At 43.9% G+C, this 121,896-nt stretch overlaps 2 protein-coding genes across 7 annotated transcripts; one reads left to right on the top strand and one right to left on the bottom strand.

Annotated features, from left to right (window-relative positions):
• Nucleotides 1–1,927: 1,927 nt before the first annotated feature.
• Nucleotides 1,928–70,670, bottom strand: ARID1A (AT-rich interaction domain 1A). Of its 6 annotated transcripts, none has more exons than XM_043444614.1 (20): nucleotides 69,510–70,670; nucleotides 46,184–46,396; nucleotides 44,216–44,668; nucleotides 42,837–42,953; nucleotides 19,376–19,616; nucleotides 19,014–19,106; nucleotides 18,296–18,463; nucleotides 17,287–17,599; nucleotides 15,815–15,960; nucleotides 15,617–15,726; nucleotides 14,217–14,426; nucleotides 11,381–11,588; nucleotides 10,125–10,257; nucleotides 9,779–9,954; nucleotides 9,304–9,454; nucleotides 9,083–9,217; nucleotides 8,898–8,994; nucleotides 7,542–8,433; nucleotides 7,048–7,178; nucleotides 1,928–5,016 (listed from the first exon to the last, which is right to left on the bottom strand). In XM_043444614.1, exons 1-20 carry the CDS (start codon nucleotides 70,653–70,655, stop codon nucleotides 3,286–3,288), a joined length of 6,864 nt encoding a protein of 2,287 aa, XP_043300549.1. In that variant the 5' UTR covers nucleotides 70,656–70,670; the 3' UTR covers nucleotides 1,928–3,285. The 6 variants fall into 6 exon arrangements, with proteins under 6 accessions (XP_043300549.1, XP_043300552.1, XP_043300551.1 ...); XM_043444617.1 differs by having other exon boundaries at nucleotides 9,086–9,217; XM_043444616.1 differs by having other exon boundaries at nucleotides 9,779–9,951.
• Nucleotides 70,671–97,809: 27,139 nt separating this feature from the next.
• LOC122426560 (60S ribosomal protein L21-like) lies at nucleotides 97,810–98,309 on the top strand. The gene has a single exon (XM_043445563.1). The coding sequence runs from the start codon at nucleotides 97,878–97,880 to the stop codon at nucleotides 98,307–98,309; it is 432 nt and encodes a 143-aa protein (XP_043301498.1). The 5' UTR covers nucleotides 97,810–97,877.
• The last annotated feature ends 23,587 nt before the right edge of the window (nucleotides 98,310–121,896 follow it).

Genomic DNA, 121,896 nt, shown 5'->3' with positions numbered 1-121,896 from the left:
AACAAAAACCAAATCTTGCCTGCTGTGCTCTGCAACTAGATCCAGTTACTCCTGGTTGTCCTCCAACCCAGGAAGGAGGTGGAGGGTGTATTAAGAACATAGGACTTGGAGTCATGGGCCTTTGTGTGTGAGCTCAAAGAAGCTCCTTTTCTCAACTGTCAAATGCGAGCAAGACTACTTACCTCACAGGCATAGAACTGTTGGGGAATTATTTGCCCTACTATGTCTGGTACACAAGTAGGTACTCAATAGAAAGCTGTTGTTTCAAGTTTCACTTTAAATGTCCATGATAATAGCATTTTCTGATACTGCTTTCGGTTTCTCCATTGTGTCCTTAAGTCAATCAAGAGAGAAGCTTGATTGCAACAAGGTTAATATATTGCAACATTAACCTTTTAAAATAACTGTGTCTGGCCAACATCTACCATTTCATTCAACAACTACTTAGTAAGTGGCTACAATGTGCCAGGTTGTTCTGTAGGGCAGGAATATAGCAAGGAACCAAATAAACTCCCTGCCCTCAGAGAACTTACATTAATTACAGTGGAAGACAATAGCTAAGTACAATATACAATAAGTCTGATGGTAACAAGTGCTATAAAGAAAAATCCAGCAGAGAAGGGAAATGGGACAGGGGAACAGGTTGCTTTTTTTTTTGGTCATATGGCGTGGCATGTGGAACTTCCCGCAGCGATGGAAACCCATACCCCCTTGCAGTGCAAGCAGAGTCTTAACCACTGGAACACCAGGGAAGTCCCAAATTATTATTTTAAGTAAGATAGGCAGGGAAAGACTCACTGAGACGATATTTGAGCAAAGACTCAAAAAAGACAAGGACTTTAGCTATGCAGTTATCTGGCAAAACAGTTTCTAGACAGAGGGAACAGCAAGTGCAAGGGTCCCAAGGTGGAAGCGGCTCTGTATGGTGGAATGTGAATGGGGAAGAGAGAAGAGGAAACCAAAAAGGTAACTGCAAGATAGATAACTGAGGGCCACGTAGGTCATTATAAGGATCTGGACTTTGTTATTCAGAGTAAGGCTGAAGCATTGAAGGATTTTGATCTTAGATTCTTAGATCTTAGATTTTAATGGGAGCATTTGGCTGCTATGTTGAGAATAGGTTCAAACACCAGGCAAAACAGAGGCAGGGAGGCCAGTTTGGAGGATATTTTAAAAGTTTAAGAAAGACATGATGGTTTCTTGAACTACAGAGATAGCAGTTGGACTGAGGATTATTTTTTGAAGGGTACCAACAACCTGGACGTGGACATGAAAGGAGTCAAGGATGTCTTTGGCCAAGCGATGGAGTTGCCATTTCCTGAGGCTTCTAGGGGAAGACAGGGCTTTTTAGGCATGTTCAGACTGAATTTCCAAGCAGAGATGTCAAGAAGACAGCTGAATGCTTTAATCTGGAATCAGGGGAGAGAGCTGGTCTGGGGAAATATTTCTTAAAAAAAAAAAAAGAGATACTCTCTCTGCCAACTATTTCCAAAAGGTTTCTTTTTCTGGAGTATCATTACTTTCTTTGGCTACTTAAACCCACTTTATTTCAAGAGGCTAATAAGATTTTTGGGTTTCTCTGGTGGTTCAGTGGTAAAGAATCCACCTGCCAATGCAGGAGACACAGGTTTGATTCCCCAGGTCGGGAAGATCCACTGGAAAAGGAAATGGCAACCCACTCCGGTATTCTTGCCTGGGAAATCCCGTGGACAGAGCAGCCTAGTGGGCTACAGAGCTTTCTTAAATTCAGACTTACACTGTGGAAGGTCAAGTGGAATATGGTACAGAAATGACAGGGGCCAGGATGTCACCATTTAGGGAGAGAGCATACATACCATGGGAGATTTGCAAGAACAAGACGAGTTCCCCCAAGCCCCAAAAGGTCAAGATTTTAAACAGTTTGAAAATAAAAAGCCTCACAAACGTCTTACCAAGATTTAATGTACATTTATTCTTAACACGTGGAACATATAGTATAAAGATTTCATACTGAATAAATGATATTCATTAAGCCAAAAAAGGAAAAAAGGAGGAATTTACATCAAGTTTTAGCTACATTGTTTGAAATACAAATATGCAGATTTTATCACTGAAAAAATCTCAATTGTGTTTCTTCATCAGGAACTTCAACTGAACCTAGAACTTTTTCACACCTCGATTAGAAAGAAAACAAAAACAAAAACAAAAACCCAGAAAAAATAAACTATAAGTTGATTGGCTGCTGAGACAGCAAGGACTTTTTACAGAGACCTGTACAGCATCGCACCAAGAGGGGCGATGTCTGGCAAGAGATTAAATAGCTGTGTCTCGCTTTGTGCAGGTCACCAACTCGTTAACTCGTCATACTATAAAGGGGTACCTGGGCGGGGGACCAAACTGTGGGGATCCGAGGGTATGTGCAATGTACAACATCATATATATACACATGTGGCAGCGCGGCCGCTGCAGCTAAAGGTTAAAACCAGTTCTAAGAGGTGATCTCAGGGTTATTCATACAATCAAGGAGGAGAGAAAGAGGTCAGGGTGTTGTAGGTTCACACATGATACTTTGGGGGAAAAGCCTTTTTTTTTTTTTTTCTCCTCAACGTTTAACTAAAAACATTTTTAAAAACTACAGCTTGCTGCTGACCCAGCGTTTCTCTTGTTTCCGTGTGAGACGTTATTATTACAGTATGTTTACAGTATCAGGGGTACAGTACAGTACATGAAGGGTCTACACGCTACTGCACAGGCCTCTCCAGCGGACAGGGTCTGTCCACAACTGCCACCTTCTCGGTTCCTGCAAGATTGTGAATGTACAGCAATAAACCACACACAGTTCAGCAGTCACCTTTTTTGTCCTTCAGGGTTTTTTTTTGTACTTTTTTTCCTTTTTTTTTTTTTTTAACCATTAAAAACAGTTATGAAATGCGGCCTCCCCTTGATGCAAGGACCGGGAAAGCCATTTTTATTTTATTTTATTTTTTTCCCCAAACTCACTGTAAACGACAGTAACTTTGGTTAAAATAAAAAAAGTCTTCTATGTAGGCAGAGCTTTGTCTTTTCAAAGAGGGCAGGGTCCTGAGGGGAGTAAAGTGAGGACAGGGAACAGAAAGGTGAGGGTGGAGAAGGGGCGAGAAGGGGGAGGAAAGAGGAAACAGGAGAGACTTCTTTTCCCGGGGAGAAGCTGGACAGCACAGGGTAAACTGGATTCTGAGGTGGTTTTGCATAAATAAAGGGCAACAGTCAGTTTCTAAGTTCTCCACACACGCACACACACACGGGGAGGGAGGTGTCCCACGGCTGTCATGACTGGCCAATCAAAAACAGTACATCACAAATGACTTGTGAAACCAACGAGTTCATCAGCGGTGACACCGAGATGTCCAACAGCCGTGACTCGTACAGCGTGAACTCCGAGTGGTTCTCGTCCACCTTGGCCAGGGCCAGCAGCGCACGGGCAGCCCGTCGCATCATGTCCACACTAGTTGGCTCAAAGGGCGGGTTCTGCATGTGGAGCAGGCTGGCCTGGCTCTGCTGGAACTGGGTGGCAGCAAGGCTGTCCTCCAGGAAGCCCAGGAGGTTGCCGATGCTGCCCTTCTGCACTGCGATGGCGCGGGCTGCCAGGCTGTCGCCCTGTGCCAGGTTGGCCAGCAGTACTACAGCCATCTCCCGGCACACGGGGTTCTTTCGGTCACTGAGGAAGCGCACCATGGTGCTATACAACTTCTCCAGGCGGCTGAAGGGGGGCGTGGCCAGGATCAGGTCCACATTGTTGTCCTGGATGCTGAGTTTGCTGAGGGTTTCCAAGACCAGTCTCTGGGGGGAGAGGACGGCGTTGGGGCCCAGGGTGGAGAAGGGGTCCTGGGCTTCAGCTGAAGGGCAGACTGCCCAGTGCAGGAGTCCGTCCAGGACAGGCAGGCAAATGCTCTCGGGGTATGGGGAGAGGTCCAACTGCCCCGAGATATTGGCAAGCGTGACCAAGGTGTTTTCCCGAAGCATCTCCAAGCAGTCCCACCACCACTCCACTTTGTTGCAGCTCACCCCTTGGTCCTGCTCCTCCTCCTTCTCATAAGTTAGTGGTGCCTGCTTCCGTTCTGGGTGCTTGTGGTGCAGAAGGATCAGCTTGCCCAGGATCAGCAGCAGCCCCGGGTGTTTGGACATCTCAAAGTCGTTGCCTGGCACAAACGACAGGCTTCGGATGGTGTTGGAGACACAGATGCAGCGTTTGGCAAGGGAATCCTGCCAGTCCAGAAGGGTACACAGTGGGGTCTCATCTTTACTGTGCGGTTCATCCTCTAGGATCTTGATGTTCCGATGGCTCTGCGCTGGGCTGATGCCGAATGGAAACTTGCTGCTTTCCTTGGCGGCCTCTACACTCTTAGCTCCCTCCTCGGTCAGTGTGCTAGACCTCGTGGACAACATGTCATCCATAGTAGCCGTGATCCGTTTTTCTGGAGGGCCATCAGGCGGGGGGCCCTCCTGCTCTGTTGTCCCTGGTGTTCCCTCTACTGCTGTGACATACTTCCGAGGGGCTGGTGGGCAGGGCACATGAGGCCGGGAAGGCAGCAGCTCTGTCTTGCTCTCAAAGTGGGTCTGGATATGCTCAGTGGTGTCGCCCCCACCAATCCGCCAGTGCAGCAGGCCGCTGTCAAACTCCTGCACGCGCCCAAGCTTATCTGAGCAGTCCACCACAAACGGGTCATTCTTCTGCACGATCTTTACTGGAAGCTTGTCAAACTTACTAATCAGTTTCTCCTCACTATTCTCTGAGGCTGCTTTGTCCTTGCCCGAAAAGGCCATCTCCTCATCATTTTCAATTACTTCCTCCTCTTCTTCCTCCTCTAGTTTGGGATCTAGAAGGTCTTCCTCCTCCTCCCCCTCCACAGGGGCTGGACTAGACGCTTTGCTGAATCTCCCAGGGTCCAATAGTGTTCTCTGTCCTGGGTCACCCACCTCATACTCCTTTAAAATGCCAAAGATCTCTATCAGGCAACGTCGGAAATATTCCACAAGGAGTTCGAGCAGCCCTGGGAGCTAAAAGAGAAAGAACAGGAACTAAATTAAGGGAGAAAAGTGGCTAAGAAGAGAATCCTTGACTTGAGAGGCCTGCCAAGGTCTTCTACCTAACCTCCCTTCTTCCCTTCCAGATAACACATCTGTATCACTGGGAGAGTCAGGGTTCTCCTTTCCCAAAGGCTGTTCACAAAGCAAGTTGTTTAAATTCTCCTCTGCCTAGCACAAAGTTCTTCCTTCAGCCCAGTCTTCACAGAAGCCTGCCTCTGCAGATGGACATGCTGACCAGCAACTCTGCACCTACCAGGGCCACCTACTGCTCCACCTCACCTTTCTCAACAGATTTCTGCTTTTCTTCACCAGGCTCAGTTTCCTACCCGTTGGTCACTGCCATTGTCCCTCTAGGAGGACACTCTCTACATTCCACTGAAGTGGAGCCCAAGGCTAGGCATGCTGGGATGATGCCTTCCAGCACAAGGCAGGCTGGACAGGTGTTCATCTACTCTGTTCCCCAAGCTCCCTAACTTTCCAGGAGGCTGGACCTCTGTGCATCACATAACACAGTAAATGGGATGAGGCTTATGCTCTCTAAACACTGCTCCCAAGCTGGTACAACTTTACAGCTTAGATCCTGTACAGACTATTTCCTACGCCTAGCAGAAAACATTAATCCAGTCAGATTAATCTCTGGCTGAAGAGTATAACCGAAAGGAAAAAATAGGGCTTTAGACTTAAAGAAGGATCCAGGTTTGAATTCTGGCTTTTCCAGGAACTATCTGTGTGATTTAAAATTCTGAGCTGTAGCTTTCCTATCTTTCCACTGAAAATGATGCAAACTCCTAAATTTCATAGAGTTGTTCTGAGGTCTAAATGGAATATGTCAAGTGCCTGGCTTATGGAAATTGCTCAATCAATATTTGTTCCTTTCTTTCTCATGGGAAGCAGGCTTTGGATTCAGAAAGACTGCTAACAGCTGTGTGAACCTGGGTAAGACTCTGAGCCTATTTACTCATCTCTAAGCAGCCACGTCTGCTCAGATGGCTACAGGGAGGATGACACAAAAGGAAACACGAAGGACCTCGCACAAAGTGAGGGCGCGGTAAACACAACTATTAGTTAACACTGCCCCGCTGAAGGACCTCACATGAAGTGAGGGCCCGGTAAACGCAACTATTAGTTAACACTGCCCCGCTGAAGGACCTCGCACAAAGCGAGGGCCCGGTAAACGCAACTATTAGTTAACACTGCCCTGCTGAAGGACCTCGCACAAAGCGAGGGCCCGGTAAACGCAACTATTAGTTAACACTGCCCCACTGAAGGACCTCGCACGAAGCAAGGGCCTGGTAAACGCAACTATGGGTAACACTGCCCCGCTGAAGGACCTCGCACGAAGCGAGGGCCCGGTAAACGCAACTATTAGTTAACACTGCCCCGCTAGTCAATTCCTTGATGGAAGGGCTGGAAGGTACCGAGGATGATCAAAACAAAGAGTAGGGTGGTGCAGAAGAACCTCTTCCTAGCTGAGAAAACTCTAGCTACATGTCTGTGGAGAGAAGGTTTGGAATTTGGAAAGCCATCTCTGTGTTAACCTCCCCTGCTGCCCCACAATGTACACCTCTTCACACTTTCCATTCTACATCTTAGGAAAAATGGTTGTCAATAATGACTTCAACTATTCAGCGTGGGTGAAGAAAGAAAGTGAAAATAAAGAAACGGCTCTGCTCATGGACAGAGACCACAGGTTCATGGATAGAGACCCCAGGTTCTTTTTGGTCTAGAAAATATGGTGTCCTCATTGACATCAGCAGAATCTGCCCTTCTTACCAATACCAAGAATCTTCTCCCAAACTCCCTTTGAAGTCAGTCCTGATTGACTAACACGAATTATCAGGCCTATAGCCAGTGGCAAAGTATCGGCACAGAAAATATCAAAAGAAGAAGTGAAATAAAGGAGACCATTGGCCAGGGAGGGCGTAATTCCCTGGTCACTTAGCTCCATCTCCTTTAAGAGGACCCCAGGCCCTCCCGGCCTCCCCCAGCGCCTGGACTCACCTGACTGAGGTTGAAAGTCATGATGCTGTTGTCATCGTACAGCAGGATGTTAATGGTGTCTAATGCCCACGTGCTCTCTGCCAGCAGCCCAGACTTGAGGGACATCATTACCCGCCATGCCTCCGGGGTTCCTGAAATAAACCTCCACGTCGTCCATCCACCATGCCCAGGTTGGCAGGAGGCCCCCCACCCCAGAGCTGGCTCATTAGTCAGGCTACTCTGAAGAGAACACATGGTGAGAGGCACTTCCCATCTGGGAGAGGACACACATCTGCCCCTCACAGCTTCTAGGCTCGCTTAGGACATCACTGCATGGCAATTCCTTTAGTAAAGCCTGACATCGGCTGATTTCTTCCTTACTCAAAGTTCTTTGGCTCTATTTTAGTCAACACTGGATCAGATTTTAACTCATCCAGAACATCAGGATGGAGAGAGAACACTGAACCAGATGTAAAGAGGCAGATTAAGCAACCCAATCAAGGAGGTCTCCTTACCAATGTCTTTCATTGTGAGCCGCCGCCTCTGCTTCAACACAGGCTGCGTGGCTTCAACAGAGCCAGGTGGGAAGGTGATGTCCCGCCGAATCATAGGGGGCTGCACAGGAGCAGGTGCTATGTGCGAGGCGGGTACTGGGGGCCCTGCCTTCTGCATCTTCATCCCAGAGTGCAGGAATGGAGACTTGCTTGGAGAGGTGCGGTTCTCCATTGGCCGGGGCAGGGGAGCGGGGCTGGATACCTGAGGAATGTGATTCTGCATGCTTGGTGGGGGCTGGTAGTTGGCTGGAGGGGGCCTTGTCATAGGGGGCACGGGGGCAGAAGGACCATAGGGGGGCTGGCGTGTGCCATGGGAAGGCCACGGGCCTTCATGGTTGGCCCTCTGATCCGTGTGCAGCATTTCGTCTGTTCGGTTCACGCCATGATAGGCGGGGCCTTGCGGGGCCGAGCCCGTGCTCTGCCTGTTGGCATAGTTGTAGGTCATGTCATTGCGCCCCTGCCACATGGTGCCTTGCTGGGCAACCTCAGCCGATGCCTGTATGGGGCCGCCCATCATCTGTGGTGGCATGTTCTGCTGGGTATTGGAGCCAGGGGGTGCTGAGACACGGTCCCGGCCAAACTGGAATGGAAACTGGTTCTGGGGGCCGCCTGCTGGTCGGCGCTCAGTAGCAGCGGCGGCAGTGGCAGGATAGGCGTTGCCGTACTGGTTGTACACGTCCTGCTGAGGGGGAGGCTGGGCAGCTTGCTGCTGGTTGGCAGGCGGGGGCTGGGCGGGGGGCAGCTGCTGCTGCTGGGGCTGCCCCTGCCCCGCGCTGTACGGCACGCTGTACATCTCCCCTTCGTGCCGCTTGGCAGGAGGGCCGTAGGTGCCATCCATCGGCCGCTTGTAATTCTAAGACGGGGACAGAAGCAGAAAGTTAACACTCTGCACTCAGGGACGCAAGACCACAGCCGCCAAGAGCAACACCAGACACGTGCTGGGCTTACTTCTGCCCCTCTAGGAGAGAGGACACAGACTCCACGGGAACAAAGGAGCCACCTTTACGAGTTATCTTTTGAAGCTCCTTCTGAAAGCAAGAATCATTCTCTATTCCCTCTGGTTCTCCCTTGCTCTAAGCAGAAAAATGTAGAAAAGTTCAAAAATCAAAATACAAAATACCCTAACCCTCGTGGAGCACTGGAGATGGGCCTAGACCCCAAACAAGGAAGAAGAGACTGAAGGCTCGACTCTTCACACAAAACTGGCTGTTGGGGTGGGAGAAGAACGCCAAGGAATCTGAAGGGACTTCTCAACTCGGCCTGCTAACTGGCTCTGGGGAGGAACCTGTGGATCAGCCCACCCACTGCCCTCCTCACCTGCTGCTGCTGCTGATACATTGTGGTCTGCTGGCTGGGGAAGGGGCTGCCGGAAGGGGTGCCTTGAGCGGAGAACTGATTGCCATAGGAATCATGTCTGTGGGCAGGAGAGAAGCGGACAATCAGGGTGGGAGTGGGGAAGCCTGAGTCACAGCAGCTTTACCTACAGGCCAGGCTTTACTTACCGCTGCTGCTGCTGCTGCTGCTGCGGCGGGTAACGGCTGGGAGAATACATCCCCGAGTCTGGGTTGGAAGGCATGAGATTCGGCTGCGGGGCCCCAGTGCCCATGTTTCCCTCGGGTCCTAAGCCAGGCTCCGTCCTAAACAAAATCGGAAGAGCAGGTTGGTCCATGATAGCTGTGGGGTGTTGGGGTGGGACAGGGTGGGGGCGGGGGGACGTGCTTACCTCACTCTGTCATAAGGACCTCCATAGGGATAGTGCTGTCGCGGTCCCATTGCCACATTTCCCAGCCCAGGGCCGGCAGCTCGACTGTAGGGGTCCCCCATCCCGCCGTTGGGGCCCTGACCTGAGGACATGAAGGGATCGCTCCCCGGAGCTGAGAGCAAAAGGGGAGGCAGTGAGTAACTGGTGGGTCAGCAGGCCGGGCAACCTCTACCTCGCCTGCCCCAAAGGCCCAGACCCGCTTCAGAGTTCAGGTCTGTTCCAACTTTTCCTGACCAGTTTGAAACAGAGATCTAGAAAGGCCCCAACTGGCAAAGAACACGTACTTGTTAAGGATGATGCGTGAGCCCAGGGAGAAGACGACAAGAAAGGAGGATGAAGGGGATGGCGTGACGAGCAACAAGAACCTTAAACTACTCAAATGCCCCCATGCCCTGGCCCTGTCCTCAATGACAGAAGGCCAACAGCAGTCGGTCACCTTTCCTCATGCTGCCGTAAGGATCCTTATTTGGCTCGTAGGACATGCGCCCCATCATGTCGGAGGTATTCATACTGGGCTGGTACCCAGGGTTTGGAGTCATGGAATTCCGCTTCTGGAATGTGGGGTCACTTCCATCAGGAAAGGCATCCTGGATCCCGACCGAATTGCTCCTACTCAAGAGTGAAGGGAGCCAATTAAACCCTAAATAAAGCATTTCCTCCAATAATGCAAGGCACTTGGGGGTCACTGGCTGGACAGAGCAGGAACACACCCTGGGCTACACAGGAGCTCATGTACTCTGTTCAGGATCCCCCAGGCCGCCTGGCCCTGCTCCTGGCCTTACCTCATGCCTGGCAAGGGGGGGATCTGGCTGTGTGGTGTGGATGCTGGAGTTGGTGGCTTCAGGTCTCCTCCTTCTGCCATGGAGCTGCTGGTTGACTGAGGTGTCTGTGGCCCCTGCATCGACCCTGATCCTGCTGTGGACAGTGATACAGGATGAGCAGGAAAACTCTCACAGAAACACAAATGCCCTAGGATCTCTTTGAAGAGGAACACTAAAAAGGCTAGAACTAGGGTTCTTTAAAACCTAAATCACCCTTCTCAGCAGGAGATCTGCAAGGCCAGTAATAAAGAAGGGAATTTGAGGGCTCCATTGCTTCTCACTGCTGTTCAGGTTTAGAGACCATTAGCATGCTGGTGATGACGTGAGTCTCTGTCAAGATTCCCAACTCCTTTTCTTTACTTCCCCAAGGACCCTGTCTAACCTATCATACCTTGTAATGCTGGTACACAAGCTCCCAGTTAGAGGCCCTGGAAAGCTGGGTGGCGAGGTTCCCTCTTACCCCAAACCTGCAGAGCACTGTAGGAACCTAGAACTCCTATTCTCAAACATCTAACCCAATGTCACCAGCAGTTTGAATGTTCCCTGAAGCTGATGAGCACGCAAGTACCAGTAATTAACGCTTCCATTAGTTACCATTCTCAGCAACAGATACCCCGCGGCTTGGGCCTCCCCAGCTGATGAGTCATCTCAGGCACAGCTTACACCCTCCGAGGTCAACCCCAGGGCACATGTGTTCACACCCACCTTCTAGGAGCCCTGGCCTTCCTCCCTCACCATGCCTGTCCAGGCCCCATCCTCCTCTCAGAAAGGAGGGTGGGCAGAGGCGCTCCATTCATATTCCCACCCCACCCCCTCCTTCCCATTCACTGCCACCACAGCTCCCTGGGGAATTCAGGGCTCTAGTCTGAGCTGCATTCTAAGGCACTGACATCAGTGGGCCAAGGCTCCCAGATGGCCTGCCTCACTGCTATTTGTCAGATTTCCCGACTTGTTCAGTGTCCCTCCCACTCACTAGTTTACAAACATTTGGCAAGGCGCCAGGTGCACAATAAAAATTTAAACTTAGGGTTGCTGCAAACTACCTCCCAAGGGAGTCGCCACTGCCTGCTCTTCAGCCTGCCAACCTGTTACACTCTGTGGTAGGACAGGACAGAGCACACATCCCTGGTGGCGGCCACTGCTGAATGAGGAGCCTGGGTCCTGGAATGCTACCCCTGCAGGGGGAGCCTTGGTGAGGCTGCTCACCCCATCCTTACCAGGCGAGGGAGGCTGGATCTTGGGCTGGGACTTCTTGGAATCAGCAGCTGCAAAGATGTCTGGGGGAGGGTCTTCTCCCCGTTCGATCTTGCACTCAAAGGCATAGAGACACTGGATGTACTGCTTTTTCAAGGAGCTGGCAGCACTGCTTGAGGTGCCGACATTGAGGTTGGTCGCAAGTTCCCGCCACTTCTTGTTCTTGTTGACCTGTACAACAACCAGAAGAGTCGGGGTGCATCTTCCATCTGGCCTTCCTGCCCACATACCCTGAACCCCGTCAGGCGACCGACCAGGTACTCATCTTGTGAAATCACAGTTCTCAGTTAACCACAGAAGTTAACCCTGCTTGGTGGATAGTACACAGCCAACATTAATCCCTCTACCCTCAGCAGGTTTTATCCACAGATCACTGCAATTGTCAGACAGCGCTTATTCTAAATAGGGTGAACTTTACATCACTATTAGAGAGATCAGAATTCAGAAGGTATGGGCTTTGCGTTACACAAGTGTACTGCTGAAAAATGATGTGCAAAGCACCATCAGATCCAAATCATATTTTACATTCACTGATAAACACTAACATTTTATAAAATGGAGATGTGTGTGGCAATATCAACAACCACCCTGCCTGACTTACTTTGTCAAACTGGGGGTTTTCATATGATTTTTTTTTCTCTCAGTGTAGGGCTTCTTGCAAATTTGACATTCTTGTGTCCCTGCTCCCGTATCTCAGTGAGGTATGACTACAAGCCCCTTGCCCTCAGCCGTCGCTGTCCTGACTGTCCAGGAGGTGCTTCAGGCCCCGTGACTTCCTTTTACCTTCCCAGAGACCAGTCCAGAGCTCTGCTTCCTTTCCTCAGCTCCAGAACACACTGTCTCCCATCCCTACAATTAGTCTGTCTGCTTTAGCCAGGCAGGACTCCTTCTTCATGTAATTGTTTTTTGGCTGAGTTGCACAACATGCAGGATCTTAGTTCCCCAACCAGGGCACAATCCCGCGTCCCCTGCAGTGGCAGCGTCTAACCACTGGACCACCAGGGAATTCCCCTTGAATGTTTATTCATCCACCATGTAATAAGCCTGTCTCTCAAGGGCTACAAACACCGACTTTCCAGTCCCAATCCACAGGGAGTTCAAAATGTTTTGACACCTGCTGATCTGGTACCTGTGACACCAGAGACAAGAGTGATAAGGAAGCAAAGAAAGGAACAGTCTAGATGGAGGGGAGATGACCAGGAACACTTCCTAGAGCAGGCAATGTCTGAGTTGAGACTTGGAAGGCTGGAGGTGGCATTGGTAGGGTATATTCCAGACCCTTTCCCATCTTCATGCTATCAGGGCCAGTCAACTGGAACAGCTCCTCCCTTGACCCAGACCCTATCAATCCTTCAGAAGAGCTCAGGACTCATCTTTTGCCTTCTTGAAGCCTTCACAAACTAACTCATAACAGCACTCTATCTTCTCTGAACTGTCTTTAGAGTTCAATCACATCACAGCATCTAAAAGGCTGGCAACCTTTTGGAAACTGGAAGACAGACCCCTGGGCTTTGGGATTCCCTCGATACCTCACTTTAGGTCCGGTGAATCCAGAAGCCCATGCAATCAAAAAGTATGCCAAACCTAACCCAACGCCCCTTTTCTCTACAGGCAGGAGTGCCCTGACTATGAGAGCTCAACACCAGGGAGAATGGCAGTACTGAACCTGGGTCACCTCAGAGGCCTGCTGGGGCTCTGCTTCCCACGCTGGCTATGTGGCAGTGTGCACGTGTCTTGTTTTATTTTGTTTTCCTTTTGTGAGGGAGGGGAATAAAGCCTGAGGGAGAAGGAATTCATAACTGACTGTTGGTTGGCTTCATTCCAATCATTTTCTCTTCTGCTGGTGGCAGCTGTTTTCCTCTTCTGATTTAGAAGATTTGGAGTCCACCCCTTCCCACTATGCATCCCCCTGAGCTCAGCTGCACATTCAGATCCAATAGCAAGCTCCTGGTATGATGACTACAGAACATACATAGAAAGAAAGTTTGCAAGGCACAATGGGCTGTCTGCCAGTGTTGCCTCACCTGTTTGACTCCTGGGCTGAGTATAAAATAAAGATTAAGCTATCAGGGGAGGCGCAAGGCTCAGGGTGGTGTTCAGTTTGGGTTTCCAGTGGAGATTAATCCATTCATTTAAGTCTCCCATACAGAGTAACTAAACACAATTTCCCACCTACTTCTTCCTTCATAAACTATTTCTACTTAATAGCTCCTGAAGTCCCATCTCCACTCGGAAGCTTTCTAGAATGAAAGGATCAGCAACTATTCTGGCTTCCCTTGTACCATCCTGTAGACCAATTTATGTGGCAGAAATCTTGCTCCAAGTTTTGTTTGATTATCCCTAGCTTTCAACAGTCTAGCAGGATACACACTGTCCCTACGTTACAAATAAGAAAAATGAAGGTTCGGAGTGGTTATACACCTTGATTAAGGTCACTTAGGTTGTAAGTGGCTAAGAAAGAATTCAAAACCAGACCCCTCTCTGAATCTTGCCCTTGTCTCATACTCCAAACTGCCTGCCATGGAATCAGAATGCTCATAGACTTGCCCTGTTTTGCAACTCAGGGGGACTCTGGGCACATGTAAGTTAAGGCTAATGCTTCACGCTACCCATGGAGATCTCAGCCTCCTCCCGTGGCCTTGTCTTCTGGAAGGCCTGAGCTCCCTGGCCTGTCAGTATGTGGCTCAGAGAGCAGGGGAGGGTGATGTGCCTGTGGGAGGCATGGCACCAGTGAGGCCACTGAGTACCTACAGAAAGGCTTGTTGAAACCACAGGGGAAGCCAAGTGCCAGGCACTCACCTGAGTCAATCCACCAATTTCCTTCACAGACACATAGAGGCGGTACAGGTCCAGAGGCTTCCTACCCACAGCAGGCAGATTTGTCATGCCCATGGCCTTCTCCTCCGTGAAGGCCAGATAACGGTCCACCCACATCTTCCTCTCAGGCTCACCACCCAGCTCATACAACTTGGTGATCTTCTCATTGGTTGTAGTAGAAGAACTGGATTTCTGGAAGGGGCAGGTCAAGATTCATAGGAACTGGTCAGATTCAAAGCCTATGCTAGGGGTCTCAGAAGCCCCTTGATTAGGGCAGTAGTAAAGCTTCTTATTCTGGGGCGGTCACTAACATCTGCCCTGCCTTCACAAAAACCAAAAGGGAGCTAGAGCTTCCTGTAAAGAAACAAAGCTAACCCTGCCTATACAGTAGGTATTGAGTGCTGTGCCAGAGGCCTTTACACATTAGGTATTACAAATTATCCTTCTCTTAAAAGGTAAGGCTGCAGGCACCAAGGAGGCCATGCCTAAGATCTCCTAGTGTTTCAGTAGCAGGACTGCGAGTCAAACCCTTGTCCACCTGACATCAGTGTCACTAATACACCCACACTGCTACCTAGGAGCCTGGACACACTTTTACAGACATTTCAGAGAACTCAAGAAACTCAAAATATGACCTTGAGACAATAGACTAAAATGAAAAGGAACTTTTCCTCCTCTCAAGAAAGGAAGGGTTCTGCTTGAATGGCTTTGGATGACTATCCAAGACATGAGGATGACTAAAAGGGTCTGGAAGCCAGAGGTGAACGTCCACAAGAGGTGGCAGCTATGATTGTTATTTCCCCTACTTTATAAGGTAGGGAAAATGAGGTATGACGAAGGGCAGAAATATTTTAAATGACTCAAATACTGAGCAGGTCCCCAGAATGCCACACAGCCCAACAGAGAGCACACCCAGGACCAACCTGAGAGAGGTCAAGGACCCAAACCACCCCCCGCCTCTTCTCCCCCTTTATAGAACATAGGGCACCAACCATTCCTGCTGTTCTGAGTAAGGTCCAGGAAGACAACAACCAGTCACCCATGACATACGTCATCTATCAGTGCATAAGAACAGGGGTCACAGCTTCAGAGAGTACAGCGTAGAGAATTCTACTCTGCCGGGCTGGCATTTCCTCCATATCAGACAGCCATGAGAACGCTATGTTATTTACATTAGGACCCCTTGGGCTAACTCAAACCTAATTCAATGAATGATTATCCTGAGACCCTTCACAGTTAAGAAGAGGTAACAGCACCCTTTGCCAAGATTATCTAGTCGGTGTCATATAAAAGGCTGGAATCTAATCATCCTCTCTTCTTTTTCCTTCCTATCACTGAAAGGATGGGACAGAAAGTTGAGGAGTCAAGATATAAGCCATTACCTTGGATTTCGATTCTGTCTTGGGTGTCCCATCTGCCTTGTTGTTCATTTTGGAGGCTGGAGTTAACTTGACATCCCCAAGACCCATCATCTCTGGGCTGGCTGCCATCCCTACAAAAGAAGAGAAAAGTTGGATGGGTTTGTGACACGAAGACCATTGTGGAAGAAATCCCTGGGGTGAGCAATGCTTATGACTTACCTGCTGAATTGTTGGCCATGGTTCCACCCATGGGATATGGGGGTCCCTGAGGGTTGATCATGCCAGCCATACTATTAATCCCCTGTCCATAGGGAGGTCCAGTTCCCATTATGCCCCCTTGATTCATATTGGGGTAGCCGGGTGGCCTAAGGAAGAAGATGCAGAGTGTGAGAGACAAGAGTTAGAGACACTAAGTTTTCAAATTAGGACTTGAGGTAAACAGGGCTGTGTGAGCCAAGATCATCTAGGGAGGCTTACAAGGGAAAGTCTTATGGGTCCCACAAACTACAACCATGCACATAGATATTCTTATTTTCTACCACCCACAGAAAGTTCTAAGAGGGTTTAAGCTCCCAAAACGAAATCATCGCTCAATTTTAAAGGATGCACTCCTTGAAGAATGGAGTCTTACTGTGTCTCTTAAATACTGCCTCCCTTTAATGCATCTCCAAAGTCAAGCTGTGTTTCCATTTAAGGGTCCTCACTATGGCAAAAGGCCTAGATTAAATGCTAAGTTTTATTACGCTGTCATGTCACCCCAACCAAACTCACAGCATAGCACCTGGAGCGGCTGTGTATTTTTAACTACACCTCAAAAAAAAAAAAAAAAACAAAACAAAAAACCTTAATTTTATTTATTTTTGGCCACACTGCACAGCTTGTGGGATTGCAGTTCCCTGACCAGGTATTAAACTTGGGCCATGGCAGTGAGAGCCGGAATCCCAACCACCAGGCCACCAGGGAACACCCCTTTGTATTCTTCCTTGATGGGCCTACTGCAAACTCTGTGTTTCTATCATCCTAAAGTACTACCAAATCCACCTCTCTTTAACCCTATTCTACCTTTGTTCACCAACATCCCAGTTAAGAGTCACTTTAAGAACTGTCAGCATCAGCAATGGGGTACACAGACAGAGCCTTCAGAAACAGTAGAATCATGGTCACTGAAGCCAGTGGCCAAGGAAGAGATGAATGCTGAAGTCATAAACCAAATCACACGAGCCTTCTGCATTTTTGCATCAGAGTCAAATACAAAGGACCACACAGAAGAGTAAGAGAAATGGCAAACCGCAACCTTACCATCCTCCATTTCCCACACCACAGACCTAAATCATGTGCATCATTAAAAATATTTTTGGAAACCAAGAAGCTAGATTGGCAGAAGAAATAAACTCCGAAGACCTATTTTACTAATCAAAGTAACGTATACTTTATAAATTTCTTTACATATGATATGATACCAATCTAAGATGCTTACAAGTCAGCACTTCTGCTGTCTTTTTCAATGTAAAGAAACCCGGTTTTCTAAAGCGCTCTCAATAAAATGCCTATTTACCAAGATAACATGGTTTAGGTCCAGAAGTATCTCAATGATCTAAACGACTCTGCAATTAGATTAAATGCTCGCCTCACAATTAGATGAAATGCTTTCCTTGCACTGCTACCCTCCCTCTTCACTTCCCAGGTCTTACCTGTTTTGGATAGAGTTGGCAGCAACATGCATGGCGACAGCAGTTTCTTGAGTTTTCCGGTTCATGCCCCCAGGAGGGGGACACATCCCTGACCCAACCTGAGGTGGCATATTGGCCATGTTAGGGCCATAAGGCCGGTTGCCCATGGAGGCGTGACTCATCCTCCCGGGAGGGAGTGTGCCGTAAGGTGGGATGCCAGGCTGCCCATGCATCTGACCTCCAGCACCCATAGGGTTCATGCTTCCAGCCATGCCTGCACTGGGGTAGTTAGCATTGGGCAAGGCATTATAGTTTGGCTGCCTGGGATAGCCTCCTAGGAGGGGAAGGAGAGAAGATACAGAGACCTGGTTAGTGACTCACTGGCAACTCACTTAATAACACTCAACTCTAAAATTCTAAAGACATAAACAATGGGAATCATTCAATATTTGGTCTGGAAAGAGACCAATTTCATGTCTCTTTAAAAAAACAACAACAACAAAACCTCATAGTCCATTTAAAAAAAAAAGTAAGGAGGGTGTGGCAGAAGTGTATGAAGCCAGGCCTCAGTTGCCCCTCATCTTAAAGACAGCACAGCACAGGGCAAGGCTGGCTATGCTGCCAGCCAGGTCCTTCAACTCCCGGAATTCTTCCCTTTCTACACACTCATCTTCCATGCTCCGTCTAAGAAATTCAGCTTGAGATCCATCTAGGGCTGATTTTGAGCAAAGATCTATTCTATTGGGACTAATTTACTAAAAAATAAAAATTAATAACCAATAATTACCACTTACTAGGTGTCTGTGCTCTGTCTTGGGCTAAATTACCTTATCCCATTTTACAGATGAAACAGGCTCAGAGAGATTCAAGGACTTTCCCATGATGGCAGTCCTGCTCTACTTTAAGGCCTGGCCTGGGTGGATTTAAGGCAAACGTAGTTCTACTCCTAAAACCCAGACAGCAGCATATCAAACAAGGAACTCTTCTCTAGTCTCACCCCCATGTCCTCCTACCTGGGTAGTATACTCACCCTGTGGGCCGTACTGACTCCCCTGGGGACCGTAGCTCCCCATGGAGTTCTGCTGGTAGGAGCCCATGCCTGTGTGCATCTGTCCTCCGGAAGGCTGACGTGGAGATAAGGCTGACCCGGGCTGGGGGGAACTGTACTGGGGCATCTGGGGGTTCCTCTGCATGTAACCTGTTTGTGGGTAGTGTCCACATAGTTATTACCTCAGCACCATGGGAACGAATGCTCTCCCTTATCCTACGACTTCACCATCTACATTTTCTTTAGCAAATACTTACAAGAAGTCTCTTATTTGCTGTATAATTATGTGCTCTTTTAGGCACCCTCAAAAGTGACATAGTCATTAACCCAGGGCATGCCAACTGTCTCTATTAAATGGAGGTTTGAAAAAAAAAAAAGCAATGACCCCTGCCCCAAATCCCTGAAAAACGCTGTAGGATTTACAGGGTAAAGATTTGATGCTGAGTATTTAGTATTTGCTGACCAAATTAGGCACAATGGAGGGGTAATTCATCAAAACACATGACCAACAAAAAACAGCTGTAGGGGAACGTAATTCTGGAGCCACCAAGATGGCCAAGCCCAGCCTAACTTCACAACCTGCTGCTGAGACTGTCTTAAGCTTCACGGTCATAAAGTTCTCCAAAAGCTGCTCCAGAGATAATCGATCAGAGGTCCGCCTCTGCCCTCCACCCCTCTCCCTTGAAACCCAGGCTCTCACCTCGATCTTGGGCAATGCTTGATTGGTTCATAGAAGGATGCATGATGCTGTCCGACTGGCCACTGGGTGGCCGAGGTGGCATCTGGTTGCCTGCTCCAGAGAGAGAAAGAAGTAAGCCAGTCATGGCTAAACCTGGAAATCCTCGTCAGCAGGTTAAGTTTGAAGTGCAAATGGCTTCTGGGAAGGGCCAAGAACCTCCTAGGATCACATACACCGGAGGATCTGGCAAAGGGGCTCCCGCCTCCTTTCTTCAAAAGCTGAAGGGACCCTCTCAGCCAGTGGGAGCCTGGGACTCCCTGATATCATGCGGGGGACACAGCAGTCCTCTCTCCCTCTCCCCAAAGGCCAGCACTTGAAGGTACCTGGCACTGCAGCAGGCGAGAGTGGTCCTGAGCGAGACTGAGCAACACTGGCAGGAGAGCCAACTGGGGACGGGGAGGGGCCTCGGATACCAGGCAGGTGAGGGGAGGTGTGGGGGGAGAAAGGAGACTGAGCTGGGTTACTCTGCTCCCCCTGGCTGCTGGAAATCCCTGATGTGCTCACTCCAGGGCTCAGAGCTCCTTCTGTCCCCATGGGGAGATCATCTATTGAACCAGACAGATCCTGGAACATATACACAGGGATATGGATTAGCAATTTTGAGGCAGAAAGATTCTTTGCTCAACAATCCTGCTATATGATTAACATTTTCCTTAAACAGCCCAAAGTAAATACACGGCACACATTCATGTACTCATGATACCAGAGCTTACATACAGCAAACTGTCTATTAAGGGCTAGATACAAAATAGTTTAGACTCTGCAGCCCATATAGTCCGTGTCACAACTGTTCAACTCAGGCCATCAGAGTGCAAAAGTAGTCACAGACAATTCGTAAACAAATGGATGTGATTGTGCCCCAACAAAATATTATTTATAAAAACAAGTAACTAGCCCATAAGCGATTGTTTGCTGACCCCTGGTCTATCTACCAGAAGCAGATTGAGTACTTTCATCTTCTTTCCCAGCCCCAAACTTCTATAGTCATAAGAGAGCAGCTCTTTGAGCCTTTAGTTCTCTTCCAATGGGGAAACTTAGAACACTGCCAGCATGGCACCAGGAGCTATAAGAAAATGTTAACAAGTTTGGGCAACATTCACAGACCCCCTCTGCATCAGATTATTATAACCTACATTTACCAAGAACTCACTCCAAGTTGCCATACTTTAAAACATAAGGGCTAGGAGGTAAGAAAGGGATATATTACACAGACAATTCCTTAACTGCCAAGAAGGCCTGGGACTACATTCCTAACACCTGGCCAATAACAGGGATGAACAAATGTTTACCAACTGAACAAACCAAGTTTTTTTTTTTAGTTTTATGTTTCAATGAGAACTTGGTGTTTATTTGGGGGTTGTGCTTAGGGACTGTGTCTTGAATTAAACTAAAGAGTTCACTCTTAAAAAAAAGTTCACGCTACGTCAGTAAACCCCAAGGTTAGCTATTAGGACCTCAATATGAAAAAATACTCGGAAAAAGAAAAAAAAAAAAGGGACTTCCCCAGCAGTTCAGTGGTTAAGATTCCACACTTCCACTGAAGGGGGGCTTGGGTTTGATCCCTGGTCAGGGAACCAAGATCCTGCATGCCATGTGGCCCAGCCAAAAAAGAAAAAAAAAGGAAGATATTCACCCCAGGAAATGCATCTCAGCCCCAATTTCACTCTCTGGCAACACCACAGGCTCAACATCATACATTAACTCCAGGGTGGGAACTAACTATACCTTGAAGAAAGGATGAAAGCTTTGGGAACAGGCTCGGGTCTGGGAAAATCCTAAGACTCAAATGGTTAAGAAAAGAGTTCTCTTAAAGAGACACATCTGAAGAAGAAAAAAATCCAAAATGGCCTGATTTGAGTCTATTCCTATTTCCACAAGAAGCTCACCTTGGAAAGATGAGTTCGAGGGGATCCTGACCCTAGAGTCAGACAATAACACTGGAGATCAAAGAGTACCTGTTAAGCTCTCCCCAAGTGTCCAGGTTGGTTGGACCTTTTGCAAACCAGTTGGTTACTTCACTAGGTTGGGAGTATTTCTGCTGAGTTTTGTGGGAATAAAGCTTGCCTTGAAGGCAAGGCAGGCAGGTAGATGTACATCTGTGTCTGTGTTCAGCTCTCAGAGTTAGCTGAGATTTCAGAAAACACTAGCTTTCCTATAAGCAGACCCAGTACACCATAGCATGCTTTTAAAAATGCAATTAGAATTAGTCCCAGCATGGAAGAGAACTCAAGAAGCCCTCCTCCAGGTAACACCAAAGGGCCTCTTTCTTCTCAAAGGACTAAAGCACCTGGAGTTCTAAAGAGCCTTGGGTTCATCCCAACAGAGGATTCCTTCCACGTTGAGGGCTGAGCTGTCCCAGGACACCTGGCTTCTGAACCAAGAAGGGTAAACCCAAAGTGGCAGCAAGATGACAAGAGGAGCCAACTGTGTCAGCCAGAAAAGGCCTCGAAAGCCACTTGTTAAGCCCTGGTCTATAACAGAAACCACAGCCCAATGCTCTGTTTTAGGGACCATGAGCTTCCCTCGCATTCCTTCCTACTGTCTCCATTCCTTAACAAACCACCAGCTTCTAGTAATAAGAGCTACTTGCTTAGAGGAAAAAGAAATCAGCGTATTTTGGAACAGAACAAGAATCAATGGTACAGCCATAAGATAAGAACTCTTCATATGGCCTTGAAAATTTGTTTTAAACATTTGTCTTTAATTAAACAGGTAAAACGTGAACATTTTCATGGTAAAAATAGCTCAGATAGTACAAGTAAACTCAAGTCCCCCTCTGCTCTCTTCTGGCCGCTTTCAATAGAGGCACCCAATTCCATTTGGTGGAATCCTTGGAGACCTTCCGAGGAACTGAGGAGGGGAAAAAAAATAAAGGATGTTCAACATCACTAATTATCAGGGAAATGCAATTCAAAACCATAATGAGCCTGACGTCTATTAGGACGGCTATTGACAAAAAGTAGAAAGAAACCCATATTGGCAAGGATGTGGAAAAAAGGGAACCCTTATGCACTGCTGGTGGGAATATAAACTGGTACAGCCACTATAGAAAATAGTACGGAGGTTTCTCAAAAAATGAAAAAAAAAAAAAAAAAGAAGAACTACCAAGTGATCCAGCTATTTCACTCTGGATATTTATCCTAAGTAAACCAAAGCAACAACTTGAAAAGATACATATACCACCATGTTCACTGCAACATTATTTCCAATAGCCAAAGCATGAAAGCAACCTAACCCCATTGACAGATGAATGAATAAGAAAATGTGGTGTGTACACACACACAGGAATATTCAGTCATAAAAAAGAATGAAATCTTGCCATCTGTGACAACATGGATGGACCTTGGGGGCATTATGCTAAGTGAAAAAAGTCAGAGAAAGCTAAGTACCATATGATATTACTTCCATGTGGAATCTAAAACAAAACATAGCTAGCTCACATTGGTTGGCTGCCAGAGGGGGAAGGAGAAATGAGAAGGGAGTCAACAGTACAAACTTCCAGTTATAAAATAAACAAGCCAAGGGGATGTGATGTACAGCATGGCGACTAGAGTTAATAAAACTGTGTATGTGACGTCTTTCAAAAGTTCTCATCACAAGAAAAAAAATTCTGCAACTACATGTTAGTCACTCAGTTGTGTCCGAGTCTTTTGTGATCCCAGGGACTACAGCTCTTCAGTCCACAAAATTTTCCAGGCAAGAATACTAGAATGAGTAGTCATTCCCTTCTCCAGAGGATCTTCCCAATCCATGGATCGAACCTGGGTCTCCCGCACTACAGGCAGATTCTTTACTGTCTGAGCCACCAGGAAGCTCCTGTAAACTTTACAGATGATGTTAACTAGACTCGTTGCAGTACTCATTTTGCAATATATGCATATACTGAATCATTATGTTATATACCTGAAACTAATATTATGTTGTAAGTCAATTGTATCTCAATAAACAAAAATAAAAGGAAAACACCCTACCAGCTCACCAACCACTGCTACAAGGTCAGAGTAAAGCCTGCAAATGCTCCTTCAGTTACAGAGTGTGTTATAAATCAGGCTCTCCAGAGACACACAGGCAAATGTCCTAGTCCAGCTGAGGGATCCCAGGGGCCTAGAGGCCCGTGGTGGCAACGTGGCTGCTTCCTTCACAGAGGCACTCTGAGGAGAGCTGTCAGTTTTGGTAAAGTGCCCTGAGGCTCCTCTGGAGAAAAAGTACTAAATAAACCACTTGTCAACAGCAGCCCACGTGGACTGGAATGCCTGGGCAGAGAATAACAGTAGGGAAAGAATCAGCATTAATCTTCTTATCTCTCTCATTTGATTGGTATGAGGCCAGTCCCTCAAAACTACCCTTTTCATCAGATAGCAACTGGTCAGGGGAGGGGTTGATTAAAAAAAGAAATTTTTTAAGAATCAGAATGTTGAACTACCCTGGTGGCATAGATCCCATAAGAACCTGCCTGCCGATGCAGGAGACATGGGTTCCATCCCCGGTCTGGGAAGATTCCACGTGCTGTGGAGCAACTGAGTCCGTACGCCACAGCTACTCGGCCCATGCTCTGCAGCAAGAGACGTCACTGCAATAAGCCCGCACCCTGCAGCTAGAGAAAGCCCACGCATAGTAACAAAGGCCCAGTGCAACCAGAACAAATAAATTAAGAGGAAAAAAAAGAACTAGAATGTTAGCACAGGAAAGAACTGAGCATTTATGTTAATACTAACGATCACTTGAGCATCTGTGACGCTTCGAACATTTTATGGAAGTGTAAGTGTTAGTCGCTCAGTCATGTCTGACTCTCTTCGTGAGGCCGCTGACTGTAGCCCACCAGGCTCCTCTGTCCATGGAATTCTCCAGGCAAGAATATTGTAGTGGGCGGCCATTCCCTTCTCCAGGGGATCCTCCCCATCCAGGGATCAAACTCGGGTCTCCTGCATTGCAGGCAGATTCTTTACCATCTGAGCTATGCTATGGAGTTCCTTATTTTCCACAATTCTCAGATGTAGGTACCACTACAACTAATATGTTAAAAAGGAGTAAGTTGATGCTCTGAGAGACTAGGTTATATGCCCAAGCCACCCACCAAGTAAGTGACAGAAATTAAGATTCTGAACCCAGATCTGCTGAACTCCGAAGTCTGTGTTCTCTCTCTCTCCATTATGCTGTGATACCATAAAGACTGAGGAAAAAGCATCACAGCCTTGAGTTAGGAGACTAAAGCTCTTGGTAGTTACCAGTTGTGACCCTGAGCAAGCTAGCAACAAGCTAGGCTTCAGTTCTGTCACTTAAAGCGACAAGACGACCAGACAAATCTGAGTCTGTGATGCCCCTGGGGCACTTGCAAGAAACTACTGGCACCACACGGTCAGGGCCATAAGGAAAGCGCAACACCAGCAGCAGGACCCTGGAGTAAGAGACACAACACGCGGCGGTATAAGATGTAAGACACACCCATCAGTCCCAGCTAATCACAGGAAGAGTTTTTATTGGGAAATGAGAGGGAGAGGTAAAGGCGGAAGACTCCAAAAGAGGTCTCCCCGCTCCAGCTACATGGACACTGCTCTAAACTCTGTGTCCTGTTATTGCACAGGACACACCTCTGCTTTCTACCCTACAAAAAGCCAGTTTTTCAGGTCTTTTGTTCCACAAAAAGCCGGATGTCTGGTTGTTGAGTCAGACTTCAATGTGCCTAACTGAGTTCGACTTTCTACAACACTTAGCACACAAAGTCCAAACAATCCAAGCCCCTGTTCACTCTGGTGGGGCCACCTTTTAGCATTTCAGGACTCTGGTTCCCAGTTTTCCCAAGTCCACCCAACAGGTGCCTCCTGGGAGGACTGCTGAAAAAACTACAGCAACGCCCTGTAAGTGGAAAGATCTCTTTTCCCAGCTCTGCTTTCCTCCAAGCACAATCCTGCTGAGAGACAGGAGGTGAGGATCAACCCACTCAGTGCCCTGCCAGTTCCAAGGAAGCAGCAGGGCCAGGGAGAATTTCCTCACGTGTTTCCAACGTGTTTCATGCGTTTTATTGCTCATCTACCATGCAGATCAAAAGCGCTGGAGCAGGTCCAACTATTTCACACAGAATCTCACACTCCAGGCTGGCTACAGCCCCGAAAGCCTTCGTTTCTTCACTTGAAATACTGCCCAATGTTATTTTGGGATGTGACCTGATAGAGGAAGCCCATAGGGATTCCATGACGATAAGCGTTCCAGCTGTGATTGGTTGCCCAGCCCCAGCGAGTGCCAGCATGGGTTTGTCAGGCTCTGCTGACAAACAGAACTCAGCAGCTAACACCTCCTCTTCACACCACAACAAAACCATGCCCGAAATCACACCGCCCATACCTCATCGGGGGTGTGGGGTGGGGGTTTGCTGGTGCTCTCGCGGGAGGAGCTGCGAGTTCTAACATGAATTGGCTGCCTGATTGAGTACATTTTCAAGCAGAAAGATACCACATCAGGGTTACAGAAGGGGGTTAAACAATCTCCCAACAGAGACTCACAAGGATGACATCAGTTCGTTTTGCTGAACACATTAAACAATATCAATAAGGAAGTTTCATGGCAATGTTCAGTTCAGGGTTTTCTCAGAAATTTGGCTGAATCCTTGAGAAATGGAGCTTTTGTTAACCCCCCAGATGGAGTTCTCATATTCTTTCACTTGTGAAGAGCTTTTGCCAAGCTGTGCTGACTGCTGGCAGGGAAGCCATCCACCCCAGGTAAATCCTACACACATACTTGTAGTAAATGTGTGTGTGCAAGCTTGGTGTGCGTGTGTGTGTGGTAGGAACTTCACAACTCAGCCATATTCACTTAAATGACAAGTCCCAGATGAGAAAAGTCCAAATGCACAGACTGAAGAGACCAAATCTGCACTCGCACTTCTGTCAGCCTAGCCTAACGGATCCACAGCCATGGTGGGAGGCTGCTCCTAGGCTGGAGAATGAGAGGAAATCCTAAAGAACACAGAAGAGGCTGGGAAACTTAACCTTGGATGAAGAGCAAGTGGGAGGAAAGGAGGCAATAGTTTTGACAAACTTCAAGGAAAAGACAAACTGAATTACTTAGGAATGACTTAAGGCAAATAAGTTTTGGGGAGGCCTGATTTTTCATAAAGCCTTCTTTAAAGCAACATTTATTTGTCAGGGATCAGAGGAAGAAGAGACTACCTCTATTAAACACCTCCCCCACCCCAAATATTCAGTACAATAATTCTCTTTCCTTCAGTCTTTGCTAAATGGAAAGATGGGTGATCTGACCCACCCAGACTAGAAGGGACTCCAGAGTTACATGACTGCTGCTCTGTTGTTCCAATGAGTGGTCTTCGTCCAAGAGATTAAATGCCAACCCTCCCTAGAGAGCATTGCTGGCTGAAATACCAGGAACGAATCAACACACAGAAGAGGCTGCCTCTTACTCCGCAGTCAGGGTTTAAGCAGGAGCTAAGGAAGAAGCAGGCTTCCCTTGTGGCTCAACTGGTAAAGAATCTGCCTGCAATGTGGGAGACCAGAGTTCGAACCCTGGGTTGGGAAGATCCCCTGGAGAAGGGGAGGGCTACCCACTCCAGTATTCTGGCCTGGAGAATTCCATGGACTGTATAGCCCATGGGGTCACAAAGAGTCGGACACGACTGAGTGACTTTTACACTTCAAGGAAGAAGAAAGAAAAGACAGGAGCCTGGCACTGTCCTATAGTTTGGAGCCATGCACCATCTCCTGCCTGGACTGTGTTCACTGTGTGGAAAAGCAGAAACCGCTCTGGGAAAAGCTCAGAGAACTCTTTATTTCTTAACCCCCCACCCCAAGTTTCCAAAAAAACCCTCACCAAACTCCCTCTTCCCTTTTTCTACAGATTACTGCTCTGTGGACAATGAATGATTTCTTCTCGGTACCTTCTGGCTGCCTGGTGGGGAATGCACAGTAGAGAAAGGTCAGACTCTTCTTGTCTCCAGGATGCTTTTCAGGGCCCACCCACCTCCAAGAGGAAATTCCATACATATACGTGTTGAATTTCATAAAGAAAGCTCTAGGAGACCAAATCTCCAAATTCAAAGAATGTTAGAAAGAGGAGTAAAGCAAGATCCCTCATATCTCCCTCTTGAAGGGACTCAACTGACATGAATACGTGACTCTCAGGTGTTCAACCCAAGGGGACATGGCTATCTCACACTTCATCCTCACATCATCTTCTGAGGTAGGGATCATGCCCATTTTAGCAAAGAAGCAAGAAGCTCAGAAGTTAAATGATTTGCCCAAGGAGAGAAATCTATTAAACAGGAGAAATGGGTTTAAACCCGTATTTCTGACTCCAAAGCTTGCACTCTTCCCACCATAAGGTGGAAGCTTGCCACCATCAAAGGCTGGGCTCCATGCTCCACACAACGTGAGGCAACAGCCTGTCTCCAGACATGCTGGTTGGTTAGCTACACGACTCTGAGAGGCTAACCTCACTAGGCATCACTTAGTTCTTCTGCAGAAGGAAAAAGCAAAACTAGATAATTCAACTCCACAAGTCTACCACGCTATGTGTCCCTTTCTTTTTTTTTTTTTTTTTATTATTATTTTTTTTTTTCCAGTGGGTTTTGTATGTGTCCCTTTCTTTCCTAGCCTCTCTTCCTTACTAAACTTTCTTTCATGGTTATTTCAAGTCAGCCCTTTCACCTATAACTTTCTTAATTTAAGCCTACTTTTTCTAAACTAAAGGGTACAGTACTTCTCACCTCTGGGTCCTTAGAACGGTACTTAATGGATGGAGAGGGGGAGAGAATGACTTTGAATCTGGAGAGACAGGCAGAAGTCCCATGGAAGCAGGGATGTGGTCTCTGCCTGTGTCCCTGTGCCCCAATCCTTCTATCAGCCGCAGGGGTGGGGCTCAGAGAGAAGTCAACACATTCCTGGCCTCCAGGTGGCCTCATCTCGGATAATTTCAAACCCTCACTTTCTTCCTCATCTAGCCCTGTAGCCACCCTTCCAAACTGCAGGACCACTGGGTCTTGCTGAGGAGCTCCAACCCCCCAACATGGGAAAGCTCCTTTCCAGGGGCATGAGCCAAGCAAGCCCCAACCCCCTGCCCACAGCCGTGCTCCAAATGGGGCGAAAGACCGCCCTTAACAGCACCGGGTGGCCCACGTCCCAGCTTTCAAAGAGAACCAGGTGGGAAAACCAGTCGCGTGAAGTCGCACGTGAAGTGCAGCGACTATAGACTAAAACTGTTTTCTGCCTTGGGAACTTCAAAGATGAAAACAGCTTCGTGGGGGCAAAGCCTCCACAACCACAGTATAACTTTCCTGATCCCCTCTTCCTCCACAGACAAAACCCAGAGTCCCTTCAAGATCCTCCAGAACCAAAGTTCAGGACTGGCGGCACTGTGCTAAATCTGCCCCTTTCCTCACTAGCTCGTGGGATGAGGTCCTCCAATGTTACTATTAATGCCAGGCCCACAAAAGATAAAATGCTTGATAAATATTACTCAAAAGCACCCTCTTCAGATCCAATCTCTACTAGTCTCTCTCTCTTCTTTAACAGTCCCTCCCTCACCCCAGCACTGTACCTTCTCTCTAGACCTCCACAGTTGAAGAAGGGACTCTTGGTGCTGTCATCAAGGGAATGGACTTTCCTGACTAAAACTGAGAGGCGCGACGCTGAGAGGACCTTGGCCACCTCCTAAGAACTCTTGACAGAATTGCACTGCAGGGAGGAACGTCTGGAGAGGAGGCTGTTGGGAGGCAGGGCTCTGTGTCACTGGAGAAATTTCCATCTAATTACAAAGACACAAGAACCCGCTGTCCTAATCCACCTCAGCAGAATCTCTTGAGGTAGGTCTGACCCTTTGAGTGAAGGCTGAGGGCGCCGCTGAGGTGAGAAGAGGGGAGAGGAAAGAGTGGCGGGCTGCCGGCTTCCTACAATGGGCACCCCTTCGAACGGCAGCTCGGCCACTGCAGCAGCCATTGATTTTCCAGGGCTCGATACTCTGCTCCCACAGATCTGCTCAGCTGGAGGCTGAATCACACTGAGTGTTTCTGCCCAACATCTCCCTGCACTGGCCCCTCCCCAAACCAATAAAACAAACACCAAACACAATGTGAGTTGGCGACAGAGATGGTGCTCCCCACACACACCCCCACCCCCAGAAAAATTATAAACACCAGTTCAAGGGAACCAAAGCTACATGGACAACCCACAAGATGCTGCCTGGGCCAACCCACAGACCCCAGAGAGCCTTTTAATCCACTGCCCAACATCCCCACAGAGACCTTTCTAAAGATGCAGACGTTCTACAGAAAAAAATCCAGGTTCCCAACTTGTGAAAATAGATCCTGGAACTCCCAGAGAGTGCTGATGGATTGAAACCTTGCTTGCTGGTTTGTCACAGACCCCACCAGGTCTGTACGATACCCATGTTACTACCCGACCAGTCTTCTGACACACACCCCTCCCCCTACCAGGGTTTTTCACTTAGGCCAGGATAGAGAATGTCTCCTTTAGTCAAAAACCACCTCTTGGCCAAAAATGTACAGCGTGTTCTAAGGGTCACTAGCTAAGGCTCAAATTTGAAAAAAAAAAAAAAAAAAAATGAAACTAGGGCAGAGCTGGGTCTGAGTTAGAGCAGTCAAGGCCGGTGCATATTTATGGAAAAGGGCTATTCTAATCCCAGCAGGAAAAGAGCACTGTAAAGCTGGAGAAGGCAAAGAAGTGAAGAACTCCCTACTTTCTCCAAGTCCTGCATTCCATCAGGAAGGCCAACCACACAGACCGTGTTCCTTCGTGGTCATCAGCTTGGATCCTTGAACTTGAGCAAGGAGACTAGGAAAAGGGGGAGAGGAAAATAACACAGAAAACACAGTAGAATTCTGGGTCTATGAAATGTAAGGGGGAGGGGTACTGCCTTAAGCTTCCACCTCATCTGGCTGCTCCTCAGAAATACAGCAACCAGAAAGCAAGGAGGATGTGACGTGCACCAGCGGGGAAGGTGAGGTTGGCACTGTGCTGAACTCAGCGCAGACCAAGGTCTGGGGGGCTGGATGGCCTCCTCGGTTTGATATTTAAAGCTCTAAATGTGTATCTGCCAGTGGTCTTCCCTACCGTGACCTACAGATCTAGATAAAATCCAAAGATTTAGAGGAAGGGAGCAGAACAAACAAATCTGAGTGGGAAATGGATAGAATCTTAAACCAGAAAAGACAGCCATCAACCCTGAAGGCCTTTAAAACCAAAAAAACCAACTCTATATATAGGGAAAGACATAGTCAAGTCCTAAAGGTAGAAGACAAAGGAGGGGGAGGAGGGAACGATAAATATTCTTGATAACAGTTCCTCTGAATACAGATTCTCTGAATCTATTTGGAACTCAATTTCTCTCCTACCTTTCCCCCAACTATCAGGAAATTACCTTGTCTGATCTCGGTAAACAACATTCAGTATTCTTCCCACATCAAAGCTGGCCTTCAGGAAGGGACAGATATGCTGTCAGCTTAAACCTTGAACGCCCAGTTCCCACCTTCAACAAGGCAAGGCTTCTTAGTTCGCTTGGGAAAAGTCAAATGGGAAGCAAGCTAACAGCTTGGGGGTGAGCTCCGCCTCAGGGCAATCAGAGACTATGTCACAATACCAGACAATTCTATGCTGACAGCAGGTGTGGAAGAGGAATAGGTTCTGGCCACAGAAGTAGACGGAACAAGAGATCAAGCAGTGGTCCCCAGAGGAACAGCACTAGATCACATACCACTTTCATAACAGCTTTCAGGTAGAACACCAAACATCTTAGAAACATGAGAAAAAGACAACAGAGCTGATTCTATGCTTGACTTATCAGGTATGTTAACACAGCTCCACACCTCTGGGCCCTACCCTCTGGGCCCAGATTCTTACTCTGCTGCAGAGGGGTCCTAGTGGTTTCTGTAAAGACAGCATTGCTAAGGGAACTTTGTTCAAAAAGCCCAAGATACCCCTCACCCTCCGCTGCTTCTCACCCTCTCCCCCAGAAAGACAAGACACAGCTTGGCAGTCCCACACCTAAGGGCTAGCTTTTGGATTCTAGTTGGTTTTCTTGAAGGAGGACAATGGCAGAACCAGAGCAAGTACCTCACTGAGGTCATCTCCCAGACAGCTTTGCAGAAGGTTGTAAAAGCACCAACAGGAGAGAAGGGGAAGAGGAGGTAAAGATGGAGGAAAGCCATTATCACCAAGGCAACTGAGTTCATCCATATGTTGACTCGGGAAATTCAAGAAATTCTAGCTTTTGAGGTTTCTTCCTTCCAGAATAAATGCTTCCTACATCTTCCTGGGGGGCAGATCCAGACCCAGAAGCTATAGTATCATTACCTTTGCCTAGAAGTCTCAATCTCACATCTCTCCATCCCACCTCCTTCGCTTTCTCCAAAGAGAAGAAAATATGGAAGACAAAGTCTTGTCTTTTTAATATGGCATTCTTCCTTCTCTTAAAGGAGCTTTTTGCAGATCCTTTATAGGAGCTGGTCCTCATAGTAAAAGCAATGGGCTAGAAGTCAGAGAACCCCTGTTCTCAGTTACTGAATGACCTTGGGCAAGTCCTTTACCCTTTCTGGGCCTTAGGTTCTCATTTATGTAAAGTGTGGGGTGAGGGGGATGGTGGTGTTTGTGTGAGTGTGGTGAATTTTCTGTGGAGTAGCTCATGCTGCCTCCATGATACTCTTTTCCTAACTGCAGAGGTAAAAAAGCTAAAAACTACATTTCCCAGAATCTCCCTGCAGATGCTTTTGGCTATAATTCAGGTTCTGCTAATTAGAATCAGACTCAAGATTAGATCAAAGTATGGCAGTGACCATACTTCTGTCTCCTTCACTGGTTTCTACAGGAGCATTTTGGTTTCATCTTCCAGTTAACTGGGTGCTACAGTTCTGGTGGTTGCAGCTTCTGCTGCTGGATTCCAGCTCACTGATCCCTGGATAGCAGACTGAGAGCACTCACGCTGAGAGTGGCTCACAAGCAGTTCCCTTGGTGGGTCAAATCTAGGTCTAGATCCCAATTCCCGGAGGACAAGCCTAGAGACATGCTCCCTCAGCCCTTCGACCAATCTTCAAGCCTTATTTGCTATATTAAATCCTTCTCTATTAAACTACCTAGGGTTTAGTATGGCCTAGGTTCCGTGTAGAAACCACTGACACAATTTTGTCAGATGACATGAAGAAGAAGTTGTGAAGAAGAAAGAAATTATTCACAAAGCATATTCCCTAAGTCAGAGTCTTCTGAGGAAAAACGGGCAAGATGGGGAAGCCTAGAACTTTAAAATACATTTGCCCAGGACAACTTCCTTCACTTCTTCCCTTTTTACCATCTTCCTGTACTTTCTTCCTCCCACTCTAAGCTCTGGGGGGAGCTGAATGGCTCACAGAAGATGGAAGGTTGAGTCAGCACACGCTTTCCTTTCCATCCCTATATTCTCTGCAGGCTTTTACTCTGCTGAGGGTAGCATTACCTGCCCAACCCCAAATAAGTATTCTCTGGGCTTGGGCTGGAGAGGGTATCAACTGTCTTCCTCAGAAGCAGGAAATATGTTTACATAATCCAGGGGGTAAAGAACCAGGGCACGGCCCTGCACAGCTAATGACCAAAGACACATTTGGCCCATACAAGATCCTAGTTTATCTTCTTATACCAATTTCTGGTTGAAGTAACAAACCACCAGCTTCCTGTAGCAGGAGTGGGGACAAACTGAAAAAAACAAGGTCAAATCCAAGTGGCATGCTTGGTGTGATGGGGCATTTCCCACCAGTCCTCAGTGATGCTAACTAAACCCAAGAGCCATCACACTAGAGGTAAAGCTCGGCTAGTTTTCAGAATGAAGTTTTCTGAAGAAAACAAAAGGTTCCAGCAAGAGGAATCTGTGTGAGACACACAGGCAGGAAGCAGAGCTGAGCCACCAGCAACTAGAATAGAAACAGGAAACGGGCCCAGGAACAAGCATAGAGTAATCTGCTGCAAGCAGCACCAGCTCCAGCAGGCACCAGGCAGTATCAGGGCCGAAGCAGCGTGACTAAGATGGAGAAACAGATTGGCTGGTCCTGCCAGAGCACCGGCGCTCTAGAGAAGGGATGGCTACCTGCACAGGGTACATGCTGCTCTGAGCACTCTGGGCAGATGTGACAGAGGGGGTGGGGATTTCCTTTCTGAGACTTTGTAAGAGCACCTGGGTTACAATTCAAGGGGACCGAGCACAGATACACAGTCAGATATAAAGAAAACAGGTCACCGACCTCAGAATGGCTCAGCTTCTCTGGGTACCAAAATTGCTAGTGACATTTCTGTTATCCCTTAAAAAAATAAGCCATCAAAAACCCAGGCAAAAACTGTTGGTCCTGCGTTCTTTTACCATGAAATGTAACAAAAGGGAACATAGTGTAAAACTTAAATCCTTCAAACATTCCAGTTTATTAAGCCTTTAGAGAATTTCTGTCACCTCTCCTACCCCTCACCAATAAACCTAGACAATGAAAAGCAGGTCCCCAAGCTCAGGTACGTAGTAAGAACCTATGGGCTAGTCAACAAAGGTAGACTAAGATTTGCCTAACACAGGTATCAGACACAGGTCTGAATGCTCAAGCAGAAGTACCAGCATAATGCTACACCAGCATGAAGCAAATGGGAAGAAGTCCCAGAGAAGGTATTTCACAGCTAGGTTTTGAAGCCAAAGTAGAACTTTGCTGGGCATTAAAAAAAAAAAAAAAGGTGGGGGAGGGGGAGGAGGAACAGAGACGACACACACACCTTAAGCCAGAGGACAATGGCTCTGTGAGGGCAAGGAGCTGTGAGGAGCTTAAAGGCACCCCTGAGGGGCCAGAGATGAGGCTGCAGAGGCGTGCTGGGAGCTCTGGATGGCCCCATAGTAGGTTCTGGGCTGCACGTACGGGTACTTCCAGAGCACACAGACAACTAGTTTACTAGACATGTAACATTTATTAGAGGAGACTGGTGGGCTACAGCCCATGGGGTCACAAAGTCGGACAAGACTGAGCACACTTGCATGTGTGCGCATGCAGGCACGCACATGCATGCATGCGTACACACACAGACACAGACACAGACAGACACACACACACAAACACAGTCTCTGGCAAGATATTTCATTTGCAAAGTTTACTCAGCTTTCAGGGTCCAACTCTTCCTTGCTCCAGAACCATAAGACACATGAATCACCTGAAGACCTTGTTAACAGTGTTGGATTCAATCAAGCTGGTATAGGGCCCAAGAATCTGCATTTCTCACAAGCTCCCAGGCTTGATAATGGACCACATTTTCCTCAGCAACAAGGATCTGACTGATCAAAGTTTCACCATTAATCAGGACACTGTCTAAGGAAAAAAGGCACAGGACAGGGCTTGCTCCCACACAACACAAGGGAACCAAAGAACCGCTCTCGTCAGCTTTGCGCTGTCGGAGCTGATGCCCTGCTTCGGGAGCCCCTCCAGCAGGCCTCACCTGTAGATTTAACCACCTTCCTCCCTGTCCCTTCAGTTCACAACTCGTCTATGCTTCCATCACAGGGAGGTCTGAGGGAAGAAAGTGATGGATATCCATTTACACTCCTCCTTTTAGGACAACTCTAGTAAATGAAAAATGACAAAGGGTTGAGGTTTTTGGCTAAATATTAAGAGAGAATCAGATTGTCCATGGCTTTCCTCTACTGGGCGGGATGCTAAGGGAAATATTTCACCTGAAATATCAGAGAAAACTGGATTCAAACTCTTAACTCCAACCCTTAGTTTCCCATGTAAAATAGAAGCGATTATTAAACTTAGTACATTTCAATTCCTGCCCTTCCAGGAGGATTCACGATGACTGAGGATCCTTTCCTGGCCTCACTCGTACCCTTTAAGATTCAGATTCTGTAAGAGTTCCTTTCCATTTTTTCTTTCCAGATCACTATAACCTAAGCTCTCAAGATTTGAGAACATCACAGTAGTAAAGCCTGAGTGTGACTAGGTACTCTCTTGTTAAGTAGAAATGTAAAGGAGGGCTTGGAAACTCAAGCTATCAAAGAATATCTTTCGAAAATTTAACAGACATTAAAAATCCTATTTCTATTCACCTCACTCCTGGCATCAACAACTTTCACTCCTGTCCAAACAGAGCAAGCAAGTATGGTCTAGATCTTCAAGAGCAGCCTAATAAGACTTTTTCAATCAAGGATATAGTGTCCCTTTTAAGCTAACCCAGTGCCCTTGATTCTCTTCTCTTGTTTAACTCCTGGAGGATGTGCCTCTTTATATCTTCCTAACACTCTGGCCGTCCAAGGGACCCTCAAGAGTCTTCTTCAACACCACAGCTCAGAAGTATCAATTCTTCAACACTCAGCTTTCTTTATGGTCCAACTCTCACATCCATACATGACTACTGGAAAAACCATAGCTCTGACTATATGGACCTTTGTCAGTAAAGTATATCTCTGCTTTTTAACATGTTATCTAGGTTTGTCATAGCTTTTCTTCCAAGGAGCAAGCGTCTTTTAATTTCATGGCTGCAGTCACCATCTGCAGTGATTTTGGAGCCCAAGAAAATAAAGTCTGACACTGTTTCCACTGTTGCTCCATCTATTTGCCATGAAGTGATGGGACCGGATGGTATGATCTTAGTTTTCTGAATGTTGAGTTTTAAGCCAGCAATTTCACTCTCCTCTTTCACTTTCATCAAGAGGCTCTTTAGTTCCTCTTCGCTTTGAACTGTGGTGTTGGAGAAGACTCTTGACAGTCCCTTGGACTGCGAGGAAATCAAACCAGTCAATCCTAAAGGAAATCAGTCCTGAATATTTATTGGAAGGACAGATGCTGTAGCTGAAGCTCCAATACTTTGGTCACCTGATGTGAAGAACTGACTCATCTGAAAAGACCCGGATGCTGGGAAAGATTGAAGAGAGGAGGAGAAGGGGATGACAGAGGATGAGATGGTTGGATGGCATAACTGACTGATGGACGTGAGTTTGAGCAAGCTCCTGGAGTTGGTGATGGACAGGGAAGGCTGGCGTGCTGCAGTCCGTGGGGTCGCAAAGAGTCAGACACAACTGAGTGACGGAACTGAACATTCCGGCGCCAACTACACCATTTTGTGCCCTATATGCTTTATACATATATGGGTCTTGAGATGAAGCTGAGGAATTTGGGCCGATTCAGCTGACTCCTCCTAGCATGCCTTTCAAAAGCCCTCTTCACCTTTATACCCTTCCCTTACTCATTTCCTTCCCTCCAGGCTCAGAAGTCAGGGCTTCTCCCTACCTTAGAAGGACCCCAATAAACTGCTTCATGACAAATTCAACTTTACATTCCTTGAAAAGACATTAGATGCAGACCAACTTTGTCCCTTTCCTTGGCTTCCAGAAATATGACCCAACTCTGGGCCCCCTCCAACCTTTCCAGTTACGCGCTGGTCACTTCTACTCAGTGGCCCCAAGCACAGTCTAGCGCTCCATCTGACTCCTCGCTCCATGCTGCATGGCCTGGGAGGTTTAACTATTAACCACTATGCAGACAACTCTCAAATTCGATCCAGACTCAGCTCTTACCCGAGTTTCAGCCTCCTAAATTCCAACTAGCAATGAAGCATTCGTTTTTAGGTATCTCACTATATGGAACGTAACTTCTCCTGAAAGGTGAGTTTTCCTATTAACCTTCTATTTCTGTCAATGAGAGCCCCACCCTCCCCAAACCTGGTATATCAAGATTGTTAAGTTTTCCAGCCAGTAGAATCCACTTAGTCCCAGTTCTATAGATTCTTTCCTGAGCACCTCACAACTTAAGACTAGGTAGCTATGTAAATGAGGCTGAGGAGCAGAACTCCACCGAATGCTAGAATTATTTCAATAGTTTAACTCATCTCCTTGCTTGCAGACTACCCCCTTTCCAAACCATACTACACACCAGTGGATTATTTTTGTTAAAACATTAACTTCATCATGTTATTGCCTAATTAAGTATCTGCAGGCCTATGAGATCAGATCCAAGTGGCTTACTTATCCTACCAGGGCTCCAGCCCCTGTGATCTAGCTTTCCTTCCTGTTCCTGCCCACCTCAGGAAGCCTGATTCTGACCAGCCCCCCAGAGGTCATCCACACTGCACCCCACCCTCACCAAGCCTCAGCCCAGCACTTTTCCTTTCCATCCCACCCAAGACATCCATATCTAGTTCATTCTAATTAAACTTCTGCCATGATGACTCCCCTCTACGACTTTATTTTTTTATGTTTATTTTTAATTGATTGATGATTACTTTACAATATTGGTTTCCTTCATACATCAACATGAATTAACCGCAGGTGTACATACGTTCCCTCCCTCTTAAATCTCCCTCCCTCTCTACTCTTTAGACATAAATGGATCACTGACTTCACCAAACCCTGACAGCACTCACTGTAACATTCAGGCACACATTCTTCTATCTATTTTACCAACGAAACAGAGGAGGATCCCTGAGGGTTACAACCATATCACAGTCAGAATCACCCACTTAAGAGTTCAGGTTACCTCAGAAGTATTGGAGTTCAACCCTTGCCTGACGCGTCTAGGCCTTCTATACAAAAACCAGAGCAAATGGGGTGCCAGAATTTACTCCAGAGACAGGGAGTTTACCTACTTTTCTTTTTGAAATATCCTCAATCCTCCAGATCACAAAGGAATCTGTATGCCACACTTGGGCTTAGACCTATAGGAATCAAGTAGTCAGAGGTAGTGTAACTTGTGAAGTTTGATTTTTTAAAGATGATCAACCCTGGTGATTATGTTGAGGATGGACTTGGAAGGAAAAGAAACAGCTCAGGACTCTGTCACCAGGTAAGAGATAATGGGAGACCGACAGAAAGGCAGTGAGGAAGGACAAGGGATCCAGTGATGAGTGCCAGAGAGCGAAGAGTTCCCAGGGTGGAGCTGGCAACGCAAGAGGTACCCTAAAGCCAGGAATAAACTGCAGGGGTCCCAGATGCAGGCAGTCTGTCTCTCCCAGGTCTCTCTTCCTTCACCCATTTTCAACCCAGTCTTCCCTCCAGATCATCAAGAGTCAAACGATAGCATAAGTCACCACTATTACCCAAGTTGCCACTGTGGCTTCCCAGTCCAGTAGTTTTTTCTTCCCTTTTCAAAGGAAGACCAAAGCTCACTGCTATTCAAGTATGGTCTTAAGAACTACAGCACCACCTGAGCGCTTGTTAGAAATGCACATTCTTGGGTTCTACCCGACAACTACTGAATCATAATCTCTCTGGGTGGATGTCAGTAATCTGTGTTTTAATTAATCTCCAGATGATTCCTAATGCATGCCTAAGTTTGAGAAGCAGTGATACAGCTAACTTCCCCAGATCAAAGCTTTTAATCCTATACCCATTTTGCACCACTGAATGGAAACTCTATTCCAGGTACACTTGCAAGACTAACATGTAAATTTACAAATGTGCCTCAGTAAGAAAAACTCGGGAAGCCATCATTACTCTTAAGGAAACCACATACACTTGAATGAATCACTTAAATAGAAGCTTTTCAAGATGCAACTATTCCAAGTCATTCTCAGAAATGACTATAATCAAAAGTCAGAAACCAATTTTCAGATGAGTCCCTTACAGATTTCGCCCCCAAATAAAGAAAACGAAAGACTTAATGAAACACCACGAGATTTGCTCACCTATCCCTTACAAGAACTATTTTGGGGGGGGTGGGTGGGTGGTGAGCTGCACTGTGTGGCATGTGGGATCTTAGTTTTCCCTGACCAGCAACTGAACTTGTGCCCCCTGCAATGGAAGTGTGGATTCTAGACCCCTGGACTACAGCATGGAAGTCCCAAGAACCTTCTTAACATAAGGTGAAATGAGACTATTTTACAAGATAATGACAAATCCTAACCCCACTTCTTCCTAAGGCCACTGTCAGGAAGCACAAATAAATTAATTCATCCTCTAAAATGAAGTTTGGGTGGTCCTGTAACAGCCTGTAATAACTGTCTTGCACTAGCAGGGAAAGCAACAATTTGGCAATATGGTCAAGTTGTGCCCTGTCAGTCACACACATTTTGGATGAGCAATGAATCTGCTCAGGTATACCTATTCAATCAGTTGGAACCTATTATATGACAAGCATTAGGACAGCAATGAGCAAGACAGAGCAAGTCTGACCCTCAGTGAGCTTGAAATAAGTAATAGATATTACCCTTGAGACGAGCACTGACAAGAAGCATGGGTGCTAAGACGGTCTATTGTAGTAAAGGAACCTGACATAGTTTGGACTAGAGAGCATCTCTACCAGGGCTGTAAACCAGAATCACCCAGCATAGCTTCCAGCATGCCAAAGCCCAAGCCTTACCCCATACCAAACAAATCAGAATTCTGTGAACCCTGGTCATTGGTTTTAAAAATCACTTGCTCCCTAGGTAATTCTAACATGCAGGCAAGGTAGAGAACCACTGGTCTCGGGTATAATGAGACACAGTTTGGGGTACAGAAGACAGTAAGACAATGCCTGCCCTCCAGGAGCTTTCTATCTAGTGGAAAAGACCCAACAACCCAGAGGTATTAGCAAAATGCTCTAGCAACATGGAGCAAAAAACCCTCAGATTCAGCATAATGCTTCTCTGGGTACAAGGATGGGGAAGTGACCCTAATGGATATATAAGGTGCTTTTACCTGTGGCAGCAAGGTTTGGCTCAGGCACCTGATTATTCTTTATACCATTTCATACATCTTAAATATTTTTTAAAAAGTAAAAATAAAATCTGCCTTTAGTCAGTGAAGGCAACATAGAAATTATTTAAGCTGAATTTTGAAGCTTAAGGGGTTTTCTGAGGAAATGATTCTGAAGATGTAGTCTGAAATATAAACAAAAAAAGTCAGAAGGAAAAGTACCTTAGGCAAAGAGAAGACCGTGTGCAAGAGCTGGAAGCAGAAAAGGCATGGGGCCCTACAGAAACTGAGAAGGCAGAAAGCAAAAAAGGATGAAGCAGAGGTTCTCAGGGTCTTCCCTGGTGGCTCAGACATTAAAGAATCCGCCTGTAATGCAGGAGACCTGGGTTCGATCCCTGGGTTGGGAAGATCCCTTGGAGGTGGGCAAGGCAACCCACTCCAGTATTCTTGCTTGGAGAATCCCCATAGACAGAGAAGCCTGGCAGGCTACAGTCCATGGGGGCCACAAAGTGTCGGACACGGCTGAGTGATAAGCACACATACAAAGGTTCTCAGAGTGCCATTCTTGGTCTAGCAGCATCAGCAGCCTCAAGAATTTGTTAGAAATGCAAATTCTCAGGTCTCACTCCAGACTTAAATCAGAAAGAGGTGGAGAGTTGGGGAGGTGGGGATAGCCTTGGTAATATTAAGGATTTTGGATTTTCTTCTTAATCAAAAATAATTGAGAGGTTTTAAATAGAGGAATAACAGGATAACAGTAACTAAATGGTTTGGCGTTAATAGCTGAGCCAAAAAACAAACAAAAAACAAAACAAAACAAAATAGCTGAGCAAAAACTCCTCAAAATCTAATTTTTGTAATAATCAGGATCAGAAACCATACTGAGTCTTTATATCAGGGGTCACAATCATAATGCCTTTAGGGCTAAGCTGGAAGGGTGCCTAAGTGGAAAGAGGGATGTGAAAAACTGAAGGGGCTGCCCTCCAGTCAGCAGAACATCTGCTCTGGAGTCAAACACAAACACGTGCTGAGTGGAGGGATACACTGTGAACCTAGGGATCCCTTAAAACAGCTGCTTAAGATAGGAGCGGGCTCCTTGCAGGAAATCCCGCCTTCTCCTTTCTTCAGATGTGACTATTTCCCCAGCCTGGCTAGGCAAATCTGGCATCAAACCAGAATAAATTTCAAAGAATAAACCACCTTTTGTTTCTTTGTCTAAGTAGCAGAGGGATAAAAAGCAATTCAACAAACAAGATGCCAATAACCCGGCCAGTTCACCTCCCACGTGGAGATTCTACTGCTACAGAACAGACGACCCGTTTGGATAAGCCCAGGGCAGAGGCCTGAACTTGGGAATGCTCCTTGTGATGGGCTACCCAGGAACAACTCTTTCCTGGGTCCGAGAGGCTACAGGCTACTGGCGTCTTCACTCCAGTAGGTCAAATCAAGCTCTTGGATTCAACAGTATAAGGCTCTCAAGCCTCAACAGACAACGTGTTTGTGCGCTAGGTTTCTCAGGACAAAAAACTACCAGATGCAGTTCAACCAAAATGTCACCAGAAACAAGCAGAAACTTTCTGATGAGGCGCAACTTACAGCACGGGCAGAAATCTACCGATTTGAGTTCTTGCTACAGTACCACCTCACCCGGATTTAGCCACAGATGATAGGTGATGAGGGAGTGGTTATACAGTTCTGACTGAATCAGGTTAAAAAGCACATTCCAGCGAAGTTCAGGATGCAGAACAGGATTGCAACAGACGTTAATGAGAAGGGAACAAGAGTGACTGCCTTATTCAGACACTTCCTCCCCCAATCCCTCAGCTGAAATAGTCAACAGTCTCAGAAGTCCTAGCTGACAATGGCAATTCATCCTGGCCTTGGATGCCTGAATTACAGGTGCTGAGGGACTCCACAGACCTTGTCCTCCTAAGGTTACGGCTTAGAGATCTTCAGGGGAAGCCATGGGGCCTTCATGATAAAGTGAGTTTCCATCTCCTACCTTAAATATCCAGAAAACCATTTTCTTACAAGTCAGAGTAACGGAAGAGACAAGCTTCAAATCCAAGTAGAATAAGAATTTCAAAAGAATCTTATTCTTACCTGTGGCTGAATATCTATTTCCTAACTGAAGCCAGATTTGTAAGGAAAGGTTTGCTGCCTATAATCTTCTCAGGACAGTCCATTTTATTCCTGTGCCCAGCCTGAGGGACTTGCCAACATGTAGTGACAGAGCTAAGACCAAGGGTAAGTGCTCCCAGGACCAGCCTACTATTAAACAGTTGCTACCTGCCTTTGAGTATCGAGTATAGTTCCTTGAAGATGATGGTCATTAGAGCCGATGTTTATGGAGGGCCTACAAGCACCAACACTCTCTTTATACTAATTTAATATTAACCTCTCCATGAAGTGTGTACTTTTAGTTTCATTTTACAGATGCAAAAGCTAAGACATGGACAGGTTAAGTGACTTGCTCAAGGCTACAGTTAGTGGCAGAGTCAAAATGCAGATCCAGGGCTCTAGAGCCCAAGCTTTTCATAAGCAGACCATACTGTCTTTTTCAGGATACTGTCCATCCATTCTATAAACACTGCATCAAGTATCTGGCACCAAAAACTCTACTAGACAAAAGCACCTATTCACATAAAACAACCAGAAAATCTGCTTTTACTCCTCCATACTCAAACGTGACAATCCATGCTGAAAGCACTCCAGATTCTACCGCCTAGCTAAAAGTTAAGACAAATACCTAAAAATTTAGCCTTCAAAAGTAAGATATAGAAAAAAGCAAAAAACACTGAGCTTTTTCTCAGCTTTGATGGAGAGCAGACAGTGCTTCTATCATTTCCATCTTCTCTGTCCCTCAGTTGCGTCTGTGCCTAAGAGCCCAAGATTTAAAACAAACAACAACAACAAAAAAACCATTTAAACAATGTTGAGATCTCTGAACAGAGATCACAAATATATTCTTCCCTGGGCAGGAAACCAAAACAGACATTCTATAAAGTCGGTCCACCAATTCGTATTCAGAATTCTGAGCTTGAATTTAAGGAATAGTCCATCATTCATTTAGCTCAATACCACCAAACAATCCAATCAGAAACTGGTCTTTGTTGCTGTTCTCTCTGCCCTCATCAGCTTTTAGAGGTTGGCAGAAATACTCACAGGCAAGCTTGAAGGTCTTGACTGAAGACTCAGGTTCATATCTTCTTGCCCTCCCTTACTGGAGGTCATTGAGGGGGCTGAGGATGCCTGAGACCCAAATGAATCTTGAGATAACTCCTAAAACAAGAGAAACAAAGGCTGTGAGAGCCTGATTATTGATAAACCAGGTCAGCGTGCTTCATGGTGAAAAGGGCTATGGGACTCTATCACACAGAGGAAACTGGGTTTGAGAGACTGACCACTCGCACACAACACATTCAAAGGCAAAAAAATACAAACTGTGGCTCTTAAGAATGTCAACAGTTACTATTTGGAGTAAAAAAAACTCATGATGAAGAATTATAAAAAAAAGAAAAAGAATGTCAACAGTGGACATAAGGCTGTCTGATGGCACTGCTGACCATTTATCACCACCAACAGAAAACTGTTCTTTGGGAATAAAGGCCCAAATCTAGCTAACTACAAATTGTTATCTATCAAGGAAAGAGACCAACTGATTTCAAAACACCAACAAAAAACTCATACTAGAACCTCTGCATTAAAATGAGTAGTGCTTCCTTTAAAGGCACTGGCCTCGGATGAGACTCCAACAATGCCACCAATGCACAAAATCTTTAGGGGACTTGTCATCATTCAGTCATTTCTCCTTTTTGCTCTTTAGAGAATAAAGCCCAAATTGTTATTTTCAGACTTTTATCACCTAACTTGTTCATAGACATTGCTACAAATGAATTTTAGCTATTTCCCAAAATCCACTCTCAAAAAAAAGTATTTGCTACAACTGAGAACGGGCTTCCCTGGTGGCTTACTTGGTGAAGAATCTGCCTGCAATGTGCCAGGAGACCGAGGTTCAATCCCTGGGTTGGGAAGATCTCCTGAAGAAGGGAATGGCTACCCACTCCAGTTTTCTTGCCTGGAGAATTCCATGGACAGAGGAGCCTGGCAGGCTACAGTCCGTGGGATCACAAAGAGTTGGATACGACTGAGCGACTTTCACTTTCACCACTAAGCATATTCTAAAGAATGTTACATCACCCCTGATAGCAATGTCAACTGAAGGGGTCCAAAATATTTTGAGTAATAGCAGAACAGAATGGCAGTTGCATGAAAGTACAGTACAGTCTCCCAAAGTGACTGTTTTAAAAAAGACCAAACTCACTTGGATGCTCAAGTTCTGAATGCTCAGTTTAAAAAAAAACAAAACAAAAACTAGTCCATTATCTTTTATTCTTGTCTGTCTATGCAACTTTCCACTGCCCTATTAGTAAAGAGAGCTACAAGTTTTTATGCAGCTAGTTAGAGAACCAATTCGTGTGGCAAAGTTCTCATGACACCAACCCCCAAAGTCTGCGGTCACGTGGAGGGAGGACGCATCTTACCTGCGGTGGAGGGAAGCGCTGCTGGGAGTAGGCAGTTTGCTGTGACTGCTGAGACTGGGGCTGAGGGTACGCAGCCTGCTGGGAAAGCGTCGAGGATGCTGGCTGCTGAGGTTGCTGCTGCTGGTAAGGAGACTGTGCCTGCGGCTGTGAGTAGGGGGGCTGGCTCTGGGGGTGCTGCTGGGTGCTGGACTGCTGGGAGGGGTATGGAGTCGGGGACGGCTGATGGGGAGGCTGGGATGGCTGCTGGGAGTACGGAGGCTGAGAGGACTGGAGCTGCGGTGGCTGAGACTGAGGCTGCTGCTGATACGAAGGTTGGGCATGGGGGGTCTGGGATGGTGGCTGCTGGGAGTAGGGTGGCTGCTGTTGCTGGGGGTGAGGACTTTGCTGGTTGTAATACGGAGTCTGGCCCTGCTGACCATACCCGCTGGGGCCTTGCTGTCCATAAGGAGGAATCTGTAAAAGGAAAGGATACTTTTAGCACTGACACTTCTGAATGAAGAAACGTGAGGTGTTCTGCCAGAAGCTATCTATGCCCTGAAGATGGGTACAGAAAGCAGGCAAGCCAAGCCTCACACTTGGAAGGCCCAGGGTTTTTCTACCAACCCTGTTAAACTGAGCCAGGAGGCTCAGCCAAGCTGGGTTACAAGGTTGGTTTGTTTACAGATGGACGACATTCATCCATGGAAAATTTACACTGTTTAATAAAAATTTGGGCAACTTACAAGAGTTCAAGAACAGCTGTCTTCACCAATGAGACTACTCTTTTTTATCATGGCCTAAACTGTTTTTATAAGTGCTAGGAATCTGTATCCTAGCCACAATGAAGAGTCACTAGCAGACTGGCTCAGTCAACTGAAAACCTAGGGTTTAGTAGTCTAGATGGTATGCCAATGACTGAACTACTCTGGTTCTCTTTTTCACTTTGTCTTTATTCATAAAGTATCTGAGAGCCTACTTGCTCACTTGTACCAGGCACTATTCTAGGCACGAGGGATACATCTGGCCAACTAGGAAAGAAAAAAGACCAATAACATTCACCCCAAATCTCCTCTATTTTCTCAGTGGGGGGAAAAAAAGGCAATTATATTTAAGGGCATACTTTGCTTCACAGTCTTAGAAGTTAGGTTTAATATTCTATTCCTCACATCATTTTCAACTCACATATAGATGATAGAAAATGCTGTCAAAACAAACAAAAAAAAAACGGTGATAAAAAGATGATGGTGCGGATGGTCAGACAAAAGGAGCCGAGTAAAAGCTTAATGCCTGTAACAGCACCGTTAGCACCTTTACTGTTCGATCTTCCCCTTCCTGCCACTCCCAGTCTCTTCTACGCATTCACTGTAAGCCAGACAGCTGTGTGCTGAAGGCCTTGAGAAACACAAAAGGCCTCTTCTCTCCTCCGTCTTCCCTGAGGCTCAGACGGTAAAGAATCTGCCTGCAATGCAGGAGACCTGGGTTTGATCCCTGGGTCAGGAGAGCCCCTGGAGGAGGAAAACGGCAACCCACTCCAGTATTCTTGCCTGGAGAATTCCATGGACAGAGGAGCCTGGCGGGCTACAGTCCATGGGGCTGCAAAGAGGTGGACACGACTGAGCGACTAACACTTCTCTCCCCAGGACACATGGTATGTAAGTGGTTTTCCTTGGTAGCAGTGGACTGGTGTTCAGCTACTGCCTTTTTCTTTCTTTCTACCTCCTTCGGAGATAGCCACACAGTGGATACAAGCAGGCCAGCCAGGTCAAAGAAGACAGCTATGTATAGCAAGTGGCCAGGGAGCAGTTTTCCTTCAAGTATACATGCTATGATGACCACAACCTCGGCCCTGTACGTAGCAGACTGAAATTGAGTCAGCTGGCCTATGTTCCTTTCAAGGGGTTTAGAAACCAAAGACACATTCTGATCCTACAGCTCAAGACTAGATCTTGGACAGCAACAAGGATTAAGGTCATTGGAGTCACCATCTACCTGCTGTGCATAAGAGAGGCCGCCCATGGTACTCTGCGCTCGGCCCTGCATGGTCATCGGGTACCGCTGTGGGGTCTGGGACCCATATGGCTGCCCTGGGTACCCATGTCCTTGCTGCGGTCCTGATGGAGGTCCCTGTTGTTGCGAGTATGGGTTAGTCCCGCCATATGGCTGAGGTCTCATCTTGCCCATCTGATCCATTGGACTGGATGGCTACAAAATAAAGAGCATTTCATTAACCTGAAGCTTTGATGGCCTCTGGCCAATATGAACACAACCTAGGCATACAAGTCTGTATACCATAGAGGAAAACAGTTACTATGAAAAAGTAATGGTATATACCCAGTAACCCTTGGACAAGTCATTTAACCTTCTTCAGAACTGGATTTTGTCATACGTGAAAGAAAAACACCACCCGTTTATGAAAGCACCTTGTAAGCTATATTCTACCTTGTAACTATGGTACTACTTGAGACCCAAGGAACAGGCCAGGTACAGAGCAATGAATACATGGACTCTATGGTATAGAAAACAAGAACATAGGCCCTTTAGTTGGGAGGGGTTGGTGTCGTTATACTCTGCCATGATCTTGTTCAGTAATACCAAAACTGATGCTTCAACACTGTGGTTGGTAAATTAAATATACAAGCATCTAGATGTTTTTAGTCTTTAAATGGCGAAATCTTATTTCCTTGCATATCAGTAGCCCATTTGTACTATGGCACAAGCACTTAAATCTATGCTTTCTTCCAAATGGGTAACATAGTTAAGTTACTGTTGCTGAGGGAATTGTGACCATGAATTTACTTAAGAGCCTTGTACAACTCAACTGACAAGTTCACCTCCTTGAGAGTGGCAAGGCGGGTATAACTTACGTCTCTTTAAAGAGCAAGATACAGAGGTACCAATAATGAGAGCTCAATTCATAGGTATTTGGCTACAAACATAACTTTCAGCTCTTTACAATGCAACAAGATCAATCAACTCATTCATTTTCTGACCCCACTTTACCTTACTGGAGCTGCATAGAACAGAGCCCTGGCACACTGTCCCCTCCCCAAGACACCCAACCATGTCTACTGGGGGTGAGGAGGCGAGGAGGGAGTGTCTCCAAGCACTTAACTAGGTACACCCTGGTTGCAGAGCAGGCCTGGACCTGACATAAAACTTGAAAACTGAATCTTAAATTGGGGGTGGGTAGCAGATACTAATACCATGGACCTGAATATCAGTAACTTCAAATTACGGAATTCAGAGGTTCTCAAACTTTAGAGTACTTTCAGAATCACCTGGAGGGCTGGTTAAAATGCACACTGCTGGAACCTACTCCCCAAGTCTGATTCTGGAGGTTCGGGGCTGGGCCTAGGATGTGCATTTATAACAGTGTTCAGGTGATGCTGACGTTGCTCGTCCAGGGACCACCACACTGAGAACCACTGACTGAGATGACACCACGGGTCCCTTCTGGTTTTATTATTCTCTAATTAATACATTACTTTAGCCTTAAAAAAAAAAAGGAAAAAAAAACTCAAAAATAAGGGGAGGGGGCACTCAAGTAATTGGTTCTCTGTACGTATCCCCCTTTTATTTTTTGGTAGCATACTACACCTAAGTGTTTTATGATAGAGGAAGTTGAGCTGTCTTGAAGAAAATAGCTAAGATTAAAAAGCCACAGAGACTATTCCTCTAAATATCAACAGAAAAAAAGCAGAAGCAAAGCTCTCTCAAATCTCAGCCTTAAAGGTAACACGGATCATGAGAATACTCTCCAAGTTTCTAAACTATGAGAATCATAGTAAAACCATGTCCCAAATCACTATTACATATCAGTATTATTAAAGTGCTCTTTCCAACAACCATAACTGAACAATTTTGCCCAGTCCAGCCTCGGTATCAGAAGCTCCAACAACATTTCCGATCATAGTTTTGGAGCTACATGCATTCTTTTGGGAAATTCAAATTCAACAACTGCACCAGTGAGTAATAAATATCATGTGATCTTCCCCAGATACACCTGGCAATGGAGCCAGAATACCACCATTCTCTCTTACAAGGACTCTGGGCCTCACACAGCCACATCATGCTGCAGATGACAAGGAGATTCCCATTTTATCCTAGACTGCAGCTGCTTTCCACGTGGCCCCCAGGTGAAGAGACTACATTTGCTGAACAGAGACCAGCCCACTCTGGGTATCTCTGTCAGTCCAGGTCTCCCCAACATACAAGGGGCAGTCACTACCATGGTTACTATGGAGCTTCTAGAGCAGCAGCTATTAACCAGGGCTACAGATCAGAGTTTTCTGTGAAGCTTCACAAATGCCTGGGCCTGTCCCTCGAGATTTCAACTTAGTGGGTCCGGAAAGCCTTGGGCTCCCTCCCCTCGAATCCCCTAAGAACCCTGGATGATTCCAGTATGTGCATATTGGACTGCACATGCACACTGAGATGCATAGCTTGAGTGACCTTAGTCTTAGTTTCTTAACCAGGGATTGGACCCAGGCCACAGCAGTGAAAGCGCCAAGTCCTCATCACTGGACCGCCAGGAAATTCCCCAGTTCTAATGTATATTACTAGCTGAGAACCAGTGATCTAGAGAAACACGCCCAATAAAATGTTCTGTGTTATATAACTATTAAGTACTTCAAATATGCCTAGAGTGACTGAGGAACTGAATTATTTTTATTTACTTTTAATTAAATTCAAATAACCATACGTAGCTGGTGGCTATCATACTGGACTGCAGTCCTAGAACACCACTCACAAATCATCTGCACTTCTCCCTGTTCAACAACAGCTCCAAACTTCCCACCTACTGCATCATGTACTGTATCAAATGAAAAGAACAAAGAACATCGTAAATCGATAGACTTGAGTTCAAAACCTAACTCTATCACTGTTTGACCCTGAACACATCAGTTCTTTATCTAAAATGCACATAACACACTTCACACAGTGCCCGGTACTTAAAACACCCAGTGAATAGCAGCTATTATCAATAATGATAAGTAGTGCTTCTGCCCGGCTCTGAAGTCTGCCCCAGTGTGCTCCGGTTCTTCACATTTTTCAGCCTCATGCCAAACTTTCCACTGTTCAGCTCCATGCAACTGTATCCTGCCCCACCTTCCTGCCCACAATGGCTTCCACCAGCAGAAACTCAACCCTTCAACATGAAGCCACTTCCCAGTTCTTTAGCACATTCTGCTCTTTCACATTTCTAAAGGTCCTGCTGTAAAATCAGTCACAAGCACAAGTTGAGCACTTAGTTGTCCAGCTAACTAACTGCACCTCTCAAGGCTAAGTTCTTGGAAGTCAGAGACCAGGTATTTTATTTCAAAGTCCCCGCCAAGACCCCATCTGCAGAACTAGGGTTCGGGAACTTCAATGTGCCAGGCTGTCTTACTTTAGGAAGCGGTAGCGGATACCATGGATGGAAAGCCTAGATTAAACCATCGAGTCAAAGGACCAGGGGCACTGCTAAACCCTAAACCAGGTTACGACTCTGAGGGCAGAAGAAAATGGGGATGGGACTGAAAAAGCAGAAGGGAGGGTAGAACAAGCAGTCAAAGAATGAGCACATTTCTGAGGAGAATTGTGGGTGCTACCCTATAACCAGAGAGGTCATCAAACTACACAGGCGTCCACAAACACACTGCTTAAAAAACAAAAAGACTAAAGGCAACTTACTTTTTCCTCTCTCATATCAGGGGGACTGCACTCCCAATTAAGGACAGTCACTAATGTAGGGGCTAGTTAATAAAGGGTTCAAGGATTCTTCCATCAAGAAGAAATTCCTTGCAGACCAAAAATAAATGCAAGTTAAAGAAATTCTTGCTCTTAAAAAAAATGAAATGAAGACATTTCCTTTTCCTGGACATGAGATTTCTGACCCCCTCCCTTCAAGAGAATACGCAGCTTAGCAAACTAAAATGTATTCAGTTCAATCAGATTACTTTGGTCTCATGTGAAAGTTCAACATCTGCTCATATTAAGAGGGGAGGTGGGCAGGGACTGAACTCACACTTCTGACATTTAAAACCATTGTGAAAGATTTGTGACTTGCCGTTATAGATGAAATGTCATCTTCCAATCTTCTGTAACAGAGAAGGGGGCCTTAAATCTTCACTAATCAGTTTATTGGAAAGTAGCAATTGTAGACCAGAAAAAAATCCCTACTACATGCAAGACAGAAAAACCAGTATCAGCAGTCTGCAGGCACCCAGGAAGAGGCAGAGGATGGGAAATACCGAAGAGCCAGAGGTTCCACTCTGGGAGAGACGGAGAGGAAATCCTTTCAACGGGAAACCACGGGGGTAGATTACTGTGATTACACTTCAAAAGCAAAGGCTCTGCCACAAAGACACATAATTGAGAGGAAAATGCTGCCCCCTTGGTCAGGGAAGTGGCGGGGGGGGGGGGGGGGGGAGCCCTGCTATATACTCTCCTGCATTCATAAAAATAAAAATAAAACAGAGGAAAAGAGCCATAAGAAAACCCCCATCTCCATTCACCACTTATCTCTTTCCAGATCACTGGACGTGTTACAAACTGCCTGCCAAATGAAATGCATCAAAAGATGCTGTTTAGGGGCATCAAAAGGAAAAGGATGCCTGGCAGGCTGAACCCTTTGAATATATTCAGAACAAACAACTTAGACTCACCACTTGCATAGAGTCCCCCTGCTCTAAGCAAATGGAATTAAAAGCCCCACCAGATCAGAGGGCTAATGGAATCCCTTACAACTTCTTATTGCACCAAGGGAAGCCATAACCACCTAAGGCGTAGCTGAGATATAACACACTTGACTTCCAAATTCTCCAACTTGTGATCACGACTGGTTCAGAAGGCAGTAGAGAGGGCAGGACCAAGGACCCAACTACCAAGCAAAAGATATACAATTCATCAAAACGCACCACACCACATGGCAGGGGCAACAGGAAAGAGAAACTTCTTAATTTTCTTGAAATAAAAGCTCCACTGAGAAAAGCTCCAGGTTTCAGTCCCAATCCAAAGATGCAGAAAGGAAGTGACCAGGCAGCAAACCAAAGGAGCCAGATTTGGTACCCAAGGGCCAGCAAAAACATGATCAGAGAGGGATGGGCCGGGGGCTGCCCCAAATGCGTCCATCAGCAAGCAGAAGTCTTGACTGCCACTCGTCCTGCCACCCTAAATGCCAACTAGTTGGGGCCGGAAGAAACCTAGAATATCATTTCCTACTCCTTGTGCTTTCAAATTTATTCCTGGCCAGATTTGTTGTATGACTTTTAATAATAACAATAAAAAAAAAAGCATCCCTGGCTCTTTAACCGAAAGAACCCCCTAATTGATTCCCACAGTAATTAACCTGCATTTTACCTCAGAGAGCGGTAGTTAAGGAAGTCGGCACTGCTATTTATAACTCATCTCAAATTGAGGGCAGACTGCCTAAAATCTAACACATCCCAGCTGTACTCCTGTTTGAACTGGGGCCAAGGGAATTTTTTAAAGCAATCTTGGCACCGAATGAATGACACCAACAGTACGAGCGCGCGAGCGGTGGTGTTGTGGTGACGTAGCACTGGAGGTGGAATGGGAGGGGGCCAGTGTACTGTGATCCCTCGCGTGCACGCCTGCTGCTCGCCGAGTCCCAGTACAGTAAGCTGGGAACCGCCCACTGAGAGCCAAACACAGGAAAAGGCTTTTCCTGTGGAACGCCTTGAAGTGAGAAACACATGGCTAATCTGCATAAACGCGAAGCCATACCGCCCCTGCCAGGAAGGTTAGTGCTCGTAATCTCTGGCCATGAAGCTGGCTGCCTGGGAGGACTTGGACTGGCGCCTGATAACCCAGAAAGAGCCGAGAGAACAGATGGGTAAGGACCCCGGCAGAAAACAGCCCCAGGTCACGTGACGCGCCACATGGCCCCGCCAGCACAAACTATTGTCTGGCTGCGGAGCTCCCATACAAAGGCACCCGGCCTCAGCTTCCTGTGATTATAGGGACGGGCGGCAGCTGTTGATCCAGTTCCCGTGTGGGACCCTCCCCTACTGAGCTGCATTCCAGGCAGGGACAAGTAAAAAAAGTTAAGGGCTCTCGGCTTCCCCGCAAGCTCCACGTGGTCCCACTCAGATCTAAGGAAGGACAGAGCAGACTTCCATAAACAGACCCGCCCTTTGCACCCCGAGCCACACGAGCTGACCAGCATAAATCACTCTCGTTGTGCTCCCCTCCCCGGCCACACAGACATCTGTATCCTCACCCACTCTTCTCTCACTCCTCCAGCACACTTCAAGGCTTTGAGGACTGGTCTAGGAGCCCAACCCCCATCACAGATAAATTGCCCAGAAACCTGCTTATTTAGTTCCACCCCAGATCCTGTCTCTGACAATAAGGAGATTCCTTCCTTTTCGTTTTGTCTTGCAGTTAAGCAGTCATTTCCCCACCGATAATGTGACCCAAGGCAGTAAGAGATTCTTTACTTCCTATCTGGTCTCACCAGAGGCATTCACTGATGATTTCCTGAATCTAAATTGATAATGAAAACCTCTCATCAAATCTACCCATACCTGACCCAGGAAATCAACCCACTCAGCCTATATGTCTTATCATTCATAACCTGAGAATCACACCCCATTTTTCTACTTCACAAGAGACTGAAAATTCTTTCATTTTAGTTCTAGTTCATTCAAGTTCTCAACAAACTGGTCATACGCCTGTGGTGAAAGAGGAATTACCTACACTAGTTTACAACTACCACTCCAAAGAGACAGTTTAAAAAAAAAAATTCTTTCAAAGTTCTGTATGTGTTCACAAAAATCCAAAGTCAATGAAAAGTTCTACCTACCCCCATTCTGTTTACTGAAGTGATTCCTGAAGATCAGGGCACATTCCTCTTTGCAGCCTTAAGTAAGAGCTCATTTCAAAGACATCGCCTGAAGCATCAACCTCATGGAACCCCTAGGAGGGGCTGCAACCAGAAAACAGACTCAGGACCTTCCAATCCACACTGTCTCGAAAGTGACAGAGAACAAGAAAGGATGCCTGGCTTGTCCAGGCTCAGAGGTATTTAGGCTATTGAGCTCCATCCTTCCAAACCAGAAGATCAGGGGAGAAAAAAAACTCACTAAAGGTAGAAAAAAGAGACCAGAGGGGGAAAGTCATTGAATCTTCAGATTATGAGAGCCAACTGTAATAACCACCTCACAGCTGTCCATCCAAAAGAGGCATATGACAGAAAAACCACAACCAGGTGTCTGATACATCTTTATTTCTTCGTTGGTTTCTGAAAGGGCCTTCAAATAAAGCAGCTAGAGCATCAAAGTAATAAATTCCCCAACAAATGATAAAGTTCTTCTCATTCAGAGCACTTTCATTAGCCACCTTTTACAGAGAAAGTGGTCTTCCAAAAATGATGATCACTTTTTTGAAAGACCAAACTTACCAAACCAAGTTCTCCCAATTTCCAATGAAAGAAAAACCTCTATGAAAGACACACATCTTCTTGAGAAAGGTACTATTAAAACATAGGGATAAAATATATAAAACAGTGAGGCCTCAAGACAAGACTTCCCTGACGGCTCAGTGGTAAAGAATCCACCTCCAATGCAAGAGACACAGGAGTTACGAGTCTGATCCCTGGGTTGGGTTGGGAAGATCCCTGGGAGGAGGAAATGGCAACCCACTCCAGTGTCCTCGCCTGGAAAATCCCATGGACAGAAGAGCCTGGTGGGCTACAATCCATAGGGTCACAAAGAGTCAGACGCGACTGAGCATGTAGGCGCACAAGGCCCCAAGACAGTAACTAAACAAGAATGAAATGGTGAAAAGAGTACACCAGACTGAGAGAACGACTGGGTTTCCATCCCAGCTCTCTGACCAGCTGGGGACACAGGGGCAGGTACTAACCAGGTTGTACCTTAACCTCCTCAACTACATACTAGAATCCTGCCCTCCAGATTCTGAATCAGCAGCTCTGGGATAGGGCCAGGAATCTCCTCAGGCGATTCTCAGGTCCAGTCTGGGAGCATTTGGGCTCCATGGCCTCCCTCCAAATCTCCTCCCATCTCCAGCACAGAGCGACTCGAGAACTCAGATGCACGTTTGGTTTCCTTAACCAAACAATGGTCTGAAGAGGGCAGTGCCCGGCCAATAGAGCAAAACCAGGAATGGAACTCAGATTCCCAAGTAAGCAGCACTCTCAAAGCGAAGATTTCCCCAAATTCTTATACTCAATCCCTGACTGTCTTGTCCACCTAAGCACCTATTACTAATAATTACTATAAGCTTTATTTATTTATCCTGTTCACTGTCTATACCCTAGAGTAGAACATAAGCTCTGGGAAGGAACATAAGACACCTGTATGTAAAACACACTTACCCACTTTAAAAGGAAAAGAAAGGAGACTGTGAAAGAGAAGGTGGGACTCTGTAGGTCCTGGCAATTCCTACCAGCGTTCATGTCGAGAGGAAATGCTTTGGCTAAACATGGTCAGTCCTAAGAGCTCTGCCTCCAACTTCTCTGTCCTTCAGTTTCTACGTCAACAGAATAGAGATGACAGTGGTAGCACCCTCAGGGTTGAATGAAATAAGTTAATACATTAAAACAAAACAACACAAGACACTGTTCTTTAAACCAGCTGGACATGCTCCAGCCTCAGTCTTTGTACTCACTGATCTCTCCACCTGGAATACTCTTTCTCCTTCCAGGTATTACGTGAGCGCTCTCATGTAAAATATCACTTCAAACTGACCTCCCCTGATGCATCTATTTAAAATTTCAATCCAGCACACTTCTCGCAGCTGACCCCTGATTAACTTTGCTCCTGAGCACATATCACTAAGCATACTATATGCTAAAGTTTACTTATTTATCTTGTTTAATGTCTATAACCGAGACTAGTATAAGCTACAAAATAGAATACAAAGCATGTGTCTGTGTTTAAATGATTGCTCTATCCTCCAGAACTTAAAATTAGCTATTATCATCCTACACAAATCCCAAATTTCTAGCAATAAAGCTTAGAAACCAGAATAGTTAAGGTCCGGTCCCACACACTCAAGACCAGAAACCCAAAGTGGTCAACTAGAAGTTAACAAATTACTTCCCTCTCTACACCTTCAACAGGAGAAAAAGCAGAATGGAGCTGAAAGCGGTTTCAAAATACCTACTTAAAAAACAGAAGCACACAAGCCGGACACCAGAGGGTTGGCCAGTCCAGTTCCCAAGCTCCGCCTACTTTCAGTGTGTTCTTCCCAAGGAATTTGCTCAATAGCTCCTTCCAAGAATCCTGACAGTAAAGTCCAGCAGTTTTCAACCAGCTGAGCCCCTGAGAAGTGTTTGGAAACAAATGTATGAAAAGTGGCCTTTTTGGTTATCACAGCGGTTCTGTAGTGTTACTGGCATTTGTTACCTGGGGAGCAGGATGCCAAATGTCCTGCAATGTATCGCCACACAAAGAAGAGCCTCTCAGAAACAATGGACTCTAGCCCATTACAAGCTGAATCTGAGATGGAGAATTTCCTGTAACACTTGACTCGGGAGCAGTGGAGGGAAAGGGAATCAGAACTGACTGGTACCCATCCCAAGTACAAAGTCACCCACTAGCCAAGATAATCATAAATTAAATATTTACTTTATGAAATAGCTGGAAGATAATTTATTGAAGGTGGTACTTTCCCAGTGTGTTAATCACAATTATATAGTTATTTGTGGTTATTTATATATATACATCTTTTCCTACTAGAAAGTACTCCGTGGCATTAGAATCCTGGTGCCTGATACACTGTAGAAGCTCATTAAATATTTGCTGCATTACTGTAAGCAACTGCCGAATGGCAGGTAGATACAGGTTTTTCAAAAAAAGTTTTGCTACAAGACTTCTTACACTGGGCAAGTCCCAACTATCGAATGCTTTAAATTAGACAATATTTCAGTAACAGGACTGGACCATTAAATGAGCTAAAAAAAAGTTCTTATCCTGAAAATTCTTGAGAAATGAAGCATGATCAAAGCCTAAGAAATCTTGATGATATACAAGGAAGACAGATTGGTGTACTGAATCCCTAGTACATGCTTAATAATTAAAAACTTAATGTACAGATCTTGCTACCCGCACTAAGTGTTATGGGTTGACATCAGAAAAAATGTATTTCCTCCTGCAAGCCATCCCTTGGTGCTTCTACTCAGGAAAGGACCTTAGTGTGGATGGACCACAAGCCCAAACAAGAGGAGAAATTTTTTAAGATATTTTCTTCCCTACCTATTTGTCATTCATCATGAATTGATCCGGTACACTTAAGGGATACCTGGAGAAACAAGGGTCACATAACCTTACAGACAGAGCTTTACCCAGGAGAGTAACTATCAACTTTTCAGTAAGGACAACACTTCTAAATCACACCAAGTTCTTTTAACCTGGTTTCTAAAATACTACTCTTTCTTCCATGCATTAAATTGCTCCGCGGGTAACTGCTCAAAAACAAAGAAAAAAGGCAAAAACTGCTCTTAACCAAGAAACTTTAAGGCCTCCTTGCCTTCTCTTTTAAAAAGCTCTCTTCCCCTCTCCCTGGCCCCCATTCCTTTTTGTCTCCAAAGTTGGACTGATCCGGCGTGGGTCATATAAAGAGATCCCAAACTTCTCTGAGTGCACAGTTCTACATTCTGCCAGTTTTTCCTTTACTAAAAAAGGTATCTGCGATACATCACTTAGCTGTAGGAGTGTGACTTACATGCAGTAGGGGACTCTGTTTGTCATCATGCTTTGACTGTCATCAATCCAAACAAGTACTATATTTTCGATAAAGATACTGAGAAAAGGCAGCCATATCACTATTTCATTAATTCCCAGGGCTGCCTTTGACCACTCTCCAAAAATGCCAGCCTTTCCCTTGGTCCCCCTAAGTCCACTGGGGCTATAACAGATACAATAAAACTGGTTAAAGAATGGCTGAAGGAACAGCCAACATTACTAAGATTATGCTGTTGTTTAGTCGCCCAGTCGTGTCCGACACTTTGCAACCCCATGGACTGCAGCACGCCAGTCCCTGTCCCTGTCCCTCACCATCTCCCAAAGTTTGCCCAAGTTCATGTCCATTGCATCAGTGATGCCATCCAGCCATCTCATCCTCTGAGATGCTTCCAAATCAGACTTTTTAAAAAAGGTCATTAGTTCCCCAAATGAAAAGCCATAGAGTCCTTCCTATAGATTCTCCAATTCTCTCTCTTCTGAGCTCCAAATGTACCTGGGTACCAACCTCCTCTACACCACTGTCCACACAAATGTGTACAGAAAAGCCTTGCTTCATCATCATTTATACCAGAAATACATGAGAACAGACCAAAGATACCAGCTGTCTTTCTTGCTATCTCTGGCCAGTATAATCAAATTGGGATGGATATTTGGCATGCTAAGCTATGGAAATCTAGCTAATATTTATCCGTACCCCCACCCCCTAGTCTGTTTTGGCTCACAGACTCTTTTGAGACTGTCTTATTCAAGGCACACCGAATTTCCCTTTGGTAAATGTGTCTGGGTGGGTGAACACAGCTATCTCAATCTCATTTTATTTTAACCCAAAATACCATAATGAGACCACATATTGGTCACTTGAGGTTTTATGTAGGGGTTTTAAAGAAGCCAATTCAAAGCTGCACTGGGAAAGCAGAAGACTGAAATCACAGACTAGAAAGAAAAACAAGAATGCTACAAATCTGTCCTAGACCAACAGAACCCCCAAAACAGACTAAGGAGGGCTGAGAAACAATCTCCAGACCAAAGGAAATAAAGTGGGAAAGGAGAAGAGGCAGAGATCACCTAGGGAACTCTGGTTTATTACTTAATTAGACAAAGGCACGTCCTGCCTCTAGTTAGCCAGGCCATTCCAACAGGGGTGAGCAGATACCAGGAATCTTCACTGAAACGATGTTGACCTGAAAGTGGTATAAATTGCCTCTCCAGTTCTTTTAAGACGTTTTACCAGCTCTGATGTGTTAAAGTTACTGATGTCTCCATGTGCTCTGCATTCTACTAACAGAGTTAGACACCAAAGGAGAGAATGAAAAAGCAAGAACAGAGAGAAAATAAAGCTAAATGGCAGAGGGATGACAGTGAATCTAGAACACAGAAACACACACAGAGCACATGACTCCCTACCAGAGTATTCATCTGTCCATACAAATATCAACTCACAGATCAAACTGCCAACATACTGCCTCCTGGAAGCCTCTGCCTTCATCGCAGCCCGGTCACAGCGATCCCAGTTTCCCTACTCAGGCAGGAGGGACAAGCGGTCTGGTACAGGAAACTTATTTTTAATGGGAAGGATTCAGAAACCACATAAGGTTTTCAGAAAGCCCACATGAACTAGAACACTGGTTCTCCACTTGGTCTTTCCATTACTAATGTTTATTGTCTGACCATTTCTGTCACCTCCATTTCTGTGCCAACCACAATCCTTAAGACATACAACAAGGGACAGGTCTTGGCTCAAATGTCCATTACTCAAAGAGACCTCATCCACTTCAGAGACGGGGTAACTTGTCAGGAGTCTTCTTAGAGGGTTTATTTACTAGGACTTCACGACAAGTGACACAAGGAAAGGAAAAACAACAAAATGCAAGATGGCTACTGGGGCAATGGGGCGGGGATGAGAGACAGAGGGACGTTATTAAGAACGATCTACTCAGAGACCACCAGATTCTCAGATCAGCTGGCCATCAACAAGCTGAAAGGATATCACAGCATTTAATTAAGGCTCCCATACTAGCCTCTGAGTAGCATTTTAAGAATCAGTTTTCAGGCAATTTCCTTAACTGGTCATACTTGGAGACCATCATAGGTCACCATCCTAAAATGAGCTTTTCCACCTTCATCAAACAACCAGACCACAGGTTCAGATTATCCTCATGCTATGCCACCAAAGAGTTAGAAGAGAAAGAAATGGAAGGCAAGGAGTCTCCAGGTCCTATAAACAGAGTTTGTCATTATTGCATAGTAGAAAATATACTATGTATATCAAAAGTATTTTCTTTAAAAAGAAGTATTTCCTTTCTTCTCCCCCAACTCCAAGCACTTTTAAACTTTTCTCTAACCAGTAACATACTTTGAACATAATGTGAGGGCAGTTACATCTGAAACATTTTAGCCTTTGGTGCAATCTGGAAGAAGCCCCTCAGGTAATTCAGATATACTCTGTAGCCTAGATGAGCATAAATCCAGTAGTTCTCAAGCTTCAGTGTGCACTGCAGTGGCCTGAAGGTCTTATTGAAACACACTGCCACAGCTTCAGATTCAGCAGGTCTGGATGAGTCTTTGCACTTCTAAACAGGACCCAGGTAGTGCTGGGTGATGACGAATGGTTAGGGATGACACTGAGAACCACTGCACTAAATGCACCTCTCAAACTAGAGCAGATGCTTAACAAAATCTGTTGGGGTTTTGTTGTTTTAGCATTGATACAACTCAGATGTAGCTAAATACTACGGGACAGCTTTGAATTCAGCAAAGACTAACGCTGTGTTTAAGCACTCAATTCTATCCCTTTCTCAAGCAGAGGCCTCTACCAACTAGGAGTTGGGTTTGAATTTCAGTTGATAAAAAATAACACTTTCATATGTTATTTAACATTGACTACAGTTGCAAGGTAGGTAGTTTTCCTCCTTACACAGTTGAGGATACAGATTCAGAGAAGTTAAGTGACTTGCGTAAAGTCACACAGCCTAAGGTAACTTTAAACCTCAATTTCAGAACTGACTCTAACATGAAACTGTGTGAGGCACTTAACCTTTATGCGTTCACTCTCTTGAAGTGGAAAATTAAGACAAAAATCTTCATCTCTCCAGTGAGTGCTCCAACTTCTAGAAAGTAAAATCACTCGGCAAATATGTTCATAATGCAAGTTTTGTTCACTTAGATCAAAGTGAAGGGTTCTATCTTTGAGTCTGAATCCTACCTCCACCCCCACTGTCAAAGAGAACAGGGCCTCAGGACCAAATGCTGCCAATTCTTACCACTGGTATCATACAGCCATTCATCAGAAACCTAAATAAAAATCTAAATGGAAGAGATGGATGGGACAGAAATCTTGGCATAATGTCAACTGTAACTAAAGGCTTTTCAGTCTTTCACCCCATTTAAGAGTTCTAGACTACTGCAAAAATAATGTTCCAACAAGCTCCAGTGCTTGAATAATTTATTTTGGATAAGCAAACTTAGTATTTTATAATGTTAGATAGCTCTGGAGAATCAGACAAACCTAGATTCAAATCTACCTTTTACTAGTTTTTTTGCCCTAGGGCAAATTTCTCATTCTTACTCTACTTTCTTGCCTGTAAAGTGGGAGGAGTTAACACTAGAACCCGCCTCTCAGGGTTTTGAAGATTAAATGCAGAAATTCATGGAGAGACACAAGCATAGCTCTTGGCACATAGTAAGTACTCAAATACACAGTAATTGTCATTAATGGTCACCTCTGACATGCCATCAGTTGAAAACAGGGACCTCAGTGAGGTCCCTGGCCTATCCCTGGCCCAGGACAAAGTTGTGGACACATTACCTATAGAACTGATCCCCAAATCTTTTATAATATCTTTGGCAGCCCAGATTCCTAAACAAATAAAAAAGTTAGAAGTCTAGAAACAAAAGGCAGGCTAATGCTAATGAAACTCCATCAGTTTGTGGCCAGAACAGAATCCTGTCCAAAATGCAAGAGAGAATGCCATCTGTACTCACCAGAGAAGATGTAGTAACAAACAGGAACCTATTTCCAGCATTTCTGCTCAGGTGACTTCTTTAAGAACAGCAGAAAGCAGTAATAAGGTCTACCCAAGAGACAGGGGAAATCACTGGGCAAGAAGAGCCCAAAGACATATCTGTTTCCTCTAAAAGGAAGCACCCAGCACGCTGTAGCCTTTAATCCTCTACCACGTGGCTGAACTCACACTCTTCTTAAAGTCAAAGTACACCAGGCACCAGTCAGTTGAGAATAAACAGCTGGATCCAGATGCACTCATGCAAGTTGTGACCTCAAGGAAAACAGGAGGCAAAATAAAAAACACTCAGCACACAGCAAATGGGTTTTCAAATGACTGGTATCACACCAGTCCCTGATCTCCCCTGCTGCTGTCATGCTGGTGCTAGATCTCGAAGGGGGAGTTCCTTTTAACAGAGATGTCTATAAACAAGCAAGCTGAAAGCTAACAAGTTGAAGAGGGAAACGCATACAAAATTCTTGGCTGCTGGTGATGAGCCACAAAAAAATCATGAATGCGCCAGTGCCAAGGGAAGAGGAAGTCTAATATCTAACACTGCAGACTTGGGAACCCAGAAGCTATGAAGCCATAAGGAAGCCCAAATGCAAAAAAGGGGGGAAAAAAGCACATGGCACATTTCCTCTTCATATCCAAGCAGCAACTCTGGGCCTGAAGAGCACATAGCCCAGCGCCCAAAAGCCCCTTAGTATTTCATATCAACATTCACTTCCTGGAGGGCGACAGAAACCTGTCCCGGATTACTGAGTGATTTCTAACATGTACCATAACCAACACTAAGTCAACATTTCAGGGATCAAATTTCCTACTCGGCTGCATGTTGGAATGCATTCTTGGCATCAGACTTCTTCCCACTGCAGTCCACCCTTAGAAAATGCAGATGCCACTGGGAAATAAAGATTCAACCTGTCCCAAGACCATCTTCTAGTATGCACAAATGACTAACAAAAATAAACAAAAGTTCACTCAGGTGTCCCTTCAAATTCAATAAAACTAATGGCATCCACTTAAACAGGGAGAAGAGTGAGTTCAGGGAAGAATACTCATGACAGTTAAGTCAACATTCACCCAAACTTGGATTCTTCTAAAACCTAGATTGACTGAGGAGTTCATCTCAGCCCCTATAAACCTGCTGCTGAACCACTGTGCCCACTTCCGAGTGGCTGGAAACTCACTTTTGCAAAATGCCAGAATGGCCCGGAAAAGGTGGTGCGAGAGATATTTCCAAACTAGAATCTGTATTCAAAACTCCATACACCTTTACACGGGAACGGCGTAACCCACCCTCCTCCTCTAGGTGGAGGGCACTGGACCCTCCAAGCGCCTTTATCTGTTAAGCATCACTTAGAGCCCTTTGAGAAGTGCCCCAAACTGCTTGTGATCCAATCACACAGGGACCAGCAGGTAAAGAGAAACCAAAATCACTACATTAAAGAGGCTCCTATAAGGAATACGCATGTGTTTGCAGCTTTTAGGAGCTTCTTGGCCACAGTCAGTCTAGTCAAAAACAATATTAAAGGCCATTTCTGTGAACAGATGGGCAAACTGCATATGCCCAACATCCCGCAATATAAGGTCTGATCCAAACAACTCAGCTTGATCATGGCTCCCAAATCTTCAGAAACAGCAGCAGTCTAAGATCCAGACAGGTACCTCAGGGCTTCTGTTTTAAGAAAGGTCAGTTAACTCTGCCAAAAAAGAAAAAACTCAGGCTCTCTAACCAAAGTTGAACCACTGACACTGAAGCGTCCAGGGCACACAACTCTGAAGGTGACACAACCTTCCAAACCCAAAATTACTACAAAAGAGGCCCTGAACTGGCCAAGAACTTGGCAGGTTGTACTAAAGGCCCCACGTAACCACAGGAACCACTAAGACCCTGAAACCACTCTCTTTCATGGAATTGGTTACAGTCCAAATTCCCAAAGTCACCAGAATGAGACAACTACAGGTCTGGGGATGGATGTGTAATTTGGATTCTGCAAAGCCCGTGAAACCCAGAGTAGCACTATGAAAAAGCAAATTAGTAACTTTCCCTTTTGGACATTTAACTTCACAAATCACTGCCTCTGAAAAGTTGTCCCAGGTTTACCCTGCCCAAATCTGACCACTCCTTATTCCCAGATCCCTTCAGGCCATACATACACTTAGCTTGGTCCACGTCCATTTATAAAACCTGGCTCTGCAAGTTTTCCAAATGTGTGCACATAAGCATGCTTCCCAAGAAAACTAAATTCCTCTGAAGCAGATATTACCTCTATCTCTCAAGTCCCTCCCTAGTATCTAGTAGGTATGTTCACACAGAGCTACTTCCCACTCTCATCTGAAACTCCGGCTCTCAGCAACAAACCTGAAGTTCCAATACCCTCCCTACCACCATACTGGGAAAGGCCTGGATAATCAATGTCAGTGTCAACCCAAGTTTTTGTATCTTGTTTTAAAACAAGCTGATAGTCTTTGGTAAGTGAGCTGAACCTAACTAAAAATTATGGTCAGAGCCATAATTACATTCATACTCCCCACTATCGATACTATGCTGAGTCAAAAAGGCACTTCCAGGAATCTGGTCTAAAAAACAGTTCTTGCGAAGAAAACTGGTGTCAAGAGTTAGTGGATTATGTTTGAAAAGGGACTTTGAGAAAGTAAATCCAGTCATCTCACAAGACCACCAAGGGAGAGTACGATCAGAAGACAGTTCAAACAATTCTAAAATACCTCCTCCTCCATAAAAAGGATGTTTCACTAAAAGAACCCAGAAACGTGTTTAATCCTAAAACGGCAATTTTAAAAACAAAAACTGAATCTACCCACATAACCCTTCAGGCAGGATTTGGTGAGTCCCCAAACACTGTACTGAAACCTTGGGTATTAATTTTCATATAAAAACAAGCGATGCACAGGAGTCCAGTAAAAACTACATAAATAAAACCAGCCCTTGGAGTGGGCTTATAATCCTGAGAGCCAAAGCACAATAGAGGCTTGGGACAGACAACACTGAAGTTGTAGTATCTTTTTTTCTCTTTATAGTATTCTAAAAACGCAAACCCCAACCCTAAAAACATCTCACCAAACTACAAAACCTTTCTGAAAGAATAAGGCTTTAAATTTAAAACTCACAGTCTCATAAACAAAGCGTTAGAAGCACACTTAATTCACTGACTGAAACTTAGGTCCTTCTTTCCAAACTTCTGTTTATTTTCACTCTGAAACTGCAATCGATTTTAAACAGGGTTCCACGTGTCCTGAACTTAGCACGGAGCCAGGACAAGGAAGGCTTCTCTTCCATGGCATCATCTTTTCACTTCAAATTCTTCTAGATGATCTCTTATCTCCACGCTCCCTGCCCTCACCTCCACCCCCACCCCCCACCCCCCACATCACTCTCTCTTCCCTATCCCCAGGTCTTTTTCTTCAATGTTATTTTATTCCACCACGTGAAAAGAAACTAGCATTATCTTTGCTTGAAAACTGTTTATTAATTTGCCTGTCAAACATTCTATAGAGCCGTTTACATCTTACTACAGAAACCTCCTGGGTACATATTGACAGCTCAGCAAGTATTTACACAAAGCTCTGAAACATTTGGTTCCTTCAGAGAGAAGAAGCTGCTGTGTCAAGCAGAGAATTCTCAAACACCTTTCCCTCATTCATAAAGGGAAGCTTCCTTCTAGCACCCCTCCAAGATGCCTAAATTACACTTCTTAACCACTAAACCAAGAAGAGAAAGACTGGAAATTCAGGGGCACTGGAGAACACCTGAAAGAACAGCATATGCAGGACCAATTGCAAACCATACCACATAGTTTAACAACAACAACAAAACCAGGGGTATGAGAAAAAGCAATACACCTACGAAGTTGACCCTGAAACACTTAAGCTTTTCCTGTTCCTGTCTCAGGAACTTTTACTCCTCTCTCAGCAAAACTTACAGGGCAAGTTCAGGCACTCAGATTACAACCAACTGCCCAAACCAGACCTAGACCTGCCCAAACACCCGAAGAAGCTGGAGAGCTTAATGCTACCTCTCCCCACCTTCCTACCCTGCCCCGGAAAAGAAACGGTGTTAACATTCAATTTATGAACATCCACTCCTCACCCCTTCCCTAATCTACCTCTAAAATCCTCTCATGGAGATTCTGAAAGAACTATTTTTCAAGTCTTGCTTTAATGAAGTCTGCCTAATTTTTTCAATTACTACTTAGTGTTTTAATATCACAAGCCAGGTAGAATGACTAATAACAAACAGATTAACAGTCTCAAAGCAAAGGAGTCTGACAGGGCCTTTTCTTCGAAGGGCCACAGACACAGTGGTACCCAACTATTTAGAGCTTGATTTTGTAAATCCTGAAGAGAAAACAGCCTCGAGTTCCATGAGCCCAGGGGAAGAAAGATGGTCTCCAGATCCCTATCAAAAAAGGTACAGGGAGAGGCTGCCCTCCTAACAAGCCAGGTATGGAAGCACAGACAGATCCGTAGCATCAGAGAGGAAGGTCATGCAGTCTGGAGGGAGAGAAAATGAAACAGAGAAGGCAAATGCCCTGCCCAAAGTCACACAGCTTAATCCAGAGCTGCATATGGAGCCAAAGCTCCTCTTCCCGAGTCCTCTGCTCATGACCCCTCACTACTGCACCACACGCAATTCGATGTACAACGGTAATGATAATGACCAATCTAACCAGGGAAAAACTCAAGAGATAAAAAGCAAAGGGAATTTAGGACTCCATATCAGAAATCGAGGTATCACTCCAGCTCACTGGCAGAAAAGAACTGTTCAGTGCCAATTTATTCTGAATACCGTATTTGCATGCTTCAGATCCTTCTAGAATTTTGGGATTTGTAGCCAATCAATACAACTTTTTGAGGGACGGGGATGGGAAAAGCCCCTGACCAGTACTTTGTTAGCTGATTCCCACATTTCAAAAAAGGTTCACTAACTTTGTAAAAGGCCTGCTAGAGACATCACACCCTACAGGAGTTAATCTAACATATGAATGTTTAATGCAATCCAGGACATCTTGTTACAGCAGGTGCCACTTGTCATGGTAACTCTGTGTCACACACAAAGGAAGGAACCTTAAAAAGTCCCCACAGGGCCCAATACAAAGAAGCCAGCCTTGGTCCTGACAGCTTTCTCTCTTCTCTCACCATCAACCCCACTTCATCACCCCCAGTTCTCTCGTGGAGAGCAGAGACACATGCCCCTACAACTAAGTGCTGTCTCAATGTGGTTACCCTGATCCCTCCTACTTGAGAGAGCTCCAAGAGTCCTGTGTTTCAGCCAGCCCAGAATTTCTGCCAGTAGGCATTCCCATAATAAGCCTAGGATTCCTGTGTTTGTTTCCCAGGAGTCGGAAGTATCATTTGATATTTCCATAGCAGGAACTAACAGCCAAGCTTCCACAATCAAATTCACTTTGATCCTGGATTACATATTCTATTGGATTTTTTTTTTACTTTGATGAGCTGGTACTACTCTCAAGGTACTATAGCTAAAAGCATCCCAAGTAAAAAGCTTTAAGTGATGTTCAGTCACATAGGTGACTGAAAAGTATTTCATTACTAGCAGGATACAACTCTTTGAGATACAATTTTACTTATGGAAGGGCATAAAGGAAAAGTTGGTTTGCTGGGATCTTTCCAGCTCCTGTAAAAAAGACATAGCCACAATATGCACACTTATCTTTCTTTCATAAAGGCAGAGTCAAAGGAGAGCATTACTATCTTAGATGTGTTAATCAAGTATCTACAAAACACTGTTAATTCAAGAATGAGGGAAAGAAAAGAACAGAGCAATATCTTATTAATTAAGAATGTTAAGAATAGGCCATCATGGTCTGACAAGAAATTTATCCTTAAGTAGCAAAAAGGAATTCAGTACGAAATCTATCCACCTACAACCTTCATCTAGATGACATATCTGAAGCAATCTACAAAACTGGAAGTTGCACCGTCTCTCCTAAGAGTGAATGCTCTCCAGCCCATGGCTGTGGGTCTCAGGGGAATAGGCAAATGAACTGAAATCCAACAGGAATCTATGTTGTGTGAAGTGCTAAGCCTGGTAATGTTAAAAGGGAGTCAGAAAATTTGCCCAAAGGCAGCATAGACAAGCTTCTAAACAAGGACTGTATCTACTTTCCCACCTTTTACCCAGCATAGAACATAGTACCAAGTACATAGAGAATGCTCAAATATTTGTTTAATGACTGAAAAGCAGAAAATGCTATACAGTAAACATTAATTAAAAAAAAAAATTGCCTGAATATCCCCAAACTTAAAGAATTCAAGGTGATTTTTGTTTTTAAATGAGCCTTGACTTACCCCAAATTTTTCCTCCAATGGTTTAAGAAAGGCAAATTTCTCAGCCCTCTTTCCCCCTCCACCACAAATAAACGGGGAATGAGGGGAAAGAGATATAAACTATAGAATGATCCAGAGACAAGAGGATGTTCTAAAACAAAATTTATCCTCCAAACACTAGGAATCCAATTTAAAATTCCCCTATTTCTTGCCCAGATATAGGACATCATGGAAGACATGGAGTCAAGGCACAGACCTCTAAACCTGCTATCTGATACAACTACTTTTAAAAATCCCAGCTCCAAGTAACAGTGGAAAAGCAGTTCTAGGATGGGGAGGGAATATATATATATATATAATTATGCCACTTAAGTGAACAAAATGTGAACAAGATCTCACAGGACAAAGGTATAACTGGGTACTGCTGAGAGAGGGGCAGACATGAAAAAGGATCGAGCCTTTTTCCCTTGCTTTGAAAAGATAAGATGACTCCATAGAATATCCAATATTCCTGACCAAAGCATTGAAGACAGAACATGATGAAAGAAGAAGAGTAAAATAAAGCAGAATGCACAGAAACATACCTAAAAGTTGTAATTTCTAAGCAAATCTTAAGTATCACTGCAGGTCATATTTTTATTATCTTGGAAGACAGAAATAAATGGAACTTAAAATGCAAAGGAAAAAAAAAACTGACCTGTATTTCAAAGCTGTAAAATGATGACAAAAGAGAAAACTGGGTTTTTTTTTTTTTTTCCAGGAATAAATGATAAATTTCACCAAACCAAGCCTTTAAGAAACAGTCCCTCTCAAGATCATGAAAGATGTCCTTCCCTTTAAATTGAGCTGCTCTCCCAAAGTTTAATTAACAAAAGAAAGTGTTAACAAGATTCAACATGTAAACAAAGAATGTCGCCAGCCTTCCTTAGAACACTTAAATGTGAAATTCTCAGAAAGCCTCCAGTTCTCAAAGTTTTCTCTTACCCCCTCTGATAAAGATCCCACATTTGCCACTCAATAAAAAGCTCAGTAAAATAATTTCAATTCTGCAAAGCGAACAGGGTCAAAATTACTCAAGACAAACGCATCTTCAGAGCCATCAAAGAAGTCATTTATACCATCAGGAAAGTCACAAAACCAAAACAAACAGCAAACCCATTGTAGAGAAAAACTCAGCTACTGTTCGGATAACACAGAATCTATTTCAGGCTGCATAAAACATAACAAGCAAAATAAATCCAAGGTACAAGCAAAATGCCACTGCCTCCTCTTTTGTTCCGGGCACAATGTAACAAGGGCAGCCTGTCTGGGGCTCTGCTCCTGCTGATACAGTATTGCTGCTTAAACCTCCCTTCTCAAGGTCACAGCCAATTTCAACTCTGGAATAAAAGGCAGATAGTGGCAGCGATGGTTTGGGTTATCACTGGCAGAAAAGCAGAGTGTAAAAGTTTATGAGCTCATCAGGATTGTTGTACCATTACATCAGAGGCAATTATAAATGGCCAAGAGCAGGAGATGGGGAGCCAATCAGATCACAGATAGGATGTCAACCTAAGACCAACTGTCTCCTGGCTTTGACAGAAGGATTTTACCTCCATAATTCAAATCCCAAACCAAAGCAATCTGCACTTACTACTCCAATCACTCAGCTGTTTACCAGCACTTCCAGGGAGAAGCCCAGGCCACTGGGCCGACGGAGACTAAGACAGGAGACGACCCGGGCTGCCCAGGGTGAACCGAAGCCGGCCTCTAGCTGCTCCCAAGCAGGCCCCTGCCCTCCCTCGAGGTCCCCCCGAGCCCGAGGGGCCCCCTCCTTGAAAGCACAGATGGGGACCGGCCTAGAGGAAGGTAGGGAGGGCAGAGAGGAGCGGCAGGTGAGCAAAGAACTGTTCACTCAACTCCCGACCTCCGAGCGCTGCCTACACCCCTAACCTGAGCCCCCAACACCCCCTCACCCCGGACCGGGCCCTTTTCCCGCACACCCGGCTCCGCACCCCTCTGAAGACCCCCCGGAGCTGGAAGGGACCAGGGGAGGAGGAGGAGGGGAGCAGACACCTCAGGGAAAGCCCCACACAAAGCCTGAAGGAGGGAAAGAGAGGAAGGCAGACAGGCAGCCATTTTAAGAGAGAAAGAGCGAGACAATGGCAGCTCCCCAGCAGTGGGGGCCCCAGACTGGGGGTAGCCCACGGCCGTGGCCCGCTCCCCGCCGCCGCCACCCACTCCCAGGACCCCCCACCCCCACCCCACTCGCCACAGCTCCCCCCCCACCCCACTCAGCCGTGTTACCTGCGGGGTCCGGGCGAGCGGCTGCCCCCCGCCGCCGCTGCTCCCAGGGCTCATGGGCGCGTGGTGGCTCCTTTGTTGGGCCCCTCCCGAGGCGGCCGCGGCCGCCGCCGCCGCAGCAGCAGCAGCCCCCCAGCACTGCGAGGCCATGTCCGCCGGGCCCTTGCCGGCGCCCCCGTCCTGGGGCCCGCCGCCGTAGTCGCCCCCGGGGTAGCCCTGGTAGCCCCGGGCCGAGCTGGGCGACGTGAGCAGTTGGTTGAGGGTGGGGGTGGCGGTGGGCTGGGGGGTTCCCCCTGCGGCCGCTGAGGGGCCGCCTCCCCCCATGGCCCCGAAGCGCTGCTGAGCGAAGGACGAAGACGACGAGGAGGCGGAGGCGCTGGAGGAGGGAGGCGGCTTGGAGCCGGCGGCCGCCGCCGCCGCCGCGCCGGAGCCCGGAGTGCCACCTCTCGGGGAGCTCAGCGCGTAGGCCTGGGGGGGCGGGGGGTAGGCGCTGCGGTTGGGGTAGTAGGAGTTGTACTGGTGGTTGGGGAAGCCGTGGTCGTGCGAGTTCTGCTGGGGCCCCGCGTAGGGCTCCAGGCCCCCGCCGCCGCCGCCGCTCTGCAGCGCTGCCAGGCCAGGGCTTTGTTGTCCGCCATGTTGTTGGTGGAAGACGGCGGCCGCGGCGGCGGCGACGGCAGACGGGCTCCGGCCGTAGGGTTGCCCGAAGCCGTAGGCTGGGGGCGGCAAGGCGGCCGCGGCTGAGTGAGGAGGCGCCCCCACCCCGTCGCTGCTGCCGCCGCCACCGCCGCCGGGCGGCTCCGTGAGGTTATTGTTCAGGGCGGGCCTAGGGCCCGCGTTCCCGTTCGAGTTCTTCAGGTCCGGCTCCGCGCCGGGCCCGCCGGCTCCGCCGCCGCCGCCACCCCCATTGCTCTCGGCCCCGTCCTGCAGCTCCTTTCCCAGTGGCTGCGGCGGCCCCACGGCGGGGCCCTCGCTTTCCTGCCCGGCGGCTGCCTTCATTTCCCCGCGCTCCGCCGCGACCGCCGCCGCCGCCTCGCCCCCCGCCTCCTCCCGCTGCTGCTGCTGCTGCTGCTCCGCTTTCTTCAGCTCCGAGGGCGGCGGCGGCGGGTTGCCCAGGCTGCTGGCGGCGGCGGGGGCGACCTGCGCGGCCATGATCCCCGCTGTCTCGTCCGCGGAGAGACCCGGCCCTGTCCTCGTCTTCTCTCACCCCCCTCCCACCCCACCCCGCCCCGGGGCCGAGTCCCCCCGGGCTTCCCTCCCCACCCGCCCGGGCGGGCCTCGCGGGGCTCCGCGGCTTTTGCGCTGCGCTCGCTCGCTCGCTCGCTCCTCTCCCCCCCGCCCCGCCGGCTCAGGCTCCGGGCTGGCGGCGGCGGCGGAGGAGGAGGAGGCGGCGGCGGCGGCCGAGGCGCCGGCGGCTCAGCTGCTCCCGGCTCTGTAAGCTCGGGACCCGGCTCTCCCGGCTCATTCCCCCCCAAGCCCTTGCCTGGGAATGAGGGGGGCGGTGGAGGCTCCGCTCCCCAGGGCCTGGCCCCGCTGTGACTCTCCGCTTTCTGCTGCCGGAGAAAGGAGGGAGGGAGGGAGGGGAGGGAGGGAGGCGAGGGGGAGGGGGCGGGGAGGGAGGGAGGGAGCGGGGGGAGGGGGACCCGGGACGGGCGGGCTGGAGGGCGCGCGGCAGCAGCCCGGGCGCCGGCAGGCAGAGTCGGAGCGTGGGCCGGGCCGGGCGCCCTGCCTCCCCTCCCCGGCCGCGGCGCCGGGCCGAGGCTGCTGCGCGGCGGCGGGCGGGCAAGCGGGCGGGCGGCCGGACTGAGCGGCTAGAGCGCCCCACTCTCCTCCGAGTCCCCCTCACTCCGACACGAGGCTCAGCACTGCCATTTTACCCAGCGCCGTCGCGGCCGCCTGGCAAACCCGGAACGGAGCGCGGAGCGGGGCGCAGGCCGTGGAACGGACTCGCTCCCTTCCCCTCACAAAGGAGGAGGGGAGAGAACCAGCCGCGGCGGCGGCGGCGGTGGCGGCGGCAGGCGCTCTGCCGCTCTTGCTCGGCAGCGCCGCCGCCGAAGGCTTCGGGGAAAACCCGGCCCGGAGCTCGCGCCTCTCCGGAGCCTGCGTGCCGCCTCCCTCCTGGCCTCCCTATCCAGGTCGGTCCCCTCCGCGCCGCGGGCAGCGTGAACTTTACTCGCGGCTGCAAAATTGGCCTGAGCCCGAGACCGCGGCCGCCTCGGCCCAGGCCTGACCCCCCCTGGCAGCGGGCCTGGTCTCTTGGCCGCTACTTAGCATCTCCGCGGCACTTTTCCTCCTTCAAAGCGTTTTGCAGACCTGCTCCAAAGACCCAGCTGAACTTTACGTTGTATCCTCTTTGCAAGCTACATGGAATGACAGATCATTGTTTCAGACTGTCCGTTTTCCCACTCTCTGCCCTCATTAGCCGGTCCTCACAGGCCCTAGGGGCATGAAGTCCCTGATCCCCATTTTACAGAGTCATAAGACAGCGTAGGGGACGGGACTATCACTTAGCCAGTGGAGGGTGACTTTAAAAAGTAGTAGAGTACCCAATGCTGCCGCTGTCTACTTAGCATTAGAAATAATGGTAATGTCAAGTGGTGCCATATACAACAGTGGGATCAGAACATCAGAATGGGTCTTAGATCAAAACTGGTTATCTCAACTGATATGGTCACCCCTGAAGATATTTTGGGGACATATGACAGCCTTCTTGCAGGAAGACACAAGCCCCACCTTTGCCCACAATGACCAAGGGCCCCAGTCTCCAAAGACAGTACCTGTAAGACTGTAACAGAACACAGAAGAGACTCCAGGGACTGGTGGAACCTGAGTGTTCAAAGGAACCACTGCCGAACAGGGATGACCAAATAGAGGGAACCATTTTCTCCTTAAAAAGAGAAAAGGTGCAGTCTAACACCTCACTCAGAAAATAGATGCAACCTAAATTTGTTTTTCTATCCTTCATTGTAAGGAATCATTAAATTTTACTGTTACATTCTAAGAGATGCTGAGTGAACTGGAGGTATACACAGAAAATTCTAGATTCACAGGCTCCACCACATCTCAGCAGCAGCCTTGTCCTCCTCTGACTGACTTAGAATACTCTGACATGACAGGCTACACAGGCCAGAGGGGATACCAGCTCCTCACCAAGCCCAGGGCTGCCTTGAGAGATGCTAGGTCAGCTAGTCATTAGACACCAGGGTTTCATCCCTGCTTAAATGTTGTAAATAGACACTTCATGACCACAGAACCATTACCTTAGAATTTCCAGATTCCGCAGGCCCCTGGAGTTTTTTGGCTGTGCCACTCACTGATCACTGAATAATTCCCCAAACCTGAGCTCATTCTTAACCCCCAGAAAACCTAAGATCATCTTACACTAAAAAGGCACAAACTTATGACTCTAAGAGTGGTGTTTTCTTCCCCTCAAGCCAAGAACCAAACCAGCCTACCAGGATCTAACTGACTGGAATGGACCAGTGCCCTCCTTTCATTCAGTCCTCAGGGGCAACAACTCTCCTGGTGCATCAGGTCCTAGAAACCAAATTATAGGCTGCCTCAGAAATGGAGCTTGGCTATTTAATCAACTGCCTCTGAGCTGGCAAACAGTTCTGAGTCCTGCACACAAATGAAGAATTTTTTACATGCAATTACCCTGCCATTTCCCTCAGAGCTGGAGTGTAATGAGAAACCTGGAGCCCAGTGAAAATCTGGAAGCCAGAATGAATTTGTCCCCAGAGGAAGCCCTGATCCCCCTTCTTCAATGGCTGTGAAATTTGGACAGTGACAAAATCCCTTTCTGACACGTGGGCACGCTGTTTTGAAAATAGCCACCATCTTTATCTAGCAATAAAGTGCAAAAAAATCTATCCACTTGGGTTGGAGGAGGTAATGTAGGATTTCTCCTTTCCCACCTTTTTTTTTTTTTAAATTTCAAATCCTTTAGGATCCTCTTCCACGGCTACCTCTAGAGCCCACATCACTGTCCCAGGGACAGCCGAGTGGACGGGAACTTTCTTAGAAACTGGCCCATCAGCTTTCCCTAGGGGCAATGGCAGCGGGAAAGGGGGGGAGGGGAGGAGCTGGGCACGTGGCTGGCCCGAGCTCCGAGACCCGGGTTTGGGACTGGGGGTCCTCCCGTTGGTGGAGTTTTCTCCCCCACGGCCCCTGCCTTTTAACCCCACACCCTGGCAGCTCAGGAATCCCGGCGCAGATTGGAGAACTAGGACTAGGACAGCGCTACCCGCACGAAAGCTCCAGTGCCACCAACAGCCTGATGGCAAATATGGACTGAATCGTTGACATGGAAACCGGACTAAAGTCTCGCTCGCTCCCTCACGAGAGAGTTCTTATCGCCGTCCCCGACCGCACGGCACTTGGCAAACGTGGACTGGATCTCCGGCCCGGAGGATCAGGCGGAGTTTTCTGCGCTCAGCCTTAACTCCCGCGGCTGCCGCAGCCAAGGAAGGGGGGCAGGGCTGCCAGGACAAACCGACTGAAAATGGCAGAGGATGTGCTCTCATTTAATCTGGCTGCATGGTGTGCATGGATTGGGCCTGAGAGTAAGGGAGCAACCTATTAAAATCCACGCAGTCAACTGCAAAATGTGGAACCCAGGCCTGGAGGGTTTGCTGAGAGATGGAAACGTTTGCAAGGTGGACAGCCTTTCCTTTCTGGCTATTTGCTTCCCCTAAGTGTCCGAAATACAAAATTCCATAAACAAAAGATAGGGCCCGGCTCCCTCTTTTCTCCACTTTTTTTTTTCTTTTTTTTTGAAGGAAAACGTTTAAGTTCAGGGACCCAAGTGAGGGTTTGCCTAGGTTCTGGCGGGGAAATCGGGTGGAGCGCCGGGTGGTGGCCCTGCACGCGTCTCAGCCGCGGCGAAGCAAGCAGACACCCAGCAGAGCTCTCCCGAGTGAGAACTGGAGCTGCGAGTTTGAGCAAAAGGGCAACTATGTCAGTTGACGGAAGCCAGAAGCAGAGCTCAAAGCCTGGCGTGGATTTCCGTCTGGAGCTGTCTGTTTCTTAAAGTTTGTAACTCCGTGTTCTGAAACAGCCCCAGCGGAGGCTTTGGGAGCAGTGTGAAAGTCTAGCACTACCATCTGACAGCGAGCTGCAAAACTTTGGGCTGCATATTAAGCGAGGAAAGTGGATTGAAGCAAGAGTCAAGGCAATTCATTATATTGCCGGCTTCCAGGCGGGAGCTGTAAGATACGAACTGGATCGCCACGGAGAAAAATGGAACGGAGTCCGAGTGGCGCTCTCAACAGACCCTGGTAAAATTGCGCTTGCCCAGCACCTAGAATTCCAAAGAAGCAAGTCCAGAGGTAGCAAGCATGGTGGTGGCTCAACAACTGCTTGTCTCGATCCTTTTGCCATTCACTTTAAAGTTTTAAAATAAACAACTTGAAGGAATTTATCTTTCAGAATAAGAAAGAACACATTTGGAGAAATGTTAATTTCTCAATGAGTCTTTTTTTTTTTTTCACCAGAAGAGGAGCCCTGCAAAAAAAAAAAAAAAAACGTTACGTATAAGTCAACTTGCTTTTTCTGTACCACTATAAAAAGAATTAGCCTCACCATCAATTACCCCAAAACTGAAATGTAAAGTAAGATAAAGGTCCAGGCTGATCTGGATTGTGGTGGATTTCAAACAAAGCAAGGACTCAGAGTCAATCTAACAAGGAGAAAGGCACCAATTCTCTCACACTGTAATATATACATTCTCCTTATCCACCTGTCTCATTGGTGAGCTTGCTGACAATTCTTTTGCAGAAGATAGTGTAAAAGTATTAATAATATTGTAAGACAAACCATTGCAGACAGGAGTTTTATAAAACCACTGAAAATATCAGGAATTTGGGCATTTCTGCTGAGCCTCTTTGAAGGTTTGTATTTACCAACTGACACAGAGACAGAGCATATTTGAAAAACCTACTTACAAAGAAGTTTGAAAGCCACTTTATAGTCCATAAGAAGACACAGGACAATTTTGTATTTAGCACTTAATACACAAAGCTGTTTTTAGATTTGGAGAACTAAACACAAACAACACACTCACAACACTACCAAAGAAAGATAAGGTCACCAGTTTTAATACAGAAGGTATTGCTCAGGAACAGGAAAAGTCTGTTTTCTTTGACTTCCCATATTAAACCAATACAGGCTGCTTTTGTTCTGCTTTATTCTTTAAAAACCAGTCTAGAACATTTCACACATGTAAAGTGATTGTGAGGGAAATTTTTGAAAGTTGAGAGTGGAGAAGAATATCAGAAAGAAAATCAAATATTCTAGGTGGGTATTTATTTCAACCCTGATTGCACAGAGCTTTCTTACACTGCCATTTTACTGAGATAGGAGAAAAAAAAGAGAGTGGGGAAGTTTTTCATAGCAACTCTGGAATGGATCTGGAATGGAGTCTTTTGCTCCAACACAAATCTGTAGAAGAGAGGTGGAAAGTAAAGAAAAACCCAGTGAGCACTGACAAAATGGAAGGAGGCAGGGCGTACAGTCCTGTGAAACACGAAAGGAGGCTAAAGCAGCAAGTGTGCAACACAGCCACCTCAAGAGAACACTCCAGCATGATCATCCCAGGCTTTTTATGTAAGCATCAGGGAAAAGCCAAAGGAACTTACAAGGCATAAGGCAGGAAGTGAATGGCCCTTAAGGGAAAGCATTCCGACTAGCTTTAAGAGAGTGTAAATCCATCTATCCCTACTGAAAAATGGCTTCTTCCGAAGATGAAAGTGGACCAGTTGAGAAAGTCTGCTGTGGGGTATTGTAGTAGTAGTGGTGTGGTACTCCAGTGAAATGCAGAACTTACCAGTGACACCAAGGGAAAGCTGCCAGGAAAAATTACAGTCGGTTTTGGCACTTTTCCAAATTATCACTTTCTGCCCTGAAATTTAACAACATTGAAATGAAGCTACAGAGGGGCAGGGGGTGGAGACCAGTAGGTTGGTTCCAATTGGCTTACCCTTAGAAGAGAATCCTGGAGGCCTGGGTATAAGTGTGTTGCTGTTCTTCCAGTCTTGCTACAGAGAGAACAGGAGACAAAGGTAAAACAACCTAACACACTGCATCAAGCCTACCCAAAAGACCATTTGAAAACTTAAAACACTGGAGAAGGAAATGGCAACCCACTCCAGTATTCTTGCCTGGAGAATTCCATGGACAAAGGAGCCTGGTGGGCTACAGTCCATGGGGTAGCAAGAGTCAGACACGACTTAGCAACTAAACAACAACAACAACACACTGCTATATCTCAGATGGATAGCCAACAAAGTCCTACTGTACAGCACAGGGAACTCTGCTCAATGTTAGGCAGAAACCTGGATTGGAGGGGCGTTTAGGGGAGGAGGGATACATGTATATGTATGGCTGAGTCCCTTTGCTGTTCACTTGGAACTATCACGACATTGTTAATTGGCTATTCTCCATTATGAAATAAAAAGTTTAAAAAAAAAAAAAAACTTAAACACACACACACAGACACGTACACTCACACACGTTCCTCTCCACCACAATGTACTTTGTCTAATAGAGTCCATCAACAAACTATGTTCAAACAAAAGAATACATTATATCATACAACATTAGGTACGATTTTTGCCCCAAACACCAAGATCATGATATAAAATACCCATTTTTTAATGTGAGGTCACTTTTGACCTCAGAACAAAGTCCAAGAGCTCATTTAAGTAATTTTTTCCCCAGGCAATCACAGTCACCTAAAAATATGGCAGTCTGTCCTACAAAACTTGGAGTTCATGACTGATGTTGTTCTGCTTTAGCCCAGCTAAAGCTGGAAGTCCAAAGTAACTAGAAAAGAAGAATTCTAGTCGACTCGCACATACTCTGGTTTTTTATGACTAGCAGCCAGTGTTTTCAAGATGAAAACATAGGAGAACTGAGATACTACATAACCTTCCTAAGATATTCTCTAGGACTTCCCTAGTGGTACAGTGGATAAGAATCCACCTGCCAATGCAGGTCTGTGAATATTCCACAGGCCGCAGAGCAACTAAGCCCATGGACCACAATTACTGAGCCCATGACCTGCAACTACTGAAGCCCCTGGGCCTAGAGCCTGTGCTCGGCCACAAGAAAAGCAACCGAGATGAGAAGCCCGTGCGCTGCAACAAAGAGTAGCCCCTGCTGGCCACAACTAGAGAAAGCCCATGTGCAGCAATGAAGACCCAGCACAACCAAAATAAATAAGTAAACAAATAAAATTATTTTTTACAAAAAGATATTTTCTAGGAAGAAGCTTAGAGCTGAGGAGGTCACAACCTGATTGGCTACTGAAATTTTTAATAATCTATTATGAGCACAAGTGGTAACTATTACAGAAAGTTTAGGTAGAAACCATTTTATAAATTTCACCAAGGGCACACAGTCTATACACTGAATATTCACCTTTGATGATGAAGCAACTTCACTCTATGCGCTTGCCCTTCTTCAGCAATCCTTGAGTTGCATGTGCTGTTCTGACCCAATTTCCACCCAAATGGGTCTTCTATTTAGGCTCCAAATTCCTGTAAGCATTTTATTTTTTCAACTAGAAATTAATATTATGATTATTGCCAATAGTATCAGTATAAAACCATATTTATAAACCACACTAAGTAACCTGTTCCTTGTTTTAACTGTCTCCTAGGACACTTATTTATGCTATCATTGGCAGTAGACATTTCTAAAGTCCCACAATAAAATTCAGAGGAGAACCCTGCCGTGGCAGTGGTGCTAGAACTAAATGCAACAGCAAACAGAAGCAATCATGTTGAGGCATAACTGTTCATTGACATCACTTTTTAACTGCCTGTGAGTGATCTGCTAATTGGATATTAATTAATTTAGTAAATGCTTCACCATTGAATACACTGTACTATCTAACCTAGTCTTTCTCTGTATAAACATATATATACACAAATCCTGATCCGGACTAGGGTTATATCAAACACATTCTACACTGCCATTTTCCAAACTACTTGAAACAGAACAAAAACATGGATAAGAAGGAATTTACAGGAATGAGGTACTAGAAAGACAACAAAAACTCTCTTAGAAGTGTAATTCTTAGGAGTGATTAGGGGTGGAAAGGGAAGACAAAAAGTTAAAGGAGAACAAACTACCTAATATTCAAGGCAAAGAGCCAAGAGTTTGAAAATATCTCATCACTGGGGATAAAGGTCCAGACTTTCATTCTAAGTCAGATTTCCAAAAGGCTGTATCCATTTATAGATGGTAATGATCAAGATTTCAGACTCACAAAATCTAATCATGTGGACTATGTATGCTCTGAAGCATCAGAGCACAGGTTTTCCATGAGTCAAATGTCTGTCTTTTCACTGTGATGCTTTGAAACCAGTCTAGAAGTTTCCACTTTTTGATTTTGGATGCCAGTCCTCTCATTCAGTTTACAGTAAGTGGAAGGTTCTCTGACAGTTACCCTGCTGTGATGTACAACAGTGTAATATACAGTACTTTTGTACATCCCCTAAATCCAGTGTAGGATGATCTCTAACAGGAAAGATATTATATAACTCCAAAAGAGTATATACTTTTTTCCTTCAAAATTTATGAGTTTCTAACACTCAGAGCAAAATCCCTCATTTTGCAAGAATGTTGATGAATAAAGAGAAACAGGGAAAAACTTAAGACATGGCAATTCCCATTCTATGGGAACTTAAAGAGACTTTGGTGAGTACAAAGAAAATAGTGGATTTTAAAAGTACTTTGAGATCACTGGCCTAATTATCAAAGATATTCATATTACTGATGCTCTTACACTCAGGTTATATTTTAGTCATTTTTCCCCCAGAGGAGAAGAGAATTGAGATAATTTCTCTCCTCCTGCTCCTCCTCTCCTTCTGTCTTTTTGTTTCAGTGTCACATAGGCTCTCACAATGGGTAATTGTACTTGGACTAAATGGCACAAAAATGTCCACAAGGCTCAATCTATGCCACACTGGCTACACTCAGAGCTCAGGCTTCTGTATGTCACAGTGCTTATGCCTGTGATTCCTGGATAGATTGGAGTCCAGTCCTCCTAAGGCAGGTATGTGGAATTAGGAGATATTTGTTTTACCTATTTGGCTGACTCTGGGTTTAGAATGGTCTCTGGCCTTTAACAAGAGAAACAACTGTCCACCAAAATGAATGGCTAAGATGCACCAAACCAAATAATGTCCTTAATTGGCCAGATGAGAAAGGAAAGCACAAGTCTACTTAGAGTCCACCCCAGGGTAACTCTTCACCAGAACCCTGGTGCTAGATGAGGAAACAGGATGCAGACTTCCAACCTTTTGATCCTTGCTATTGAAGAGAAGAATTTGGTCATTAAGATCAATGTTTAGGGGGTTTTTCAAAATTAGTGACCTGGGAAATCCCCAGCCAGCAGCTAGCACTTCCTCACTCCATGAACACGTGACTGTCCCTTCCAGGGGGCTGGTGTTTCTAGTTCAGCCTTTCTGAGCCCCTCATGCAACAGTGACATAAAGCAGAACAGTTAACAGAAGAAATTCTAAATATTCAAAGCTGCACTGAAGAGGCAGAACCCCTTGTTTCCTTCTTCAAATTTGAAACTATGTCTTCAACATAATTCTCCATAAAACAAAATTTTTAATTTGTTTTTGACATCTCCAAAACCAGTTTTCTATTACAGTATTTACAAAAGGTAGAGTGCTGTTTACCTTAAACTCTAAACATTTACCAGCTGACACCATTAGAGTCTTCTATAATTGAAAAAACAGAGAAGGAAATGTATTTTTAAGTCTCCATACTGCTTAGGTCTTCATATAGGTAATGCTGAGTACACAGTGATAGAAGGTGTTGGCAAGAGGCTAAATTTACAAAAATAAAAACGAACAAGAATGATTTATCACTAATAAATGAATTTCACTAATGCTGCATACCAGGAACTCCCCAGTGACAATTGGTATCTGCTACATATTCTTCCAAAAACCAGGAAAATCAAGGAGATAAAGCCAGCTTAAAAGTCAAAAGAATATAAAAACAAAAGGAAGCAAGTACACTGGGCAGTCTCCTACTACTAACATTCAGTTAGTAGCCCAAGTATAACATGGGAGAACAAGGCACCCGGGCGCTCACCTAACACTGTAGTCCATGGACCTCCCAGATTAGAGTGCTACAAGGGGGAGAAGCAGCAGTCCTCACTCTAGGCCAAGTTGTGTGCCTGTGATGTCATGTCATTTGCAGCAGGACTCCCTCTTCCATGGGGAGCTACTAAGGAGCAGCTCTGCTCTAAAACAGGGTTCCCCGAATTGCCTCTCTCCGTAGGCTTCCCTGAGGACCAGGCATTAGAAAGAACTTATTGCTGTACCTGTAACAGGAAAAGGAAAACAACAGAAGCCCTGAAGTGAAATTGAGTAACAGCTTGAAAATTCCTTTCAGCAAAAACAAAAGCCATTGTGGTGGAATTATTTCAGCTTTGCACTTGAGAACTGGGGAGACCAAAATTCCTTATTAAATTAAATATCCTGAACTTTTACTTTGAATCTCTTAATATCAGAACCAATAATCTCCCCATCCAAAAAAGAAAACACACATCTATGTATTAAAAATTATTTTCCATATGGATTTTACTAGAGTTCTAAACAACACCTTCTTCAAGCAGATAAAGAAAAATAATCTTAGAGAAGCATCTCCCACACAGCTAAAATTTCAAGATTTAGGAGATTCAAAAGAAAATACAGAGTGTGCAGATGTGAAAAGGAAAGTGGGGTAGCTCTTTCGCCTCACACAGATTTGATGACAATAATAGTGGTTATCTTAAGAGCGACTCACAAAAATCCGCTGAGATAGGTATTAGTATTTCCATTCTATAAACAAAGAAACTGAAACACAGATAGTCCAAGGCCATGACATTGGTAAATGATAGAGCCAGAATTCAAACCCAGCTCTCTTACAAATTCCAAATCCTGAACTTATCAATGAAAAACAGATCATGCTTGTGCTCACTCACTAAGTTGTGTCCAACTCTTTGCAACTCCATGGACTGTAGCCTGCCAGGCTCCTCTGTCCATGGGATTTCCCAGGCAAGAATATTGGAGTGGGTTGCCATTTCCTTCTCCAGGGTATCTTCCTGACCGAGGGATCAAATCCATGTCACCCCTGTGTCTCCTGCATTGGCAAGAGGTTCTTTACCACTGAGCCACCAGGGAAGCCCATAAAGAAAAAGCTAATAGACCCCATAATGTTAGTAATGTACATTTATTCAACATACCTGTATTAACTCTTGTTAGAAGCATCATATATATATTCTGCCTCTAACAAGTAAAGATAAGGTCAAAATAAAAAATTTACTTGGCATTTTAACTTCATACAGAGCAGACATAATACTGAGTCCAATCAAAGAGTAAATATAATTTCACCAAGTCTCTTAGAGTCTCTCTATTCAAAGTGTGGGGCTTCCCTGGTGGCTCAGTGGTAAAGAATCCACCTGCCAGCAGGAGATAGGGGTTGATCCCTGGGTTGGGAAGATGCCCTGGAGAAGGAAATGGTGACTTAAGGAGGACTGAGTCTTTAAGAAGGACTTAGTGACTAAACAACAACAATGATTTAAAGTGTAATTCCAAGCCAGCAGCTTTTGGATACCAAGGAGCTTCTTAGAAATACACAGTCTTGGGCTCCACTTCAGACCTTCGGAAACAGAATCTGCATTTTGACAAGATCCCCACGTGATTTGTATGCAAATTAAAGTTTAAGAGGCACTGACTTAGAGATACGGGATTCCAGGTAAAGGAATTTCTCTCATCCCTACTGAAGTCTTCCGTATTCAAAGACCAGGGAGGGAGAGAATGGTTAAGAATCCACTCAGATTTCCTCTCTGGTTTTTAACTAAATATTCTTTTTTTTTTTTTAGTAACAGCATTATTGAGGTTTCATTACAGTTCATCCATTGAAGTGCACGATTCAATGGTTTTTAGCTTATTCAAAGTTGCACAACCATCACCACAATCAATTTTAGAACATTTCATCACCCTAAGAAGAAATCCCATACCCTTTAGCGGTCACCCCCTCTTTGTCTGCCTGCAATACCAGAGACTACCTGCAATGCAGGAGACCCAGGATGGACCCCTGGGTTGGAAAGATCCCCTGGAGAAGGAAATGACAACCTACTCCAGTATTCTTGCCTGGGAAAGCCCACGGACAGAGGAGCCTGGCGGGCTACAGTCCACGGGGTCCCAAGAGTCAGACACGACTGAGTGACTAACCACCGGCACCGTTCTCTTTGCCCCCAGCCTCAGGTCCTCGGCAACCACTAACCTACCTTCTGTCTCTATAGGTTTGTCTGTGTTGGACATTTCACACAGGTGAAATTGTACAATATAGGTCTTTCGTGATTGGCTTGTTTCTCCTCCCCTGTTGGCAAGGTCCATCCATGTTGTTCATCAGTCCGTCTTGCTCTTCCTCTTAAGTGGCAGTTGTTCTTTTAACAGACGTGCAGGTGTCAAGCAATGTGACCTCCTCCCCCATTCCTTCCAGGGGAGCTCCTGGGTGCCACCGCTCCCCCAGAAGAAGGCTTTTTCCTTCCATCGCTAACTACCCTACTAAGGAGGCCTTTTACAGAGTTCCCCTTTTCCATCTTTTCCCTGGGACTTAGCAGCTCAAGTACAGCTGGCCCTAGGCCAAGTTTCTCTCCACAGCACCTGCAGGCACTACCAGTGCTGCCACCTTATGCCCATTCCCTGAAGTAGTGGACACAGGGTCAGGGACTGTCTTCCTCCCCGAGAGCCCAGCTCTTTGCTCTTTGCTCAGCACTCAAGGGTGTGACTCCTGGCAGAGTGTGACCAGGAGAGGTCGAGGGTGTGCTGTGTGGCCGTGCCTGCCCGGCACCTCCAAACAGCCAAAAGCCAGAGAAAGAAGCAAACACAGATGCACTTCGGACTAAGGGGGGCATGTTTTGCAATCTCTCTTCCTGATTCTTGGCTGTTTCTTCAGCTCCCATTTCTCTTCCTCTCCTTAGTTCGCTTTCATTTCCCTACGTTACTCTTCACAGAATAGGGAACCTAAACATCTTTTCCTGTTCATTTCTACCTGGATTGTTTTCTCTTGTCACTTCCAGCAGCATAACAGTTGTGTACATAGACATTTGGGTATGCTAAGTTACTTCTATAAAAAAGACAGCCAGTCTAAACATTCTGCCCTACTGAACAGCAAAACAAGGAAACGGTTTTCTGTTCTCCAAAATCAAGATGTTCTTCTTTAATGAATGAAGCTGCCCAAAGCCAAATTTTTGTTATGAAACGTAAATGATCAGTCCCCAAGAAAAACTAGCGTGATAACAAAAGCATTTTCCCTAGATGCCTTTTCCTAGATTTGGAAACTTGTCTGAGTTCATTTGGGGGCATATAGTTCCATTACAGATTGTTATACATTGCTTAGTACTCCCTGAATAGCCTATACGTTCCCAGGTCATGCCCTTATTCCTGGGAAAAGCTTTCCAAAAGAAGGCTTCAGGTACCTCAAGCTCTCTTTGCCACTCTATCATGTTCATTCAAGAAATGCTTGGGTATTGCCACATGCCAGCCCTGTGCTGTATGCCAGGCACACAAGGTACCAGCTCTCACGGGGTTTTGCCCTGGAGTGGGTGGGAAGGAGGATATGTAACAGACTGCAGCCCTGACCGACCTGCCATGTGCTTGGGTGATTCCCTCACTGTGTCTTGAACAGTCCTGCTCTTCCTGAGTGAAGCAGGAAAGAAAGACCCTGAGGTCTTGGACGGCAAGGAAGAAAAGCAGATATACTCATGAGTTCCTGGCTGGTAGCCTTGCAGAACCTCCTGCTTTCAACTTACTTTGACCCTTGAATACCAAATAACCCTAAGAGCCACAGAGGTATCTTAGAGGGTGAGAACAAGAGCATTTATGGACTTCATCATATTATTGCGTTCTTAAGCAATAGCTTATATGTATTAGGTTTAGAGGGCTCCTCTGATGGCTCAGTCGGTAAAGAAATCGCCTGCAATGCAGGAGACTCAGGTTTGACCCCTGGATTGGGAAGATCCTCTGGAGAAGGGCATGGCAACCATTCCAGTATTCCACTCCAGTATTCTTGTCTGGAAAATCCCATGAACAAAGGAGTCTGGTGGGCTACAGTCCATGGGGTCGCAAGAGTAGGAAACAACTTAGCGATTAAACCACATTAGGCTTAGAAATTGTTCTTGTATACAATCTTTGCTAATTTGTATAGATTCATGTTATTTAGCAGTACAAATAATTTACATTGTGGGTTTGTTTGTATGATCATCCTTTAATCCTTGGGAACTCAGAACTTGGTGTCTCATAACTTTCCTATTTTCTACTCTTTTTCTCTTCTACATGGCTGGGCATACCAATGGGAACTTGTCACAGTTTTACTGTTAGTCAGTTTGTAGAGGAATGCATGATTTATTCTTTCTTGCCTGGGGGGCAGGGGAGGGTCAAAGCAACCAACCAGATCTAAAGACACATTTAGAAGACCTGTCAATGTAAACAGATGTGTATTTACTCTGACTTTGCTATTATAATGTATTTTTTTTTTCTTTTTTTTTTTAATAATGTATTTTTTTAACAGTTAAAAAATTTTTTTTTACTTTATTTATATTTGGCTGTGCTGGGTCTTCATTGCTCTGCAGGCTTTTCTCTAGCTGTGGTGGGCACTGTTGTCTAGCGTGATGAGTGAACTTTTCATTGCGGTGGCTTCTCTTGTTGCAGAGCATGGGCTCTAGGGCACACGGGCTTCAGTACTTGTGGCTTGTGGGCTCCATAGTTGTGGCTCTCGGGCTCCAAAGAGAACAGGTTCAGTAGTTGTGGTGTATGGACTTAGTTGCTCCAAGGCATGTGGAATCTTCCCAGATGAGGGATCAAACCTGTGTCTCCTGCATTGGCAGGCAGATTCTTTACCACTGAGCCAATAGGGAAGCCCTGCTGTTACAATTTAGAAAAGCTTCATTTATCTAACACCTTTGGAGAATGTGAAAATTCTGAATTAGTTTTCTAAATAACTTAAATTAATTAACTAAATGAATCCTTTTAAGTACAAGATGTTTAAAAATCTGCCTTTAATAAAATATTATTTTAAATAAAATAGATGCTTGCCTTCTTGAAACACAAAGCAAATCCACTCCAAGCTCTTCTCATGGTCACCATTAGCATTAAGAAGTAGAGTTCGAAGTAATGCATGTTGTGCTACTATGCTCAGTCGTGTCTGACTCTTTGCAGCCCCATGGACAGCAGCCCACCAGGCTCCTCTGGGTGGAATTCTCCAGGCAAGAATACTGGAGTGGGTTGCCATTTCCTCCTCTCCCACTGGTCAAACCCGCATCTCTTGCTTCTTCTGTATTGGCAGGTAATTTCTTTACCACTGAGCCATCTTGGGAAATATTAAAAAACGCCAAATTCTTTGCTCTAAACCCAAGTGACCCAAGGCTGGTGTGTCTTTGTGTTCTTTGGTGTACTTCTTTTTGTTTTTTATTTATGTACTTCTAATAATTTTCTTTCTGGCTTCTCCCCCTTCCTTTGTTAAACTGTTAGATAATACCTCTTGCTACTTCCTAGGCACCTGGCTTTGGCAGCCCTCTTCCTAATCTATGTCCTAGGAACCAGATAACTATGTTTATTAGCACTGTGTGCAAAGTAGGAGCGAATAGGTTAATCTGAGAGTTTTTCCTGGAAGTGAGTTGTATTGGCTTTTTAAAGACAGTTCAATGTTCCTTTTCACTAGCTCCAGTATCCTCAGTTTCCCTACAGATGCCCTAAATTGTTGGATAAATTACCTTGTTGAAAATTGAATTACCTTAGTACTTCTCTGTTAGCACAGTTCAGCCAGATATGCTTTTTCCCATCAAAAGTTCTCCTTTATTTCTTTTCTTTTCAGTTCCTCCTGATTTCAAACTGTTAGTCCCTCCAATATGGGCATAAAGAAAACCTCAGTAACTTAGAAACCTGATCTTCTTATAGATCACAGGGAATGCTCTAAACACAATTTTGGTTTTGGATTTGTGTGTGTGTGTATGAGAGAGAGAGAGAGAGATAGGAAAAAGGCCCAAGTTGTAATTTTAACTTAAAACCAATGTATTCAATTTTAGAAATGTAACGGCTATTATTTAAAATTGGTTGCCCACTATATGCCAGGTATACTCGTTTCTTTACTTAGAACAGTGCTGTGAAGTATATAACAATCTTACTTTACACTTATGAAGCTAATAGACATTAGAGGGATTTAATCAGTTCACAGGAGTATTAAATGTAAGAGCTAATATTCAAATTCCACCCTAAATCAAGAGTCTACATTCTTCTTTCTTTTTAAAAAACAGAAAACAGAAGTTTATTTCTCAAATAGCAATCTGGAATATGCTGAACATCAGGCAGCTTTGCTGTCCCTGGTCAGTCAGAGATGGGTTCCTTTCCTATTTTTGGTTTGCCCTCTCTTAAGGATATCACCTCATTTGCATGGTCAGAATTCACTCACAGGCACATCTGGTCCAGCTTGCTCTGGAATGGTGGAGGTCAGACTGGAGTGGGTAAGGGAACCTTCAAGTCCTGTATGTTGAGGGAGAAGAGGGTGAGGGAGTCTGGGTGCCCCTGGATAAATGAGGAGTCTTAAAGACTGGGGTTGCCCATCTCCCTACCTCCACCCATCTTCCTTTCTCTGGTACCCAGACCTAGAAAGCTACTCTCAAAGTCTGCATGCTTTCTATTAAGTCAAGTTGTTTTCCTTCTACTATTGCTGAGAGGTAATAAAAGAATGTTCAGCATGTTTTCAGCAGTGTAATTGAGACCAACTTGCCCATGGACCTACTGGTAATAAAAGTAACAAACCAGCTGTGTTTGTAATTGGCAGTTATCATTAGAAGATAAAGTGGAAGTGGTTCTTCCCAGTTGCTAGAATCTCCCTCTGAGGGAGGGGTCAGGAGTGCCTTGGACTAGCCTAGCTAGGGCCAAAGGCCAACTGGCTTAAAAACTAGCACTGGGTTCCATAAGAGCAGATCTAAAGCCATTTGATGAAAGCCAAATGGCCAAATACTAGGCAGTCAGGGATATGAACATCCTGACTCAGTGGACATGAATTTGAGCAAACTCTGGGAGGTGGAGAAGGATAGGGAAGCCTGGCGTGCTGCAGTCCATAGGGTCTCAAGGAGTCGGACATGACTGAGCGACTGAACAACAATAATAAGGGGTATGAACACCCCATCCAGAGTACAAAGGCAAATGTTGAGTTAAGATAGTATAGCATTGAGACTTTGGTGAGAACAAGCACAGGCATAGTTCAATAAGAGGAAATCTTAGGCAATTTTCTAAAACAGCTGTTATTGAAAGATATACAGAGGGGTCAACCTTGCTTAAAAGGAACAAGGTCTTCTGTGTTGGCCTGGGATGACTGGAATCATAGGAGCCACTTACAAGCTTTGTCAGGCAGTGGCATAGCCCCCTAATGAATGAATGACAGTGAGAACTGTGCTTTGCTGAGTTCTTATTTAATATTTATAGCAACTTTTAAAGTGTTTAATTCTTTATCTTTCCTTCCTTTTTTCCCTCTAATTGGGATAAACACCAATTCTAGTGTGTTTCAATTAATTCTTGGTCTTTCTTCCACTTTCTGTTTCTGCTTTAGTTAGTTGTCTATATATTTATATATAGATATATTTATATCTATGTCACGTTTTCTCTAGTTGTGGCAATCGGGGCTACTCTCTAGTTGTGGGGTGAGGGCTTCTCATGGTGGTGACTCTGTTTTGCGGAGCACAGACTCTAGAGCATGCAGGCCAAGTTGTGGCTCATGGGCTTAGTTGCCCTGTGGCATGTGGGATCTTAGGGATCAAACTGACCAGAGATCAAACTCATGTTTCCTCATTGGCAGGAGTATTCTTAACTATTGGACCACCAGGGAAGTCCTATAACTTTTTTTTTTTGGCCTTCAGATTTTCAGATGTATAGTTTTGTGTGTTACTTTGCCTTCTACAGGGGCATCCCTTGTTGCTCAGACAGTAAAGCATCTGACTACAATGTGGGAGACGTGGGTCTGATCCCTGGGTCGGGAAGATTCTCTGGAGAAGGAAATGGCAACCCACTCCAGTACTCTTGCCTGGAAAATCCCGTGGATGGAGGAGCCTGGTAGGCTACAGTCCATGGGGTCGCAAAGAGTTGGACATGACTGAGCGACTTCACTTCACTTCTTTGCCTTCTACATACCTACTGTCTTCCTACCTAGGAGATGTGAAACATCTCATCTTCATTGTGGTCAACAGGATTGGGATTCTAGGGCTTCTCCTTTCTTCAGACCCCTCTATTACATCTAAGTTGGGGCCAAAACTCAGTGTGATCAAAACTCAGTTTAACTGAATGTTAACAGAGGCCTACAATTCACCATTAAAAGCTTTGCTTCATGCCTTTATATGAGGAGGAGGAAGAAGTATGTGAGACTGTGAGCTATGGTGCCGCCTTAGTGTTGGGCCTTGTGTTTTCCTGTCAGCGTCTTGCTCCTTCCATTCCTATAGTCATAAGCCTCAGTGATTGAGACAGGGGTTAACATAGTGTGGTCTTGCTCTAATAAAGACTCCACTCCAATGTATTAGGAAATATCCCTTCATAACTTATTTCATGCTGCTTCCTTCAGCAGAAGGACTCCTGTGGCTCCCCCAAGTCTCATCTCAAATATCACCTCCTTAGGAAGCAGCCTCTAATTTCTCTAACCTAGGGTTGGCAAATATTTTCTATAAAGGATCACATAGTAAATATTTTAGGTTTTACAGGTCAAGGGCAAAGAGGGTGCTATACAAGGTCTCTGTCCCAATGAAACAACTCTCCTATTGCAGTGCAAAAGCAACCATAAACAATAGACAAATGGGAAGGGTTGTATTGCAACAAAATTTTACTTATAAAAATAGGTAATAATAAAAAAAAAAAAAGGTAATAGACTAAATTAAGCCCATAGTGTGTTGACCCCTATTATACTCAGATATATATTCTTTTAACATTTATTTATTTATTTGACTGGATCAGGTCTTAGTTGTGGCATGATGGATATAGTTTCTTGACCAGGGATTGAACCCGGGTCCCCTGCACTGGGAGCATGGTGTCCTAACCACTGGAGCACCAGGGAAGTTCTGACTCAGATATTTATTTTTCAACCTAATTGTTCATGCTTCCATTATCTCACTTGTACTGTGAGTTTACCTCCACTAGAACATGAGTACCTTGAGAATAAATTTTCTGTCTTTACATCTTTCTGAACTGCGCAAAACTGAGCTTCTAGTGATTGTAGGTACTCTGTGAACATTTCTGGAAGATAGTGGGGCAGAAAGGTAGGAAGAGGTGTGTTAGTTGCTTAGTCGTGTGAACTCTTTGTGAACCCATGGACTGTAGCCCACTAGGGTCCTCCATCCATGGGGTTTCCTAGGCAAGATTACTGGAGTGGATTACCATTTCCTTCTGCAGGGGATCTTCCCCACCCAGGGATCAAACCCAGGTCTCCTGTACTGCAGGCAGAGTCTTTACTGTATGAAGCACCGGGGAAGGTAGGGAGCAGGATCCTGCTAGTCCTCTCCTGACATGCAGTTGAATATGACCTTACTTGAGTAAAACGAACAGAGGCTGTTTATAAAATGGTTACATTGGGTTCTTCTGAAGGTCTGATTTCAGCAAGCTTGCATTTGGAGATTCATAGTGACAGTCAGCTTCCAAGATGGTCTTTAATAGTCTTACCTCCTGGTAGTCATGCCCCCTCCCATGCTGACAGGGATGACCTCTGGAACCAGTAGGATAGTGTGGAAATAAAAGTACAGGATTTCTGAGGCAAGTCATAAGAGACCTGTGGCTTCTGCGTTACTCTCTCTTGGATCACTCTTCCCAGAAAAAAACTAATGTCTGCCCTTTTCTCTCTCTCTCTCCTCCGCTCCATGGGGCGATGTTCTCTTCGCCTCTTTGGATCGACGTGCCCTCACGCCTCGAAGATGGATTTTCCTGCTATTATCTAAATAAATAGAGCTGTAACACTGAGCTGTAACACTGAAAAAAACAAAAAACAAAAAACTAATGGCTATGTCTTGGAGACAAGCAGCTCTATAAAGTCGTCCATGAGGCAAAGAACTGAGGCCTCCTGCCAACAACCAGCTGAACGAGCCATCTTGGAATTGGCTCTTTTTGCCTCAGTTAAGTCTCAGATGACCACAGTTGTGACTGACACGTTGACTGTAAACTCATGACGGTCTCAGAGCTCACACTACTCAGACACTCCTGAACTCCTCACCCTATAAATTCTGTGGAATAATAAATGTTAATTTTTGTCTGAAGTTTCTAATTTTGGAAATTATTTGTTATATAGCAATAGACAGCATACAATAGACTTAGTGGTTTTCCGTCTATCTAAATTCCCTATAGTTTTACAAGACACCTTGAACTTCTCTTCTTAGTTTTGAAAATAACTAATTCTCTATTTGTTTAATGTCTGTCTATCTCCTTCAATGGAAGCAGAGACCACATCTAATTTTTCTTCAAGGACAACTACTAGCATTCAAGAGGCATTAAAATATGTTTTAGTAAATATCTAATAACAAACAAAATGAAGAATCCTAAACCCAAGAATGATTTGTTCCCAACATTTTATATCTCTAAAAATATTATAGTGATGTCATTCCCTAAATCATTTTTCACATAATATTAAAACATATATGTGCCTCTATAATAGCATTATCACACATAGTAATAGTTGGCATTCTGTGTGCTCCATGAGGGCAGGGATATTAGCTTATTGACTCAGCATTCCAGCATTTGCAAGTAGCCACCACAAAAGTGTTCAGTAAATGCTAGTGAGTGACAAACTAAGAGAAGTGATCAATCTGCGGAATGACTAAGGATGGACTTCTCATGATACTCACCATTCAAGACTTGAGGGTATGCCATCTCATTCTCTGCAGTTTGGAGGATTCTTTTCTTTGTTGTGGAATTTATACTGAATTAAAAAAAAAAAACCCTTCTAATAATGCCCATTGACCAAACCAAATTTAAACAAGAGATTCTACTCAGAAAGACAATAAACAAGAGGAAGGATAGTAGCATCTTCTGGTCCAAATGCTGCTCCAGTTTGGCAGATGGAGAACACAGTAGAGGCACCGATGTAGAGAATGAATGTAAAGATATAGAGCGGGGGAGGGGCTAGCATGATTTGGGAGAATAGGGTTGACATATGTACACTATTATGTATAAAATAGATGACTAATGAGAACTTACTGTATAGCACAAGGAACTCTAATTGATGCTCTATAATGACCTAAATGGTAAGGAAATCCAAAAGAGAGGAGATATATATTATATAATCAAAAGGAGATACCTATTGCTGATTCACTTTGCTGTACAACAGAAACTAATGCAACATTGTAAAACAACTATGCTCAAATAAAAATTAATTTAAAAATATAAATAAAGTACCATGTTATGCTAGAAGGTATCAAACATGAGCTATCTGACTGTAACCAAAGCTGCTTATACAAATTATGTAATAAGTATACACTCTAATGAAAGTTAGCCAGAGTATCTGTTGATTTAGGAATGACTGAGAGTTGAATCAGTTACTTTTCTTCTGTTACTTACAGTCCCTATTGCAATGACTACTAGTATAACTTATTCATCAAAATAATCCATCATCAAAGAGTTCCATCATCAAAATAATGAGGTCATGTCTTTCACTGGTGGTCTTTCTAACTGTTAATGACCTTCTCATCCCATATACAAAGAATTGCCATAACACAATAGCAAAAACAAATCTATCTAATATTGTCAAAGTATAATGACCAACATGAAACACAGATATCTTGATTAAAAGGAAAAAAAAAACAAAGATAATATTTAAGCTGGTACTCCCATATTCAAACATTTTCATTTGGATATTTAGTAAAGAACAGGAGGGCACAGTAAGGCCAGCAATGGATCACACAGCTTTGAAGAGGATCTCCCAACGAAGTCAGAGCCACCGATGTACACTTGGTATTTAATGAAACATAAAAGTGCAATGTTCTAGGACAGGGCTATGTTTATACGGTGTTGGTATAAAGACCATCTCAGCTCCAACTGTGGCTTGCAATAGTCATGAGTGAAGGAATTTTGCTAACTGATGAAGCTGTTAATCAACGGTTCCGAAGACATAACCATGAAGGCCTGAATGCTAATTTTCACAGAAGTAACCAATTTGATGTTGTCCCTATTTAATATACTGAATTTTATTATATATTCTCAAACTACGATGGTAATCATTCATTCATATTTTCCCCCCTTGGTCATTCATCAGGTATTTATTTTACTATACATTAATTTTGGTGATAGAAAAGATTTTATTTCATTTTTTTAAGTGTCTTGACGTGTATCTTTTTTTAATATTCATTTATTTTTTTTAAAGCCTATGATTTGCCTGGCCCTAGTTTTGGTATTAAGGAAACGGGGTAAACAAGATGGGCAAAAGTCTCTACTGTTAAAAACTGACATTTTAGTGATGGGAGCTAGACAATAAAAAATAATTAAAGTATAGGTATAATATGCCAAATGATTCATTGGAGAAAAATAAAGCAGGAAAGAGGGAAAGATAATGCCGGGGTTAGGTGGGATTGCAACTTTAAACAGGATGGTGAGGAAATGCCTCAGTGAGAAAGCAACAGCTGAGCAAAAACTTGGAGAAAGTGGTGTGTGTTAATCAATTCAGACTGCCATAACAAAACACCATAGGTTGGGTGGCTTAAACAATAGACATTCATTTTTTTTTTCAAGTTCTGGAGGCTGGAAATCAGAGATCAGGGAGTTAGCATGGTCCAGTTCTGAGGAGAGCTCTTCCTGGCCTATGGAAGGTAGCCTTCTTGTTCTGTGTGCACAAGGAGACATAGAGGGGAGGAGACAGAGAGGGAGGGAGGTGGCTCTCAGGTATCTCTTCTCACGTGGACATTAACTTTGTTATAGCAGGGTCCACCTTTATGACCTCATTCAACCATAATTACCTTCACTAAAGCCCTATCTCCAAATAGTATACTAGGGGTTGGGGCTTCAATGTATAAATATGGGTCGGGGGGTCAACACAATTCAGTCCATAGCAGGTTATCAGTAATGTGTATATCTGGGGGAAGAATGTTTTGTTTTTAAATTGGAGTATAATTGCTTCGGAATTCCCTGGTGGCTCAGTTAGTGAAGAATCCGCCTGCAATGCAGGTTCAATTCCTGGGTCAGGAAGATCCCCTGGAGAAGGGATCGCTACCCACTCAAGTATTCTTGGACCTCTCTGGTGGCTCAGACAGTAAAGAATCTGCCTGCCATGGGGGAGACTTCGGTTTGATCCCTGGGTTGGGAGATCTCCTGGAGGAGGGCATGGCACCCCACTCCAACATTCTTGCCTGGAGAACTCCATGGACAGAGGAGCCTGGTGGGCTACAGTCCAGAGGATTGCAAAGAGCCAGACTGAAGCGACTAAGCGCAGCACAGCACATAATTGCTCCACAAGGTTGTTATGTGGAGCTGTATACCAAAGGGAATCATCTGTGTGTGTACACAAAAGGGGATCATCTGTGTGTGTACACCAAAGGGAATCATCTGTGTGTGTACACCAAAGGGAATCATCTGTGTGTGTATACCAAAGGCAATCATCTGTGTGTGTACACCAAAGGGAATCATCTGTGTGTGTACACCAAAGGGAATCATCTGTGTGTGTACACCAAAGGGAATCATCTGTGTGTGTACACCAAAGGGAATCATCTGTGTGTGTACACCAAAGGCAATCATCTGTGTGTGTATACCAAAGGGAATCATCTGTGTGTGTACAGATATCCCTTCCCTCTTGAGCCTCCCTCCCACCTTCTCCCCCATCAGATGACCCCTCTAGGTCATTACAGAGCACCGAACTGAGCTCCCTGGGGGAAGAAAGTTCTGGGCAGAGAGTTTGGGACAAACAAACTCTGTCCAGTCGAGGAGTTGTCAGCATATAGATGATATTTGAAGCCATCGGGCTGGATGAAATCACCAATAGAGTAAAAATAGAGAAGCCAAGGTCTGAATCCTAGACAGGAGCAGTCAGTGAGTGCGGTAGGAGAAAACCAAGAGAGTGTAGTGACCTGGAAATCTAGTGGATAAAACGTAGATATTTCAAGAAGGAGGTAAGAGCTTTGTTATAAAGAATGAAGGCTGAGTCTTGGCTGTTGGATTAACAACATGGAGCTCACAGGTGACCTGACCAAGAGCAATTTTGGAGGAGTGGTAAGGGCAAAAGCCTGATTTTGGAGTAGGTTCAAGAGAGACTGAGAGGAGAAGCTTCAAAATATTGAGAAGACAAACAACAAAAGAAAAAAAAAACAGATAAATTGGACTGTATCACAAATAAAAACCTTTAGCTGCAAATGATACCATCAAGAAAACAAAAAACAACCTACCATATGGGAGAAAAATTTTTACAAATCTGATAAGAGACTTGCTTCCAGAATATATATATTTTTAAGGTTTTATAACTCAACAGTAAAAAAAAAAAAAAGTCAATTTTTTTTCCAAATGGACAAAGGACTTGAATAGACTTTCTTTCAGGAAGATATGTAAATGGTCAGTAAAAATGTAAAACGGTGGGACTTCCCTGATGGCTCAGTGGTTAAAGCTCTGCACTTTCAATGCAGGGGACGTTGGTTTGATCCCTGGTTGGGTATCCCACATGCTGTGCCATGCAGCCAGTAAGTAAGTTTATAAAATAAAATTACCTATGGCTGATTCATGTTGAAGTTTGACAGAAAACACAAAAATTCTGTAAAGCAATTATCCTTCAATTAAATAAATTTTAAAAAATAAAATTTCTTTAAAAAACATAAAAAGGTACTCAAGAATCATTAGCCATTCAGTACAGTTCAGTTCAGTCACTCAGTCATGTCCAACTCTTCGCGACCCCATGAATCACAGCACGCCAGGCCTCCCTGTCCATCACCAACTTCCAGAGCTTGCTCAAACTCATGTTCATCGAGTCGGTGATGCCATCCAGCCATCTCATCCTCTGTCGTCCCCTTCTCCTCCTGCCCCCAATCCCTCCCAGCATCAGGGTCTTTTCCAATGAATCAACTCTTTGCATGGGGTGGTGGCCCAAGTATTGGAGTTTCAGCTTCAGCATCAGTCTTTCCAATGAACACCCAGGATTGATTTCCTTTAGGATGGACTGGTTGGATCTCCTTGCAGTCCAAGGGACTCTCAAGAGTCTTCTCCAAAACCACAGTTCAAAAACATCAATTTTTTGGCGCTCAGCTCTCTTCACAGTCCAACTCTCACATCCATACATGACCACTGGAAAAACCATATACTTGACCAGACGGACCTTTGTTGGCAAAGTAATGTCTCTGCTTTTTAATATGCTGTCTAGGTTGGTCATAACTTTCCTTCCAAGGAGTAAGTGTCTTTTAATTTCATGGTTGCAGTCACCACTTGCAGTGATTTTGGAGCCCAAAAAAATAAAGTCTGACACTGTTTCTACTGTGTCAGAAACTTCATGGGAAATCTATTTCCCATGAAGTGATGGGACCAGATGCCATGATCTTAGTTTTCTGAATGTTGAGCTTTAAGCCAACTTTTTCACTCTCCTCTTTCACTTTCATCAAGAGGCTTTTTAGTTCCTCTTCACTCTCTGCCATAATGGTGGTGTCATCTGCATATCTGAGTTTATCGGTATTTCTCCTGGCAATCTTGATTCCAGCTTGTGCTTCTTCCAGTCCAGCATTTCTCATGATGTACTCTGCATATAAGTTAAATAAGCAGGGTGACAATATACAGCCTTGACATACTCCTTTTCCTATTTGGAACCAGTCTGTTGGTCCATGTCCAGTTCTAACTGTTGCTTCCTGACCTACATACAGGTTTCTCAAGAGGCAGGTCAGGTGGTCTGGTATTCCCATCTCTTTCAGAATTTTCCACAGTTTATTGTGATCCACACAGTCAAAGGCTTTGGCGTAGTCAATAAAGCAGAAATAGATGTTTTTCTGGAACTCTCTTGCTTTTTCGATGATCCAGCGGATATTGGCAATTTGGTCTCTGGTTCCTCTGCCTTTTCTAAAACCAGCTTGAACATCTGGAAGTTCTCGGTTCATGTATTGCTGAAGCCTGGCTTGGAGAATTTTGAGCATTACCTTACTAGCGTGTGAGATGAGTGCAATTGTGTGGTAGTTTGAGCATTCTTTGGGATTGCCTTTCTTTGGGATTGGAATGAAACTGACAGTCCTATGGCCACTGCTGAGTTCTCCAAATTTGCTGGCATATTAGCCATTAGAGAAATGCAAATCAAAACCACAATGAGATACCACTTTACACCCGCTAACATGCCTATTATACAAAAGACAAATATTTACAAGTGTTGGTGAGGGTTGAAGAAATTGGAATCCTCATATATTGCAGGCAGGAATACAAGATGGTTCAGAATTTTGGAAAACAGTGACAATTCTTCAAAAAGTTAAACATAGGATTACCCTACAGCTTAGCAATTTCACTTCCAAAGATATATCCAAGATAAATAAAAATATATATCCTCACAAATACCTACATGAAAAGAGATGTACATGGATGTTCACAGCAGGATTATTCATAATAGCCAAAAAGTGGAAACAATTCGAATGTTCATCAACTGATAAGTGGATCAATGAACAAGCAATGGAATTATAATTGAGCAATTCAAAGGACTCAAGTACTGGTGTATGCTACAACTTGGATGAACTTCAAAACATTGTGTTAAATGAGAGAATCTAGTCAAAAAAGATCACATAGCTAAAAAAAAAAAAAAGATCAGTAACATAATTCCTCTATATGAAAAGTCCAGAATAGACAAGTCCATAAAGACAAAAAGATTAGTGATTGTGTAGGGTTTTATTGAATGGGAGTGATTAATGGACTGGGGGTTCTTTTATGGAAGATGAAAATATTTCAAAAGTGATTCCTGTTGCACAAGTCTGTGAATATGTTAAAATCATTAAATTTTACACTTTCAATGAGTGAATTTTATGGTATGTGAATTACATCCCCATGGAGATGTGGTAGAGTTTTTTGGGTTTCTGTTTGTTTTTTTAATTACTTATTTATTTATTTCTGACTGTGCTAGTTCTCTGTTGCGGCACACAGGCTTTCCTCGAGTTGCAGAGGGCAGGGGCTACTCTCTAGTTGCAGTGCTCGGGCTTCTCATTGTGGTGACTTCTCTCCTCATGGAGCACGGGCCCTAGAGTATGTAGGCTTCAGTAGTTGTGGAGCATAGGTTCAATAGTTGTGATTTGCTGACTCTAGAGCTCAGGTTCAATAGTTGTAGCACACTTTTCGGCCGGAACCGCCATCTTCCAGTAATTCGCCAAAACGACCAACACAAAGGGAAAGAGTAGGGGGCACCCGCTACATGTTCTCTAGGCCTTTTAGAAAACATGGAGTTGTTCCTTTGGCCACATACATGCAAATCTACAAGAAGGGTGATATTGTAGATATCAAGGGAATGGGTACTGTTCAAAAAGGAATGCCCCACAAATGTTATCATGGCAAAACTGGGAGAGTCTACAATGTTACCCAGCATGCTATTGGCATCATTGTAAACAAACAAGTTAAGGGCAAGATTCTTGCCAAGAGAATTAATGTGCGTATCGAGCATATTAAGCACTCTAAGAGCCGAGATAACTTCCTAAAATGTGTGAAGGAAAATGATCAGAAAAAGAAGGAAGCCAAAGAGAAAGGGACTTGGGTTCAGCTGAAGCGCCAGCCTGCTCCACCTAGAGAAGCACAGTTTTGTGAGGACCAATGGAAAGGAACCCAAACTGTTAGAACCCATTCCCTATGAATTTATGGCCTGAAGCGTGTAAAGATAAAGAGCTGGACTGTAAAAAAAAAAAAAAAGTTGTAGCACACGGGCTCAGTCATTCCACGAGATGTGGATTCTTCCCAGACCAGGGACCGAACCCATGTCCCCTGTATTGGCAGGTGGACTCTTACTAACTGGGCTACCAGCCAGGCTCTTTCATTTTTTAATTGCATAGTGATGACGAGAGCCACAGAAATAAAACTCTAGGAGATACTAACTCATCACTGTTTGGGATCCAATTCTAAGTTTATCTGACTCTTAACCACTTTGCTATACTGCCTGCTAAGGATTATTTTCTTAAGTTAGATTCCTTGTAGAATTAATTACTGAAACAAAGGATGTGAACAATTCATTGGGAGGGCTGAAGGAGTTCATGCAGCCATTTGGGCTTGCCAGGTACTTGGACCCTTTCTAGGCAAAATGATCCAAACTGTTCTTTCCTGCTCAAGTGATATGACTCATACAATCTGTTTTGAATGAAATATACTCTGCTATCACAACTGATTAACCAGAGGCCAAGACACAAGTCGAAGGCAGCTATATGCAGGCTAGACAACTGCCATTGAGGCAGTAGCAGTAGCTTAGCGTGCAAAAGCAGAATTCACTAGAGAAGGGAATGGCAACCCACTCCAGTATTCTTACTTGGGAAATCCCACGGACAGAAGAGCCTAGTGGGCTGCAGTCTATGGGGTCACATGACTGAGCATGCAAGCATGAGCTGGGTGGAGGCAGATGGGTTGATAGCAATAAACAGAGGTGCTGCTGCTAAGTCACCTCAGTCGTGTCCAACTCTGTTCGACCCCATAGATGGCAGCCTACCAGGATCCTCCATCCCTGGGATTCTCCAGGCAAGAATACTGGAGTGTGTTGCCATTTCCTTCTCCAATAAACAGAGGTAGAACTAAAAACAAAAAACACAAACGCAGAACTCAGTACTGAGTAATGGCAAATCAACCCAATCAAATTATCTCTTTAGGGACATATGCCAAATGAACAAAACAAGGCAAATAATTCAAGTCCAAGTTGTTAAGCTTTTAGCAGCTGTGTGGTAAGTATAGAAAATGAATTATTTGTGAAGAGTTTTCAGTTGTTGTCCAAAGAGTGAGCCCAAACACCTCTTGAAGACAAGCCCACACTGCTAGGAACCCATGCATAACACATTGGTGCCAAGTTAATTATACTAATGTAATTATATGAAGCATTCTCCAAATATAAAGGTTTCAAAGGGAAACAAAGTCATTCCATCAGATTGAATCATTATACCAACAAAAATTTCAAATAAATTATCTTTTGTTCCAAGGTGGGGAAAATGAATATGAACTAGAATATCTAATCCGTAAGGCCTCTGAACCTTCTAAATATTCAACTGCCCTCAAGCCCTAACATCCTTTTCTGCTCTGCACCTAGCTAATAAATTTGCCTTTATGCCACTGGGAAAATATGGCAACCAGATAAGAACTTTCTCATCCTCTCACCACCAAATCCACCAACCTATATCTGCATCAGCACCCATATTCTCAGGAGTGTCCTGTTCTTATTAAAGACCAATTGTCCCATTTAGGCTTTGTTTTACATTTCCTCTAGCCTAGTTATAGACTTTGCTCCTGAAATTTTCCTTAATCTCTCCTGCATTATCAATTTCTACCTTTCTATTGAAATCATGTGATCACACTCTAGTTATCTCCTTCCCCATACTTAAAAAACTCTCCTGGGAGATTAAAACAAATGAAAACTTTGGGGGTGGGGATGGTTTTCAAAGTATGACACAAAACCCAGAAAAATTCAATTGTGTAAAAAAAATTTTCTTCAGAGAAAAATCAACATAAACAAATTGAAAAGACATATTTATAATTCATATCACAAAGAGAAGGCTAATGTGCCTAATATATTAAGAGGTCCAACAAATTAATAAGACCAATAATACTTTAGAAAGATGAAAGAAAGATAAAAAAAGATAAGAAGAGACAATTCAAGGAAAAAGAAATACAAATAGCTTTTAAACTTTTGAGAATATATTCAACCTCACTTAAAAGAAATAAATGAAAGTTTAAAATACACTAAGAAACCATGTTTCATTAACTAGATTGGCAAACATAAAAACAATTAGTAACATGATATAGGGAAACATACTCATATCATTGCTGGTGGTAGAGATATTGGTACAAATTATATTGAAATATTTTGGAACCATATCTATTAAACTCACAAATGTACTTATCCTTTGACTCAACAATTCTTCTAAATAAATTTACCCTATAGATATATTGCCACACATGTGAAAAGACTTATATATAAAATTATTCATTGCAATTTTGTAATAGCAAAAGATTGAAAACAATCTAAATATTCATCAAGAGGAATCACTAGGGGGTTGAATAAATAAATTATAGTATAACAACACAATGTAACCACAAGCAAAGTAAGTGGAAGACCTTTTTGTATACCTAAATGGAACAATCTCCAAGATATGTTGAGAAACAGAAAAGCAAGAGACAGAAACAGTGTGTAGAATGAGCTAACATTTGTGAATTTGTTTAAAAGGAGGGAAAGTGGAAGAATACATGTATATTTGCTTGTACAAACACAGAATATCTCCAGAAGGATTCAAAAGAAAATGGAAACATTGGAATGAGGAAGGGAAACACTGTGACTGGGGGAAAGGTGTGGGAGTGAGACTTTTCACTGTTTACCCTTTTGTATCTTTATAATTTTGTACCTAATGCAACCTATTCAAAAGTTGTTTCTATTTTTTAAAAAAGTTTTTTTTTCAAAGTTTTCTCTGACCTAGTTCCCTCCCAGCTATCATCCTAATTCTTTACAGAACCATTCAAAGGGTTTGTCTCTATTTGCTATCTTTATTTTCTCATCTTTATTCTCTCTCCAATCCATTCAAACCTAGGTTTTATTCCCACCATTCTACAAAGCTGCCTTGTTCAGGTCATTATAACCTCCATCTCTACCTTCGTCTTAGCCTCTCAACACTGTTCAACACTATTGATTACTCCCTGCTTGAAGGAATTTCTTTTCTTGACTTCTAGGACACTTCATTCTTCTAGTTTGCTTCTTGCCTCCATGGCCACTCCTCAATCATCTTGGTTGGATCCTCCTCTTCCTCTATATAATTTCTAAAGTTTGGTTCTCTCTTTGGCTCTTTTCTACTCTACCCACCCTCTGCTCTATCAGTCGGATAGCTTTAAATACTGCCATTGACCACTTGATTTATAATCCAGTCTTGCCTGTCTCCCCGACCTTCCAGACTCATATATTAAATATACACTTGAAAATTCACTGGATGTCTAGCAGACATCTCAGATTTAACATATCTAAAATAGAACTCTTGGGACTTCCCTGTAGGAGTTGGTGCTTTCACTGCTGGGCCAGGTTCCATCTTCAAGTTCCTGGCGTGGCCAAAATAAAGAATTCTTGACTTCTCCCTAAAACCTCTATCTACTTCAGTCTCCTCCAACTCAGTAAAAGACTCTTCTGGGGGCTTCCCTGGTGGTCCAGTGGTTAAGAATCTGCCTTGCAATGCAGGGGACACTGGTTTGATCCCTGGTCCGGGATGCTTCCACATGCCATGGGGCAACTAAGCCCGTGTGCCATATAGCCTGTGCTCCACAATGAAAGAAGCCACTGCAACGGAAGTCCAAGCACCCCAACTAGAGAGTGGTCCTCACTCTTGACAACTGGAGAAAGCCTGCACACAGCAACAAAGACCCCACGCAGCCAAACATTATATACATATATATATATACATGAAGGACTTCCTTGGTGGCTCAGACAGTAAAGCGTCTGTCTACAATGTGGGAGACCCAGGTTCGATCCCTGGGTCAGGAAGATCCCCTGGAGAAGGAAATGGCCACCCACTCCAGTACTATTGCCTGGAAAATCCCATGGATGGAGGAGCCTGGTAGGCTACAGTCCATGGGATTGCAAAATGAAGACTCTTCTGGATATTATTCACAATTATTCAGGCCCAAAACATAGGATCATCTCTGATCCCTCTTTTCCTGATACCTATATCCAATGATCAATAAGTTCTTTCAGTTTTACCTTTAAAATGTAACACAGATCCGCTCACTTTTTCTTTTTTTGCACAAGAGATCTCCTTTGAGTCATGTGGGATCTTTTGTTGGCCACATGGACTGTCTAGCTGTGGTGCCCAGGCTTTGCCCCACAGCATGTGGGATCTTCCCAGACCAGGGACTGAACCCATGGTGCCTGCATTGCAAGGCAGATTCTTAACCACTGGACCACCAGGGAAGTCTCCCATTCACTTCTTATGTCTACAGCTTCTTAGCCTGGGGCATCATCATCTTCCTAGTGTGATGCTCATGGTAATTTAACATTTTTTTGCGACTACTGGTAATTTAACATTTCTACCTCCCCAAATACAGCATGAGCCTCTCAAAAGTAGGACCCACATCTTAGTTATTTTTGTATTCTGCTATAATACAGAGCTTGGTACATTATAGCTGCTTAATAAATGTTTGTTGAGTAAATAAATGATTAGAGAAATTATGGTGGATGGTGACATGTAAACCATGACTCAGGTAAATAACAGCACCCATATCCAGTGCCTCCTGTCATTTCCTAGCAGTTGTTTGCTAGAAAGGCCATATCTTTATAGCATTTCATACAGTAGACACCCATTAAGTTTTCCAGCCAGCATCACATTTTCTGTGAACTGCTTTCCCCACCTCCCACCACACTGTGGTGGTGGTGGGTTAGTTGCTAAGTTGTGTCTGACTCTTGCAATCCCATGGACTATAGCCTGCCAGGCTCCTCTGTCCATGGAGATTCTCTAGGCAAGAATACTGGACTAGGTTGCCATTTCCTTCTCCAGGGGATCTTCCCGACCCAGCAATCAGAACTGGGTCTCTTGCATTGCAGGCAGATTCTTTACCAACTGAGCTATGAGGGAAGTCCCACCATATTAATTCACCTTATAATGGTAGTGGGGCCATGGTACCATTTTTTGAGATTTTTGAATACCAAAAGACACTACAAACTAACTAAAATGGAAGGAAAATCCCCCTAGACAGAAGATTAATATTATTAATGTAAAAATAACTTCTATGAATTAATAACAAAATGATAAACAGGAAAAAACTGGGCAAAGAATAAGAACAGGCAGTTTATTAAAGATGAAATGCAAATGTTAAAAAAAACAAAACAACAAAAGCAAAAGATAGTCAACTTTACTTGTAGTCAGAGAAACACAAAATAGATTTTTTTATTTTTTAAAAATTATCATTATGATGATTATTATTTTGACCACACTGAGCAGCTCCCCGTGTCATTCAGCAAATTCCCACTGGCCATCTATTTTATATTTGGTTATGCGCTTTCTCAGTGTGTCCCGTCCTTTCCTTCCCCTGCTGTGTCCACAGTCTGTTCTATCTGTCTGTGTCTCTACTGCTGCCCTACAAATAGGTTCATCAGTACCATTTTTCTAGAGTTCATATATATGTGTGTTAATATACAATCTTTGTTTCTCTCTTTCTGATTTAGTTCACTCTCTATAACAGGCTCTATGTTCATCCACCTCACTAGAACTGACTCAAATTCATTCCTTTTAATGACTGAGTAATATTCCATTTATATATGTACCACAATTTCTTTATCCATTCATCTGTCTATGGACATCTAGGTTGCTTCCATGTCCTGCCTCTTGTAAATAGTGCTACAATGGACACTGGGGTACATATGCCTTTTAGAATTGTGGTTTTCTCAGGGTATATGCCCAGTAGTGGGATTGCTGGGTCATATAGTAGTAGCTTTATTCTTAGTTTTTAAAGAAATCTCCATATCATTCTTCATAGTGGCTATATCAATTTACATTCCCATTAACAGCGTAAGAGAGTTCCCTTTTCTCCCTTTTCTTGTCATATCCAAGATACTGTTGCCAAATCCAGTGACATGAAATTTTTCCTTTGCTTTTTTCTCCTTAGAGTTTTATAGTTTTAATTCTTTCATTTAGGTCTTTGATCCATTTTGAGTTAATATTTGTATATGTTATTAGGTAAGAGTCTGTTGCACGAGGGTATCCCAAAGCTATTTGTTGAAAAGACTACTTTCTCCATTGAAAGGTCTTGACATCATTATTGAAAACTTTTTGAACGTCTATGCAAAGATTTATTTCTGTACTCTATTCTATTCCATTGGTCATCTTTTTCTTTGTGAAAAATAGACTTTTATGGACTTCCCTGGAAGTCCATAAAACTAAGATCTCACATGCTGCATGGAGAAGCAAAAAAAAAAAAAACCTATAAAAACAAAAAAATAGACTTTTAATATACTATTTTTAACTCCTCAGATTGGTAATATATCAAAACATTGATAACATTCAGTACTGGAAAGAATATGGGGAGATGAGGACTCTCATACATTGCAGGGGGAAATAACAAGTACTATGACTATTTGGGAAAGTAATGTGGCAGTATCTTTTAAAATGTAATATATCCTTTTAACACAGTATACGGGATCTTTTTTATAGAAATAAAAATGCCAGTACATAAAAATGCCAGCACGTATGTGTACAAGGATACTTATTGTGGCATCAGTTGTAGTGGGAAGAAGTCAGATTGGAAAATAGTCAAGTAGCTTTCTCTCCATGCATCTTTGTTTCCCTGGGGTCACATGTTTTCTCTTCTCTCTTTCTCTCTGTATGTCTCCTTGGACTTACAGGACCAACAAGATCACCAGACTTGAATCTCTCTGATCCTACAAATTTCAGTGCTCACCATGTCTCAGTCTAGAGTTTCTACTTTGTTCATTGACAAATCTGCTAATTCACTTTTTATAGTTTCTAGTTCTCTGCCAAATTGTTCAAGTGTAACACTTATCTCCTCGAACATAGTAAACAGAGTTGTTTGATAGTCTCTGTCTACTCATCAGAGTTCCCTTGGGTCTGTTTCTATTATCTATTATTTCTCTCCTTCCTCATAGTATCTTTTCTCCTCATGTGCCTGGTTATCTTTGTGCTGGCCACTGTATTTGAAAAAAAAAAAAAAATTGGGGATTCCCTGGTGATTCAGTGGTTAGGACTCTATGCCATGCTTCTCCTGTAGGGGACATGAGCCAGGGGCACAGATTTAACCCCTGGTAGGGGAATTAAGGGGCTTCCCTTGTGGCTCAGTTGGTAAAGAATCTGCCAAAAAAAAAAAAAAAAAAAAGTCTGCCTGCAATGTGAGAGACCTGGGTTCGATCCCTCGGTTGGGAAGCTCCCCTGGAGAAGGAAATGGCAACCCACTTCAGTATTCTGGCCTAGAGAATTCCGTGGACTGTATAGTCCACAGGGTCACAAAGAGTTGGACATGACTAAGTGACTTTCACTTCACTTCAGGGGAATTAAGGGGCTTCCCTGGCGGCTCAGATGGTAGAGAATCCACCTGCAATTCAGGACACCTGAGTTTAATCCCGGGCTTGAGAAGATCCCCTGGAGGAAGGCTTGGCAACCCATTCCAGTACTCTTGCCTGGAGAATCCCCATGAACAAAAGAGCCTGGTGGGGTACAGTCTATGGGAATCACAAAGAGTCGGACATGACTGAGCACCTAAGCACAGCACAGCGTAGCACAGGGGAATTAAGACTCCACATGATACGCAGCCAAAAAAAAAAAAATTGTATATAAATAGCTTGAGGCCAATGATGATGATATTTTCCTCCAAAGAGGATTACTTACTGTTCTCTAAATATACGCTCTTATGTTATATTCCTGTGCTTTTTCATATGCTATCCCTTAGTCAGGATTTCATCCCCTCCTATTCTAGTGAACAAACTACCATTTCTTTTCAAGTATCTTGACAGTCTCTTGGACAGCAAGGAGATCAAACCAGTTAATCCTAAAGGAAATCAACCCTGAATATTCATTGGAACATGCTGAAACTAAAGCTCCAATACTTTGGCCACCTGATGCGAAGAACTGACTCATTGGAAAAGACCTGATGCTGGGAAAGATTGAGGGCAGGAGGAGAAGGGGGCAACAGAGGATGAGATGGTTGGATGGCATCACAGACTCAAAGGACATGAGTTTGAGAAAACTGAGGGAGATAACGAAGGACAAGAAAGCCTGGTGTGCTATAATTCATGGGATCACAGAGTCTTAGTGACTGAACAACAAATAGTTGCCTCATTTGAAAAACAAGCAAACAAAAAAAAATGCAAAGACAGACATTCCTTTGTCTGTCTTTTTGTAATGTGCAAAACCTTTTCAGAGCAATTATTCTATCCTTCAAGATAGGAATTATTTTTTCACTTATGTGTCTTTGGATTTTATGTCTTCTATGAAAATCAGAGAATGAGGAATCCAAGCAATTACTAACAAATTCAGAGCATTCCTCAGGGATTCCCGTATCAACCAACGCAACCAATTTCACTCCAAGGGATAAATGGCAAAATGTTTTGAGAACTAAGGATCCATCTTTTGAAGATATTTTTGAGAAAGATAAGGAGGACAGGGAGGTCAAACAGGCTATCAAGCACCAGTCACCTTCACCTTCATCAAAAAAACAGAAAGCATTGTTCAACCATGTTCCCCTAAAAGAAGAGAGTAGGAAGAAAACAGACAGAACACTAATAGTAGCTCTTTGAGGAAGAATAAAAAGAGAGGTTGAAGTATGACCAATTATACAAAGCAGGAAGGATGCAAGAAAAAAAATATCATTAAAAGTTGCTTCAACTCTAATGAGAAGACATCTACTGTGTTTAGAAAAGCATCCGTAGCCCAAAACCAAAGAAGAAACAAAATAAAAATAATAAAATTTTACCCAAAAAATGAATCACCAAGTAGATTAACTAGATTTTTTTTCCCCCATAAAATATGCTTATTTAATAACAGTGTGAAACTTCTGGTATTCCATAGCTACTGATAACTTGATCCACTTCTTTGATCTTTTGAAAGTCTTCATTTCAATAGTTGTGGCTTCCAGGCCTCAGAATCATTAGTGAAATGATGGCTTTAATATAATTTCCTAAGATCTGCATGGGAATTTTCAGTCTATTATGTTCAAGAATCTAGCCTTCTCCAATCCAAAAATTTTATTTCTGTATACAGGAGGGAAAAAAATTAAGTTGGGGAAGGACTAAAGAAAAGAGTAAAGACCAGGCTGTTTCAGTAAATGCTTGTGAATGAACAAATGGCTACGGAAGAAGAGTTAGGAAGGAAAACAGGGATCGAGCAAGTGCTGACCATGTCTTGAGCACACTGATTCTTAAAGAACACTGGCTACTTATGTAATACTTTTGCCAAAAATGTTTAACTTTAATCATAAAGAAATAATCTGATTAATCCAAATTGAGACCTTACCTCTCCAAAAATGGCAATGTCATAAAGAAAAAAAAAAAAAAAGGTGGGGAATTGTTCTAGAATAAAGGAAACTAAAGAAATGAAAAACTCTGGAGTTTCCTAGCGGTTCAGTGGTTAAAAATCTGCCTTCCAATGCAGGGGATTGTAGGTGTGTGCCTTAGTCTAGAAACTAAGATCTGAGATGTTGTGGGGCAACTAAACCTGTGCACCACAGCTCCTGAGCCTGTGAGCTATGAGCCACAGCTAGGATGTGACACAGCCAAGTAAATAAACTTAAGTATTCTCGCCTGGAGAATCCCATGGAGGGACGAGCCTGGTAGGCTACAGTCCACGGGGTCGCAAAGAGTTGGACACGACTGAGCTACTTCACTTTCATTTTTCAAGAAATAAAATAAAATTAAGAAAATGCCATGATGTCTACAATGTGCAACTTACTTCTGAAAGGATCATAAAATAATATTTTTAAGGTATGGATGTATATATTTTTAAGATATATGCATATATACACAACTTAGCAAATAAGACAAAATATTAATGTTATCAATTCATAAATTTAAATGAAGGCATGGATGTTGTACTATTCAATTTTATATAGAATTGAAATTTATAAAAAAAAAGAAATTTGGAGAAAATGATAAAAGTGTACTTCTCTAGCTAAATAAGAAAAAACAAAGAGACAGTTACTGGCCATGGGGCTGTCAGTTTTTAAAAGCAGTATTCACAGGTAGAAGGACAGTTATTTCAGAACGCTTCTTGGAAATCTTACTTCAAAACCAGCAAAATCTGCTGGCTGATATCCCCCACCCAACCCTCAAGATGGAAGGGCTATGAAAACTAATGCTTCTAAATGGCAGAGATAAACAGGCTCCATATATCACATAAACTAGGATGAGACAGAAAAGGTAGAGCAGCCAGGTTAAGTAAAACCAGAAAGAACCTTGGAAATAAATTTGTTTATGATATTCCCTGTCTTCAGATTCATGATCTGAAGAAATAATTCCACCTGTACATATGGGTTCCTCTACATTCCACCTTTATAGAGTCAAGTACAAAGATGATTAACTTGAATGGTTTAAGTCTTCACTCAGTATGCCAACAAATTTGGAAAATTCAGCAGTGGCCACAGGACTGGAAAAGGTCAGTTTTCATTCCAATCCCAAAGAAAGGCAATCCCAAAGAATGCTCAAACTACCGCACAATTGCACTCATCTCACACGCTGGTAAGGTAATGCTCAAAATTCTCCAAGCCAGGCTTCAGCAATACATGAACCGAGAACTTCCAGATGTTCAAGCTGGTTTTAGAAAGGGCAGAGGAACCAGAGACCAAATTGCCAATATCCGCTGGATCATCGAAAAAGCAAGAGAGTTCCAGAAAAACATCTATTTCTGCTTTATTGACTATGCCAAAGCCTTTGACTGTGTGGATCACAATAAACTGTGGAAAATTCTGAAAGAGATGGGAATACCAGACCACCTGACCTGCCTCTTGGGAAACCTGTATGTAGGTCAGGAAGCAACAGTTAGAACTGGACATGGACCAACAGACTGGTTCCAAATAGGAAAAGGAGTATGTCAAGGCTGTATATTGTCACCCTGCTTATTTAACTTATATGCAGAGTACATCATGAGAAATGCTGGACTGGAAGAAGCACAAGCTGGAATCAAGATTGCCAGGAGAAATACCGATAAACTCAGATATGCAGATGACACCACCATTATGGCAGAGAGTGAAGAGGAACTAAAAAGCCTCTTGATGAAAGTGAAAGAGGAGAGTGAAAAAGTTGGCTTAAAGCTTAACATTCAGAAAACTGAGATCATGGCATCTGATCCCATCACTTCATGGGAAATAGATGGGGAGACAGTGGAAACAGTGTCAGACTTTATTTTTTTGGGCTCCAAAATCACTGCAGATGGTGACTGCAGCCATGAAATTAAAAGGCACTTACTCCTTGGAAGGAAAGTTATGACCAACTTAGACAGCATATTAAAAAGCAGAGACATTACTTTGCCAACAAAGGTCCGTCTGGTCAAGGCTATGGTTTTTCCCGTGATCATGTATGGATGTGAGAGTTGGGAAGAAAGCTGAGCGCCGAAAAATTGATGCTTTTGAACTGTGGTGTTGGAGAAGACTCCTGAGAGTCCCTTGGACTGCAAGGAGATCCAACCAGTCCATCCTAAAGGAGATCAGTCCTGGGTGTTCATTGGAAGGACTGATGCTGAAGCTGAAACTCCAATACTTTGGCCACCTCATGAGAAGAGTCGACTCATTGGAAAAGACCGTGATGCTGGGAGGGATTGGGGGCAGGAGGAGAAGGGGACGACAGAGGATGAGATGGCTGGATGGCATCACCGACTCGATGGGCATGAGTTTGAGTAAACTCTGGGAGTTTGTGATGGACAGGGAGGCCTGGCGTGCTGCGATTCTTGGGGTCACAAAGAGTCGGACACGACTGAACGACTGAACTGAACTGAACTTGAATGATGCTAATATGGTTAAAGCCCTGTGAGGAGGGAACAAACTCAAGGTAATAGTTTTTAAAATAATATTTTAAGCAGTATTCAGACAAAACAAATTCAGTGACCCAGTTAAACTCTTTGCTCTCAAACCTGAAAGTTAATTAAAGCAATTTTTACAAGTAAATCAGTAAAATAAATACTGTAGAAGTGAAGAGAACATGGACTAACCAGCTCAATTCTGTGATGGTATTTAACCGAAAAGTATCTGTTAAAGGTGACAAATCGCAAAGTAAAACAACAAAAGTGAAGAATAATCTTTGAATACATTGTGAGGGTGTTGATCTGCACTCATGCTACCTGCATTGCTAATTTAAGGAGAGAACTAAGCAACTTTTTGGGGCCTAAAGATAAAAATATAAGCAGTTATTTCAATTTAGTTTTCCACTCATTCAGGGTCAGTTTTCATTCCAACCCCAAAGAAGGGAAATGCTAAAGAATGTTCAAACTACTGCACAATTGCACTCATTTCACATGCTAGCAAGGTAAGGCTCAATCTCCTCCAAGCTAGGCTTCAACAGTACATGAACTGAGAACTTCCAGATGTACAAGCTGAATTTAGGGAAGGAAGAGGAACCAGAGATCAAATTGCCAACATCCATTGGATCATAGAAAAGCAAGAGAATTCCAGAAAAACATTACTTCTGCCTCATTGACTACCCTAAAGCTTTTTACTCTGTGGATCACAACAAACTGGAAAATTCTTCAAGAGATGGGAATACCAGACCACCTTACCTGCCTCCTGAGAAACCTGTATGCAGGTCAAGAAGCAACAGTTAGAACCGGACATGGAACAACCGACTGGTTCCAAATTGGGAAAGGAGAACATCAAGGCTGTATATTGTCACCCTGCTTATCTAACTTCTATGCAGAGTACATCATATGAAATGCCACGCTGGATGAATCACAAGCCAGAATCTAGATTGCCATGAGAAATAGCAATAATCTCAGATATGCAAATAACACCACCCTTATGGCAGAAAGCGAAGAGGAGCTAAAGAGCATCTTGATGAAGGTGAAAGAGGAGAGTGAAAAAGCTGGCTTAAAACCCAACATTCTAAAAACCAGGATCATGGCATCCAGTCCCATCACTTCATGGCATATAGATGGGAAAACAATGGAAACAGTGACAGACTTTATTTTCTTAGGCTCCAAAATCACTATGGATGTTGATTAAAAGACACTTGCCCTTTGGAAGAAAAACTATGACAAACCTAGCCAGCATATTAAAAAGTAGAGACATCACTTTGCTGACAAAGGTCTGTATAGTCAAAGCTATGGTTTTTCTAGTAATTATGTATGTATAGATGTGAGAATTGGACTATAAAAAAGGCTGAGCACTGAAGAATTGATGCTTTCAAACTGTGGTGTCGGAGAAGACTCTTGAGGGTCCCTTGGACCCCAAAGAGACCAAACCAGCCATTCCCTAAAGGAAATCAAACTTGAATATTCATTGGAAGACTGATGCTAAAGCTGAAACTCCAATACTGTGGCCACCTGATGCGAAGAGCCAACTCATTGCAAAAGACCCTAATGCTGGGAAAGATTGAAGGTAGGAGAAGGGGATGACAGAGGATGAGATGGTTGGATGGCATCACCAATTCAATGGACATGAATTTGAACAAACTCCGGGAGATGGTGAAGGACAGGGAAGTCTGGTGTGCTGCAGTCTATGGGGTCACAAGGAGTCAGATGCAACTAAGTGACTGAATGGTGATTCAAATATTTTTTGAGTACCTGCTATGTGTAAGACACTAGGGTTGGTAGTGGGTGGTCATTGAAAATACAAATGGGAAAATGAGCTCCTAACTTCAAGGTATATATGAAAACATATTTTTAATTGACAGTTAAATGTTTAATTGACAGTTTAAATGTAAACTGTATAATTTGGTGCTTTTGAATATATTCACAAAGTTGTGCAAGCATTACCACTATTTAATTCCAGAACATTGTCATCATCCCCAAAGGAAATCTTGTATCTATTAGCAACCATTTCCCTTTTCCCCCTTCCTCTAGTCTCTGGTGACCATTAATCTACTTTCTGTCCCTATGGTTCTGCTTATTCTAGACATTTCATATAAATGGAATCATATACTATGTTGCCTTTTGTGATTGGCTTCTTAAACTTGGCATAATGTTTTCAAGTTTTATCTATGTTGTAGCAAGTACTGGTACTTCATTCTTTTTTATTTCTGAATATCATCCCACTGTATGGAAACACATTTGTTGATCTATTCATTAGCTAACAGACACTTGGGTTTTTTCTAAATTTTGGCGATTATGAATATTGATACTATGAACATTTCTGTATAAGCTTTTGTGTGAACAAAGTTAATACAGAATGATTAATGTACTAATTAGGTATAACTTAATAGAGAAGTAATGGAATGTGTTAAGCATCATGTAATGGATTTTTACTGGCTTTGACTGCCCAGCACTTACTCCTCCTTCCCCTTAGAAAGAATGCCCATATTCTCTTATGTATAATCACTAAAGGAAGCTTCAGGATAGACCCTATTTGGCTTAAGCATAGCAGATACTATCTCCATGGACATTGATCAGTTCAGTGATGGGCAAGTGATCTTGATTCAGGTCAATGAGATATGAAAAAGCTTTGCTGGGGCTTCTGGGAAAGACGCTTCCTTGTTATTCTGAAGGAGCTTCCTTAAGAGATGTCCTCTTCCCACTAGAGATGAAGGAAGCACATGCAGCCCTCTTAGGAACTGCTGCATCCATACTGAGATTATGAAAGAGGAAACTTTAGAAAATCAAATATTTTAGAAGAAATGGAAAGGAACTCAGTCTTTAGGAACATCACTGCGCCTCAACACTGAGGAACAAACTTTGATTTATTAGTTGATAACTAGTAAATTCCCTTAATTAAGTTTGAATGAGCTTTAAGTTAACAATCCAAAGATTACATCATAGTATTAACAGAAACTAAATTTTTACAGCACTTTTACAGTATAACTTCAAGCTATGTGAATTCAGTGGTAGATACACTGGCTGCTGCCTGTGGGAGTCATGAAAGCCTTCATGTGAAAAGTAACATTTGAATTACAACTTGCAAGTCATAAAGTATTTACTGAGTACAATGGGCTAAACAAAATTAAGTAGATTTCTTTTACTGAAGATGTTCTCAGAGACTTTAATATTCATTCATAATTATTCATAACATGAATCATCTCCAAGAAAGGGATATAATATATGGTGTTTATTAAATGTATTTCACCCAGAACACCAACTAATATCTCAAGCAATCAGCTGGCTTGGGAAACACTGATATGTTTTGTGTGTTAACCGATGACTAGAAGAGAAGAACAAGAGCATCTTGGCCATCTTATTAGGACATTTTTATGAACGGAAGAGCATTTGAAACACATTTTAAGAGACTGATAAGTACTGACCAAGTAGAATGAATGTAGGTATTAAGTCAAGCTCATCAACTAAGCTCTTCGGTCAAGCAGAAATCTGAAAGGGTAGTCAGTGGTGAGTCACTTTAAAGTTTATCAGTAACACTCTTTTTTCTGGAGTCCTGGAGCAAATTCAACAAATAAAAGAAAAAAATTTCTCACTTTAGCCTTTCTAAAAAAATAATTATTAACAAAAAAAGGCCAAAGTGAGAAATCTTTTTAACGTATTGGCCACTGTATTTATAGGAAACACTTGCAGAACAGAGGCATGAGTAATAAGCATGATTCTTTTATATTTGAAAATATATTTGATAAAGTGATTTATATTTGATAAAGTAATTCTTTTATATTTGATAAGAAACTTGGTAATGTGTGTGTCACATCCAGCTTCACTATATAATTGTGAATACACCCTGAAATCAATCTACATTTTTTCAGTTCTGGCTATCCAATATGAACAATTGATAGTTGGAGAAAACTCTGCAAGTTCGTAGGGATAAAATAAGAGAATTAGAGTTGTTACTTTATTAAGACAGAATCATTAAGTCTCTAAAACTCACTCACAATCATCAATGGTAAGTCCCTTAGCTCCAGATTAAGAGATCTTTTTCTTCTATGTTTTTCCAAATTTATAAATAACAGGCCAATGAAAGGAAAAGAGACCACTGATACACAACCATCTTTATTTTCCAAAGAAATTTGTACAACTTTGACATAAATTGCTTTCAACAAAGACTTAGTTTACACATAAAAAGATGGGTTGGGAGTGGGAGTAGGAGATTAACTAATAAAAGAAACCCAAAGATCATTTCTAGAAAAGCTACAAGGCAGAAGGAAGAAAATATAAACACCCACCTCTCTCTTTAAGAGTAAAGCTTCCAGGGCTTCCCTGGTGGCTCAGTGATAAAGAATCTGCCTGCCAATGCAGGAGACTCTGGTTCAGTCCCTGGTCCAGGAAGATCCCACATGCTGTGAAGCAACTAAGCTCATGCACCACAGCTACTGACCTCATACTCTCTAGAGCCCAGGAACCACCACTACTGAACCCCGTGCTGCAACGACTGAAGCCCATGTGTCCTAGAGCCCATGCTCCACAGCAAGAGAAGCCCTCACAGCAACAAAGACTCAGCACAGCCAAAAGCTAATAAATAAATAAAAGTGTTTTTTAAAAAAGAGAGTAAGGCTTCCATTGACGTCTTACATCTATCAGTCAGTGCTTATCCAGTCTCCAGGATGAAACAGTATCTCACATGAGGCATACCTATCAATGAAAAGTGAAAGTCACTCAGTGGTGTCTGACTCTTTGTGACCCCATGGATAGTCCGTGGAATTCTCCAGGCCAGAATACTGAAGCGGGTAGCCATTCCCTTCTCCAGGGAATCTTCCCAACCCAGTGATTGAACCCAGGTCTCCCGCATTGCAGGCAAAGCCTTTACCAGATGAGCCACAAGGGAAGCCAGTACCTACCAATAGAAGGCCAATTTGTCCCAAAGTAGGTAAAGCACACAAAACCAAATTTCTAGGCTGTAAGATGCAGATGATGGCTAAATAAGGTGTTCACAGCGTACTTCTTATCCACAACTAAGTCTTTAAAGGTAGAGAAAATCTGAGATAAACCTTAAGGTACCAGATTCACATACCAAACATTCACTCCCAAGTTTTTCTACTTATTGGCTGAGTCTCTAGCTGAACTGTCTTAAAAATACATGAATTAGGAGAAGGAAATGGCAACCCACTCCAGTATTCTTGCCTGGAAACTCCCATGGACAGAGGAGCCTCGCAGGCTACAGTCCATGGGGTCAAAAAAAAAAAAAAAAATACATGAATTATAAGAAAGCAATTGAGTCTGCTCTGCTCTTTAAAAATTGCTACAGTATTCTTAGGACCCAAAGTCTTATTCTTACCCTAAATTCTTCTACTTCCCTCATGCTAAATAATATTTTTCTTGATATTTTACTCTGTTCCCTTGAACATGATTCCCAAAGGTCTTTTCAAATAAAGAATTCAATATTTTAGGAATAAAGATAGGGTATATTTTCAGCAGAGTCAAAAGGCAATTCAAACTCTACTCTGTGAAACTTGACAAAACATCACACATTCAGTTAAAAAAAATAATATTCTAAGTCCTTTTGATTGTTTCATTGGGCTATGGTAATTTTTATTGTAAAGACAGTTATTATCAACCACAGTTTTTCTTAAATTACTTTTAAAATATTTCATAAGTATAAAATAATAAACATTAGACACACAAATACACAAGGATATCTTTCATTATCTTAAAACTGCCCCAGCTACTCCCCATGGTATCACTCCAGGAAGTAAAAATCAAGAAAATACAATTATTTTTTCACCATTCATCAATGGCAAAAATGGAAAGAGAAAGATAGAATGCACAAGCTAAAGTTTCTCTTGAATGATAAAAAGACAAAAATGAGGAAATAAAGAAGATCCAGGTGACTGACAAGAATTGAGAGCTAAGAAAAAGACAAGGAGAGGAGAAACTGAGGGAGAGATTGACAGATAGGCCCAGGTCCAAAAATTGGGCTGTAGAAAATATAAGGTAGAACATGGTAGAACATGGATACTGAGATAGAAAGACTACTGTCTTGGGAGTCAGGATATTGCATTCATGCCATACTTCTGAGATATCAGCTTTGTAATATTAGCTCTGTTTCCTCATCTCAAGTATAAGGAGACTGAACCAACTGTCTCTGATACTTCAACTCTATGAACTACTGGATGGATCCCAGGTGGCAGAAACTAATATAAGCCAAGATGGAAATCTGGAGGAACTTGAAGACTAGCAGGAATCTCACAGAGAGTGACAGGACAGAGGGACAGCCAGGGTAGGAAAAGTAAGTGAGAAGTTAAAGATTCAAGAGCAGATACCACATGAACTATCTCTATTTTTCTACCAGTTCCCTAAGAGAAGGGAAAACACATCACTCCCTTAATAATACACTTGCCATCAGGTTGAGCCATATGAAATTGTTGACATTTAATTTTTAATTAATACTTTCCATTATCTCACTTGGAGACACAGCATCCCCAAACTGATGACAAATAGCTGACTTACACTGATTCACATGGAAAATGATAGATCTGACTTCTTAATTTTTTGATAAAGCTGAATTTACTCAATAACTAGTAAGACTAGTAAATGGCCCCCACCATCTATAATTGTGGTTAGATTAATCTCTGTATTTTATAATTCTGAATGCTATATTCCCCTTTTTTCAGCATATTATGTCTTAATTCTCCACCAATTAAGGAAACTGAGTCTTAGAACAACAGAAATGAAAACGCATGATTTAAAGACGGCTTCCCTGGTGGCTCAGTTGGTAAAGACTCTACCTGCAATGCAGGAGACTTGGGTTCCTTGAGTCAGTAAGATCCCTTGGAGAAGGAAATGGCAACCCACTTCAGTATTCTTGCCTGGAAAAGCCCAAGGACAGAGAAGCCTGGTAGACTACAGTCTATAGGGTTGCAAGAATCAGACACAGCTTAGCAACTAAACCACCACCATCAATAGTAAAGAGACCTTGAAATGGAGTGGCCTATGGAAAGAAGTTTAAACAATAAAACATCATCACCCTATAGAGGAGGGGCATTCAAATAATACCACATAAAAGAAGCCTACCATCTACAGAAAACGGTTGGCAATAAGAAAGATACTAAACCTACAAGAGGAGCGATATCCCAGCTCAAAAACTTCAGATTGATCCTTGCCTAATCATGAAGGAACTGAAAGAAGCATTTAGTTATGTTACTTTGGTTCTCTAGTAGAAGGAACTAGCTCTAAGGAACCAAGAAACTAAAAAGAGAAGTAAAAAAGGGGTGGTTCAACCTTTGTCATCCAACACAAATACCAAACAATTCAGTTGGTGTAAAAAGAGGACTGACATCTGGATATCTGAGTTTTGACCCTAACTCTATCACTAACTTATTGTGTGACCTTGAGCAGTCTTCTCCTTACAAAATCTCAATGTTCACCTCTTCAAAGTGAGGGTGGGACAACTGTTATAAAGCAATGTAATTTCAAACTTGCAGAAAAATTTCAAGTATAGTAGAAGGAACTCCCGTAAGTCCTTCATCCAAATTTTAAAATTATTTCTATTTTTCCCACTTATTGTATTATTCTCTGTTTACATATAGACTTATGAATACATGTATTTTTTCCTAAACCATTTGAGACTTAGAAATATACACTTTTACCCCTAAATACATCAGTGTGTTATTTATTAGGAACAAACTCATTCTCTTATGTAACCAGTGTGTGGATATAAAAATGAGAACATTTAACGCTGATACAATTATTTATTATCTAATTTACAGTCCGTGGACAATTTTGTCAATTGTCCTAAAAACATTATGTAGAGCTATATTTTTTTCTGGGTTTGGGATTAAATCTAAGGGTCATACACTGCATTTAGTTGTCATGTCTCTTCTGTCTCTTTTAATCTGGATCAGTTCCTCAGCCTTTCTTTTTGTTTCCTGACCTTGACATTTTTGAAGAGTACAGGCCAGTTATTTTGTAAAATGGCCCTCAATTTGGGTTTGTCTGACATTTCCTCATGATTAGATTCAGTTTGTGCATTTTGGCAGGGTTACCACTGAAGTGATATTGTGTCCTCGGTGCTTCTTATTAAGAGGTACATGCAGTCAATTTGTTCCAATATTAGTGATGTAGGTTTGATGACTTGGTTAACGTGGTGTTAATGAGGTTCCTCCGGTTTCTTTGTAACTATTAAATAATTTATGGAAAGATGCTTTGCCTTGTAAATATCCTGCTACTCAACAAACTTTCAGTCACTGGTTTTAGCATTCATATTTATTTGTTGTCAAACTACTGAAAGAAAAACTTTCAGTTTTTCTACATTTATGTAATGATTCATTTACTTATTTATATCAGTGTGGACTCGTGGATTCTTATTTTATTCAATGATTTAAAACCCACTATTGGATGTTTGGCAGAAACCAACAAAATTCTGTAAGCAAGTATCCTTCAGTTAAAAAATAAATAAGTTAAAAAGAACAACAAAAAAAAACCCACTACTAACAGTATTTATTTTTGATTAAAGCAGGAGTTCTTAATCTTTCATTGTACCAAGGATTCCTTTAGCAATGTGGAAAAACCTATAGATCCTTTCTCAGAATTATGTTTTTAAATCCATAAAATAACTATAGAGGATATTACATTGGTTTACAGAGGAAACCTATTATACTGAAATAATTATCAAAACTTTTTTGGTAGCTTGTGGGATCTTAATTCCCCAACCAGGGATCAAACCCATGTCCCCTCCATTGGGAGTCTGGTCTTAACCATTAGACTGCAAGAGAAGTCACCCAAATTTTAAAAATGTATGATACAGTAATGAATGTATTTCTTTATTAACACATTAAATAACAAGATCTCCTAGTAATGAATAAAAACTGTATCAGCATGTCTGCAACAATTGCAGTATTGTTATGAAATTACCTGTGATTTCTATCAGTGACTGTCTCAAGTACAGTACTGCTAATACTGCTGTGGTTTTGTTTCATTCAGACTAAAAAGAAATGTTAAATTTCAATTACAAATTAGTGAAAATAAAGATGTGATTTTCCCCTATCCACATTCAGGACCCAATGCGTTCTATCCTGGATGCCAGGTTAAGAATTCTTGAAATAGTCTCTTTGTTCCTTTAACCTCTCTAAGGCCTTGCCTTAACATAACATCATTTTTGAAGCCCAAAATTTCAATCCCTCAATGTAAAAGTTCTCTTATCAATGTATAAAAGCTAAATGACTCAGATTTGAAGTAAAAGAAGAAATTACTTTAAAAGTCCAGAGCTCTGCAGCACTGAGGCAAAGAAATGACCCACTGTAGAATGACCTGGGGCTGGTCATGGGTTCAGCAAGATTCTAGATAGAGAAACTGAAGCCCAAATAAGAGGAATGACTTACCCAGGATCCCAAAAAGAACAGAGTCAGAGGCAGTGACCAGAACCATCATCTTTAGAAAGCCTGATGATAAAAAGATTTAATAGGCATCTATTCAAACTATGGCTCATAAAATGACCAAAGAAATGGAAGCTTTATGACTTCCAATTTGGATGCAAGTAAGGATCTATTTATGCTATATGACCCAGAGGTTGACAATAAAGGGAAAAGCAAAACCTGAATTCCATTATGATAATGCTGATGACTGTGTCAATTTTTCTATAGGTTTTAGTCTACAACGTGATTTTCCCTTAGGAAATCAGATGGTGCCACTGACCTCCCAGTTCAGTGAGAATAAACCACAGCAGTCTGACTCTAATGTCTATGGGGCATAGTTGCGTGTGTGTGTGTGTGTGTATGTGTGTGTGTGCGCGCGTGTGCCCGCACACACTAAGTTGCTTCAGTCGTGTCTGACTTTTTGCAACTGTATGGATTGTAGCCCACCAGGCTCCTCTGTCCATGGGATTCTCCAGGCAAGAATGCTGGAGTGGGTTGCCATGCCCTCCTCCAGTACATACAAGAGTTCAGAAAATTATCCCCAGATTTAATGAAAAGTAAAGAACTAAAGAGCCTCTTAAAAAAAAAGAGAGCCTCTTGATAAAAGTGAAAAAGGAGAGTGAAAAAGTTGGCCTAAAGCTCAACATACAGAAAACTAAGATCATGGCATCCAGTCCCATCACTTCATGGCAAACAGATGGGGAAATAGTGGAAACAGTGGCTGACTATTTTTCTGGGCTCCGAAATCACTGCAGATGGTGATTGCAGCCATGAAATTAAAAGATGCTTATTCCTTGGAAGGAAAGTTATGACCAACCTAGACAGCATATTAAAAAGCAGAGACATTTCTTTGTCAACAAAGGTCCGTCTAGTCAAGGCTGTGGTTTTTCCAGTGGTCATGTATGGATGTGAGAGTTGCACTATAAAGAAAGTTGACCACAAAAGAATTGATGCTTTTGAACTGTGGTGTTGGAGAAGACTCCTGATAGTCCCTTGGACTGCAAGGAGATCCAACCAGTCCATCCTAAAGGAAATCAGTCCTGGGTGTTCTTTGGAAGGACTGATGCTGAAGCTGAAGCTCCAATACTTTGGCCACCTGATTCGAAGAGTTGACTCATTTGAAAAGACCCTGATGCTGGGAAAGACTGAGGGCAGGAGGAGAAGGGGACGACAGAGGATGAGATGGTTGGATGGCATCACCGACTCAATGGACATGGATTTGGGTGGACTCCGGGAGTTGGTGATGGACAAGGAGGCCTGGTGTGCTGAGGTTCACGGGGCCACAAAGAGTCAGACATGACTGAGCGACTGAACTGAACACATTTTCACATGTAACTTCTTCATTTTACTCAAGAAAGACTATGTTCTTGGGGTTCTTACAATTTAACTTCTGAATCTGTTGGAAGTAGAATAGAATCGAGCTGAAAACCTAGTTACACTGTAATACAGCACCACCCCCATGAGAGGCATCAGTCTGCAAACCAGGATGTAACAGCAAAGTTGCAGTAACTGGAAGTAGAAGCCTAGCAGAAACATTCAGAGTAGCAGAATGAAGCTAAAGCTTATAAAATCACTGTAGAAATGTAAATTTGAATAACAAAGTTCAAAGGCAATGCACCCTTAATTGATCTAAAAGTATTTAGATTTAAGTTATATGTTTAATCCCAACTATAATTGATTTTCTTTGGCAGTGGGGTAGGTAAGAGTTTTGACTCTGTCTAACCTAAATCAAAGGATTTGATTTCCAAAGTTTGAATTCCACTGCAAACTAGATTTTTCTTCTCTACCACTGGTATTCCTTAAAACTCCCCATCAGAGAATTCCCTGGTTCAGTGGTTAGGACTCTGTGCTTCCACTGCGGGAGCATGGTTCGATCCTTGGTTGGGGAACTAAGATCCTACACGCTGCATGCTGCTGCTGCTGCTATGTCGCTTCAGTCGTGTCCGACTCTGTGCGACCCCATAGACAGCAGCCCACCAGGCTCCCCCATCCCTGGGATTCTCCAGGCAAGAACACTGGAGTGCGTTGCCATTTCCTTCTCCAATGCATGAAAGTGAAAAGTGAAAGTGAAGTCACTCAGTCGTGTCCGACACTTAGCGACCCCATGGACTGCAGCCTACCAGGCCCCTCCATCCATGGGAGTTTCCAGGCAAGAGTACTGGAGTGGGTTGCCATTGCCTTCTCCAACATGCTGCATAGTGAGGCAAAAACAACAACAACAACAAAACTTCACCAAATCTGTGTCAGTAGTCATGTGCTTAAATACAAAACTGTTTCATCTTTCCTGAAATAAAAGCTACATTTATAAACACTCATGCAAAGTTAAACAGCATATAATTTCTAAGGCCTT

The sequence above is a fragment of the Cervus canadensis genome, chromosome 24 (genome assembly GCF_019320065.1).
Source record: "Cervus canadensis isolate Bull #8, Minnesota chromosome 24, ASM1932006v1, whole genome shotgun sequence".
Taxonomy (NCBI): domain Eukaryota; kingdom Metazoa; phylum Chordata; class Mammalia; order Artiodactyla; family Cervidae; genus Cervus; species Cervus canadensis.
Note: the sequence above shows the minus strand (reverse complement) of the source record. Positions and strands in the feature narration are given on the sequence as shown.

What these genes read in the sequence shown, in the direction of transcription:
- ARID1A (XM_043444614.1), bottom strand. Translation starts at nt 70,655, where the DNA reads ATGGCCGCGCAGGTCGCCCCCGCCGCCGCCAGCAGCCTGGGCAACCCG. An exon ending in CTCGCCTGCTGCAGTGCCAG is followed by an intron (nt 19,107 to 19,375) that starts GTACCTTCAAGT and finishes CTCTCTCTGGAG; the next exon opens with CAGGCAACCAGATGCCACCT. An exon ending in TTACGGCAGCATGAGGAAAG is followed by an intron (nt 9,455 to 9,778) that starts GTGACCGACTGC and finishes TTTTGCTCTCAG; the next exon opens with CTCCGGGGAGCGATCCCTTC.
- LOC122426560 (XM_043445563.1), top strand. Translation starts at nt 97,878, where the DNA reads ATGTTCTCTAGGCCTTTTAGAAAACATGGAGTTGTTCCTTTGGCCACA.